At 35.0% G+C, this 144179-nt stretch overlaps 1 protein-coding gene across 2 annotated transcripts; it reads right to left on the reverse strand.

Annotated features, from left to right (window-relative positions):
* Positions 1-4240: 4240 nt before the first annotated feature.
* Positions 4241-114802, reverse strand: Sytalpha (Synaptotagmin alpha). Of its 2 annotated transcripts, XM_089244840.1 has the most exons (8): positions 114552-114802; positions 24027-24359; positions 21828-22016; positions 16787-17004; positions 16504-16659; positions 14851-15117; positions 9635-9749; positions 4241-6139 (listed from the first exon to the last, which is right to left on the reverse strand). In XM_089244840.1, exons 2-8 carry the CDS (start codon positions 24208-24210, stop codon positions 5799-5801), a joined length of 1470 nt encoding a protein of 489 aa, XP_089100966.1. In that variant the 5' UTR covers positions 24211-24359; positions 114552-114802; the 3' UTR covers positions 4241-5798. The 2 variants fall into 2 exon arrangements, with proteins under 2 accessions (XP_089100966.1, XP_089100967.1); XM_089244841.1 differs by lacking the exons at positions 24027-24359; positions 114552-114802 and adding an exon at positions 23545-23659 and having other exon boundaries at positions 4945-6139.
* Between the last annotated feature and the right edge of the window lie 29377 nt (positions 114803-144179).

Below are 144179 nucleotides of genomic sequence, written 5' to 3' on the forward strand. Positions count from 1 at the left end.
ATAGTTTTGATATGCATGTTGCTATAACTATTATCTGTGCAATGAACTAAAAATTTTAAGGTGCACAAGACATTCTTTGAGATAGGCAATTTTCGTGAAACAATACGTGAATTTTGACGAAACTCAAAAATAAATTTTCACAAAAAAAAACCTCTTTTTTTCAAACGGCTGTATAATAGTAAATTCTAAACATATAGCCAAGATCTTAGCCCATTGCGTAGTTAATGTTAACTGGAACGCTGCTGAACATTTTCATGAGCATATCTTGCTTAGGTTTTAAGAAATTTAGTTCCGAGTGAAATAATAAAGTAACGAAAAAATGTATCTCTTAAAAAAACACGCTTGAAAGTTGTTTGTTGCCTTCGAAACCATTGTTACAGATGATTTAAATCAGCCATAACTTATTGCATGCGTAATAATGAACAGTTTCTTTCATTCATTTCAAAGACATCCTATAAATTTTTAAAACCATTTTCAACAATTATAAAAACAAATTCGTCATTTGAACGTAGTCAGTTGCCTTCAATACTGTTACCATTTTAAATGTGCCATTTATTTTACTTAGGGTCATATATGTACCGATATACAAAATTTACCTTTTATCTCCCCCTCCCCATACTTTTACTTAAAATTTAAAAAAAAATACTATATTTCTTTCCTGAGTAAAAAAAAAGAAAAATCTATTTTTTTTCTAATTGTAAGTGCAATATTCGCTGACACATTTGAATTAAAAGATCGCTGAGAAAATTACATTTTGAACAACATGTTGACATAAAATTTACGTACATGAATGACTCATTGCTCTAAATCTATATACTTTTTTCTTTGAAAATTGACAATTGCAACATGTTTTATTTATTTCATGCCAAGAAAAAAATTGTGATCCTACTGTTCTATCAACGGTTTTTGAAAAATTGAATATTTTGATTTTTCCCCTAATTGTGATCCTTCGTAGCGTATATTGCATTTGTACTTTAGACATGACGTTGAACTTGATTTTTGTTTACTCTACACAAACACACACACACACTCATGCTTTACCAGTTACATACAAAAACTTCTTCTTCACAATGCCTTAGAGAGGCTATTTTTAAGTCGTCTGACTGGCACATTAGGCTGGGGAACGACGAAATAAATTAAATTCTGTTTTGCTGAAAATCAGGTAAGAAATGATGGAAAGAAAGAGATAATAATAATAATAAATAAATAATGAAATAAAGAAAGAGATGGAAAGTGGAGGTACACATAAATCTTGATATTAAATAATTATTTGTGCTACTTTACATTAAAATAAAAAAAGATAAAAGATTATTTTTAAAATAACATAAATTGAAAAATGAGTAACGGCTGCCATGTGCAAACAGACAATAGATTATTTTTGTAGACCTAATATGGAAGGACACCTTCGTCCCTTGGGGTCACAGAGTGAATGTTCCTAATCGGAATTTTTTATTTATATGTATTTTTGTTTCTATTTTTATATATATTTGTTTCTGTTTTATTTATATAATATATGAGCTTGTCCGTTTTTTAGTTTATGCGGGGCTTTCCCCCTTCTCTTTCAGCAATTTCTTGATTGAAATATCTAAGCGAATATAGCGTTTATGAGAGACAGGATAACATTTTTTTAAAATTAAAACTTAGAGGATAGGGGGGGGACTTTCTGTATGAAAAGTTAAATTTTGTATCTCGGTACATGTACGGCCCTAAGTGAAATAAATGGCACGTGTAAAATTGAACAGTATCCTAATACTTTTTATTATTGAAAGTATTTTCGTATTTTCCTTTGGCCAACGGTTTACGAGTTATTTGAGGTGAAATGCGAACTCAAGAATTTTCACCTTATACAATTCTTGCACTGTACTTTTTTATTTATCCAATAACTTTAAAGGGGAAAAAACAACATGATTTTTCAATAAAACTTGATACTAGTTTATCGATATTACAATTGACATCAGTAGCCCTGTGTTATTTTAAGCAATTCGAGCACATTTTAGCTGAAGTTCATCGGCTACAATATCCCAGAATATATCATAACGCAATATCATCAACTAATACGTTAGTAGGATTACTCGACTGGAATTGGCCACGAAAATTGGAAATTTGGAATAAGGGGCCCCTATATCGCCACGGGGAAATAGGCTCCATCTTCGAACGGAGCTGCGAAACCGGTTCAGTTACTATGTTTTAATATGAAGCTCATGATTAATTTCATAAGCATCAGCTCAAAATAGCTTCATATTGCAATCACCCTGAAGACATTTTATAACGACGCCTGTCTGTATTTCGATGCGTCGTGCAACAGGTCATCGAAAACGTAATTAATACCAATGATAGGCATAAGAATTTTTTTTTTCTCAGGGTGGGCGAAAAGTTCATGACACATTTTAAAAATCAATTAAAAATTACCCAATTGACATAAAAAAAAGTGTAATTTGCACCCGAAATACTTATCAAGAGGATGCGAGATTTTTTGTTTTAGTTAGTAATAAAAAAGTTCACAAAATTTCACTCTCAGATGGCGTTGCGTCACGAAAACTCGATCATTAACACATAAAATGCGACACAAAAAGTTCTAATTAGTTTTTTTGCCAATTGTGCCACACAAAGAGTGCAATGTATATTACAAATTTATAAATGTTTATTCTTGTGTATCGCAATTCAGTTCGAGCTAGAAAGAGTGTTCGCATGCATTGAAATGTGGTAGTTTTACGTAACGCAAATCGTAATAAACATAAATAATGCACTGCTTGTGTCGCATTTTGTGTTAAGTCAAGTTTTTGGATACAGCGTCCTCTGTAAGTAAAATTTTAAACTCATCAGAAAAAATCTCGACGCCTCGACAAGTATTTCCCATACATATTTTGGTGCAAATCACACTTTGTTTATGACAAATGGTTGTGATATTTTATTAACGTTTTAAATGTGCCCAGGACTTTTCACCCAACCTGTAAAATTCAATGAAGTAGGAAATGAAATACCTGAAAGCTGTGATATCAGATATTTCTCTTAACCATACTCAGGATAATACAATTTTGAAATAACATGCCTTCACAAAATTCTCAATGGTATAAAATCTGATATGCTCGCGAACAATATAAGTATACGTGTACATAATAACAAACATGAAAGAATCTAGTTAGTCATTAGATTTTCTCTCGAGAGTCGAATCTTACCCTACATATAACATTCCTGAGGATCTTAATTATCAGTCATCAATTAAATACGCGGAAAAATATGAAATATGAAGGGGAAAAATTTATGTAAATACACCAGTGATCAAAATTAAATATTCAAAAACTTGTACCTCGACTATTACTTGACTAGATTGATTCAAATATCATTTGATGCTAATCACATTCACATATATTATATGACATTCAAGCGTAAATATTTTATTATAATAGGTATAGATAGCTCAACATACCAATATATGCACAGATATATATGTATATTATATATAGAAATAATTCCTAAGGCTAGTTTGGTTATACACAACTTGTGCTCAGTTTGATCAAAGATTCTACGAGTCTATCATCTCCACGAGTTGAAATGGAGGGAAATGTAAATCAGATAGCAAAAACTAAACTGTATTTTCAATAAGATAGTAGATATATTCTCATATAACTATAGTATTATACACATTATATATTAATTTGTATTATATATATAATCCAACATACTAAAAAATATCGATGGACACATGTGTATTGCTCGCCACAGAAGAAAATTCACAAATATCGTGAAACAGCTTCAACTTCCACACGGAACATGTTGTGACTAGAATATTAATTTTTTCAGTGATATATATATAAGGGATGAATAATTTTAATATATATAAATTGTCAACGATGAAATCGCCAAATTTAATTATTTACTTGTAAATTTAGGATGAAGAGCAATTTCTCAGCAGTTTTCTCACATTGTTTTCATTAAATTACTTTACGGACTCAATAGAATTTTTTATGAATGAAATCCAAATATTAAGTTCAATTTCTCCTCATGGAAATACTCAACGGTAACAATACATTGAAGTTGGAAAATGATGAATTTTGATGGTGATTTGACTGGAAAACTTACGATTTCACCAGGATTTATTTAGGACATTCAAAGGACAGAAATAACCATATATAGCATAGATTTACAGTAATTTCGCAATTTAACAACGACAACGTGTCCAAGAAAAATTTCAAGTATAATTTCTCTTCCAACACAGACAACGGCATTTTTTTTTATTTTTGGTCGATTTGGTCATGGATTTTCAACACCTCCAACCGTATTGTGACTAGAATATCCGTTCTTATGGGTGTGTATAGGATAACAAAATTTAATACACGTAAAGTTCCTGCCTATTTTAACTATTTACTTGTAAATTTAAGATGAAGAGAAATTTCTCAGCAATTTTCAATGATTTTATGGAACTACTTTACGGATTCAATGGAAATACTTTATAAAATTTGAACGTTCAATTTGTTCAGATTGAAATATTCAATAAGAAATTATGAAATTTTGAAAAATTTAAATTTAAAAATAATTCATTTTTAAAGGTGATTTAACAGAAAAACTCACGAAGATCACCAGGTTTTACTTTGGGCATTAAAGAAACAGAAAATGTGATTCTAATATTAATGGTATGGCTTGCAGTAATTTCGCAATTTAACAATATCGTCTGTGAAGACTTCCAAGACCATTACTGTTCTTAATCAGGCAAAAATCTTTTCATTTTGGGCCATTTGGTCATGGATTTGCAACATTCCAACTGAACGTGCTGTGACTAGAATATTATTTTTCTATAAGTATGCATAGGATAAGAAAATGTAATATATGTAAATTTTTTTCAAACATCGAAATTGTCTATTTTACTTATTTATTTTTATATCTCGGGTAAGAGTGATTCCGTAGAAATTTTCATTGAATTCATAAAATTCATTTCACTGAATATATCAGGGATTTTACTAAATTTATTATACATAAAATTTGAATATTAAATCCAATTACTTCTCATAAAAATATCCAATAAGGAACTGTACGATTTAGCAACATTCAAGTTATAGAATAGTGCACTGTATTGATGGTGATTTTACAGACAAACTTGAGTAAAACGTCTTCGTGTAGATCACCAAGCTTTATGTATGTAGGATATTCAAGGGCAGAACATATTTGTATATATCATTATATAATATTACATGATTTCCAGTGATTTCCCAATTTGGCAACGACGCCGTCCATGAGAAACTTTCAAGATGATTTCTGTTGTAACACAGGCAATGGTCTTTTTATTTTTGTTCATTTGGTCATGGATCTTCAGCATCCAAACTGAACGTGTTGTCACGTGAACATTTTTTTAATGAGATCATAAATTTTCAATGACGAAATTGCACATTTAATTAACTACTCTTAGAGAATAATTCTGTAGAAATTTTCATTCATTTCATGAAATCTATGTCACGGAATAGCAGAAATCTCATAGAATTTACTATGAATAAAATTTGAATATCAAGTTCAGTTTCTTCTCATAAAAATACCCAATAAGAAATTATAAGATTTATAAACATTGAAGTTTGAAAATAATGCATTTTTGATGGTGATTTGACAACACTTACGAGATCACCTTGCTTTAATTAGGACATTCAAGGGACAGATAATGATTATAATATGGCATGGCTTCCAGTAAGTAATTTCGCAATTTAACAATAAAAACGTCCTGGAAAAACTTCCAAGACAATTTCTGTTCTAACACAGTCAACGGTCTCAATTTTTGGTTCATTTTCGGCCATGGATTTTTTTTTTTTTCCCACTCACTCCATCGATCGTTCTGTTGGTGTCGTCGTGCCTATGATCAGCGAGTGCCACATTGCTGTCGGAGAGCGGCCGTTCAGAACATTCCTTCTCTGTATAGCCTCATCGCCTTTGGATTTAGCATTGATGCAAAGCGTACCGAGAACCTCTTTGTGACCGAGCATGCTGTTATCGTTCATAACGGATATCTCGATGGAAATGCTTTTCAGCATATCCTTGCGTATGTTATTGAAAGAAAGAGCTTCATTGAATATCGGGCTCGACGTGTTCTTCTGTACGTTAGTCTTCTTTTTCTTGATTCTCCTCTCGTTCATGAAAATGGCAATTTTCACGTAAGTATCTGGAAATAAATATTTTTAAAATCAATTGTTTTTGCATGATTTTTTTTTTAAATCCAAAAAAAACGTTCTTCCGCCTTTTTTAAAAAAAAACTGCCGATCGGTGAAAATGGGAGAAATAATTTTCTGACCGGTAAAAAATAAATAAATGCGATTAATATTTGAAATGGGAGAAATAATTTCGCAGGGCTCCCACTCATAAAAATAGAAAAAAGTAGGACGCTTTCTTCCCCAGACAATATAATTATAGTACAGGGTGCGCAAAAGTTCGTAGAAACTTTAGAAATGAATAAAAACCGAAAACAACAAACGGTTTGCAGGTTTAGCATCGCTAGGTCACGGAAATTTTTTTGACAGGAAAAAAACTCAAAAAACGGCTGATAGGTGGCACTGGTGCGAACGAATTCGGTGGAAATATGCAAATGAGACGGTTATAATAACTTGCGCTCCTAATCCACAAGCAGTTCACCGTTGTAAACCGTGTATGCGGACCTGCTGCACTCTGCCGTTGCTGGATTTGTGACTCGCCTGCAATGAGTTATCATCTGTGGTGGTGGTGGTCACGTGGGGCACATACTGCTGTAATAAACTATTTGGAGGCATTCTGTTCGTTATTTGCGTATCTTTTCTTTGACTTGTATACGTCAAGCTAATCTGTCTGTTGTTTTTTGAGTTTTTTCCCCCCGTCTAAAAAACATTTTCCGTGACCTAGTTATGCTAACGCTGCAAACCATTTTTTATTTCTGTTATTTTTCCGGTTTTTATGAATTTTTGAAGTTTCTACGGACTTTTCGCCCACCCTGTACAATGAAAAAAAAACTCACCAATTTACTTTATTTTCAAAAAAATTAACATTTTTCTCGTAGCACTATTTCAATATCCTATAATATTGACTCGATCCAAAGCAAAATAACAAAATTTACTTGGCAACAAAACTATTTTTGGCCAAAACAGCGCGCTAGCAATAACGGGTAATTCTTTAATTCTTTTCTGTCTCACCTCACAATGCATAACATTCTCTTTTTTTCAAAGAGTCTTCCACAGTTCAGTCTTTCAACTCTCTACTCCGATGCACAGCAAATAATGAAGACATGTAAATTTTTTTAAGAGTTACACTCCTTAGAGAAAGCGCATTTACACATTTGTGAAGAAATTGATAAGCGTGCAATTACACATTTTGCACTTCCAAAAGCACAGTGCAAAATGTGTAAGCCACAAGGTCCAATGTAAACACTTCTAGGTGAACCGGATGGTTTTACTTCGGTGTACACACATCCCCCTTTTTTAAAGGGATTTGTTAACATTTTACTGTTTAATGCCAATGTAACCGACAAATATAAAGCACTTTCATTTCTAGCTCTTTGCAGAAGTTTGTTGAATTTGTTGGACTTGTCCCAAAAATGCAGAAGACAATTGAATGCTATGGGTAGCATCAGAATTACAAAACCTAGAATAGGCCTGTGTTTCCAATTGCTTTGTTATGCAACTGTTGTAAAAAAACGCCTATACACAAAATGGATTCCATAATTTTGAATGATGAATGTTACTGTAAATAGTCCAAGATTCCGAAGTAGTAAATGAAAAATTATTTTTTCTATCCAGACAGAAGTTTTTAATGACTGCTCTACTCTCAAACTAAGCAAAACAAAAATTAATAAGCCAAATGATCTACATACACTATCGAATAACCTGAAAAACGATACAATTTCTGCTTTGGCAGAATCGTTAATTGAAATCTACTACATTTGTATTGTTTGGCAATATATCTATGTGATTCCCTCTTCAATTCAAAACAGTTACCGGCGCACTCAGGCACGGCCCAAGAGCCACACAAAAATGAGATCTGAAATTTTTCCAGAGTGATCACGTAAATTTTCCATGAAGGACCTCCGGAAAACTACTCGGCCCGGAGACCCATGATACTCTTAAAACGTTCCTGGTAGCGGCTATTTAAATTGGGTGAAGTATCGGTCAGCGAACCCAGTGGCTGAAAAACGCTGATCTACAATGCAAATACGTGACGCGCGCGCGCACACACACATACACACACCAGTGAAAATATTACACTTTCAACAAAAATCAATATTAGAGAAATACTCGTAGGTATTTTATTTCCAGAATAAATTATGTGCTTCAACAAAAGCAATTCATTCCATTGACCTCAATCGAAATTCACCCAAGTTACTATCATATGTATAGTCCGTGTTACTGCTGCGTCCGTGTAAAGACTAGAAAAGGAAAGCCTCAGAGTATTTGTTGGGTTCACTGAGCTTTTCCTAGAAAAAGGCGAACCCTTGAGATTTCCACGTAAACGTGAGTTTGCTCAGAGTAATTTATTACAGCTCAGAATCTCAGTTTCCCCGCTGTTAAGACAGTCGAATGCTACATTTTGTGTCTCGGACACGCTCTCCGCATAATATCGCAAATCCCGACAAACTCCGGAGAGAATAACCAACTCCAACATGTTATAACAAATGACGCAGTAATATTTTTAGACAGTGTTACCGTTTATCAAGCAACATTGGAAGCAAAGTAGAACTTTTATTTTGAATCAACTTTTCTCAATAAAGCCAAAATATTTTGTAAATAAATTTCTTTACAAAAATATTTGTGTTATTATATCTGGAAATTATGAGGTGTATATAGGTATCTCTATGTGGGTTTTTTTTTTTTTTTTGGCTGATTATGGCCGGTCTCAGGGATCGAATTCCTTGCAAAAAAGAGTAATTAATCGATAATTACCTCGATATTGCTTTTCCGAAATTTCAATTGTTTCAAGACTTTTTTTGTCAATATTTTCGTGTTTTTTCTATCAATATTTTAAGTGATTTTTAATAAATATTTTTCAGAGATTTTTAAAATAATAATAATTTAAAATCATTTTTAATCGTTATTTCAAGTGATTTTTAATTTTCTTTGTATTTTTATTATTTTTAATCAATATTTTAAATCTAATATAAAAATGGTTGTATTTTTTTTCCTTCTGGAAGAATAGGTTCTGCTACTAAGCGTCCAACAGATGTTATTGCAATGTGTGTCTTCAATACTCTCAAATTTGAAATATTCTGATATTGGGTACCTTTTTGTACTACCAGATTATAAGAAGAAACGGTCATTTATTTCATGTAGGTTAATGAATCCAACGGAATTCTATTCGGGATAGCTTTGCAGTATATCATTGTTTTTTATTTGAGATTTTATGCCCAGTAATATTTTAAAGTGTGAGCCAACTGATCCTACAACAAGTAGTCAGGGGCCCCTCTAATCAATAACAAATTTGTATTCATTCTCAATTTTTTATATTGCATCTTACTTCATTATTTTATATTTTCTACTTTTAAAATTCCATCCAGTATTTTTCCTGCAGTTTTTTGAAGAAGTTAAACCCCCCCCCCCTCCCCACCGAATTTGCTGTTTAAATGTGCATATTATCCACTTTCTTTAATTTACCCTGAATAAGATTATGAATAATAAGCCATTAGTAAAATTAGTGTCACCTTTCGATTTTGAGTCTTCAGCATGACGTAGATTTCGTGCCTTGAGCACTACAACAGTGAGTCTCTCAGCACTTTGCAAATATCCAACGGAGAGCATCAGTTCTCCAAGTTCTGGCTAAAGATAGAAATGTAATGTGAAAAAAACAATAAAAATGAATTTTTTCTTTAAAAAATTAATCGAAATTTTTCAAATAGTTTCCCGTTTGAATTCGAAAATTGATTGATAAAATCGATCTAAATTATGAGTGAAAATTTTTCGATGCTTGCGAAGTGAAATACATTTAATTTTATTATTATTATTTCTATTCCAACAAAGCTACGAAAGCAGTAAATCCGAGGACGGTGTGTATCATTTAATATGGCCCATGTTCATTTGACAGTTAATCAACTCGAAAAAGTAGCTAACAGATATTGCATACTGCATCTAGACCTGAAAATGTATATTACAAATACATGCAGGGTGCATAGCTAACCAATTCTGCCACCACAATATACCGGTGAACCGTTGATCCTAGAGGCATACTTTCAATTAGAAAAAGTATCAAAATAACGTGTGGACTTCAGATACATCATTCGCATTGTAAGGGGTTGAACAGTTGTTTTAAAATCCAAAAAAAAAACCTTTTCATACAGAAACCCTGTGCTCAAACTACCAAATTAGGAAGCTATTGCTCTGTTTGTCCTGAGGCCGAGAAAAAAATTCCTCATTTCTAAGTGCAGTATTCGCAGAGATATTCGAATTAAAAAATTGGAGGGGGAAAACAGCGTGAACTAACGAAAAATGTTTTTTGTCATCATATTTATGCTGTTTTTTCCCAATTTTTCTCCAATATTTTGAAATCAAAAATATCACAGTGAATGTTGCGCTTGGAAACATGGAATTTTTTCTTGGCCTCAAGAGAGACAGTGCGACAATTTTCTAACTGGGTTTTTGAGCACAGAGTGTCCGTATAAAAAGCTATTTTTTTTATTTAATAATTCTATAGTTTATTAAATAAAAAAAATAGCTTTTTATACGGACACCCTATCAATATAAATTTGTTATTTGAAATCGCCACGTTATTTGGATACTTTTTCTAATTGCAAGTATGCCTTTAGGATCAACAGTTCAATTGCAGTGCCAGCTGTTAGCGATGCATCCTGTATATCTTACGTATGCTACCCATTATATTCAGTCTAAACTGTCTATTACGTCTTCGCATGTATCTGACCGTGCACATAAATTTTGCAATTGCATCTGAAAGCACATACTAGGAGCTCTTCAGGGCCCCACGATAGGGATTCTTTCTTTCATAACGAATTGTTATTTTCTCTCAGTATAACTCAGAATATTCTCCGGCATGACCCCGCTCTCCTTGTATTAGCCAGCTTATATCTCGCAAGCCACAGAGTGGTCGTGATCGGTCCGTTCTGTTCTGTCTATTACATCTAGTATAAACTGCCTATTGCATATTGTTTGGGTTGCCTATTATAGTCCAAAATAAACTGCCATTGCATCTGAACCAGACTGCAAACAAAATGTCAATTTTCAATTTCATGCAAACAAAATTGTCCCCTGCATTTTAATACAGTATATGGCCCATTTGTATCAACATATATCCATGTTTTATCAATCTTTTATCCACCACTTTCACAAAAAATATCCTCACAAAATTAATTATTGCAGTATGCCTTTTCCACCGCTGTGCAGTCGTGTGGTCATCGTGCTGGAATCTCATCCTGGGGATCCAGGTTCCAGTCCTGTTTTCTGCACAGTGGTGGTCGGCTGTAGGTTGTTTTCCAACTTAAAGGCGTGAATACGAGCTGGTCCCCTATTTGAAAAAGTCTCTCAGAACAGAGCAAGACCTACTTTTGACACTTACATAACACATGAATATTCAAGCATTTACTATCTTCATTTCAAAATATGGAAGACAGATGGTTGCACTAGCAAGAACACTAAACAAACGGAACTTTACAACATAAATATGTTAGGGGTCACACATACACTCAGAACACGCATTCCGACATGTACCGATTCGTAAGAAATTCCGCAAAGGAATGTATACGAGGTGCATTCGCGGTAAAGTAATAGGGGGCAGAGCGGGAGCCACGTTGGTCTGGAGGTCAAGTAATAGTATTTCTATGTTTCTTCCCTAACATCAGCAAATCATATGGCTCTTTTGCCCCAGAACGCAGTTTAAAATGCTTATACACGAGTTTCATTAGTGCATATAAACATAACAGTACTATTATAGCTATATTGTATTTTCATCAAAAGTGTGTACATGAAAAACTAAAAAAAAAAAAAGAATGTGAGCTCTCCGGGTGTCTCGACACAAAATAAAAGTATAAGGACTTCGGTGAATGCATAAACTCCATAAGATCCAATAATGAAACAAACACCGCCAACGCGCCAAAAAAAATTGTTATATACGAGTAACATGATCAAGAAAAACAAGACAATTTGACCCTGATTATCGTGGAGGCAGCGTCCAATGAAACACCGAATCCAGTATAAAAAAGTTTCCGCAGTCATAAAAATTATTTACACATTTTTTGTATTTTATTATCCTGTGTTTCAACAGTGTGTGGCAGATAATCTTTTTTAATAAGTGTTGATTTCTTTTTGTTTTAATTCTAAATTCAAATTATTCACATTAGAACCAAGTACAGTATGAAATATAAACGTGAAGAAAATAACCAAGGAGGTCATTGCTATTTCAGATACTGGTTGTTACAATAAAAATTGCTATAGGTATAACAATAATTTCCAATGTGAAATAAGACATGAATTATCATTAAATGAAATCAAAATCACATAACATTTGTTACTAACAAAATATATGTTAATGAGAAAAAAAAAAGCAGCATTTAACCACTCTACGATCGAAGGCGTAATATTGTGTTCAAACGCCAGTGGAATAAATTCAAAAAAGTTATCTCTGTTTTCTTTTCTCTTTCCTCATCATCGCGATGCTTTGTTGCAACCCTACAATTTTTCCCTCTTCGGTTTTTCCATAGGCTAATAGTGATTTTTTCCCTACATATGACATGTTTCTACTACATACTGATATAAAGGGGAAAGTTTGTAAGCGTGGCACTACGCCAGTTGGCGCACAGGAGGATATCGTTTGGCGATAGCCAGTGAATTGACGACAGTTGAGCGAGAACTAGCTGAAAGAAGAAAACTGACTAGAGACGTGAGAGTTTAAACCGATGAGAACGGATCCCTTCTCCTGGCGGTGAGTAATCATGACATTCCTTCTCTCTCCCCCTTCTTGCCACCTGGCGTTAATTTGAAAGAATACTATGAAATTGTTAAATTTGTTACACCGACGTCGTATCAATACAAATAAGAGTGAACGAGAACATTTAGGGTGAGGGGATGAAAAGAAAAATATACTTTGTACCTACATAATTATTAACTTATCTATTATACTGTTTAGCTTTTCATTTTTTTTTCTCTTCTACTTTTTTTCCTTTTCTAACGTGCGGTAAAGTTAGGACAAGGTTACCAGATTTATCGCCGATTCGTCAAATAGAGACTATCCGAATTTTTGCCAATCGCTTGTAAGCGAGAGGATTAAATTGATAAATAAATTACACAAAGAAAAATAAATGAAACAAAAGGACAAAAAAAAATTACAAAAATAAATTAAAAACAGGTTACAGTGCAACTGCGGAGGAAGGGGTGGGCGGTGCACCGAAAAGTAAAAGAATATGTTTCCCTGAGAGAGAGAGAGAAAAATTGGACAATAAATATATTTTTCTAATGACTAATACTGTGTGTATAATTCTTTCCATAGAAAAATTCTAAAAATTTATCCTAGAAGGACCGGTGCTATAGCCGAAATGAACGGAGGTTGTTTTCCATTACATACTCCCGATTTTCTCGTTTATTTTTATTATGTTTAAAATGTGCATATGAGTGTGTGATTAAACTTCATAATTTTATTTCTAATACCGGATATTCCTCAGCCGTAACCGATAAAAAAAATATTTATACTCTGAACGTAATAACTGCAGTTTCATTTGCACATCACACTTTTCAATTTTTTCAAAATATTTCTTGCGTTCGAAATGCATTTTACGCTTACAAATTTCTTACTGATTGAAATTGTATCGTTTGTTTTGTTATTGCATAGCGAAATCTGACATCGCTGATATGGGAAACAGTCAAAATGACCGGAGTGGTCCTTCTGGATTTTATATTGTGTGAAATAGAATTGGATTTAACACTACCGAGCTGTCATTTTGGCTGCAGTTGAAAATTTCGTTTTTTATCCAGATACACCATGAATGCATTTTTTATAGGAGAAATGAATTGATTATTTGTTTTTCTCTTCTAAAAATAGTTTATAGAATCGCCCATGCTTCGTTACATTTCAAGCGTAAGCAAACATACAGGGTGTTTCAAAAAACACATAGATTTTTAAAATTTTAATTAAAATTAAAATTAAATTAAATTAAATTTAAATTTAAATTAAATTAAATTAAATTAAATTAAAATGCGGAAATTGAAATTTACTTTTTTTAAAAGGCGGTAGAATACATTCAAATAAACTATGTCTTTACACGTGTATAACGCAACTATTTTGGCATCATTATACAATTATATGAGAAATGAGAAAATTGTAAACACCTCACGTTCTTTCTGCTAGTAAATTGACTATTAGCTTCAAACGTAAAATCTCTTGTCTGCTCCAGCTAGAATGGGGGCGAGGACGGGCATAGGTGGCGCAACCCTAAGGATTCAGAGGACACTTGATCTCCCGTCCCAAGAATTTTTGTTAAGCGTGCCATCACTAATTCATGAACATGCAAAGCAATGCACGTACCCCCCCCCCTTCCCCCTCCACACGTGTTTTATCCAATTCCTTATATATGCGAAAAATCTGGCATCCCTAGTAACCCTTCATTGTTTTGCCTGAACTCCTGGTTGAGGGTGTCCCTTGATTGTCGTGGAGCAACTTACATTCCGAAGTTTTGAAATCAATGAACAATACGCGATGTAAATTCAAAAGAAAATATGAACATAACATTTTTCACGGGGTTGGGGTCCCCGTTTCCCTAAAAACCCTCATACGACAATATTTCAAAACAAGCAACCCTTGTGATTATGATACTTGGTTTAATCTAAAAACATATCAACATTTACAGAAGTATCATGAATTTCTGCTATAGTGCTCAAAAAAAGACTAGAGTTTTAAATGATAAGAGTAAACGAATGATACCTTGTCGTCTTTCTGGTCAGAGAAATAGATTCCTTTGCTGATCGGGCTGTTTTCTTGCAAATTCAGCGTGTTCAGGGAAACGTTCGCTCGACCGAGGCATTGGTGCCTCGAATTCGGATCGAAATCGAACAAGAATATTTCGAGAACTCTCTCCTGGATTTCTTGTTCGGGAACGTCGAAAACTAACTCCTCGTCGAAAATTGGATTCAGTGACTTCCACACGGTTGACGTCTCGCGCCATGTGTCAGCGTCCGGTAACAGCCGTACCTGTTAATTAGAAATAGCAGAATTTACGTCGGAGTCTAAGTCATTTGTGATGTGATACACATACGTGAATACTGTAGGTAGACAACGTAAATAAGGTTGACAGTAGCTAGGTTAATGTGTCGCAGTTTTCCATGATAAAGCCACGGCTTATATAGCTTTGAAAATTAATTTTTAGCTTTTGTGGCTAATTTGAGGCCATGACCTCTTCGATAATTCTAACTTCGGGGGATTTCAATTGATTTCTATGAAATTTTCTTCATGTAGGCCTATTTCTTTTTAATGCAGTTATTAAAAAGCTTAAAATTTAGATAAAAAGATAAAATTATTTTTTTTAACTGAAAGATGTTTTCTAATGTTTAATCATTAACATAAAAAAATTCGCAACATTATGCAGAAAAAGTATCTTTCGTTGATGTATTGGGCTGAGAAAAACCATCTCGCTTAATACCACTATGGGGGGCCATTTGCTGAAGTTGAGGATAGCTACGTCAGCACGTTACGATACTGTGCGTGTTAGAAGAAAACCAAAAGTCAGTGTCTCTCGTAGTGGATAATACGCTTACCTAGATTGCAAGAGGAATCGGGTTCGATTCTCGACGAAGACCAGTAGATTTTTCTTTCTGAGTTGACTGCGGAATAATATCCAGAAAAAGTCGTTTTCCTTAATGTGTCGGGCTGAGAAACATCATCTCACTATATTTAAACGTACAAACTTTAGTTCGATTCGAATGATACTATTTTTTTAGCCTTTGAATGAAAATTACTTGTGGCTTATGGATGCGGCCCATAAGTCCCAGCGGCATATTTACCGGAAATTGTAGTAATTATGTAAGCTTATATTACAAATACGAGGTAACGATAAGTGAAACAACTCATTTTTGAACTAAGATAGTGTAAAGTCATCGTGATATCGTGAAACAATCTCAAGAATTTTGTTTCATTTGAACACATGAAGAGAGAGTTTCCCATAAACAATCTATTAAAAGTATAAAGTTCACTTGCCCTAGGATTATTTGAATTAATTATGAGCCAAATATTTGCTCCTTCATTTTTATAAAGAATGGATGAACCTTTGCTCCCTTTGGCGTTTCAAGGAACACTTCTTTCCTGTCACTACCGTTAAAATAGCCATTATACTCTTGCACGTTACCCCTCCTTAATAATAAATTACATACCTTGAATAATTACCGAGCTATGGTACTTTGTAACCTTGCTTCGCTCCATCCTTGTTAATGAAAGCAAACCACGGATAGCAACCTTAAGTTCATTTACGTTTTATGTCGTCAACCCATATTAACTTTATGCTTGGAAAAACAATTTAAATTCCTTAAATATTCCTTCAGTGAAAATGCACTTATCAATTCGATACTATAGAAATACACTAACCTTAACATAAGGATCAGCGAGACCGCTGACGTCCTTGGGAACCAAGTTCTGCGCTTTTATTACATGGACGCATAGCAGAGAAAATTGCAGGTTGTAGGTGACGTCGAAATGAATAGTTCCTCCAGGACCTTCTTCGGGCATCTCTTGGGGGCTTTGCTGTCGTTGGAAGAGAATGAGAAATCAATTTCGTGTTGGATGCTAGAATCGAAAATTATATGCGACGTAAAAATAATTTCAATGACAGTATATTATTATTTAGAAAATTAGTGATTTTCTCACTCACTCTCTCTTCCTGATAGAGCGTCGCATCAAACTTGGTGTGGTCGATTTTGCCGTACATCGACACGACTTTCGGTCTAGCAGAGAGCTGTTGCTGTGGTGGCTGGACGCTCTTGACCAGTGGTGATGCGTTGCGATCTTGTTGCGAAGCCATGTGCGACAGAGCGAAAGGCGACACTTTGATCCCGAGAGGAGTGTTCGGTGTATCCGGGAGACTCTCGTCTGATGTGAAAAAAAAAACCCGTATACATTGTGAGAAATTCTATTTTGTGTGAAACATGCTCGATAATAATATCTCCTCCTTCATCATGAAAAATTCATCTAAAAAAATTATGGTTATTCATGAGTGGTTTTATTAAACTGGATTAAAAGAGAAGGAATTATAATTCGAAGAATGCAGAGGCTGTGAGGGTTCCGAACGATGAAGCTCACGTTCTTTAGCGATAAAACACAATTTTTCGAAGATCACAAGTGCGGTTTTTTTTCATGGTGAAACGTTGCATGTTTTCCAAAGCACCTCTGCATTCATGTTGAAGTATCATTTGTTACATAATGTTGTTTTTTTTTCACTCCACTGTAACTGGGCATATGCCTGTTGTGTGCGTTTACCAATAAATAAATGTCTTCATCAAGTTTCTTAACCTTCTTCGCACAAACACACACGCATGATGAAGCATTCATTTTTCTATGATGACAAATTATATTTTTATCATATAAAGTATGGATTTTTCTACGGCGAATCTCATTTTTCATGATGAAGCATTAATATAATCATGAATTTTTTTCTATTTTATCACATTTTAAAACACCAATTTTTCCCATCATTACGAAACATCAACTTTATTCTCGTGATTTTTATTTATTTCATCATTACGAAGCATTGATTTTATCATTACGAAGCATTGATTTTATCATTACGAAGCATTGATTTTATCATTACGAAGCATTGATTTTATCATTACGAAGCATTGATTTTATCATTACGAAGCATTGATTTTATCATTACGAAACTTTGATTTTATCATTACGAAACTTTGATCTCATCATCACAAAGGATTGATTTTATCTTTTTGATTTTATTTATTTATCATTATATATATATGAAGCATGAATATTTTTTTTCTATCAATATGAAGCATCAGTTTTTTTATCATTATGAAGCATCAATTTCATCATTATGATTTTTATTTGTTTTTTCATTATAAAGCTTGAACTTTTTCTTTATGATTTTTATTCATTTATCATTATTAATCGTCAATTTTTCCCTGATGATCACTTCTTTCACTTGGTGTGTTACTCGGATTTTCTTTGTATTATTTAATTTTTTTATAACGAAGAATTGTTTCTTCACATGATGAAGGGTCATTTCTAACGCTGAAGTTTCAATTTTCCTCACGAAGCACAATATATCATGATGAAGAGCCAACTTCATGAATTTTTATTCACAAATTTTCCAATAATTCGATTAACCATTTTCATGGCAATTAATTAAAATGCGTATTAATTATTTATAATTACATGAACCAACAAATCATCTAGATAGTTCTTTGACACATTCAAGCAACATTTCAATCAACAAATATTCCCAAAGAAGAGCCTACAAAAGGGAAAAACTTGAGGAAACTTCGAATGTAACATGCAGGGATGAAGAAGGGAAAAAACAAACAACTTTAAAAGAAAACAAAAATATCATTTCAATTTATTTGACCGGTTTCACGAAATATTTTTTTTTTTTTTCAAATTTCCGGAAAAGCAATATTCGAGAATGTGATCAAAGAAAACATCGCACGCATATTTCAAGTGAAATGAGATGAAAAAGTAGGGATAGATAGAAAAAATGGAGCACTTACTCGCACGTTCCGATGTAAATTCATATACGAAGAGAATCTAGGATATCCGATTGATGTTTTCCAAAGCAGAAATATCTCTTTCTTCAACTCTCAGAAAAACTCAACATGAACAAATATCATGAGGGAAATGTTATTACAGATATTTTTTTTTTCTCTCATTCTTTATGAATTGCACCAACGCGTGCGCGTTCCAATGAAAACCTTCTCGCAAAACATGGGACTTACATACGTATGTTTCAAACGCATTCCGAAATAGAATCAAATTCCAACTGTTCGGAATACTTTTTCATTCAAGGAAAAAAAAAAAATTTTAACAAAAAAAATTCTCGAGTTTTTCTTTTTTTCTTTTTTTCAATTTTTTGAAAGGATTTTCTTTTTCCGTCATGAGTCTAATATCGCTCATGAATCAGAAATACATTCTGTTTTGAAATAAAGTCGCATGCTTTTAGTCGATGTAATAAGACGTATAGCCGTAAGCATTACAGACAGGTATTTTTATTTCAATTTATTTTTATCAAAGAGAAACGAATCTCAAAGACATTTCTAAAGAAAGATAAGATAGAAGGAAAACCTATTTTTATCGAAATCTTCATGAATATTACAAAGAGTTTCACAAGTTGTACACGAAGGTAATTTCGAGCGATGGTTCCCTTAATCCAATTTGTATCGGTTCGAGGGTATTTGTGGGGAATATTTATGAGGAACGAAAGGATCCTGAAAACCAAGATTCTTTGGAAGAAAAGTTCTTGAGACAAAAATTAAAAAATAAATAAATAAACGATAAAAAATAAGAGAATTGATTATTTCCCATTGATTTTTACGTGACACTTTAAAATCGGTCCTCTTTCTGCGTTACTGGAAATCTAATGGCGACAGGCCTAGGCCATGTCTGATCAGTGCGATGCGATGTAGTAAAGGCTGCGTCATCTCTTTGAAGTTGCTCTTGCCGCCTTGGCTCAGTGGGCGTGATCTTGGATCAGGTGCGTGACGTCACTTCTGTAATACATTTTAACTACAGCGTGACCTTGAAATACCGTGGTAGTCAATGGAAATTCATCGGTTATACCAAGACGGTGATGTCAGCTGTTACCGATTGGAGATAAACAAGAAAGTGGGAAAAGGGCTAACTCTATTTCCTCGTTAGCTTTGTTACTGACTTCGGCGTGTCATAAGACAGCCTTTATTATATGGTCTCTGATATTATACTTATGTTTTAGCCCAGAGGGGTCATCAACCATTCAGATACTGCGGGCGAAATTCAGACTTTCCCTGAAGCCCGAAGATCACCACAACAAGCCATTGTGTGGTATTTATTATTTCAACATAGAATCCAGATTCTCAAGAATACAATATTATAATGTGCAGTGGCGTCTTAACGGTTTGGGTGAAAATGGCCTCGAGTGGGAAAACAAGGGCCCCAAACAATTGAAGATTTTTATTTTATTTTGGAATATTATTTCTTTCCACCAATTCTGCAATTATTTCTTTCACCAAACACACACAAGAAGGAAGCTAATGATATCTAAGCCCAGGGGTATATACAAGAATACCCCGACTTACACTATCCCCAGCTGTGAGCGATTTCGAAGTTACGCTGTTTTCTGTGAAAAATACACATTTCCGAATTTCAAGTGTAATCTCGAGATTATTGCTCAGATCATAGAGATTATGAGCGATGATACCAATTGTTCCATTCGATCAGAATATCCATTGTAATTGAATTACTTTGACTTTTAACGGGCTCTAGTGTATAAAAATTAAAAATTTGCTGTGGTTTACATCATTTTTGTTGCACCACGGTCATTTCTACAATTTATTGCCGATTGCAAACGGCAGCCTCTCTTTGTACTCACCGACAGGTTGGTGCGCTAATCCCTTGGTGTGGGAGTCCCTGCTGAAGCGATCTTTTTCTGTGGTCATGTTGCCGTTTCTGTTGTACCCCGGTGTAAGGAGTTTCTGACAAGGGCGAATCGGGTATCAAATTCGCGACACCTCTAAACAGCCTTTGGTACTTTAAGCGAGTATCTTATCGACATGGGCTACTGCACCCACTGTGATTTAGAAATGAAATCTCCCAAGTTTTGTATGGCACCTGTAGTTTTACAGAGAAGTTCACAATTTCATACCAGAAATCCAACGTTATTGTCATCCTTAAAAAAAGTTTGTTTACTGCGATGTTCATTAATGACAATTGAATTTTTAATTAATTCAACCCATGGATGAAAGTTGTCTTCTTGTCTCCAAACACAAGCTGCTGTTTTTTTTCTAATGGACCAAAGTGTGAATAAAACATTCAAAGCGTTCAACGAGTTACTTTCATTTGCGCAGTTTTTAGGAAATATTTTGATTGCAGTCACAATGCAAGTTAATTTCTATGAAGTCATAGGAAAGTCCCATACAAGTGCTGCCATGGTAAGAAGGAAAAAGGCAGGTGTCCTTTTCCTAAATGTTGATCCTAATTAATTAATATTTGATGCAAAATTGTATCCCTACTTATCGTTGGTTCTACCTATCGTGTTACTCCGGGGTATTGCTGTACTCAAATATCAATGTATCAAAATACAAAGTGTCTCACTACTGGATATGGGGAAAGGAGGGACACTGTTTAAGACAGAGACCCACAAGAAAAAGTATGGTCGTGCGTGGGGAGAGTCGAGAAAGGTGAAAAAATCATTGGTCCTGTAGTTTATAAAAATGCAGTTGTGCGGTCCTGTGGGTTTCTTGTTGGACTCTCATCATGAAAGGGTCCAGATACGAATCCCGTTGATGGCATGGTGTTGGTGGTTGGTGGTTTTCCAACTTCTAGGAGCAAATGCGAGCCGGTCTCCTATTTAAAAACAATGCATCTCACAACACCCTATTCAGGCATTTGCCGAATTCTCAAATATGGAAGACAGATGTGCAGCACCATTAGAGCTCGAAACATTCATACCTCTGGCAACACAATACGTTGGTATCACATATATGCACTCAAAATAAACATTCCGGAATGTACCAATTCGTTGGAAAATCAGCAGATACAACTTTACGAGTTGCATGCACGGTTAAATAAGCAGTAGCATAACTAATTTCACGAATCTTTAAGACAATTCATATATTTCTCACAGTTGATACTCTTAATTTTATGACGCTTCCAGAGTCACTTTTGATTTCGAGTCTTAAACATATACATCCAAAATTCTTGTTGAAACTCACCACCGCTATAATCATTCGGTCCATCACTCTGACAAAAGCTGGCTTGCCTCTGGATGCTGACGGGAACCCAGAATTCCTTTGTAATAGCTGGAGGTGGGCTATCCAACCGGCCGCCGCTGCTCTGAGATCGTAGGACACGCATGGACTTGACGCCACTGCCCGGAGGACGCATTATTGTCTCCTCGATCACTGTCAGAGAAAACAAAAAATATGAATAATGATAGCAAATTTCATTAAGGGGTTTGCTACCTTTTAACATGATAAATAAACTTTCCCTAGTACAAATATCATTAAAAATATTATTAAACCATTGATATAATTCAAATATTTTTTTACTTATATATTTGGTTGTATATGCTATCCCATGCTGGTACGGAATTTCAAATATTTCGTATAACTCTCTAGAACTTACAAATTTAAAAAAAAAAAATCATTAAAGACAGCTTGCGTGCATGATAAAATGCCGTGACATGCAGGTAATTGAATGAAAACATTGATTCAAAATAAGAAAAACTGTTCAGTTCATAAAATAATGAAAAAGATTTGAGATTTGATTCAATCTCATGTAAAATTAAATTTTGAATTGTTTTTTTTTATAACCTAATTATTTGAGAATGGATGTGAAATCCTTTTCGTCTTTTCATGGATTGAACAGTTTCCCTTCGTTTCGATTTTTATTCAATTTCATTGATGTGTCAAATTTAAATCGAAGAAAGAAATAATTGCAAAAGTAATTATAATTACGATGTAATGAAAGAGATTGTCTGAGAACTAATGAAAATTTAGAATCGATCAATCGAAAATGAGAAAAACAATTGACAGAGTTCAAATTCAGCTGAAAACTCAGAATAAATTAATGAAATAATTTCATAATTGATGAAAATTTCATAATTGATGAAAATTTCATAATTGATGAAAATTTCATAATTGATGAAAATTTCATAATTGATGAAAATTTCAAAATTGATGAAAATTTCAAAATAAATGAAAGGAATACTTCTAGATGATGCCATTTCTCACAATAAATGATAGAAATAATACCAGAATTGATGAAATTTTAAAATTTCAAAAAGAATCAACGTTCAGAATTTATGAAAGAAACAATTCCAAAATTGATGGAAATTGAGAATTAAATGAAAATGTCGAATGTCTGTATAATCGTTTTCTACGTGAAAATGGCAAAATTCTACAATCGTTTCATATGAAAATGGGGAATTTATAGGAAAGAAATTATTACTATACAGCGCAGAGTTTCCCAAAGTGGGCAATATCGCCCTTTGGTGGGCGACGGAAAGGTCCAGGGGGACGATATAAGTTACGGGCATAACATAGGATCCTATGGGTTTAGTTGGGGGCGATGAGAGAAAATATTTCTTCGCAGAACGGGGCGATGGAACAAAAAGTCTGTGAAACTATGATATAGCGTAAGTGCGGCCCCCTCCCCAAAAACGAAGGACCCTATGCGACCGCATCTGTCGCATACCCCTTAGGGCGGCTCTGGATGTCATGCTATTCTATCATGAACGCAAATGTTAAAAACGAATATCTTTGAAAATTTGCAAGAAATTAAGTATTGGAGATGTTTGAAACTCGGTACTGCCATATAGATAAGCATATACAATCAGATATATGTGTGTGTGAAAAATTGTAATTAAATCATCGTCATATACACAAATAATATTTTCAATGATATTTTTACTAGAGCATAGCTTTTCACCTTGTAAAAGGTAGGAAACCCCTTGATAGCGTCGTCGCGTGGATCAAAGTCAGCTAATCAATTTAGACGTTTCTACACCACGGACCCACAGTCAGATCTGCTCCGAAATTTCAGCGATATGCGATATGTGGTAATCATTATATACTTACCGTAACGCAGCAGAAAAGAACGAAACTTAAGCGCAGCATTTCTTTTTCGTTATCGTTATCACACGTAATAAATACACTTAGAGACAAAAGGATTTTCTTTTCCCCTGAAAACCTTATTGGCTATGCTTGTCCACGACATATAATGATTTTAATCTCTAGAATGGCGCCGACGTTCCTGGAAAAACTATGTGATACAGTGTGTTTGGTCGCTTCTCTGGTTTTAATCGCTGGTCGATAAAAACGAAAAAAAAATAAATAAAAGTAAAAAAACTAGGAGAAAGGCCTTAAGGGAGGCCTTAAACCAATAAACGAATGTAAGTAATGTTGACTTACTTGGAGGAGCGATTTGTTGTTCCATGCATTTCACTGATTCCAGTTGTGTTTTTTCGAACCAATTCAACTTGAACTTCTTCGAACATGTCACGTACACAAGCAAACAAATCAAAAGTATTACGACCACAGACACGCACACGTATGCTACGACGAGGTATTCACTAGAAATCGCTTCGTGCTTCATGACCTTTTACTTCTTTTAATATTACCGTTATATATAGTTTTTCTAAAAATCCTTTAGATGGAAAAAAAGTGCTCTCAATTCTTTCTCAAGGCTTTTTGAGTTCTAACCTATTTTCCTGAAGCAAGATCTCGCGCACTGTCTTGTTATTCCTACAAAGAAAAATAATGAATTTCTCAAAACCACAACATATAATAAGAACTTCATTAAAATCTAAAGATGAAAGAGTGTAACATTTGCATTCACGGAAAGCGGAAACTTTGTAATGATAACAATCTTGATTGTTTCCACCGCAAATTATTAGTTTCCGGCAAATAACCTAAAGGCAGAAAAGTGACCGGAGAAAAAATGTTTTCGAAAAGCTGCCATTTTTTTTTAATGATTTTGTTCATTAAATTTCTTGCTCTTCAATACTTTTACAAGTGACGTTCCTTATAACGACCTCCGTCGTTCCTTTGAAAAGGACGGTATATTAGGAAAGTCGTTATACTGTGACATTTGGAAAGAATAGCTTCTTCTAAGAATTCATACTTAGACGGAATAAAAAAAAATATATTGCTCATTTTGTTATAGTGTAAGCAGTTGCAGTGAAAAATGCATATGGTGAGAAAATAATAATGAAATTGTAAAACTCTGTAAGTACGTGCACGCATTTATGAACCGAATTCTTAAATATCAAGGGTCAAAGTCACACATATTTTTAGCAAACGGAAAACACGGATTTTTTACATTTCTTTGCACAAAAATTACGGAACAGAACTGATTTCAGACGTTTTACTGGATTAAATTATCTTCGTGAATCGTCATATCGGATGAAAAATAACATGGAGAAGAAATAAATTATATAAATTATAGGAAAAAAATTCGGGACTTATCATTCCGGTCGTTATAACTTAACGTTCGCAATCACACAAGCTCATCATAACGAGCGTCGTTCGTATTTATGACTATTTTAAAAAAATTTTGATGAAAGTCCAAAAAAAAACTTTCAATAGACCGCAACTTTGAATAAGCGCCAAATCCAAAAGTAACTTTTGAAACTGCATAAGAGGAAATTTTAGTGCAAAAATTACGGTAATTTAAAAAAAAATTGATTGCTAAATACTCTCAAAAAATAATCACAAGACGGATAATTTCTTAAAATCACAATAGCGATTATTTTTCAACTGTATGTCATTTCATATGCATAATAGAAGAGTGATTCACATAATTGATTAGAAAAAAATTGATTCATCTCTCTTCTCGCTTTACATTTTGCATACTATTTTCTCTTGAAAATATCAACATACATAAAACATTATTTCTTGAGTTCACACTAAAACTCTGAAGAAGCCATAAATACTAATAACTTTCACATTTTTTTGTTAAAAAGTTTTCATGGGGGCATAAATTTCCTGTAATAGTCTCTAGCGACAAAAAGACCAACTTATCTAAAGAAAATAGAGCTCTCCCATAAAACGCACGTATTTTTTAATGTTTAATAAAACATTCTTTCGACAAAGAGACATAAATACTGAATAATGACAGTATCTCTGTCTTTTGGTTCTTCCCGCATAGTCAAGAACTTTTCAATAGTAATTACCATAGAGAATTCTTTGCACACATTTTTACATAATGCTAATTTTCAGGAAATTTTTCACACAATATACTTTAAAAGATAACGTTTTCGTGCTTTATTTTTTGTATGTCGTGTCAAATTTATACTTTTTTCAACATTGCATGCTTTAAAAGAATCTGCGATCGATAATTCGAGAAAAACAAATTAGCTGTTGTCATGACATGGCACGAGAAGTGTCTTATTCTTTTATTTTTACACACATTTCCTGTTATTAAACCTTCTTAACATGTAAATGCTGTTGAACTATTTTTACTTCATACTCATGAACCTTTTCTGATGACGACGTTCCAAAGTAAAAAGCAAATTTTCAAATACTAAAATTTAAATACTAATTCAACCAGAAAAGAAGCAATCTTCCGTCGATTTAAAGCTTTTTCCATGAACTTAATGTTTTAAATTCGCACGAATAAGCATAAGAGCAAGGAATTTCATACATTTTTTTTTATGCAGGTGCTTTTATGTGCTGATATTTATTCACGAAAGCTTGTTTCACAATTATTGTTGCTTACAATTTTAAAACAGGACATCTGAAAAATTGTTATCAAATACACTGAGCGGCCACTTTATTAGTGGCGATTTGTTATTAGTGACAGTTTCAAGCAAATGAGCTATGGCGTCACACTGTTCTGTAATTTCGGCCATGTGAACATAACATTTGAACTCACAGTTTTCAGTGCAAATTCTGTCACGAATGTTTTTATGAGACCACAAAAGTTACAAAAGTGATCAATTTGTTTTTTTTTATCATATATAAAAACCTGGAAATGGTTTGTAACTTTCGGAGAATATATTTTATCTTGCTTCGTGAGATACTTGTATGCATTTCAGTGAAAAAATACCACGTATATCTACGAAGATATAAATATGTCTTATAGCGATTTCAATTTGCATCGCTTTAACTGGTCTCTACGAAACTTACACAAAATTTTACACACTACATGAGATAGACTGAAAAGAAATTTAAAATGTAACAATTTGGTATTCAATGAGATATGAGCATTTTATACAAAGGATTCTCAATTACGCATGTGCAGGAAATATCGATTATATTTTTTTCATAATTTGGTTGCCAAATAAATATAAAAATTCCAATTCAGAAAGATATCAGTGATACAGGGAGCAGTAAGGTAAGGCAAATCAAAGTTTCGTTAAAATTGGGTGAAAACTCCGCATATTATAAGCAAGAATCAAGCGATGAAAATTGAAATCTTGTTAGAAACATTGTTATTTTAGTGAATATACGTGCTATTTTCACAAAAATACATATGTTATTTATACATGTATTGCACAAAGAAAGTAAAATTTTCCGTGAACGTTACGAATCATTTACAGCTTTTTATGACACCATTGTTAATCAAAAACATTTTCTTTTCTTTTCCAATTTTTTACCGGTTCCTTAGAAACATTCGTAACCGAATCTGCACTGGGAAAGTGTAAGTTCAAGTACGCATCATGTTTACATGCCCAAAATAACTAAACGAAATTACCGTTATAGTGTCACACCATAGCTTATTTGCTTAAAACTGTCAGGTGGTCATAATAAAGTAGCCACGCATTGTATAAATAATACAAATTCACACAAAATAATATTCTTGGACTGAAAAACAGTTCAGGAAGAAAACATAATTTTTCGGTATAAGAACAAAAAATATATATAACTTTAGGTATTTATCTACCATTCAAGAATTTTTCTTTTCAAGTCGCTTTCATGCTTCATGTTACGTAAAAGACCGATAAATTGCAGTTTAGAAATTGTTTTTCCCACATGATAAATATAAAGATTGATGATGATCACAATGAATCGAGATCATCAGCTTGATAATCCCTTCTTTTTATAGTGTTAACATAAGAAAAATCGCAATCTTTTATATACATGTATGTGTGTTTTATATGATCAACATGTTTTCTTCTCTACTTCTTCTCATATATGTTCTTCCTTGATCAATAAATAAGTACGCAGCAGTCGAAAGGAAGTCATTACTTGGTTCAGTGACACTATCTCTCTCTATCCAACACTATGTCACCGGCTCATTCGGCTAAAAGAAAAAAACAAGCAAATAAGAATAAGAAAATATGAAAGAGTGCTCTCTCCAGAGAAAGATAACGAATTCATTCATCGGAAACTCTTTTCGACATGAACCTTCGCTTCAAAACATTCCATATGGCAGGCCACTTTTCTTTTTCCCCCTATTATATGTTACGTATACCAAAGATTTGTCCATATACATATGCAGCAATAGCCCAATTAGCGATGTATTACTGATATAGCAGATTGAAGTGAATGCTTGACGGTTCCCGAGATTTTATTCATATCTTGCGTTTACTTGTATAGATAAATGAGCTGTATGGAGAAAAATAAAAACAAACGGCAATAACTTCTTCAAAAAATATTTCTTAATTGCAGCTGTAATGATTTTCAACTATATTCTAAGATGCCAAAATGATTGTCCGTATAATGACACTATCTACATAAATCAAATATCAATTGATATGATTATTTCCTCCTCTGATTGGAAAATCTTAGACGCTCAATGAGCAGCCAAGGAAAATCTTCATTCACTCACATGTTTTCGATGCTAATCTTCATAGTGTTATATTTTCAAGAAGAATCTTCAAACACACACAGTTACCAAAAAATATCTCCACTATCTACGGGAAGAATCTTCCTACAGTCGCATGTTGGAATGACAAGGAAAACTCTTCATACAGTCACATTTTGAGAAAAAAAGAATCTTCATCTTACCTCGTTGTGGTAGGAGGAACTTCACGTTATCTCTTAGTGGTCATATTATCTCGCAATGGCTAGAAAAACCTTCATGTAGTCTCATATTAACAAAAATAATCTTCACATAGTCGCATATTGACAGGGAGATTCATCACATAATCTCGAGTATCCAGAAGAACTTTCACACAACCAAAAATTGACTGGAAAAATCTTTACACAATGGAAAATTGGCAAGGAGAATTTTCACATAGTCGAAAAATGGCAAGGAGAATCTTCACATAGTCGAAAAGTGGCAAGGAGAATCTTCACATAGTCGAAAAGTGGCAAGGAAAATCTTCACATAGTCGAAAGGTGGCAAGAAGAATCTTTACATAACACATACTAGCAAGAAGAATCTTTACATAACACATACTAGCAAGAAGATTCTTCACATAGTCGCAAATTGAGGAAAATAACCACATAATCTCGTGGTGGCAAGAAGAACCTTCACATAATCTGAAGTGGTTAGAGGAATCCTCACATAGTTTAAAATCGGCAAGGAGACCTTTCACACAGTTGAAAATTGGCAAAAAGAACCTTCACATAGTTTCATATTAACAAGAAGAACCTTCACAGTCTCACATTCACCCTTTCACGATCACGACGAAATATTTCGTCCAAACGTCAATGTAATAAATTCAATCCAGTTCTCTGTGTTTTCTTTCCTCTCCTCACGATCGCAAACTTTACTTAACCCTATAAACCGAAGCAATTTTCCCCCGTTTTCTTTATGTACTCCTGCTAGTGATTTTTTCCTCGATAAAATCTTTCTACTATATGATAAATAAGAGCGAAAAATAACACGTAGGATGAGTGTGAAAAGGGAAATACACTGTATATTCTCTTATCTACTTATCTATTCTACTCTTTATATATATATATATATATATATATATATATATGTGTGTGTGTGTGTGTGTACTTTTCCTCCTTTTCTTCTATCTTTTCCTTCCCTTTCTTCTTTCTTTTCCTAACGTGCGGTTACAAGGTAACCAGATTTATCGTGGAATCATCAAATAGAGATCATCCAAATTTGTTGCCAAAAAACTTGTACGTAAAGAGTTTACAAAAAGAACCTTCACATAGTCTTTATTTTGGCAAGAAAAATCCTTACACAATCACATGTCGTGAACAAGAATCTACATACAACAGTCTTATATGTAGTATATAGCCTGCAAAAAAAAACTCTTTATACCGTTGCGTATTGTGAAAAACAGACTTCGTACGGTCACATAACATTACGGGAATCTTAGTGCCTATATTTTCATTGATCATAATGGATGCAACATCAATATTAAATGAACATCAATTATTCGGCACAAACTAAATTTCTAAACAATGTTTTGAATCTCACAAACCCGAAATCAAATCTCTATACTTACAGAAAAAACAAGCTACAGCCGATGTCGTTATAACGACTCCATGGTATAGCGACCATTCCATTACAACGGCCGACAGGATAAGTCCCAAATGCTTTTACACAACGACTATCATATATGTTTTACTTAGGATATAACGACCCTCCCAATATAATGTCCGTTTTAGGCGGGACGAAGGGGTCGTGATATCGAACGCCGACTGTATATGTATTATTTTTACATGTAGCTATTCGTATTAAAAAGTCACCAACCATATATTCGTATGCTTGTCGTGAAGTTGAAAAAAAAGCTTCTTCATATTTTCAATATTTTCTTAGAAACACAAAACCAAAACTCTTGGGATTCAATAAAAGTATTGCAAGATGAATATATATATATGTATATATTGACTGTGAGACTCCTCAACGTAATGAAAATGGATAGGTATGTCATTTATCTTCAGGAAAAAAGGATGTTTCTACGATTTCCGTGGATTTTTTGAATATTCTTTAGACCTAACAAAAAAGATGAATTCTCATTAACTCCTTGGAACTTAGAATTCAAATAAAGAGGTTGTTCTTTCCAATAAATGAACATGAATATACATTAAATGGTACATTAAAATGTCATGAATTCTTGATGAATGAAAGAAATCTTTAAAATTCGAAATAGCTCTTTTAATGTTTTTCCATTTGAGTTGCTTTTTTTTGTTACAGATTTTTGTTACAAATGGTTTATTCTGTTTTCAATGCTATTATTAATACGAAACGTGTTTTTAATTTAAAAAAAATTAATTATACATGAATTATCATTTCAGATCATAGTAAAAAAATATAATTGAAATTTTAATTCTGAAAAAATAATAATACAGTTGACGTCGTTATAACGACCATGCGTTATTACAGCGCCCCATTTGAATGAACGGTATGATGTCTCCGTTTTTTTTCTTATTAATATATAACACTGTTCAAAAAACATTTTCATGTTGACAATTTCAATGGTTTCAGTGTATACGGGGGCTCAGTGTTCGACAATACGCATCTGAACGCGTGATTCAAGCATCAAAATTCAATTTTAACCCTCCAAATTTCATGGAGTGAAAACACTCCTTCAAATTTCAAGCATGTGTATTTCTTTACTATAATAGTTCAGTTATTACTATATAATTCAGTTGTTCAAAAACAAATACCCCTCATTTTAACAAAATCATTCCCTAAAATTTTGGAGAGGAATGAAATTACCTTTCAAAAATTTTCTTTCGGATAACACTGCGTGGAACTGCTGATTTCGAAACTGGTGCGGGTTTTGTCAAGTTGGCTGCAACTATTTACAATGGTTCCAAACTTCGTGGTGCGAATGCGAGCTGATCTCCCAATCGATTGAAAAGTCTTGCCACAGAGACCTTCAACGCTACAAATATCTAAACTTCGCTGACAATTTGAAATATAGATGGTAGCACTGAAAAATCAGACGCAGCACTGGATACGCACTCAGACTGTTACATACACACACTTTGTTCCCGGACTCTGACGCAAAGCTGGACTAGAAGAGATCTCGGCAGCGGGATAAGTCCAATGACAAAGCTCTGTGGTTCATTCATTCTTGTAATTATTGAGATAACGCTGCTTACTTTCAAAATTTCAATGTAGTCTGCAGCCGTTAATTTTTGCGTCAACTTTTCACTTTCAATTTTTTATTCATTTTCTTATTGTATTCACTGTATCATTATTACATTTATATTATCATCAGACATCCGTGGTCTATATGTATTGATCTTGAGTTTATAATTGATTTACATTCCAGTACAGTTTCAATGTGAATTGTAGATGTTTATATAATATTATTGAAATTCAGTTTTCACTTTATCTCAAGTACTAGAGCCATTCTGGCAAAACCAATGACAGATTAGGAATCAACACTCCTACACTGCTGAGCAGTGTAATATGTTTTTGCTACATACGACCTATAAAAATGCCTTTTAGTTTTGTTCCCCTCTTTTACTTCTCATTTTATTTTATTTTTTTACTAAAAAATGTACAAAAACAATGTTTTTCATCTGTCCAAATTGCGGTTTACCCCGACACATGATGTAGAAGAATTCGCTACATGGGTGTGCGTGCGCGCGCGTGCAAGGGGTAATTAATAATTACAATTCTATTATTATTTTCTAACTGCATTTCCACTGCAACCACTTACATTATAACAAAACAAACGAATTTTTTATTATCTCAAAATATGATTTTTGCTAGCAAATCTCATCAATCTCATTTTTTACAGACGTACCATATATAACGACCTCCAAATACAACGTCCTTTTTCTATGGTGCCAAGAGGTTCGCTATAAGAATGTCGACTTTAATTGCAATCCACTGATATATATATTATTCGAAGTTATCGGATTTAAATTGTGAACAACTTCCTATTCATTAGAGTAATTCATATTTCATGGTAACGGGTATTATCCAACTTTTTATCTAAAATAGGAAAGGCTTATCGCCGTAAAACTGTTTCAGAGAAAGTATTCAGATTAAATTTATAAAAAAAAAAAATCAGAACCCATCGAGAATTTGTAACGAAAGCTTTCATTATATATTGCTCATTTGTTTGTTTTTTCTCTCCATCGTAAACGCTCATAGGATCTGACATTTCAACTGGAAATTCATTCAAAACATTCTGAAAATAGATCGAATGTAATAAATACGTAAGCGCGCGCACACACACATACTTTAAAAAAAAAAAAAAAGATGTGCCTTCTAATGTACTTCAATTTGTTTTTGCAAACTTGAACGATACAAGCGATCATGTCAGTTTGTGAACGTATTTTATTTTTATCTCTTTCGAGCATTATTTATTTACCTTTTTCTATTTCGATTCTTGAGTTCCGCTTCTATTCTCTCGGAAAGATGTTTCTTTTGAATTTTCTGTTCAGTTTACGAGGATCCAAAAATATCCAAATGTTTTAAGATAAAAAAAAAGGTATACAGTTGCATGTTTTAAAAGGATACAAATGCTTGAAAAGTTTGATCTTTTTGCACGAAGAAAGGATTAATATAGAATTCCTGCATTTCACGTTTGAATTCTGTAGATTTGTATCCGTTGATGTAAGAAGGACAAATAAAATATTTAAAAAAAAATGCATATATAAATTTTTCGCAGGGATTATTTTTGCATGAAATCGTGCTACATTTGAATATTTCTACTAAATCTAGAACTAGAAATAATTTTTTATTGAAACTTAACAGAAACTGTAATATATATTATGAATAAATTTTCTATTCTTTTTTGAACTGAATTTCAAGAAAAGATGACGTCTGATATTTAGAGATGTAATCTGAATAATTTCAGAAAAATGTTGGCTAATACCCACTTTAATATGAAATACAAATTATTCTAATGAATAGAAAGGTATGAATAATTTTACTATGATAGAATTGAATCTATTCAATGAGCTTATTATTATTTTATCAGAATCAGAAAATTTTCAATTATATTTTTTACTATAATATGATTGATTATTACAATAAAAAATTTCTATTGATCTTAAACTCTTAATTTTTTTTTTGCTTTATGTTTTCAACTCACAGTACGTTCCATCGTGTACAGAAATCAGATTGGATAAATTATTTCATATGAGATTATTAATCAATGAATTAATTAAAATTATTTGTATATTAACCTCACAGTTAGTATGATATTAATTTCAATACTTACATTTATGACATTTTTACTGCTCTTTGAAAATTATTAACGCAACAAGAAGAAAGCTTCTGAGGGTTTAATGATATACATGACCCACCAATAACACTGCGCATACGAATCAATTCTATTACGCTGTAAAAACAACCGTAAGTGTGTCGTCTAGACAATACTGTATAAACACGTGTCGTGACAGTGACTTTATGATTGAAAATATTGATTTTTAATGGGAAGTACCAAGTGACACCTTTCCATTCACATAAGAAATCAATATTCCCTTGGATTCTCTGATACTGAACATAATTTATTCGTAGAATTTTCCATTCTTTCAAGATATTTCTCAATTAACAACTGTCTGCTTACTTGATACAATCATAATTGTTGTTATCCCTTATTAATCATGTATAAAATTTGATCATTGGTCATTTCATACTCCTTTCAGACCAGAAATGTTAATTCAAATGGTGTTACAGATAGCGTAGAAAAAATTCATAAATCACTTCATCGATAAAGATTGGTAAACCTGCATACTCAGGACATTTACAATCGAAGATAAATTGTGACCCAAGACAGCCAAGAGTGTATGGCGCTAAAATCAGTATCAAACTAACGTATACGAATAACCGTAAATATTCCGAGATACTCTCTCTGGTAAATTGCACTTGGTTTTTGCACAATACTGAAACCAATACTTAAATTATTTCTTGCATTAATTCTGAATTTTCATTGGTGTGTGCTAAAAGTATTTCTTTCAATTATTTTAAGTTCATCAATTCTAAAATTTTCGTTAGTTTCGGGAATTGCCTCTCCCATTAGTTTAAAATTACCTTCACTGCTGAGTTTTCATCGAATTTTGTGCTAATTTACATTTAGGCCTAATTATATGTTTAAAACTTTTTTTGTATGGAATTTTTTCTTTTATAACACTCCTTTATATTCTTTCTTTCAAACAGAGCGCTACCCCAGTCTATCACCATCAACTACCAAAAAAGTTGTGCCTGAATTATGAGTGTGTATACCTAACAGTCTGAGTGCGTATACTGCATAGTGTTATGTCTTATTTTCAGTGCTGCGGTCTGTATATTTCTTAATTGAAGTGTAATGATTGAATGATTGTAGCTTTGTAGGCCTGTTGCTCTCTGTAGCGAGACTTCCTAACGGGTAGATCGGGTCGCCGCATTCGCGCCTCGAAGTTGGGAACTACAGAACCCCCACTGTCCCAGCTGACCCCCCCCCCCCCTGTGACGGTGGTGGGGTTCGTACCTGGGACCTCGTCCGTCAATGCGAGTCCGTTGGTTGGGCTATAGGAGAGTGTTACTACTTTTCCAACAGATACCCTTTACGTTACAGGTTCCGTAAGAAATATCAACGCGGGTATCTCTCTGGTATTTCGAGTCAATATGGCCTTTCGACCACCATATTGGCTCCTGTATATTCTGAAACATTAGATGCTGGATTCCCTACCCCCGATAAAATTTTGTACCTAAACATTTTGGTGCCCCGAAATTGTGGATTCGCACCTGGCCCCACTGTTATTTTCGCAACAGGTTCCGTGTCTGGTGAGGATCGCGCTAGTGCCCTGGGTAAGCCAAAAGGAGCCACAAGAAACTAATAAGGGCCCATGGGCAAAAGAAAGTCAAGAATGAATTCTCCTGAAAAGTTTGTATTTCTTCCGACGTGACCCGGAAAATACAAAAGACGGCACCCCTGTTTCATTTGCTTGTATTCTACATTGTAACAACTGTATATCTATATGTTATTTGACTATTACTACAAAAATGTAACATGAACTCTACACGCACACAACATGCTTCATAATTATAATTAATGTTGATGTTTAATAATAATGTCACATTAATATAATTAATGTAACATTTATTCGTTTTAATGTTTCCGAATGTACCAGTCTCATGTTCCATCAATAACAAGCGTTTTTTCTGTTCGAATACTGTCTCAGAGATCACGTTTTACTGTCTCGCATACGAAAGGGATAACGCAGAAGCTTTTCAAAAGTATCCAGCCGTTGGCAAACGTCATTGAATGTAGACACGTAGGAAAAGAAATGCCAACGCGTCACAAAATAATGGATTGATATTGTCAATACGAAAAATGAATACAAGAACATTGTAGTGTTGTCTTTTGTCAGCAGAAATACATATATTTCCAGTTTTTTTCAATTTATTTTCGGGTTTATTCTGATTCAGAATTTCCAAAGAAAGTCTGACATCTGTATTATTTCTCAAAGAAACAAAGCAGAATTTTTCGTTGTTGTCGGGAAGAGAGATTGTTGATAACTTGTTATCTTGTTAAATGCAAGGCAAATGAAAAGCCAAACTCTACAGCGGTAAATACAATTTTCATGCGCATTATGCGGGGCAGTTATAAGAGGCAAATAATGTGTCTGCTAATCGACTATTATGTATAAATATACTTACACATATTGATTACCGTGTCCTTCGAAAGTCTAAAGTTCAATGCATAATCTTTTTTTACACCGAAATCGATAAAGTGATATCAATGTATCGATCAATGATACGTGTATACAGAGTATCCTGTAAGTCCTAATTTGGTCTTTATCTCGTCAACTGTTCGTAGTAGAGATATGGTTCCAGTTTGAAAAATGCCCAAAATATGTTCAAAAATCACCCTGTGCCAGTTTTGAGAGTGAAAATAGTTTTTCACAAAATAAAAAAATCCAAATTTCTATACGGTTCCCCTGTCTTCAGACTTCCAGTAAGAAAGTAGGGCTGCCTGGAAGGACGTTATGTCCTTTGAGGCCCAATATGTGTGACTATAGTGTTCATGTGTTGTTATTTCTATGTAGTTTTTGTTCTGTCTTTTTGTGTCTGTTTTCGCAAATCAAAAAAAAAGTTGTTGCCCTGTCTCTCTTGAGGCCAACAAAAAAAAATTAATGTTTTAAAATGCAATAATCACTGAGATATTTGAATTGAAATATCGGAGAAAAGTGCGAAAAGACCAGCATAAAGGAGGGGTAAATAAGCTTCGTCCTTTTGTTTATGCTTTTCTTTCCCAACTCTTGTTCGATTTTTCAATTCAGGTATCTCAGTGAATATTTCACATGCATAATATGCATGTCTGAAACGCATGAAGAAGTGACAAACCGCATATGCCTTTACAATGGTTTGTCACTTTTTTAATGCTGCCAGTATTATGCATAATAGTTTATGGGCCTTTATAATCACACATGCCACTTTTTCAATCCTCCCAGTAATTGAAGAGAACCCGGGCAGCGACGAGTGATATAGTTAGTTCTCAATACATTCACTAAAATGTTTAAATTTCAGTTTTATTTAGTGCTATCAATGTGGCATTCTAGAAAATAAAATCATCATTAAAAACGCATATGATACAGTATTTTTTTTTTTGGCCACTTGTACTTAGGGTGACCATACGTCCCGTATTTCCCGGGACAGTCCCGGTATTTTCTGTTTTTATGGTCGTCCCGACTTTTTGGCAAAAGTGTCCCGGTTTTTCCCGTATTTTACGCGAAGCCTACTTCGTGTCATAATGTCAAAGATTGACGGAGGATCAATCTTTGACAATCCTGTCAAAGATTGACATTATTTTTCAGATCATAAATTATTTTATGATAATTACATCTATAAATGAGAATATTAATCTCCCACATTTGTCTTGGTGAACGTTTTTTTCGTGGAATTCATTTTCATCCACTGCAATTTGCAGTAATGGTTCATTTCCCGCAATTGTGATTTCTACGTAATTTCAACAATATTTGGCAACTTCGGTGTGGCTGTTCGGTTTTGGCGTCATTTTTTGCAATAATTGGCGATGTCCCGTATTTGGAATCCCAATTTCCCTCGACGAAATATGGTCAGCCTACTTGTACTGAAAAAAAAAATATCATATACAGTTTTACCCTTTCAACTGAAGAAAAATCTGTGCATCACCTGAATGTTAAAGTAACAATTTCTCTTTGGGGGGGGGGGATTTTTTTTAACGAGACTTTACTACTATTTTCGTTGTTGGGAAGTAAGTTTCCTGGAATAGCTTCGAGTTCTTCGAATGATGACGATAGTTATGTTAGAGACGTGAGGTGAAAGCTTTTAGCCTAATTGGTTCCGTCAACAACTTTCAGTGAGACAATCTTAGAAATTGTTCACCGTAGCCTCTAATTGTTCTGAGAATTCCAATCCTATATTTCTCTTACCGAAAACTATAAACAACTTGGAAATTCTCAGCAGGATGATAATTAACTGGAATTCGAGTCTCGTTTTTTTGTTACGACGCATAAACCTATCCAATCAATACACGTGGAAAAAAAGTAATAAAATAATTTTTAATAGTATATTTTAAAGTATCATCTAATGATCAAAAAGCAAAATGATCAAATGCAAATGAATTAAAATAAATTATTTTTATTTATATTCGTTTCAAAAGTTTTTCATATTTATGTCACCTCGACTACTTATACAGGGTGTTTCATAAATTTGTAAAGAGTTCAAAAATTCATGCAAATTTGGAGGGGGGGGGGGGAATAAGAATATGTATATTTGAATGCAGTTTGCGGAAGAAGTTGCGGTATAGCATCGATTATACGAATACCGATAAACCGAGACATCGGTTAACCGAAAGCGTTCCAGTCGGTAAATTCGCTGCTTTGAAACGGCTGGGAAGTGGTTAGAAAAACAAGAAGAATGTGATGCTATCTACTTGCTATCTTTAAGGGGGTTTGGTGCACGGAAATTTTCCAAAAAACCCATTTTTCAATTTTTAAATACTATGGAATTTTCCGTGTCTGACTGTGTTAAAGATTTTGTTCTACCTGTACTAAAAATATATTTTCAAGATATTTTACTACAAACTGCTGGTAGGCATTACATATATACACATGCTAATATTTTTCACTGAAATGCGTTTTTCTCAGTGCTAAGTTTTTTGTTAGATAAGGAACATTTTTTCGAACAGCACGCATTCAAATGTCTTGAAACTTTGTGTGTGTCTCAACACTATCACTATGGTATTACATACTTTAACACGAGCTTTTAAGATTTTAATTGTTGGTTATTTTTCTCTTAACTTCAACAACATGCAACTTTTTCAAAAATCACCAAAACTTATCCATATTTTGTGCCATAAAATTTTTTGAATAATTTTAATAAAAAATCCTCGTGTTAAAGTGTGTATTGAGAGACACATTTTTTAAAGTTTAAAGACATTTGAATGAGTGGTGCTCGGAAAAAATGTTCCTTATCTAACAAAAAACTTAGTTTTGAGAAAAAGCATTTCAGGGGAAAACATTAGCATCTGTATATATATGTATGTAATGCCTACCAGCAGTTTATATTAAAATATTTTGAAAATATTTTATAATACAGGTAAAACAAAATCTTCAATACAGACGCAGAAAATTTCATAATATTTAAAAATTGAAAAATGTGGGTTTTTTTTGGACATTTTGCGTGCACCAATCCCTTTAAAAAAACGTATGCGAGATTTCGCGGCGAAAAATCGAGTCTCAGCTCTAATCCAAATGTTAGCCTAGTTGTCAAACTAGGCTAGTCAGATCTCTGTGTTATTTGTAAGACGTCTGATACAGATTTGTGTTTATTATCACTGTCTCTTTGTTTCATGTTGCTCCTATGCCACTGATACTATATTTTTCCATGAATTATTAGTTATCCAAAAAATCAGTTATCCGAACATCCACAGTCTCTAATTGTTTCGGGGATAGTCGATGCTCTACTGCATTCTCCGGGATTTTTTTTTTTTTTTTGGACAGAAAAAATTTTCAGTTTCAATTTTTGTCGATAGAGGGCACTGCATAAAAGACACACAGCTGTGATTGGACCTGAAACTTTCTTCAATCTCTTCTGTGTCCAAAAAAGTTCGTAAAGCTTCAGCCGGTGATTCGTGACAGAGGTGAAACAACTTCACCAACAGTCCTTTAACCACCAATATCACGAACTTGAAAAAGTGCCAGTAACGGGAAAATTCAGAAATGAGGTCTATATAAATCGTACATCCTGCATTTCATAGGACTCTGATTCGCATATTTCCAGCGAGTTGCTTTCGTTCAGCGTTCTCTATCGACTCCACCGAAAGAAATCTTTCTCCGTGAAAATAACTTGCCCCGCAAACAGTATCCAAATACATATCTCACTTTCTTTAATTTTATTTTTAACTGTTTAAGAATTCATGGGACACACCCGGTACTTTTAATGGTGTAACGAATATTTATTACCCATTTTCATCGTCAGTAAAGTATTTAGTGCGAAATCCTCTCAACATGTTATCAGCGGAAACAACGAACTGCCCCGTATTTAAACAAGCGTGTGTTGAAGTAAGTTAACTAAAATGAATAACTGAATTTAAGCGGAACACTTGGAGCTGAAATATCGTATAATTAATACCGATTAATTACACTTGCATCTCCTAGGGAAGCACTAATGAATATCCTAGTGTCGTAAGCTCGACTCGAATAATCCTATGCGCGTAGTTAATGCATATTTAATTGTTAAGGGAAGTTAATTATAACTATTCCTAGATGATTTCAGCTTTTGTTCGAGCAACGTGTTTAAATGTCACAACTTTCACGTTGAACTCTTTTTTTCTAGTTTATTCAATAGGTAATAATTAATTATTTATTAATTCAATAGATAATAGTAATAAATAGTACACATGAACACACACGAGATAAGTCATGAGAGAATTCATTAGTAATTGTTTTAGCCTAATTATAAACTACAGTAATAGAAATTATTGTATGCTTATAATGGTAATTTTTGTTGGATTCCACGCCACCAGAGGGGAAATTGAAAACTTTTATTAACACTTTCTACAATTTTTATCCAATGAAAATGAATTCATTCATGATGAAATGAAAATATCTCATTTGATAACTTCTGTTCAACTAATAGGTATCAATAAATTAACGTATCCAATATTTTCCTAAAATACGTGAAATCCATGGGCGTAACTAGGCTGGGGGCAATTGGGGCGCTGCCCCTGGGCCCCGAGTGGTATTGGGGGGTGCACAAAAGTTTACATTTGTTTTGCCTAATAATAAGACTTTCAAGAGTGAACCCAAGAAGGCACTTAGTGTGCCTTCTTGGGGTCACTGGCCCTGGTGAAATCAAAACTAATTCCCTAATTCGCATTTTCAATCTCTCAGAACACATAAATTACTATTTTATTACTTGATATTTCATTATCCCACCATCAAAAACTTTCTATGGAAAGAGAAAAGAAGATTTATGTGATTAATATAATATATTCATTGAATATTTAATGGGTTTTTTCATTCAATTACATAACAGTTGGAATGTGTCTGAAAATAATTACCCTCATATTTACTGGAGGATTTCGCCCATTTAGAATTCCTCGCGCCTCTCTGTGTTTGAACTCATGAATAATCGTGTCGACTAATTATCATTATTAAAAGATCGGCGGAAGATTTTAATGAGAAGCAATTAAACTTTTGATCATTAAGGAACATCTAAGAATGTTCAGAGCAGTTGCTTCAAACTTCAAAGTTTTGTGAAATGTTTACTCGTCACACCTGTTATTCTTATTCCATGCAATTAATTTAACTGACATGTTATTTGAAAAAACAACTAAAGTACACAATCGCGTATTCATATAATTAAGGTTGCGTCAAAAAATTCGGTGTGGAGAAATAGTTTTGAGATGCGTAGTGAATTCGGGCATTCTGGTAAAAATTTTGCTTTACAAGAAACAAAAATTATGTGTGTGAATGTGTGCGTCCTACCGTATCTATGTTGTTAGAGTTACGCTTGTTTCGTGAAATATTTATTCTGTCATCTGTCTTCCATATTTTTTTCAGAGAAAATTGTGAATGGTAGAATTTTCCTGTTATGGAAGTACCGTGTTGAGGATCTGCCTGCTCTCTGAGTTATTTAGAACAGTGTGCTCCTACTTTTTTTACAACTACGCACCAGTGAAAATGGGAAAAATAGTTTGCGGACCAGAAAAAATACATAAATAGGAAAAATAATTTTAAGAACTGCAAAAGAGAAATAACAATACTTATAATTTGGGGACCAGAGAAAAAATACATGAGTGGGGTGGGGGGAATAGTTTGCGGACTGTCAATAAATAAATAAACATGTGTAATAATTTGTGAACTATTAAATAAAGAGGGGAAATACTACGGACAATAGATAGAAAATAAATAGAAGAAATATTAGTCGCAGATCTCGGAAGCGAGTGCATGAATATAAAAAGTAATTTCCTGGAACAGCAAAAAAATTTTGCATCAATATGTTTCCATGCAACAGGGTATTGATAAAAGGGTTGACTTCCAAAGCAATTATGAAAAAGCAGTAAGCTTTATAAGAAACATTTAAAAAAATAAGTTTTGGGAATATTATAAGATTCATATTTACATTGATTACAGTCAAAGTGATATTCGCATCATACTTAAAAAATTTATCATACTTATAAAGTTTTTTTAAGTGTCGCGTAATAGTAGTCCTCTCTACCAGGACTGGTAGAGAGGACTACTATTACGCGACACCTACATTGCTTCTTTGATGCACCGATTCGTCAGATTCTCCGCTAAAGAATGTTAATGAAGCACATGTGCACTAATTGGAAAGTAGAAGTAGAAACGAAAAATTGGTTTTTTTTTGCAAAATTAGTTAAATCTTTGAACCTGTTTAAACCTGTATTGAGTGGTTTTTTTTTCAGTTTTTCAAATTAGGTAATAAATAATAACACTTTTTGAAATTATTCGGATATTCGGAAAAAGTATTTTCAAGTTATATAATTAAACAAATTTTAACAAAATTATCATCATCTTTTACGCTGCTCAGAAAATCCTTATACTACACGAAGTAATACAGTATAATGCTTCAGGAAAGTACAAAAATCAAGAATTTATGCTACGAAAACACGTAATATTCATTACTATGTTGGGGATTGTGTTTCAACCCGAGATATTCGCCACAGGGTAATTTAAATCTGAAAATTTGACCTGGGAATGCTATTAGGATAAGCGCGTCGTTATCTAAAACCTTTCTAAAACGCGAAATGTTTATGAGATGCCGTAGAAAACAAAGCAGATTAATTAAATATGCTAAGCCTATGCGTTTTTATGCGAAATTTCCCGAGGATGAAGAAAATCATCATTTTTCTTTCAGTAAAATAAGGATTCCCAAAAAGTTCTAAAGAAAGCTGCTATAGGGAACTAAAATAATTGTAGAGATTAAATTGGTCTTTTCCTTTTGCTCTTATGCTTAGCCAAAACAAAACCCATATAAGTCGTTTTCTATAATAATAACCAAATATATGCCTAATGAAATATTGTACTCATTTTCTTTTAAGAAAACATTTTTTCCTGAAAACCATTGTTTTCTGATTGTTATGTGACTTTTTGTTTTCGTTAATATGATTACGAAAAAAAAATAACACTGAACTCATAATCCTCTATTTTTTGTCCGGAATCCTTTGTTATTATTAAATTTATTACTTAAATTAATTTATGAGTTACGCTTCATATCCACGGAATTTCTATTATGCATCGAATTCGAAAGTATAAAGTACTTAGAAAATTTTCCATGCATTCATCATCGTTATACAGTACCACTGATTTAATTAGAAGACGGATATGCAAACATTTTTCTTGTAGGCCTCATTCCTCGTAGAAATATTTTTAAAGGAACAATAAAAACGGAAAACATTGATTAAATCAATTCAATCGCAATCATTTTAATTGCGAAAAATTATTTTCTATGTATAATTATCATTTATTTCCATACATATTACATTTACCATTGCATGCTATGACGGTGTAGAATCAATATATGAATTCATGAAATATATTTTTTGGTACTTTTTTAATTATGAAATATTTCTATTACTTTGCCGGTGGGAAAAAATTTCCACCATACACTAAATAAATTAAATTTCCACACGTTAGTAAGCATATGCGTATTTTGTCACTTCTGACATGCTTGAATCGATTTAAATTTACCTTCAGGGTAAACTTTTGCGTCACGAGATATAATGAATTTAATTCGTGTTTCTAAAAATAAAATTCATATAAGAGAGAAATTGGAATTTTTTTTTTAAATACGTTCGTTCCAATTTAATCAATACGCGATTTTTCTTTGCACATACATAATTCATTTTAGAACAATAAAATCGATTAAAAATTCATATTTAATTGTACTCAAATAATTCCAGGACTTTGATTCATATTATCGTAATTTCTCGTAATAAATCAACTTTTTATAAAGCGTTAGATGCCAATTTTCAGCTGTTGTGACTGATTCGAAGCCACGGATTGATCAATAACTCTTTGTTTTTTGTTGTTGTCTTTCTAATTTTCTTCAGAGATACTAATTAATTATCGTGAGAATTTATTTTTATCAATTTTTATTTATTCAAGACAAAAAAATTATATTTCCTCTCCAGAATAATATTCAATCGCATGTAATGTAGAAAGTTCTCAAAGAAAACTTGAAGGGTAAGAAGAATGAATATACAGAATATAATTTTATTTATTCAATATAATGAATTTATACAGGTTGATTCCATAATTCCCTAGTTAATCCTAGAGGTATACTACTAGGATTAACGTTTAATCCTAAAAGTTAATTAGCAAAAGTATCCAAATTACATGTAGAACGCAGGTGAGTCATTTATATTGCAAGGGGTTGTACAGTTATTAAAACATAAAAATCAACTTTTCATACGGACACCCTGTCCTTAAAACCCCAATTACAAAAAAAAAATTCTACGTGTTTCAAGAGCAATATTTGCTAAGATATTTAAATTCAAAATCGAAGAAAAGTTGGGGGGGGGGGGAAACAGCATACCTTTACGTAAACAACAGTTAATGAAACGCAGGGAAAGAAGCTTTGTCCGTTAATTATGTTCTTTTCGTACTTTTCTCCGATTTTGGAATTTTAATATTTCTGCGAATATTGAACTTGGGATTTTGCAGCTTTAGAATGTTTTCTGCTGGCCTCACGGAATACAGGGCAACAACATTCGAATTGGGTTTTAAGGTACTTTTTCTATTTGACAGGACGCCTTTAAGATCAACGGTTCTCCGATAAAATGCGGTGAAGGGAATTATGGAATACCCCAACCAGAATAAATTCCATATTTTTTGATAATTTGCTCTGACGAATTCACGAATTTCTTTCGAAAATCCATTACGAAATTTCGCAATTAATTAATTTTGAATTAGTTAAAAGTTCATATTTAATTGCACTGAAATATTTTAGGATCTGTGATTTATATTTATCGTCGTTTCCCGTAATACAGCCATACCTTATATCGCTTTAAAAGGTTAATTTTTAGCTCTTGTGACTAATTCAAAGCCACAGTCTGATCATTAACTTTTTATTCCACCTTTCCCACTTTAATGACGATATTTTTAATAAAATTCCTTTTAATACATTTAAAAAATTATTTTCTTCGCAAGAGTAATGTCTGATTTCATGTAATATTATAAAACTGTCTCAGAAAATTTGAAGGGTAAACAGAATGGACAAAAATAAAACCATTCTATTTTGTTTCTCCAGGTACAATGAATTTATTTATTCATAATCCTGAATATAATTTCATAAAAGAAGAAATTTAAAATTTTTGAATGATTTATTCTAGTTTAAATAGTTCACTACTTTTTTACAAATCCATTACAAATTTTAAATCAATAAAATTTATTAAAAATTCGTATTTAAATAGAATACTGAAATATTTTCAGGTCTGCTATTCATATTTACCGTAGTTTCCCGCAATTAAGCCACTTCTTATAGCTTTAAAAGTCCATTTTAGCTTTTATGGGCATTTTAGCAAAGCTACTGCCTGATCAATAACTTTTTTCAGTTAAAAAATTTAATTATTATTCCAGAATAATGTCCAATAACCTATAATGCAACAAAATTTTCGAAGAAAACTTGAAGATTAAAAACAATGAACAATATTTAATTTTATTTCTCGAATATAATGAATTTATATATCCGTTCGTATTCCTGAATAAAATTCGTGAAACAAATTCAGAATTTTCGTGATGAGCGATATTTCTGCAATTTTTGCAGATCGAATTTTAGATCAATATAAATTTTATAAAAATTCATACTTTATAGTACCGAAATATTTCCATGTCTGTGATTCATATTTATCGTGATTTCCGTGTATAAAGCCACTTCTCTTTAAAAGTTCATTTTCAGCTCTTACTGTTGATTTAAAGCCGCATCTTATTCAATGTATTTTTTCTAATTTTCTGCCTGGGATGCTAATTGATTTTTATGGAAATAATTTTTTTATGTATTTCTTTTGATTTATTTAGCTGAAAAAAAAAATTGAATTTTTACTCTGGAATAATGTCTAATGACGTATAATGTAAAATTCTCGAAGAAAACGTTAAGGGTTTAAAAAATGAACAACTTAATTTTATTTCTCGAGGAATAATGAATTTATATATTCGTAATTCTGATTAAAATTCATAAGAGAAGAAATTTAGAATTTTTAAATGATTTATAACGAGTGGTTTGCGAGGGATTGGCAAATAGCTAACGTTAAAGATGCAAAAAAAAAATATTCGTTTATAGCGCGTTGAAAATGAGGAAAAACTCGCATAAAGGACAGAATTCTCAAAAATTCAAGTTTTTCCTTCTGTTGAAGAATTAAACATGGTGACTCTTATTATGGTTCATTACAAAAAATCTTATTGCGGCTCTTTGTAAAAATAACTCGGAGATACTTCTAACAAAGATGAAACACAGAAAGGTCAAACCAATTTCTTCTTTCTTTTGGGCTTCCCCCATTATACTTACTCATAAGTTGTGTGATTTTACGGTATTCGACATTTGTCTCTTCCAGTGACTGAGATAATGATACGCAAACTACGGCCCACGGGCCAGATGCGACTTGCTTAGAGGTTCTATCTGGCCTGTCACAAATTTCCAAATAATAGCATAGAAATTTTCAGTTCCACTATTTAAAAAAATCCTTCAAGATCTTCCTTTTTTACAAATACAAATACAACGCCACAACAGGCAAATTGCCCAACGAGGTGGCTGACTTAAGAACATCATGGATCCCCGAGCCATTTTTTTGGAGGCCCTACCTACCACTGCTACACCACACATGCACCCCCCCCCCGCGGAACCCCCCAACGAATCGGTACATGCGGGAATGTGCGTGTACGTGTAGTGCAACCTGACGTAAAGTTTGTTTCTGTGTAATGCTTGTTATGTGTAGTGCTATCATCTGCCCCCAGTTTTTCTAACTATGAGTGAAGTGTTATGGTTGAATGATTTATCGTTGTAGGACTGTTGCTCTCTGTGGCGAGACTTTTTAACGGAGAGATCGGCTCGCATTTGCGCCTTGAAGTTGGGAACCACAGAAAACCAACTTCAGCCGACCACCACTGTGGGGTTCGAACCCGGATCCTCGCATCACGAGTCCGGCACTATAACCACTCGACCACCACAGCGGCTGGTCGGCTGGTCGTATGGAAAATATCATTCTGACAATATAAATGGAAATTTATATAAAAGCTATTTTGTACATGCAAAAAAAATGAAACATATGTAATAAATATGCATAAAGTTATTAAACTATATGCATTTATTTTTCCCCAAAGGATAAACGATTGTCTTTAACTCGTGTTGAAACTGCGGCAGTCTTTAAAGTATACAACACATCCCGCCACTTCATTTCCAAGCATAAAAATTCCAATTATGAATCAATGTCCGAATATGTCCGGTCTGCCAAATGTTTTTTTTTTTTTGCCCGCTTCTAAAAAGTTTGCCCAGTACTGGACTAAGAGACCACGGGACCAGAACTTGCAGTTTAAAGTCGTTCCCGAATAACTGGAAAAATCGTGAAAATAAACTTTCCGATTAGCAAACAAATGTTGACGAGTCCATGAGATCATGGAAGTGAGCAATGATTTAATAATTGAGAAGTTTAAATTGTTCAGTTGGTTGTCCAAATCGCTTTGATAGTACGAAATCCCGTGAAAAATTGTCTTTGAGAACTAACTGCTGTGAGACCCGAAAAGTCGATTTCATGAATAGAGTTCTGTTCATTCGTTCTAATATTAATTAGGACGCGAAAATGAACAAATCTCTAATTAAATTAAACTAACTTTGGTTTAATTAAATTAACTGTTGTTTTCTAATTAATATTAAAACTAAACGATCTAAAAATACATTTCAAAGCAGATGAAGCGGCATTTTTCCACAATTTCATAACCTGACAGTTCAAACAATTGAAAAATTCGCTTATAACGAGAAGTCCGTCGTAACGACGATTTTCCACGTGTTTGTGAACTGTCACCATAACGAACTTGTTTTCATTAAATCACTATTTCTTTTTTACAAATCCATTATAATTTTGAAATTCCAAAACCAATTAAAAATTTGTATTTGAAACGAAATACTCCCATATCTATTGTTGTGATCTGATATTCATATTTATCGTAATTTCTTGAAAGGGATCATTCAAGTATTACGTCAGCATCGAGGGGGGAGGGGGTCAGTGTTTTGCTTACTTTTGCTGACAAGGGGGGAGGGGGGGTCAAAATGGCTGAAAATCTGCTTACGTAATACATGAATGGCCCCTAATACAGGCGTGGCTTGCTTGAACAACTTTAAAAAATTAATTCTTAGCTCTTGTTGCTAGCATACATATAAAGCCACTGCCTAACCATAATGTTTTCTTTCAAAAATCTGAATTTAAAGAGATTGTGAGAAGAAAAAAAATTATTGAGAAAATTTCTTTTTATTTCTGATTTTCAGTTTAAAAAAATGTAAATGTGCGACATTTAAAAAACTTGTCAACGAAAATACATTTTTGCTATCACGCCATAGGGGCCATTCAAGTATTACGTAAGCAGATTTTCAACCATTTTTGACCCCCTCCCCCCCGTCAGCAAAATTTCGTCAGCTGCTTAGAATATTTTATATCTGCAAAAAGGGGTGGTTGATGACGTAAGCAACCTTCAAACCCCCTCCCCCCCTTGTCATCAAAAGTCAGCAAATCCGAAACCCCCCCCCCCTCGACGCTGACGTAATACTTGAATGACCCCATATTTACCGAGAATTAAATTCTATCATTATAATTATGAATCAGATTCATGTAATTTATCAGTCAGCAGCTTTGTTTGTTAAACCATTCGTCGATGTCACCGTTCGGATTGTTTCCGTCTCAACATAATTCAATCGTGTATCCCCTCACTGTTTGTTCATGGAAATGTTATTACGCAGAGTTAATTAACTATTAGCTTATTTGTACCGTTATTTACCGGGCTAAAAAAGGTTAAGCACCACTACATTAGACTAAGGAGTTCCAAACAAGATGTGAAAAAATACTGTTGTAGAATATAATTTACCGTTATATATTAAAATCTCTCGATAATGGACACCCATTGGATCTAAAGTTTTGTCCGCTAACGGGAAGTGCCCGCTGTGTGATGGAGAGGTAGGATGTATAGTGGAACCTCGTTTATGACGACTTTCACATTTATTCGACGTTTTGCTTCAGTCGCTATCAGTTCTTATAAATTTTAATGTTAAAATGCATATTTTACTGTGTGTAAAAGTGAACACCTGCACGGTTGTTATGCATAAATACAAATACAAATACAACGCCACAACAGGCAAAATGCCCAACGAGGTGGCTGATAAAAAGATGCCCATAAAAATATGGTTGTCATATGTTTCAAAAATACAGCAACCCAAATAAAAATGCAATTAACACAAATTACAAACAATATATACACATGATAAAATATTATACAATGCCCATAAAGAATACTTATGGTTGTCTTATTCTAAGAATGGATAGCTTCTCGATTTACCCCAACATGTTTATCGTATTTCTTTTTAAACGTGTCAATTGTGTTACAATTTACTACCTCCGGGGGTAAGCTATTCCATTTATTAACAACCCTATTGGAGAAAAATTCCCTGCGACACCATAACCTTGCATTGTCCCTCACCAATCGATACTGGTGTCCCCTTGTAAAAGCAGTCGATTGGCGGTGTACTAAAAGTTCATGGTCCATCCTATCCATCCCATTGAAAATTTTGAACACTTCGATCATATCTCCTCGACACCTGCGTTCATCCAATGTAAACATATTCAAAAAATGAAGTCTTTCTTCATAACTCAAGCCCTGTGTGCCAATAAGGACACGCGTAGCTCTTCTCTGCACCCCTTCAACCAAGTCTATGTCCCTCTGTAGGTATGGTCTCCAAAACCTTACAGCATACTCCAGTCCAGGACGAACTAAGCCTCGAAAAAGCGGAAGAATGACTTTAGGAGAACGCGAAGAGACCTTTTTGAAAATGAGACCAAGCATTCTATTCGCTTTTTTGACAACCGCTGAACAATGTTCAGAAAACTTAAGTCGCTCGTCAATGAGATTTCCCAAATCGGTGACTCTAGTTGCATCCGGGATAGTGACACCATTCAACTCGTAAGAGAACCGTGGGTTGTTCGAACCAAAATGAGCGACCATGCACTTATCTACGCTAAACGTCATGCTCCATTCATTTGCCCATGCTGCAATCTTGTTTAAGTTGGTCTGGAGCAACTCCCTATCGCTTTCATTTCCGATTACCCCCATTAGCTTCACATCATCTGCGAATTTGGTAGTAATTCCATCGATACCCTGATCGAGTTTGTCGATAAAAAGTGAAAAAAGTATGGGGCCAAGGACACTTCCCTGAGGAACTCCACTTGTGACGTCTGTCCAACCAGAGAATTCCCCGTTCACCATAACTCGTTGCGACCTATCTCTTAACCACGATTCTATCCAATTCAGCAAGTTGCCTCCTATTCCAATCTCGTGTAAACGCTTCAAGAGTTTGCCATGTTGGACCCGATCGAATGCCTTCTGGAAATCAAGGTAAACAACGTGGACATTTTTGCTCTTACCCAAAGCCTTAGTCACGTAATCATAGAAGCAAAGGAGGTTAGTTACACATGACTTCCCCTTCCTGAACCCATGCTGATTATCCGACAATACATTATTCTCGTCTATCCACTTCACAAACTGCCTTTTGATGATAATTTCCAAAATTTTCGAGAGGGAGCTCGTCAAACTCACTGGACGATAATTAGACACCACTTCTCTACTACCCTTCTTAAATATCGGAACAACGTTAGCCAGTTTCCAATCTCTCGGGACGATACCCTCAGCAACACTACTCCTGTATATCTGTGCGACTGGCCCCAACAATTCATTAGCACCTTCCCTGAGAACCCTGGGATAGATATCATCTGGTCCTGGTGCTTTGCTTGCACATACATTTCTTAGAAGATTTAGGACCTCCACGTCTTCAACTTGAATATCGTTGAGCGTTTTATTACCCCATGCAACACCCGTATATCGAATATCATTATCTCCATTAAAAACCGACGCGAAAAAGTCATTGAAAGCACTACACATGCCTACATTGCTCTCTACTTTTGAACCACCTATCGAGAGGGGGCCAACTGTCCCCTTACATCCATTATTGACGTATCGAAAAAATGATTTTGGGTCAGAGCCAATGTTATCTGCCAACCTAGATTCAACTTGCTTTTTACTATCCCTTATCGCTTTCTTCAACAGTCTTCTTTTATCAGTAAACAATGATAGGTCACCTCGTCCACTTTTATACTCTCTGAATGCTCTTTTCTTTTCAAGATAAAGGTTCCGCACGCTATCCGTGAACCATAGAGGGTGTGATGTACAAACACGCTTTTTTCGAACAAAGGGTATGACGTCGTGCAAAACAGAGGACAGCTTCGTACTAAATTCTTCCCATAATCTTGGCATAATCTCCAATTGTCTGGATAAAGAAAGTTTGATTAAATTTCACAACATTTATCACTTTTATGTGCGATTATGCATAATTCCTAAATAAAAACGGAAAGTTCGATAAATATTGAAGTATTTATAATCTTTCTTCTCATCATCAAACCAATCAATTATGTTTACTATTGCATGATACGTGCACTGCACATATTTTGCAATAAAAATTAAATCAAATCAAAATAAGTGCAGAGAAGATAAAAACCCTTATCAATCTTGTTATCTTTGGCTTTCTTCACATGTATCGACATGTGCAAACAAAAACCAACATTACCTTTCGAAATCACCAGCCCCTCAACCTTAGTTATGTTCAGTTAATCAAGTAATTAATTGATGATTTATCATATTTACCAGCACTAGCTTCGGATTATGCATAATCACCGTTGAATACGATAAGTTCTCGATTTATGAAAAAAAAATTAATAAATTAGAGTTTGGAAAAAAAAAATTAAGAGTTTGCCTGATTTCACTGTCCGCTATCGAGAACGTCCGCTAACGGGGAGTGAAGTACATGAAAGCCCTATTTCACTGGACCGGGATCAGAAAAGTGTCCGTTAACGGGATATGTACGCTAACGGGGAGTGTCCGTTAAGGAAGGTTCAACTGTATTAAGTATCGTTGCGGTGAGATTTATATATTAAATCTCAACTTTGTTCTTTTATCAAGAATTTGAACATAATCTTTCTATTTAGCAGAGAATTTCAATCACAAACAAATGCCATCTTGTTTTCTTCCTTGTCTGGAAAGTTTAAAACGTTGATGAATCGGTATGTTTTCCTATCATGTGCACATGTCTGAGAAATACTAAAAAAAAATATTTCTCATTATAAACACGCATAAGAGTACGCAGCCACTCGTAAAAAAGACGAAGCGGAGCACTGCATTTTTAATATTATTATTTTTTCCCTTACGTATGAGCTATAATATTAATGACATCCTTCTTGAAATGAATAATCACGATGATTGATTATACTGATAATCATCGATTATTCTTCCGAGGATAATGAATGGTACTTTGCGTGTGACATAAGAAAAGGAAAAATGATAGCAGCGGTTATTTATTGACAACCAGCAGAATTTCGTGCGCAATTATCACGACGGAAGTGAAGAAAATGATGTCTGATGAAGAATTGTTTTCGGTATATCTTTGGGATATTATCTCTGAATTATCTCCATTCTGCTACACACAAAGTATATGATTACATACTTAAGCACTATTTCTAAGGAAATATTCCAAATTGTATCAATATTTTTACTGGAATTATGATTCCACAATTATTCACAATTAAAATATATCCCATTAGTTTAATAAAATTGAAGAAATGAATATTAATAGTCCTAAATTGAAACAATTTTCGGTAATAAACTTTACAGTTTACAGATCGTATTTGTTATGGTAAAAAAAATAGACGTCTGGCATTTTTTGTGAAATGGCCGGTCATTTCACGTATAGAACCAGCCATTTAGCCGAAGTTTACGAGGGCTTTACTACAGGACAACCTACGCCCCGCTGGCCAAATGCGGCTCACCAAGGGTTTCCATCCGGCAAGCAAAAAAGTGTTCCGGTAGGAAGTATAAACCGTTAAAGCTGACCATACTTCCTTCATACAACTACGGGAAACCAGGATGGGGCATATGTTATCGCTAAAAATTGTCAAATGAAAGTGATGTTGCCAATTATAGCTGAAAAAATTGTCAAAAGTAAGTAAAGTTGCCAATTATGGCCAAAAAAGTTGTCATAGGTAAGTCAAGTCATTAATTCTGGCCAAAAAAATTTCAAAGATAAATAAAGTTGCCAATTATTGTTTAAAAAATTGTCAAAGTTAAGTAAAGTTGTCAATTACTGAATTTCTAAAATTGCTGAAAAATCGTCAACGGTGGGGAAACAGAGGGTTACTGCAAGTTGCAAAAGTTGCAATGGATTTAAATGTAATTAAACAAAGAAAAAGGATACGTTTGAAAAATATGTGAGATAGACATATTTATATGACTACAATATTAATTATTGTAATTGAGTTACAATAATTAAATTTTGCATGTAAGAAATGCATTTTTTTGTTCACGTACTTGTATGAATATATTTATAATGTAAGTTATGAAACAATCTCAATTGATTACGATGAAGAGTAAAAATTCACGATAAAGAGTAAAAAATTCATCTCTGACTCAAGACTTTGACATTGAAGTTTGGTAATCTCTCCCATATTTTCAAGATCGGAGAAAAGGGGTCACAACTTTCGGTCCGCAGGCCAAATGCGGCCCGCCAGGGGGATTCCATGCGGTCCGTAAAAAGTACCGTATATACTCGTGTACAAGTCGAGTCTTTTTGTTGCAAATTTTGTTCCACAATTTTGGGGGGTCGGCTTGTGTGTGAATGCACGGGTTAGTGTTTGAGGATCAAATATCGACTCCCCCACTTCACCAAACCATATATGGCCTCCGCATGGATATCTTAAAGATCCGTGACGTGACTTTAAATGGCGTTACACCAATCAGTAGGGTGATTTTTGGAGCTATGTTCAAACCCACAGAACCGATTATGTTAAAGCCAAATCAAAGACATCAAAAACGTTGTTGGCTTCGATACCGGGTGGAATCTCGTCGATTTTACAGCCTTTAGATGTTTGGTTTACTGCGGTCTTCCAGCCTCGAGGCGGGAGTGCGAGCCAATCTCCCCTTTAAAAAGTCTCACCCCAGACAGCAACAGATACATCAATCATTACACATTACGCGTTTCAGCTCTGAAATATAGATGGCAGCACTGAGAAAAATCACACATAACACTAGATACGCACTCAGACTGTTAGGTACACACACTTCCAGCACAACTCACTAGGTAGTGAATTTCCCATAGAGATGGCGATGGCGATAGACCTGGGTTGTGTTCGGTTTGAAAGAAAGAAGATGAAGAAACAACAAAAAAGTGGTGCCTTGAATAAACCCGACATTGGCCTAATGTGCCAGTGGGTTCTCAAGACGCATGGAATTCTGTTTCTACTGAAATCATCATCAAATCCTTTTAAAAGCGCTGCATCAGTAACGCGATGGACGGAACTGAAGACTATGTTCCTCTCTGAAAGTGACGACGGCGATGGTAGTTGCACAGTTGAAGATGAAAACGAAGATGCCGCATCGTATTGGAGAGACGGGAGAATCAGAAAAAGAAATTGATTTGTAGTCTGAATAGTTTCTCGTTGTGACTTCTATTGCTTGAAAATTCTATACGAATTTTCATTCCCTCTGAAATTCTCTGATATTTGGGGTTTGGCTTATACACGAGTATATACGGTATTCCGATGAGAAAGTATCATTTCGCCAGACAATACGACTTTTTATTTTACTGGTATGACTATATTTCCTTAATAAAAATACGGTAAATTCGGGTCCCTACGGGAAAATGCGAGACATCGCCATTTATCGCCAAAACAATTGTTGAAGGTAAGCGAAGAATTGCCCCATTAACCACTGAAAAACTGCCAAAAGTGGAAATGAAGCGCCACTGCAAATCCCAGTAGATTAAAATGTAATTCGCGAAAATTAGTTTGACAAATGGTTTATGGGTGAAATGAATATTTATATATATGACTGCAATTAATTATGATGATCTTAACCATAATCACTACAATACAATTTGTAAGTTATGGAAAATAATTTAATCTACTTTGAATAAAAAATAAATATCCAATTGATCTTCGTTGAAAATGCTAGAGAAAAACGGGATATTTCTATAAATAAATTATGCAAAATTACGGGAATGTCTCAGAAAATACGGTTCATTTGGTCAGGCTATATAAACCAGTTTCTAGCTCGCAAGTAGTAGCAGTATTGATATCTTGACTGAAAAGATTGCGCACCCTTGGATTAGAGGAATAACTTTCAAATTTCACCAATAGAAGCATCTCAAGCTGCTACATAGAAAATCATGTGTTGACATCACCGATGCAGCTGCCTTCTTCCAATATTATAGATACTAAGCATTTTAAGAACATTAAACACTGCATAGGAAATTCCAATCTCTACCGAATTCCGTGAATTTCAATTGAAATTTATCAATACTTGCAAATTTACCGCATCTTTTGAGAAGATCTATATCATATGTCAGCTGTGTGTGTGTGTTTCCAACGGTTGATCTGAATTCTGGGAATTCGTGAATGTAGTTACGTACACAGACAAATTCTTAGATATGATCGAAATTTAGTTTACCTTATAAAAATTCGAGTCTAACCGGCAATTATCGTCTCGATATCTGGATTTTCACGAGGAATGAGAAAATTAGTTATAATTTTCTGTAAATCAATGTTTGCTTTGGAAATTTCTTCGTCTATTAAAAGCATTTCGCGCTTCTTATTCGTCGTATGATTTAGTACTAAATTGATTCCGACAACTATATATACGTAAAGGATTTAAATTCTCGTTTTGCATGGTTTCAGAGATTAGAGCTATAACTTGGAATTTCACCGCTACGGACTCTCAAAAGTATTCTCATAATAGCCCATAGTAATTTAAGCAATCGATAGCTACCACTTTCATAAATGTATCTGCATCCTTTGTCACGAAACTCAATATTCTATGCACTTAAATTGCTCAACAGTTCATCCCGAGTATTCTCGGGTATGTTATGCTTTATTGTTGCATTTTTAATATTCAAGTCACATTTGTTTTAATTATTTTAATTTTTTTCGAGATGGATAAACCATAGAACAAACTTCAGCAGTGATAGGTCTGTTTCAGTTATTTAGCCTTAAATTATGAAAATTAATTTAATCACATGTCAGTTCAATATATTGCTTTTTAAAATTAATTCCACAATGTAAATTGCATTTTTATGCGAAATATGTGTGATTAATCATTTATCAATCAAAAATTGATCAGTTCAATTTGAAGTATTAAAATTATTATAACTCTTATATGTTGGTTTCTCCCTTTGATGAGTGAAGTCGTATAAGAAAGCCAACAATACAAAACTGATAATTTCTATATCCGTTACCCTATTTACATTTATTTTCATTTAGATTTATTCAGAAAGGAAAATACGGATTGCATACGTACAATATCGATGTAGTTTAATGAAAACAATTTATTATAATTCTTAGATAAAGTTTATTATAATTCTTGTTATGTTGGGTTTTTTATACTTACAGAATAAAAAAACCCAATATAACAGGGTAATATTTATTTCTACATAAATATTTAAATTTTAACCAATAAGCACATTGTACACATTATACATAAAATAAATTATTTTTCTATTTTTGAATTTAAAAAAAAGATATTTTCAATTAGTTGTTTTGAAAATAATTGCCCATTTAACAACTCTCAATGCCGCAAATAAAATTCTAATCCCAACCGAATTCAGTGAGTGAAATTGATCTCCAACTAATAGAAAAGTTTTATTTCAAATATATCAGCGATTCCGAAGGAAAAATCTCTGTATCTCAGATTAGTTTCATTCATTCCTAGGTAAATCAAACCCACTTCAAACTTTGCAAACTTTGAATTTAAAATCCTCACAATTCACAAATTATATAGACAAACACATGCAGATTAAAGCTTAGAAATCATTAAACTTTAGTTTGCGCTTTAGTCGTAGTCTGGCTCGATTCCCGTTCGTTTCGAATCTGTATTTTCAATTTGTAATTCTCTGGAGAGTCATGAATTCCGAATTCGTGTTATTTCACGATCCACTCGGTTCTTCCTTGACAATTGACGCTACATATGCTCATTAGATTATGTAAGTTAAACTCTCTCTCTCCTCTACGCATAGTTTCTGTTCTACGTTTTCACGAGATCTCTTTTCTGATCGATATGTGACCCTTGTTTTGTTTCACCTTATAATATCTCAGACATATCTGATATATCCCCTGGATCTCACATTCGGCTATTTCATAACATGTCGAGTAATAAGAGAAGCTTGAGATGAGATCGAAATTTATCTCATCACTTCTTTTTCCTTGTTATTCCTTGGTTGCCTTGACAACACTTCTAGGATCCAATTTTTCCAGCCTCTACCCTTTATATCCAGCAATGTTACGGTAGTAGATATGGTTGCTGTTTTTTTTTTCTCCCGATGCATAGAGAAGGATTTAGTTTAAAACTCGTGACAAAACCACCTGCGGACGAACGGTCATAGACCGGCAAGGATGAACGCCAATATTGAAAAGAAAGAAGAGAACAGCGATAACGTTAAGCATTGTGTGTGTGTGTCGAGGAAACATGAGAAAAAAACACAGTATTATGCGGGTGACATGCAATAAGAAATAAGAAAACCCACTGAATATCACAAAAGGAACGCACAAAAAAAAATATGTATACATAATTAAATTTTACAATATTTTCAACCGAGCCGCCATGACATGAAAAGGATCAAAGGATTGATAAATTCAAAAATCTTCTTTGAGAGGAATACGGAATGAAATTGAGAAAATGCTAATATGTTTAAAATGTGATTTAGATACGACATTGCATCAATATTTGAATAATTCGATTTATTTGGCATTTTCTATTACAGTAGTGGAAAGAAAACTAAAGACAATCGAGAAACCGTCGTATATTTAACACTTGTGTTTGTAGATACATGAACATTTTAAAGTTATAACTGCAAGTGGAACTAAACATTTTCCAGCGAAAATAATTTTGACGAGTCAGAATTTCACTGCATCAAAAACAAATTACTGAGATTATCGTAAAGGTCAAAACCTGGGAAAATATATATATGGAAACGCGTGTTTTCCGATGACGGGTAAATAAATTCGCATTTCTCTCATATTGAAGGGGCAAAATACTTTCTCTCAGAGAGAAAGTGCCTGGTGATGAAATTGCGAGAATAATCGAAAAATTAAGCAATGTCGGTTATAAGTTGATAAATGGGCGCAAGACTTAGGGTACGAACATAGTGCACGATGGTTTCCGATTCTGCAATTCAACGCCGCTACGGATTGGTTAAAAACCTGAATTTCAAGTTTTTTAAATAATCCGTAATGATGCCGACTCGCAGAATCGGAAACCAGCGTGCACTATGTTTGCGCCCTTCTGGACTAAAACGTTGGCCATGAAGGTTTCTTTCTCTTACTATCTGTAAAAAAAAAGACGATTATTCACAGTTTTTACGTAGAAAAAAAATAATCTGGCGTAATTCAGAAGGAATACAGCTTGCCTCGCACAAGTCGAACTAATGTGATATAAACATTTAAACGTGCAGTGTGGCAAACCAAAGTGCAAACCACTTCTTAGAACGACACAGACAATGCGAATTGACTAAACAGCATGTATTTTTCGGGGACAAGTGAGATAAACCATTTGGAAATATAAGCATATCAGGACAGTTTCGGTAGAATTTCCATTGCCTGGGGCGCCTTTCATAACTTTTAGCCAGTTTTTGTTTCAATACAACAATACTCTTATACAGGTTTTAAAGTATAAAAGGTGTTTGGGTTTGAATTTGATTCAGTGGAACTCATTGAGTAGTCATTGAGAAGTACGTTTCATGATCTTGTAGAGCACTGGTGTGGCATTTTAGCCCATGAAGCGTATAGAAGTGGCACGCATTACGAAAACAAGCATGACATTATTGCAGTCATGAAACAAGATTGGAGGATACGATCGCAGAACTAGTTATTTATGGCTTATTTTTATCAATGATATCCTGAATGATAAATATTATAAACGAAAAAGCTGTTTCACCCGATTGAAAAAAAAAATGTCGACATAACTTTCAAGACGGACTCGCGATGCGAGGATCCGGGTTCGAACCCCACAGTGGTGGTCGGCTGAAGTTGGTTTTCTGTGGTTCCCAACTTCAAGGCGCAAATGCAAGCCGATCTCCCCGTTAAAAAGTCTCGCTACAGAGAGCAACAGTCCTACAACGATAAATCATTCAATCTTAACACTTCACTCATAGTTAGAAAACTATGGCAAACTAGTGGCAGATGGCAGCACTACACATAACAAGCATTACAGAGAAACAACAAAACTTCACGTCAGATTTCACCACACGTACACGCACATTCCCGCATGTACCGATTCGTTGGGGGGGTTCCGCGGGGTGTATGTGTGGTGTAGTAGTAGGTAGGGCCTCCAAAAAATGGCTCGGGGATCCATAATGTTCTTAAGTCAGCCACCTCGTTGGGCAATTTGCCTGTTGTGGCGTTGTATTTGTATTTGTATGATTTTGTGAGTCAGTGCGTGCGTTTCCTTATACTTTTCCCAGGTTTTCACCTTCATTATAACTTTAATATTTTTCTCCGAAGTAGTGCAGCACTCATCGGAATTATCGAACTCATTGAAAACTGAAAAATGTTTAGTTCCACTTTTAATTATCTCTCTGAAATTTCCAATCATCTACAAACACAAGTTTTGAAGATATGACCTTAAGCTTTTTTCCACCACTGTACCTGCATTTATTTCATAATCAATTATGGAATTTTCAGAATTATAGAAATGGTACTAAATATTAGTAATATAAATATATTTGATAAGTTATTATAACCAGCTTTTTTTTGAAAAACTATAGTGTGCACACACATGGCGTTAAATATTTACTCGTATGTGGATATTAATTGAGACGAAAATCATCATATAAGAATGTGATATTATCATTGAAACTTTGGAAAAAATGACTTCAAAAGAAGGGATAACACACACGACTAGTGTCGAAGACGTCAAGTTAGCAAATTGTGGCATTAATGGGCAAATACAGCTCTTAGACCCATATAGGAATCAGTTCGCGGATTTGATTTACTCCAAGCCAAGAACGATAAATACTGTAAATTAAAGTTGAAAAAAATGATTGAATATCCACATCCACACATTTGCTTGCATTCATTGATTCGCTTATAGCAATCGTAACATCAAATATTTCGGAAGAATCTTCTAAGATATTCATGTATCTTAATTGGTAATAGACATCAAACATCAATGAATATTTTCATGTACAAAATTTTTTTTCACGAGTCATTATGACTGCACAAAGATTATTCTGGTACGTTTGGCCATAGTCTGAAATGGTATAAAATTGGTAACAGAAAACCTGACGTTTCAATCTGCATCTATGTAATTTCTTCTGTGGATAAGACTCACCTAGATATTACGAATATAGAGTGAATTTCCTTATTATTATTATTGTTTTATCATAATTATTATTATGTTCATGAAACTCAAATATAGTCTTTAAAAACATCTCAAATTCTCTCTCTCTCTCTCGTTCACGTTCAATTTTCATTGAATTCTTTATAAGAATATTCTACTTTTGCATTTATTAATCTCATTTTCAAAATAAATAAAATATTGCTTCTCTATAAAATACAAAAAAACTAATATTTTTCAATTTTGTTCCTTAAATTACTTCTGGAGAGCTGGTTTTTAATCAAATTAATCTTCCTCCTTCGATTTAAACACACTCGTATAAATTACAAAATTTATATTTGAATTATTAAAAACTAGCATTCAAAGAAATTTCTTATAATATATAATTCAGTTTCTTATTCTTTCTTTTAAAAAATTCAGATTTAAATAGATTTTTAATAATGATGGTAATTTTTCAAGCTAATCATCTTATTTTTTTGTCTATTCTACAAACACATATCGACCTTATTGAGATTTTTAGGAAAGGGTGTCCGTATAGAAAAAGTTTATTTTTTATACGGACCTTTTATTATATACTTTTTATTTTGATAACTATGCTACATCTTGCAACATGAATGATGTGTATTTCAGTACTACAAGCTATTTGGATGATTTTTCTAATTCGAAGTATGCCTTTAGGATCAATGGTTCGCCAATAAAATGCAAGGAGAATTATGGAATAACCCTCTGCTAACGAAAAAAACTCCGGTGGTATCACTATCAAGTAATGTATAATCAATCTCTCTCTGTTATTGCGTTTGCCGCGTGGTTGTTAATCAAAGTGGTTTAATTCAGTTTTGTTGATAACAAAATACAGTCGAATCCCGTTATAACGAATTCGAATAGATCTGAGAAATCATTTCGTTATAAAGGAATCCCAGATTTTTTGCATTGTACCTATATAAGCTTATCTTGGGGATTAGAAAAGTGTTCATTGTGAAACGATATTTTTGCTATAACGGTATTCGTTAAAACGGGATTTGACTGTACAATAATAATAATCATACAGAAATTTCGGCAACCAAAACCATTCCCTGATGAATGGTTGCCGATAAACGATAAGTGAACAAACTCACCATTGCCAGTTTGCCTAAATGCGTCACCAAGATTTTTTGAGATTTTTTGAAAGTGACGCCGTCCACCGAGTAGGTAGGTTCAGCTAGAAGGCCATAAGTTCAGCGAACTATGGCTGCCTTCTACATATAGGTATTTTACCACTAACGGCGATCGCAACCACAACCATCGACGTCACGAAACCGTAAAAGCTCATGAATGCTCAAATCCAAAAAAAAATTCGATCCAAAGGAAATCGGGAAAAATTTTCTTCCAAATCTAATTTTCCGCCAGAACCCGGAGAAACTTTCAGCAAATCCGGGGAGTAGGAGGAAGGGTAATAAATCCGAAGTCTCCCACCTAAATCCGGAGCGTTAGCAGGTCTGCGGTCGTTATGACATTACATTCACTGTTATAAATTCATAAAAAAAAAACAATTCACGAAATTTTTCAATTCCTGCTCTTTTAAAACGCACTTTGAAATAATATGCGATTCATTTTCCAAAGATAAAATCCCCATTCCATCGCGCGTCAAAAATGAGGTAGCATTGCGTTTACGGCTGTACTTGATGTGAGTAAAATGAATCATTTTTACAATCTTACATTATTTTAATAGCCCCCGTGTCCTATAATGCTCAGATGACGTGACAAGCGAATATTTGTGGCATTAACGCGCTCCTACGGACGTGCGCGTTTGTAATTGCCTATTTCGTGAAAAGACATGATACAGGAAGAGATTATCGTCGTGGATTTAAGATGTCCACCGATATCGTGCCCATGATATATTCCCAGAAAAACGAAACACATTTTCAAAGTATCGTTCCCCGTTCTTGTTGGTTGCTTCGTGAATTTCGAGAGATTCCCGTTCCTCTCAAGTTTGAAATAATATGAGAAAAAGAATTCTCTACTTTTTTTTTTCTTCTTTTTCTACAAAAAGTGGCGGAAAATTGGAAAAAAATGATGAAACAAAAATTCGCTTCCACTTGATGGAATCGAATTACTACTTGCGAGCATCAAAGGAAGAGAGCGAATGGATTCTCGGAACTCGTTCTAGTTTTTACGTAACGTATTACGCAGGGTATTTCAGAAAGAACTCCCTAACTTGGGAATAGTGGTAGATACACTACTACTACTACTAATACGAAGAATGATAGCTAGAGAGATGTAACGAGTAGTTCGTTTAATGGGGAGAGGTCTGGGATTTCAGAAAAGCCGGTTTGTGGAAATTAGTTACAACTTTGTCCAATAGATGGTACAACAGTCTTTCGAACAGTGATTGATATTGTCCTCCGCCAACACGGGTCAAATCTAGGGTTACCAACCTAGATTTGACCCATGTCTCCTTTTTGATGTCATTTCAAGCGCCCTCCTACGTTTCGGAAAATTCGCACTTTTTTTTCATTTTTTCTGGGAAAATTTTTTTCTCTACTTTGAAACATATACAGTGGAATCCCGTTATAACGAGGAGACCGGAGAAATCACTTCGTTATAACGAAATTTCATTATAAAGGAATTTCAGGTTGCTTACATTGTTTCTATGTAAATTTATTTGAGGGATTATAAAAGTGTTCGTTAAAAGGAGATTTTCGCTATAATGGTATCCGTTAAAACGGGATTCGACTGTATTTTTTCATTGATATTAGCGTTTTTGTGGGTTTTTCCTCCACACGCACTCACAAATAATCGTTGAAATTCCCAGAATTTTTTCTGTTTCTGCTTTTTTTTAGTGGTTCTGTTTTAGAGTTGGGGAAAACTATTGTTGTAGCCGGTTTTGCTGGTCGAAATAGTGGCGCCATCTATTGGGTAAATTCGGATAAGTGATGTCACTAAGGATGCGTGAGCAGACATCCTCCTTTCTCAGTATTCAGATCTGGTAACCCTAGTCAAATCATATAACGATTGATTTGAAATGGTCGCCTTGCCTTACATGACAAAAGTGAAATATTGCCTTCATTGCAATGGATGCGTATGACACACAAGTGAAATGTCGAAGCTGATACACTTGCTGAAAATAATGACCTTCTAATGGTCCCACCGAAAGAAGTCCTGAATTAAAACGATTGTGGTGTCTGTCATCTGATTGCTGAAATTGTAATTAATTTTCAAACCGGTGTGTTTCAACTTCTACTCGCCAAACCTACCACCTGTTCAATCTTTCTATTCATCACAGTTTCTAAAACATGTCATTACAAACCTAGAGAGTACTTCCTGAAACACCACTTACCCATATGTAAAGGCCTCTTGTCGGTGTGTTTCAAAAATAAAATTCAAAACTTTGAGGACAGATCTAGATCAGGGGTGGCCAATAGCTGGCACGTGAGAAATTTTGTACTGCCCGAGAAAATTACTGAGTAAAGTATGAAATTTTGATTGTCTTATTATCATTTGAGACGTCATTTTCCACAGCAGACCTGATTAAGTCTTTTAGTGACAATCCCAAGATATCTCGTCGAACATAATCTGCTTTGTTTCAGCCACCCCGAAACATCTCGGCTTCTAAGAGCGCTTTGAAGTTGCTTTTACAGTAAACTATGTTTCCCCCATTCCCCCTCCTCCAATCAATCAACTGCCAGTGGGCGGAGTCAGCTCTTATCCACGTTACATACAATGGTTTTGCAGATAAGAGAAGGAGCGTGAAAAAAAGGAGAAAGAAATATATGTGCGCTCACACAGTACACAAATAATACAAACATTTTTTTTTTTAAGTATTTCTCTCCCTAGAAAACCACACACGTCATGGTAGGTGTTTTTGTATCATAGTGAGGGAAATAAAAGCAACGGGCAGCCAATTTTCTTGATGGGGGACAGATATCAGCTCGCAATCGGAATTAATTTTTTTTCTAAATAGTGGCAATTTGCAAAGATTCCGCAAATTTAAGTGCGGCAGTTATAAAGCGGATCAGGAAATTATCAAAAACCGCTTAAAGGGTTATAGAGTATTATCACAATCATTATTTCTAGTGACGATAATAATTAGCTACGTTCTCATCACACTGCTTTTTCGTACACGCGTATTGCTCTTAAAGTTTGTTATGGGCATTTTTACCCCATTTCTTTCCGCCACCTCGTTAGGCAAGAAGTTACCTCTGTATGTGTAACTGAAAGCAAATTCGTTGTCCTGTTCACAGTGGCAAAACTTTTTCGGATTGGATGCTAACTCACAATGACACCTCGCAATTTACAACCGACTAGGCTAAGCAGACCCCAGGTCCGTAACTTAGTTGGAACAACCAGGGCAGTGACTCGGGGCCCATAGCCGAATGGGGGGGGGCCCAAAAGCCCCCCTATTTCTGAGCATAAATTTTTCAAGGGGTTTCCAAGAAGGCACGCTACGGCCATGGCAGACCCCCAATAATTCAAAAAAGCAAAAGTGTGTCATATTGGATGGTGGTTTCATATTATGCCGTTGAACAAGAGAGTTCCACACCCAGACACAGTGATTTTTTGTGTCGAAAACAGAGAGTCAGTCATCTCTAAATTCTGATATAGCAGTCATTTTACGTTGAAGCGGACAGACGCTTTCTCAAACCAATAATCTGTTTCAAGAAAGTGTGTGTAATTCGAGTATAATTAGACTACATATATCGCAAATCTGGTCCCATGTAATCTCATGAATATACAGGAGCACCAGGTGATGGTCCTTTCACATCTATAGGTAGTCTGCCTGATCCATGCGAAGTTGGTCCATTTTATCTTGGTACCATCACAGGTTTACCCATGATAGTCAGTACTATCCACAAGACTGGCTTTTCACACTCTTTCCGTCACTATAATAAAACTCCTCTCGAAGTCTAGCGGTGCGTGAATCAATCCCTTGAGCGTCTATTCGACCCGAGCGGCCTCATCAAATGTCAAATCAGGAGTAAGGGATAAAGAGTAATTTTAGAAAAATGTATTTTTTTCTAAAAATCAAACTATAGATGTAATTGAGTGGCTAATTTGCCATCCCCCCATGCTTACAAAATGATACCCGACAGAAACTGACGTCTAGCGCTCGCGATTACTATAGGTGTACATTCTGAGGGCGCATGCGCATTAGAGACAAATAGATGTTCGAGAATTGGTATATTTATTAACCGACTACTAGCAGCGGCTGTTGAACAGTTGGTGCAACGACGGCACGGTAGGCAAAGACAATGAAAGGAATCGTGGTTCGTATCCCGCCCTAAACTCTATTTTCCCCCTCTTACTTTACTTCTTCGGATGATTCTTTGGGTTTTCCATCCGTAATACACGTAGTGGGGAAACTATGCTTGTTCAAGAAATGGAGGGAACCACTGACTGAGATTCGGATTACGGTATTTTACACTAGCGTTGCGTTTGTGAATTCTTTTTGTTTTTATTATTATTGTCTTTGAGAAAAATAGTAACACACACAAATCCTCTAATACTTTTATTTTACTATGCGAAAAGTAATGAAACGTGTGTGCGGTAGCTGGCTGTTACGCCATCCCACGCAGCAAGCATATCGTGACCCCACGCACCTCCGGGAATGTCAGGACGTTTCATAACAACTTTGAGTGCAAGTGAAAAAAAAATATATGTATATATATAATCATTCAAAAAATTGAAGATGTAAAATAAAACAGGGAAAAAGCAGCGCCACGGGCGTGATTCGAACCATGAACCCTTCGATCCTGCGTGGTACCAACTGCTCAACAGTTGTTGCTAGCAGTGCGTAATTAAATACAATTCATATTGATATAAATACAAATTTATATCAATTCTCGAACATCTATATGTCTATAATGCGCATGCGCTCTCTCGAATGCACACCTATAGCAATCGCGAGCGCTAGACACACGTCAGTTTTTCTCGGATATCCTTTTATAAGCATGGGGGATAGTAAACCCCCCCCCCCCACCAGGGGAGAAATTTTTATGAACTTTTTTAGCACTTTCGCAAATGCAATTTTTTTTTTATTTTTCCTTATGTTTTTCATTTTTAGCGACATACTTCGACATTATCAAATTGTTTTATTTTCAGATTTATCTTTGTTTTTTGGTGCGTGTTTCAGCGTTTCTTAGCACATATTTCAGCATTTTTTAATGCATATTTTGTCCCTTTTTAGTGCATATAATCCGGACTCTAATAATGAAACATACTCGCTCTATTTGCTTTTCCATTCATTCTCTGTTGAAGACACCACCTTTGGTATTTGTCAAAAATTTCAAGAATAAAATAGGAAAAAAAAACAGAGACCGAAAAAAGTAAATTGAACAAAGTTTCTACAAAAGTTGGAAGTGAATTTCGAGGAAAAAATGATTTAAATAAAGGAGATAATCTGATTTTCTAGTTTTTCTTCATTATTAGCTGTCGTCCTCACTAACTTAATCAACTTTATTATTTTTTCAAAGAACAACGGGGCCTAGAGATAATAAAAGTAGATAATTCGCTGCAGGGGAAAAGTAGTATATATTTATATTTAGAAGTATATATATCTCCCAAGTCCCTAACATCTTTTCTCTTTTCGACAAATACTGCAATCATTTTACTTGATCATTATTTTTGCACGTTCACTGTACTTGAAAGGGGGGGGGGAGAAACGGATCAACGACATAAAGTTTCTTTTTTTTTCCCCCCTGAAGATTGAGTTTCCATGACGACAAATGCGACCAAATATAATTACAGGAAAAGATCTTGTTCGTGTCAATTAATTATATTAATTAACTCCATTAATTTGCACTGTTTCTATTATTTACACGAGAGGAATATCCTTCAATACCAAATGAAACTCATACGGAAACCTTTCTTTATGTCAGTCTTTCTGTTAATCCGAGCACAACGTCAGTCTCTATCGCCATAGGCAATTTAAGTAACTAGTGTTGTGTTTGAATTTTCAGTGCTGTCATCTATATTTATAATTGGGAGTGAAGTGTAATGATTGAATGTTTGTGTCATTGAAGGAATGTTGCTCTCAGTGTCGACGCTTTTTAACGGGGAGATCAGCTCGCATTCGCGCCTCAAAGTTGGGAACCACAGTAAACCAACTTCAGCCGACCGTCACTGTGGCGCCAGTGGGGTTCAAACCCGGTCCCTCGCGATGCGAGTCCGTCACTATGACCATTCGACCACTACGATCACTCGGAAGCCTATTGTACGTGTAACTGACATCGCAAAAGTCAAATTCACGAAAAAATTGCTTAAAAACAGGAAATCGACAAAATTTTCATTCTTGCCTTTCGCTTCTATATGAAAAATCTCCATTTTTTTAATGATGACTTTTAAATGACTTGCAGTAATTTTTTAATAAAAGTTGTGAATATGAGAAGCAGTCCATTTCCGGTAGACAATTCAACGCCAACTTATTTCCCGTTAATGTGACCATGTTTTCAGCAAGTGGGAAATAAACTAGTTTGACCGGTGAAACTAGTTTATTCCTTCCTCACACAAAAGTATAGAGGAAACATACCGAATGTGTTGACTGGTAACAAAGCACCAATCAAAACCAAAAAGCTACCAGTTTTAGAGATTTATTGCTGGAACCTAAACCACATACAATAGGCCCCGCTTAATCGGATATCAATGATAATTACTAATGACTAGATATCAAATCTTCCACCACACAATATCCCATTAAGCGGGGTATCCGATTATACGGAGAACAATTCAATTGCCAATTTACAACATTAGTACAGTTTCGATATTAACTGATGAAGGATCAATTTCAATAAAGATTCTCAAATAAATTTGACATCAAAAATGAAATGAAAATTATATTTAATCACAATGTGATCAGCTGATACCAATACGTAAGATTTTTACTGTTCATTAAGAAAATTAGCGCTCTCTATTGGCACAGCAGAGAGCAAACATAAAATAATAAATGTACCTAAAAAAAGACAACTTGAATACTTGATGTACCTATTTGAATCCAGTACCTACTCTTCAAAAAATGTTTTATTTATTTATTTTAACATAGTAACATATTTCCAATTTGAATCTAAATTTTTCGTTCAATAAAAGCATTATGTGTACAGTCGTTGATGTATGTATTAACAGTTAACATGTGAAGCTCGTGATATTTGATTAAGCGGGGATAAATCATTAAAACTATTAAGCAAAGAACTTTCACATTGTCTCTGTGGGAAAGATTTTAGTGCTGGATGATTTTATCCGTTTAAGCCCTTTATCCGAGTAAGCGGGGCCGACTGTATGTATGTCCAAATTTTTCGCCCAAATTGCATTAAGTGATGAGGTTAATGTTATTTCCCGCATGGAAAACTGTTAATCTACTGTAATGATGAGAACATCTGAATATACCAGAATAGAACCTTTGATGAATTATTGGGTTCTGAATTTTTGCTTTTTTTTTAAATTTCCGTTGCTTGATTTCTTCGAATTTTTATTTTTTTAACTTTAAATTAAATTTTGGCTTAAATTTTGTGGCTTTTTTTTTTCCGATGAGCTTCAAATCTGCTGTGCGTAATTCTGGTATTTCACAAAATATTGATCATTCACATTCAGTGGAAATCTTTTCAAAACTTTATCATAGAAAGTTTCGATCTGGATAGTTAAGAAATATAACATTTCCAACACCTTAATTTTCCATGAATGAGTTAGGTTATTGAAACTTGAAACTAATATATGTATAAAAAATTTCGTGATTGGATAAATCCACGAAACACCTAATGTGTTTTATCTTTTTCACTAACAAAAAAAGATTAATTTAGCTGCGAAAAAATAACTGGGGGGGGGGGGCTGTCAGTCAATATTTGGTGATGGAATGAAGCTCCGTGTGAGCAGCTAGAATTTATAGCGAATCGAAATGACGAAGGGAGATTATATTGATAGCAATCGCTGTTCACTATCTCCGTACACCGTATACTTTGACGGTGACATTGATGAATGTTTGGCAATCTACTTGGGATTTATCAACCATAAATTACCACGTCCTTTGAATAGACGAATAATTTTAGAGTAGATTATTAGCCTTTTAAGAGATAACTTCTTTTATGACATGAATGTCGCTCTCCACTTGTTAATACAAGATATACGGAAGACTGGATGTTGTGAAGATATTTATTATTTGAGATGTTAATTTTTTAAGGAAGGAAAAAACTCATCTCTGCCTCTACCGGGAGTCGAACCCGGGTCCCTCGATTGCCGGACGAGTGCTCTGACCACTAAGCTACAGAGGAGATAGAGATTTTCCTTCACTAGAGCGTATATATGCCGAACGGAACCGTGCAATGGACGGTGAAACCGATCAGCTAATAGCTCATGGACGACGAGCCACCAGAGGGCTATATATATGACTCTATCTCCTCTGTAGCTTAGTGGTCAGAGCACTCGTCCGGCAATCGAGGGACCCGGGTTCGACTCCCGGTAGAAGCAGAGATGAGTTTTTTCCTTCCTTAAAAAATTAACATCTCAAATAATAAATATCTTCACAACATCCAGTCTTCCGTATATCTTGTAATAACTTCTTTTGAGTTTATCTATTATTTCACAACGGCAATTGTCATCAACTCGATCATAAAATCGCACATAAAGTTATAGTTTGATGGTTTTATTTGGACAGTGTATCATATTTTCTCATATTTATTAGTTTTTTCGTGATAATTGCCTTTTTCATTTGCTCTATTTCAGATACATTTGACATCCATATTTTTTATGGTCACATTTTTTCAGCCACCTCGTTGGGCCTTTTGTATGTGTATTTATTTCTTTTTTTTCTTATTTATGCTCATTCTTTCTTTCATAGTTAGAAACAAACACGACTTACAGCATTTTGTACGCGACAGCATTTTGTACGCGACAGCATTTTGTACGCGACAGCATTTTGTACGCGACAGCATTTTGTACGCGACAGCATTTTGTACGTCGTGTACAGCAGTTGCTGTACACGACGTACAGCAACTACAACATGTTTTTTTTCTAATTGCTACAAAATTTCTGCGTGGGCACCTTTAGTGACGCGGAGGGTGTCAAGCCTATATAGCACTTCTTGAAACGTTATTTTTCACTTGGCTGTTACAAAGAATTGAAGTAAGGATGAAAGTAAAGTAAATTTGTAGTAAAAATAATTGAAAACCTCTCTATAAAATGCTTTAAGCCGTTTTTCTGTATCTTTAACACAGATTCTTTTAAATATTTTTTTTCAAACCAGGTCAGGACTTCTGCTCCACCCAGAACTTTATGCAAGTACAGGTATGAAAAAATAAAAATAAAAAATCCACACATTCAATTACAAACTTTAGTAGCAACAACCCAACAGAAATAACATCAATTAAATTACTTGAAAAATTCGGCTTTTTTCCCCTCTTTTTTTTGGCTTCCATTTCTTGTAACACCAATGTTACAAATAACAAGGCAAGAAATGCTGTATAGGTTATTTGATATCCTCCGCGTCACTAAAAGTGCGCATGTAGAATTTTTGTAGTAATTAGACAAAAAAGCTATGAAACCTTTTCTTTCAAATGCTTCAAGCCGTTTGTGTCTACGTCTTCAATAGCTTTTTTTCTCAAATCATGCAAGGACTTCTGGACCACCCTGTATTATTAATAAGAATAAATTAAGGTTGTAACAAATCTATTTTATTTCAGTCTGGACATTTTTACTGCCTGTGGCCTTAAACCACATAAAGTGGTTCGTTTTGTTTATGAGTTAATGAAGGAAGGTCAGAGAAACACTATCTCCCGCGAGAGTATCGAGCGTGAGTTTGAGTATGGCTTCCGCACTAGAAGGTCGGTTTCTTTTTGCGAGGTGCACAATGAAATAAAGACGTTCCATTGAGTTCCTCTGGTTATCTTGTGAATTAGTTGGAAATCCCACCAACGTTTAGTGACTATAAATAGTGACTTATAGAAGTCTTTCGCCACCGAGCAGCGAATGACTTACACTAGCTATATAAGGTATTATTCATAAATACATTATATTTTCACTATTTTTAATCATATTAATTGTTGAAAAAATTTTAAGTGCTTTCCATAACTATTTTTTTACGTCTACAAAATAGTGTCATCATCAATGAATCCAGTAATGCCGTGAGACGACAAAATAGAAAGCATTACTTAGATAAATGTATAAATAGACAAATTTAGAAGAAAATCTTTTAATATCTACGTTAATATCCATTTGTTTGTCAATATCTATATAGCTCTATTTATACAATTATAAAAGGACTAAAAATGTGGCAATTTAACAAGATTTGTTTAAATTATTATTTCTATTTCCTGTAAAAAATACATTTAATTCCAATTTTTCTTTTAGGAAAGAATACGGAAATGAGTTATTATAAGAAATGTCTCTGAAACATTTTGTTATAATAAATTTTTTATACAAATATGATAGAAAATAATAATACAAATGCATTTAAATCAAAAAAGAGAAACATTAATTCGATTAAAAACCATGTCCGGAAGCAATTTAAGTAAAAAAAATGCTAAAAATATTCATTTTTATTTTCCAGGTTCGTATCGAAATTATTTCATCTCTTTCGAAAATGACATTAACTAACGGAAAAAAGGCAAAATATTTTTTTATAGAAATTGGGTTTGAATTTCAATATATAAACAACATTTTTTTTTAATTGAATTATTTTTCATTTTTCGTGAATATCTATCGTCTTATTTTAGAGAAAAATAAGGATAAATATTTCAATAATAAGATTTACGATTAATATGATTTATGATTTAAAATATTTATGATTTCAAATATCTCACTTTTATAAAATGTATTTCTTATTTAAAAATCAAAACTTCACATTTAATATCTATAAATAAAAATTTCTGAAAACAATATTAACCATAATTTGGTCATTTTCTGCGCAAGAGGACTAATTAGACCGGGAACTAGAATTTATTCCCGATTCCGACCACGATAGCCTTTTTTATACTCACCGAGAGGTTGGTGCGCCAACCCCTCGTTGTCAGACTCCCTGCGGTAGCAATCTTTTGCTGCGGTCATGTCACCGCAGCAAAAGATTGCTACCGCCGCTGTGGTGGTCGCGTGGTTATAGTGACGGACTCGCGATGCGAGGATCCGGGTTCGAACCCCACAGTGGTGGTCGGCTGTAGTTGGTTTTCTGTGGTTCCCAACTTCAAGGCGTGAATGCGAGCCGATCTCCCCGTTAGAAAGTCTCGCCACAGAGAGCAACAGGCCTACAACGTTACCAATATTCAATCATTACACTTCGCTCACAATTTGAAGTATAGATGGCAGCACTGAAATATCATACACAAAACTAGCTACACACTCAGACTGTTAGGTGTACACTCTCACTTTGTTCCAGACTCTGCCAGGAAGCTGGGCTGGAAGAGATCTCGGCAACGGGATAAGTCCGGTGGCAGAGACCCTTGCGTTCATTCATTCATTGCGGTCATGTCACTGTTTCTGTTGTACCCTTGTGTCAGGAAAATTTCTGACAAGGAAGAACCGGGTATTGAACTCACGACACCTCTGAACATCCTTTGGTACTTTAGGCGAGTACCCTATGAACCAGGGCTACCGCACACAAACATAATTTTTTGATACATATTGAATATTATTTAAAAATTAGCATAGAGTATTTGATACGACAGTTTTCATCTAAGATTATTAGTAACACTTTTATTTTAGATTATTATTTTCTCAAATAGATTTGAAAATATTTATTTTGAAATACATAAATTTACAGTAGTTATAAATAATACTGCAATTGTGTTCGTATAAGAGGATTATTATTAACATTTTATAGATGATTATTTTCTCAAATTTACTTGAAAATAATCCTCTCGGAAAGTATTCGACGATTACTATGATATGATTTACGAGAAATTCACCGCCACGCAATTCATCAATAGGAAATTTCACCGATAAACAATTACCGATGGGAAATTCCGACAACAGTTCATCACCTGTGAGTGAGTGACAAAATGATTGAGGAAATGAATGAATATGTGAGCGAATGAGTGATTGGACAAGTTGATGAATGAGCTAGAGAATATGCCAGCGACCGAATGAATAACTTTATGAGTGACCGAGTAAGTGAGCGATTAAGTGAGTGGCGATATGAGTGAACCGATAAGTGGGTCAGTGACCGCATAAGTTACTTCGCTCACCTGCTCGCCTGCTCACTCACTCACATATTTTCTGACCTGCTCATTCATTCCACCATTTGTCCACTCACTTGCTCATTTTCTCGCCTGATCAATCACTCGCTCATTTGATCACCTTCTCATTCACCAAGTCCCCCGATGTACTTCATGAATTACTCCCTTTCACATTTACTCACTCGGTCACTAGCTCATCCACTCGCTAACTATGTCACTTTGTCGATGAATTGTTTGTCGGTAAATTTCCCTTTCGATGAACTACGTTGCGGTGAATTTATGTCGGCGAATTTTCCGGTGGTGAATTGTTGGCGATGAATTTTCCGCACACGCTATGATACACAGTATTTGTGCAAAATTTAATCTTATTTTCGTAGTGTAATGATCTTTTGATAGATGCAATTTTATTCCCGCGTTTCTCAGATATAATTCTCTTCATTTCTCTTGAATTTTTAGAACTCTCTCTTCTCTCTCTCTCCTGTTCTGGCTTCAGTAAATTCTAATTTAATTTTTTTTTTCACTTCAGGACTTTATCGTGAACGTTTTTGACATTTCGTTGGAAAACTTCTGAAAGAAAAATGACTGCCAGCGTTGTTGAAAAGCTGATAATTGAGTTTCAGGCCTCGAGAGAAGATCGTCTTGTAGCAGAATCATGGACAATGTGGGATGCATTCGTCAGCGTAGAATAACGTCTCCGCGCAAATGCTAATTCGTTACCTCGAGGGCCTTTGTTCTTGAATGCGCATAATAACGATGCTCATCTTAATCAGGATCTCAAACAAGTTCCCAAAAGTTACCGTGATACTTTTTGGAAGCAAAATAAACACTGCCAACTCCATTGCTAGCACTTCTCGTTAACAGTGCGAATGCGTGAAATGTCATTGAAGTTATTTCTTCTTAACCGTACATGCACCTCATAAACATTCCTCAGGAGAATTTCTAGCGAATTGGTTACATGCAGAAAACATTGTGTGCGCGTACTGTGCGTATTGTGTTGGAAATTACGTGTCTATAACGCACTGTATTCACTCGCATATAGAAAGAGGTATGATTTTACAAACGAAAATATTGTATAAGGGAGTTCCTGAATAAAATCTGACGTCAGAAATGGTGTTATAAAATACTGTGAATGCTTGTGTGGCCAGGCTCTGATTCGGTGCGTTTCTCTTTTCAAGCTAAAAAGGCTACGTGCGTTACCTTTATCTTGAAAAGAGAAGGGCATATTCAAAGCATGCAATAGTGGAAGAGGTCACCTGTCATCATTTACTTGAAAAAGAACGGCGTTCAAGGGAGCCATAAGGGATAGTAGAAAGGAAGTTTAATCAAGGGTAGCAGATAACAGTGGCTCTGACACAAAATCATTTTTAGGTACGTCAGTAATGTACGAAGGTATTTTAACAACTGGCTGTTGCGAAGATATATTTTGGAAAGAGAGAAAATTCAACTGCCCCCTGCGGGGAATCTAACTCACGTCCTTTCACTTTCCGGGTGAACGCCCTAGACCACTAGACTACAGAGGAACCGAATCTCTCAATCTTTCCTTGGAGCTCGTGTACACTGAAAGGGACCGTACATGGACGGCCGGACCCAGACTCAGGCCAAGCTCACAACTGCTGACGCTGCCACCAGATGGCGACTTATACAAGGATGACGTCACTCTCCGCTATCATATACGAAGGTTTTAACAACTGGATGTTGCGAAGATATATTTTGGAAAGAGAGATATAGCGGAGAGTGACGTCATAATTGTATACGTCAGTAATGGATGTAAGGGGTACAGTTGAACCCCTTTCGATAGAAGGGTCTAGGGTAAAAAGCAACATAGGTACTTGTAGTGCTTTCAATGACGTGCTTCTTTTAACGTCAGTTTCTAATAGTGAAGGTGATATTCAAAGTACGGATGTGTCGAGGGTGGCAAAACCCTCAACGAAATTCAAGTGGAAGTCATAAAGATTATTATTTTCTCAAATTAGAGTGAGATTTCCATCGATGCTGAATTTTCAATGAATCCCGAATTAGCATTTTCAATTAGCCAAAATTATCATTAATTCTGTGGTTATTTCTTAAATTAATTTCCATTTTTAATTAATTTTTTTTGTTTAGATATTTGCTCGCCCATAGAGCGTGACCTAGGTTTTAGAAGCAGTTAAAATTGAATAAAAATTTCGTCTTCTATATGCGAGTAAATATTTATGGTACATGCATGCTTGTTTCGTGTTATACTCTGGTGCTGCTATCTCCCTTCCATATTTCGCAGTGACAATTACAAACGTTTGAATTGTCATTGAAGCTGTACGTTGGGGAAAATGAAAGCATTATTAGCCGTTTAAAGGCCAATGTTACGTAAATGGAACATATTTTTTTTTACAAAAATATCAGATAAAAATTGATTCAAGCATTTCCGGTTTTTTATCGTATATAGAGAAGAGTTCAAAGTATTTTTTTGAAATAAATTCGAAAACTTCAGTTGATATAAAGTTTTTTGACAGAATTTTTAAATTTGACATATGTGCATTTTTCCCCATTTTGATTAAAATACGCCAAAATTTCAATTTTGAAGTAAATTGTAAATTATTTTGTGTGTTTCTATCACTTGATATATCAATCAAAGTAAATGAATTATTTTTTTTTTTGTACTGTTACACATGAGCAAGCTACGCGCGTTCAAATATGCATGTTCCATTTATGGAACATTGGCCTTTCAAAAGAGCGGGATTCTAGAAATATCTAATGTGCAGTACGCTGCTTCTGTATTTTCCCGTTCGAACCCCATCATTCGACATGTCTACAAGGACGAACTCCTGGGTAATATGACATAGAGTAATGTGCTTCCTGGGGTGAAATGTTTATATTTATATTGGGTATATAAGCACTTTTTTATTCTTTCATTCTTAGAAATACATGTTTTTGTGAGCAGCAGACTAATCAAACCAAGATCGGCAATCGTAGATAATCTTGTTATTTTCAGCTGTATGTAACCACGTCCAAAAGATATCTCACGTTAGAAGAAGCTGTAGGACATTCATAAGTTGCAGATATATGCCAATTACTTGCTAATGAAAATGGTAACATCACCGATGAAGACGTTATAGTTGAAAAGGATCTAGTAACAACAGTTCCAACTGATGTATGTGGAATGCTAGATATATTTTGCAGCAATGAGGATGAGGTATTAGAAACTCCCGAAACGTATTCTTCAACAGATGTAGGGCAAAGAAAGTGCAACATTCATGTGAACGTTTCAAGAAAAGGCAAAACAGTTTTGAGCAATCGGAAACAAAAAGCCAATGCATGGGGTAAAAAAAAAATTGTTCCTAGAATCTTATCAAAACCTCAGCTTCTGGATTCCATTGGAAAAGATTTGCCATATGACCTTTATAAGCGCGTTGGAGAATTCATTCCAGAGTTGCGAGAAGCCGATCGTATTTCGCATTTGGAATTCCGAAGTGATGTGACAATGAACCTTCTACGAATGAAGAAGGGGGGTTAATTATTCATCGAGGTGCACGTTGTCAACTGAAAAAAAAGATGCCAGGTCATCCGATAGCTATTATGTTGTGTCTGCGAGGCAAGGACGGGGGTACGGTTTGCCGAAAAACACTAAATCCCAAGGTTTCTAGAATATATAGGGAACATTTCTACCAATGTGATGACAAAATGCTACCAATATGGCAAACGGGTATCAAAGATGTTTTCCTTCTTTTATCACAGACATTAATGAAAAAAATTGAATGTTCTGCAAACATTTTTATGTTTAAAAAATCGGTATGTGTTGCGAATTTGAATTAGAAAATAGAAAATTTCGTGTGTTAAACTGTACTCTAGAAATAAAAAAAAATCGCGAGGATATAGACGATACCGGTTTCCGCTTTCACCTCTCCCCAAGTGCCAATGTTCCATTTATGGAAAACATCGTGGAAAACAAAGAAAACATTTTTTTCTTCAAATTTCAAAGTTGATCTATGTATAGGCATGCAAAAGGACCTCGAATTCCAAATTTCAAGACAATAAGTGATTTTGTTCATATGTGTATAATTCGGCCTTTAAATGGTTAAACTTCTCCGGAATTTTAGAAAATTACAGTCAGTTATATAACAACTTCGATAGTAACACCTTATCCACATCGTCAATGATTGGCGGTCCCTCATGATTCACATAGAGTAAAATGTTTTGAGAGAGATGTTATTCATAGGAGAAAGAGAGTTAAGGTTAACAGCCTTGCTTATAAGGAAGGTGTTTACAATGAAGGTGTGACGACCCCTCGGATATAACGACACTTTTGGTTGCTAATGATTTGATATATCTATGGCGTTTTTTCCAAAAAATTCCTGGAACTACAAACCGTCACATTGGGGGATGGTTCGTCTACTGTTCCATTTATACCTAAAGATGAGAAAGGGATGTATTACATGTTTGGCGCTCTGACTTGCTCATTGACGTGGCCCGTATACGGGACATTACTGTATTCCCCCGCTGTTTTGCGCGACATTTTTCATGAAAATGTCCTGAAGCTCACCGTATTCCCTCGCACTAGCCGGCATGCCGTAAAACTTGAGAAACACCAGCTTTTTTGGGTCAACCATGAAATTTTGGGGTCCGGTCCGTTCCCCGCATGGCGGTAGGTTTGAAAAGCGAAGATCATTAAGGATCACAGTATGCATCCAGCCAATTTAATGGATTTTTTAATAAAGGGTTCTTCCGCAACTTTGATTCAAATTTCCCAGCATGCCGAAAAACACGGATATTCCCGCAATGTCAGCTAATCGGTATTTATACAAATACAAATACAAATACAACGCCACAACAGGCAAAATGCCCAACGAGGTGGCTGATAAAAAGATGCCCATAAAAATATGGATGTCATGTTTCAAAAATACAGCAACCCCATTAAAAATGCAATTAACACAAATTATAAACAATATATACACATAATAAAATATTATACAATGCCCATAAAGAAAACTTATGGTTGTCTTATTCTAAGAATGGATAGCTTCTCGATTTACCCCAACATGTTTATCGTATTTCTTTTTAAACGTGTCAATTGTGTTACAATTTACTACCTCCGGGGGTAAGCTATTCCATTTATTAACAACCCTATTAGAGAAAAATTCCCTGCGACACCATAACCTTGCATTGTCCCTCACCAATCGATACTGGTGTCCCCTTGTAAAAGCAGTTGATTGGCGGTTTACTAAAAGTTCATGGTCCATCCTATCCATCCCATTGAAAATTTTGAACACTTCGATCATATCTCCTCGACACCTGCGTTCATCCAATGTGAACTTATTCAAAAAATGAAGTCTCTCTTCATAACTCAAGCCCTGTGTGCCAATAAGGACACGCGTAGCTCTTCTCTGCACCCCTTCAATCAAGTCTATGTCCCTCTGTAGGTATGGTCTCCAAAACCTTACAGCATGCTCCAGTCCAGGACGAACTAAGCCTCGAAAAAGCGGAAGAATGACTTTAGGAGAACGCGAAGAGACATTTTTGAAAATGAGACCAAGCATTCTATTCGCTTTTTTGACAACCGCTGAACAATGTTCAGAAAACCTAAGTCGCTCGTCAATGAGAATTCCCAAATCGGTGACTCTAGTTGCATCCGGGATAGTGACACCATTCAACCATTCAACCAGTCTTTACTTGAATCGGGTATGAAGATATATTTTACAATTTATAACTATAATATGTATATAATATATGACTATGAATATTTTTATTGCAGATATTTTTCATATTCTACTTTTTTTCTCCATGAAATGCGTTTTAACTCACTTCATTCTCGCATTAGCACTTTATTTGCCACTCAGGGTTATTCAGAGTTATTCATACTCAATAATAACTGGCGATATCTTGCGTGTTTGATCCTATTCTTTATTTTTCCCTCTCTTGAATATGATCATATATAACCCCTGGTTAAATTTAAGTAACGACTTTGACGACACCATCGGCAACATCTGATTATATTTTTTTATACATGAGCGGTCTTAAAAGCATCGACCTCGGTTACAAGGACAAAATTTTGTTACAAGGGACCGTATTTCAATAAATTATTTATACGCGCATAAATTAATCATAAAGAAAAGCTTAATAAGATATAACAACCACATTGCATTCCCTTTCTCTTGTACATCCCTGCTGAATCTATTAATCTTTTCTGATTGAATTTCCGTAACATGTTGTTATGTATTTTCTGTATCGTGTTTTCAATCTTCATTACGCTTGTTTTCGGTAATATATATATACATATAGTGCTGTAGTGGTGGGTTGGTAAGATACGGAGTTAGAGATGGGAAGAGTTCAGGGTACATGGGTTCAAATCCACCCACCTCCAAATAATTGCGCTCTTTTGCCGCTGTGGTGGTCGAGTGGTTATAGTGGGGGTGTAGCAGTAGTAGGTAGGGCCTCCAAAAAATGGCTCGGGGATCCATGATGTCTTAAGTCAGCCACCTCGTTGGGCAATTTGCCTGTTGTGGCGTTGTATTTGTATTATCGAATTTCTGTTCTCTTAAACATCACTATCATTTACCTGCACCTATGAATCAATGTCTTGGATTTCCGTATCAGGTTTCTATGTATTATTCGGTATTGTGTTAATCATCATTCCGTTTTATGCATTTATATTTTATTGTATTTCTCTTATCTGTAATTTGACAATGCTTGTCTGTTGAGATGTGTATAATTAAATAAATACCACTGCATTATAGGAATTAAAGGTTAATCCTATATGTATTTCATGCACGTGACAAGTCTTTGGTGATTCAGATCACTATGAAGTAGATCCGTGCTAGAAAAGAATCGTCTGTGGAATTAGGCCTTAATAAATATTTAAGAAACTCTTTTTTTTTCCTTCATACTGACGTAAGAAAGGTAATCACTCTTCGTAATTATCAGCGTCGATTATTTTTGCCGGCAGTCAAATGAAGCGATAAATCATGCAGTGCGAACTGCCAGGGATAGGGTTGTGCTGCACGGCGTTCACTCCTCATTCTGTCATTGCTCGATGTATGCAATTTTCGTCATTCATCGAGTCTATTCGGGTCACTAAGAATGACCGGTATTAGTGATGAGTGCGCAATCAGCATCAAACTCTCACAAACGAATTTAATGGATTGTTTCTGACTTTTCCCAAATTTCACAACAAAATTTAGCATCATAAATTATTTCCCTAAATAGTGGTTTCTTAAAAATCAACAGTTCAACTTTGTGAAATTGAATACATAAAATAATTTATTGGCATTCGATATACAAATAAATATATACAAAAAACCACAACAGGTGAATTTCCCAACGAGATTGCTGAAAAAAAGTGCCTACAAAGAGTATGGATTTCGAATGTAACCAAAATACAGCGGCCCAATATAAAAGCATATATTACGAAAGAAAAGTAATAAGTAACACTATATAATACACTGCTCATAAAAAGACATTGCGGTTGTCTTAGTAATAAATTACCTTTTGAGTGAGACAATATAACTAGGGAAACAACGTCGGTAAACCCAAAATGCGAAGAGAAAAACAGCTAGACATTTCGGAACAGTATGATGTTCTTTCTTCAGTAGCCAAGAAAAACTGAAAGATAGCGAAAAAGGCAAATGCTCCGTATAGCGGGAGTTACTCGCTGTTCAAGACAAAGAGTCGAAATGAAATGGCCGGCAACATGAGAAAAGAAGGAGGGAAGAAAAAAATTAGGGCATTCCTCCCCCTCCTCACATACACACACAAGGGTGTAACACAAATTATACCCAAATTCTTCATTTGTTAATTTATCACTTTTCATTCCGAAAATAGATGGCACATCCGAATACATAACGCGTAGAATTACCAGATTCCAAAATTCACAAATGAAGATGCACGCGCTTGCACCCTTGGCAACACCACTCACATATACATAGTGTGCACGAATGAATGACACTATTTTACAAATTTGGCACGTATATAATACAATCTGTGATACATAAAAATAAAGAAAAGGTTCAAAGTTTTTTAAACATCTCTCAATAGATGGCAGCGCATCCGTAGATGTTCCTTAACAACAAGAAAGACCCTTCCATCCGATAACGCACAATACAACGCAACGTCTCTCTTCCTGCGTATGTGTCCGGATCCTATATATACGGGATGACTGGTAACTTCCCCTCCCCCGAATTCTTCCTTCGTGTCAGTGCCGTGGGACCCCCTGATGCTCCACGATATCCCTGGGTAACCATCCCACCTTCCTTTGGTACACGGCATTTGCTGTTGCTAAGCAAACTATGATATTCTCAAGATAAGTGTGATTTTCTTCTAGAGCAGGGATCTTTTAACCTTCGGGGTCCTTAGAAAGATTTCAGTATATCCGTGAGCTATAAGAAGAAAAATTAAGTTATTTTTTTCATTGTTACATACTGAATATTATTCTTTTGAGAGGTCCGTGGCCTTCGTCTTGTCACAAGAGGTCCATGGGACCCAAAATGTTAAGAAACCGCTGTTCTAAAGCTATTTTCTGACTATCTCTTTTATACCATTCTCTAATGGAGCACGCGAGACCCTGGCTAGAATAGTATATGTCCTGCTTATAGGTTATTTGGGTTCCCGTTCTGTGCGTACTTAGGCAGTGATTTTTCAAAATGTGTGAATATGTAGGGAAGGGGGAGCCAAACAAACATACACTGATGTACAGGTGCTGTGAAATTCACAAGGAAAAATTTCAAAAACGTATCAGGATGCTTGAAGTGCATCCAAAATGAGGACATATACCCATTTCTACCCTTAATAACACACACACAACCTATCTACACATGCACGTTACAACCCACAAATAGGCAATTTTTGAGGATGTATCCTCATAGCAGGGCTACTGTGACTTTTTCTGAGTTTTCTAATCTGGTGATCAACCAGTCTGTGAAGCCCAATGAAAAAATACTTTTTCGGAGAATATTGCAAACGTTCCTGATACAATATCAGAACCATCAAGACGAAATCTGCGGCAGAAAAGGACATCACACATAGGATTTTTCAGTAATGCATATAGAGCACGTTTTCAAAGAAATACTACACAGGATCTGTTTCACGGGAAACCCACATTTCTCAAGCCATAATCATAAATTTATATTGAGGAAGATATATATGTGCCATTAAAGATAATTGTCGTCATTCTCGCAGCAATATGTGTCTCATTTATGGAAACAAAACCATGATTATAGCCCTCTATAACTCAGTAACCATCATAACCTTAATTGAATATGAGCTATCGTTTCTACTTCCATTAAGCGATAAATGTTGATGGTCTATCGTTCTTTGTGAGCATTGTGTTATCCTCGGTCATTTATCTTGATAACACTCGAGTTTCTTTGTCGAAAAGAAGAAAGAAAAAGCTATACAATTAATTCCGAATTCGTTCACTGCTTTATACGTGGCAAGTTTCAAAGCCGTTTAATTTGGATTCGTGCGATTTCGAGGTGCGAAAATTCGCTCGAAATATTTTTTTCTATTGTTTATATATATATTTTTTTAGGATTATATACTATACTCATGTCCAAAATTAAAGCATAGCACACAAACCACCATTCTAGATTGTACGTTCTGAGGCATACGGAAGATCGACTTTTCTGAGGGGGCGCACAAGATTTGGGAAGGGCAAGCACAAGAATCTCCTCTTAAAACATTTTTGAGTAACTAATCTTTTAAAAGCATTTTAAATTTACAGAAATTGATTAAGATGACATGCAAAATTGTTTTCTTTTGATATTTTAATTGTTTTTTTAATTATTCAAAAATGTTTTAAATTTCTGATAGTTTGGTAGGAGAGCACGTGCCCCCTCTTCCCTCTCATATGCCCCCCCCCCCCTCCTTTGCGTACCCCTATTTTTTCCGCTTTTTTTTTCCTGTTGCTTCTTAATTTTTTTCTTTCCTCTTTCCTGTTTTGTTTTCCATTTTTCTCTTTTCTATTTTGTTCTTCCCCTCATATCTTCTTTTCCATTCTTATTCTCTGTTCATTATCCTTCCTTTTTATTTTCTTTTTTTCCCTTCTTGCACTTTATTATACTTTTTTTTCTTTGTGTTTGTGTTTTTTTTGTCTCCGTGTCTTTATTCTCTTTATCTTTTCCTTCATTTTTCTTTTCGTCTCTCTATTCCACTTACCTCTTTCTCTCATTTCATATAATTTTTGTGTTTTTCTTCTTCATTTCACATTTATCCCTATCCTTTTTCTTTCCCATAGAAGCTGTTTAAGCGCTCATTAATTCTGCAAACATTAATATAAAAAATATTGAATGTTACAAGCATTTTATATTTATTTTTATAACGATTTTCAAAGTCTCAAAGTCGGACGAATGGCTTAAATGGATTGATCAATGGATAATAGAAATACCACAGCAAACAGGTGCTTATTTCTCAAGGTACCTTTTAAAGAAATTATTCTTGTTCACGTGAAAGGAATAATAGTTTTGTATTCTCTTTGAGAAGCAAAAATGTTTCCTTTCTTTTCCCAGTTTACATTGCCAAGACACATAATGTATACATAAATTTCAGACCATTGTGACATTGCTCATTAGTTATTGGAGCATTTTCATGATTTTACCGAATTTGCACTGTTGTCCGATTGAAAGCTGAATAGAGAAATAATATAATAAAAAAAAAACTTCATGTTATTTATTACTTTTTTAGAGATCTAAATCAATTTCGATACAAATTTTTGATACCTCAAGATGAATTTCTCCTATATCCATTAGTTGTAATAGATAAAAATTTGTCCAAAACGGGAGAAATTAAATTGGGACTCTTATATTACATTCTCTCCACAACCCAAGAGAAAAACCATAAATTTAATGATCATACAATCCAATAAGAATTTTTGAAGTTGATCAAATTGTAAGTTTCTTCTGTTTCTGTAAGAATCTTGATTTCGATTTTTTTGTCGGATCATTACCTTTGGTATACCTTTAGTGTCTTTTCGATTTCGTAATAGAAAATATTTTTTTCCCAAGAGTGTCCAATACAGAATTGAACGCAAAATATAAGATAATATGCTAATAAAATTTAATGAGAAAGTTTAGACTGGAAAACTGGAATTGGTGTCCACAAATACTAGCCACGTGATATTTTCAGTGAAATATCGTGATAAATAATGGTCATATACTTCAAGAATCTAGCAGAACTGCTTATAAAACCAAGGCCATCTTAACTCTTTCATTATCTTTCAAAATTTCACTGATCCGCATTGTAACTGTAGAGTGGAAATCCCCAAACCCTCTGTAAAATGACCTATACACTTTTTCAAGAAGAATATTTTCTTCCGTTTTGGGGCATTGGGCAGATGATTGCCCCCCCCCCCCCCCATCCAGCTCCGAGAATAATAAACCGAGGGCGAGAAATACTCTGGCTTTTCTATTACTTATCCTGCACGTATATTCCTATACTACCCCGAAGGAAAGAAAAAAGAACTTCACTCTCTATCTTTATATTATCAGACTTTGAACAAAAGCTGACTCCGCTCACTGGCAGTTGATCTGACAAGTCTGGTGGGGGGGGGGGGGGATTGAAAGCATGTTCGTGACGAAGAGCCTGTTTTACAGAGTCCTCTCGGCTTGGCATTGCCCAAGTAAGAGGCCAGATATTTAGTAATTGCCCAAATACAAGGCATCAAATCAGGTGAGATATTCTCATCATCGCCGCTGAGAGGATTAACGCATAAGCCTTTCCGAGTATGTCCTGGTTGTCCCGTGTCTAAAGGAGGAACTTCATTGTTAGATCTGGGTGTTGTAATTTTTTGAATCTACATATGTAAATAGGCAACTCATTAGCTGTTACTTTATTAACTACAAGTAACTAATTAACTACTGGTACTAATTTTGTATTTGTATATAACAACCTCTCCCTCTCTCTCTCTCTCTTTTCACTTCCCATTGCTGTTTCTTCCAGTAAGTGCCGTTTTAACACATGGGTCCAACTGGGCACAGCATTGAGACCTCAAAAATGAGATCTGGTTGAAATTTTCGAGAGAAAGCATATAAATTTGCTAGGGAATGCCTCAGAAAAATCCCTTGGCCCGTGGGTCCACTGCACTCTTAAAACGGCTCTGCTTCCAGTTAATAGGATTCCAAGAACATCCCATGATTTTGAGACTGCTCAGCACAGAACACGGACGACAGGACTCACTGAACTAAGACCTAAGGGAACGGAGACTGACCTTATTTATAAAATTTTTGTTCACTACATTCACTGAAAAAATGAACTCAATGAGTAGAAATGATCTCGCTCCTGGGGAGGCAAGAAGTAAATATGTTGCAAAGAGGATCTTGGGCCAATAAAATGTTAAGGGATAAATATAGGATAGCATTCGAAAGATAAAAAACAACTTTTTCCACAATTGAACAAAATATATTCGCGCCAAAACAGTTTGTGTCTGTTCAATCGATTCTTCGATATTTGATCTTCACTAAATATAGATTTTTAACTATAAACAGATTATCGCAACGTAATGTCATTATAGTAATAACTCTAAACAAGTGATTCCAAGCAGGATTCAAATTCCCTTCATTCCATCCGGAAAAGTAGCTCGAGGCAAATGAGTAGCTTGTTAGACGAATAACAATGGAATTAAGGGATCAGTAATTCCTTAATGAAAGGGTATTTGTATTATTTTTACCCTTTAATGAGAGACTCATGATCTTTTCTGTAACTGGAATTAAAGACCCACCTAATTCGCAAAATGTCGAAGAACATTCCTGTATCTAAAATGTTATTCACCTTCTATATTCTCTGGCACATTCGGGAGTGTAAGCCTCTTGATCATAAAGAAGCCTTTTTTATGAGATTTTCTGAGACATTTTAAGAACTTCATGAGATAGTTTTTAAATTATTCAATAGATAAAACAGCATTTATTTGACAGTGGAATAAATGTAATACAATGTAAATGCTCACCTCCTACCCCTACCATACCATCAAAAAAAACCCATTTTAATACCAAAAACCGCTCTTATTCATATCAGTACTTTATACATAAATGTATATATAATGTAAATGTTTGTTATGTACTGTACTGTACGTCTTAAAAATTTATTACAGAAATAGGTAAAGTCCAAGAGTATAAATATTGTTACGGGAATTATGTAAGTTGTTTTTATTTATCATTTGCTATTCATTCTTCATCTGTAAATAGTCACTATCTTATGGAAAAATGGAAATTTACGCATTCCTCTGTAAATATCGCCAAAGTGGCGACAAACTTTGAGAAGTTTGGCGACTGCACCGATGATTTATTTTTTGATGTCATGGTGTCAAGAAACTGGACCAGATAGTACGGAGGCCGAATAGTCGAGATTCTACTGTATATTCACTAAATATATATCTAACATCTTTAGTAAAACCTGTTTTTTTAAAAACAGAGATTTTACGCCAATTTATTTTTAAACCACATCCATATATTCCCATATTTTAAATATTTCTTATGTCTGTTCAATCGTTCCTCGGGCCATTTTGTTTGATTAATAATAGTATGGCTTTAAAGTCTTCCAAGAAATTAATTTTTCATATAATTTTATATATATGAAATTTTCTATTTCCCTACCGCAACAAGTACTTCAAAGAATATTTCAGAGTTTAATAGCTAAAAAATAATGAAATCTAGAAATCGTTTGCTCTTATACTACGGGCTGATTATAAAAAAACTATCCCGACATATGGGCCCCTAACTATCATACCATTCACAGAAACTGAATGAAATTTTGGCATAAGGTATTTTGAAATATGCGCTCAAGAATGATATGGAAAACAACATTGTCACTCTAACAGTTACGGTTACAGTGAGAAAATTTCGAAAATATCAAATAGCAACACCAAGTTTTTTGTATTGGAATGCGATCTCCATACTGAAAAACAGTAAATAGCGTTGGAATGGCACCTGTAGCACGAAAATCCCCGGAGCTAGGCAAGGAAAAAGTAAAAAGACTTTGCCGTGCACCAGAGCATTAATGTTCGTTTGATTCGTCACACCGTTTCTTCGGTTGAGATCTCAGCCTGATTAGTCCTCCACAAGGTCATGTGGACAATTTGTGAAACACAATAAAATGCTTTATTTTATGCTGCTTCTCTGTCCTTATTGGTTGTTCTCACTTTTAGCCTATCTACCGCCGGTGATTTTCATGCTACAGTTGCCGTTCGAACGCTATTTAGGGTTTTTCACAATGGAGATCACATTCCAATACAAAAAACTTGGTGTTGCCATTTGATATTTTCGTAATTTTCTCACTGTAACCGTAACTGTTAGAGTGACACTGTTGTTTTCCATATCATTCTTGAGCGCATACATCAAAATACCTTATGCCAAAATTTCATTCAGTTTCTGTGAATGGCATGATAGTTAGGGGCCCATATGTCGGGATAGTTTTTTATAATCACCCTGTATATCCATAACACTGCCTGCAACCGTTGACTTTGGAAATATACTTTCAGTTACAAAAAGATTTAAAATGACACGCGGTTTCGCAAAATATGGTATTTTTTTCACAGGTCGTATACATAAAAATATTAATAAACTAACTTTTACTACAGTCCCCGCGTGCTAATAGTTCCAGTTAGTGAAATGTAGAACCGACTTTAGAAAGTCATTTGCAAAAATTCCATATTTCTAAAAGTGATATTCATCGAGAACTTCAAGATTAAAAATTACGGTGTTTTGGTGACTTGTTACTGTGTTTGCGTGTTTGTGTTTGTTTGAAAATTTCCATTTCTACGAGCTGTACGCAAATGAAATGACTGTGACTATTGGTTATTTCATTAATGAAATATTCATTAATTAAATTATAAGATAACATCGCTTACTGATTCATCCCAGGGTTGGCAGATTTTTGACGCGTGGCATTTTTTGACGGTTTGAACCGTGGTTTAAACTGTCACCTCAAAAACCTTAAAAATATTGCCTTTCAATATAAAAAATTCCCGTTTAAAATTCTTTAAAATACACACATTCGTTGCATGTAATGTTTAAAGTCACTATGTTATACATAGAATAAAAACTTAATACGATTGTAAAATAATTTTCCCTTCTCCATAGAATTATTTTGGACAATAGGTGTGTATTTTTTCATGTAAAATATACAATTTGAATAGGGCATAACATAGGGCCTTAAAAAAACTATGATAGTACATTACTATACTACTGTATTTGATATTTGTTTAGATACTGTATTTAATATTTGATATTTGTTTAGATACTGTATTTAATATTTGATATTTGTTTAGATACTGTATTTAATATTTGATATTTGTTTAGATACTGTATTTAATATTTGATATTTGTTTAGATACTGTATTTAATATTTGATATTTGTTTAGATACTGTATTTGATATTTTTCAATTAATCGTGATTCTCGACCGTCCAAAATAACTTCAACTGCTTATGCAATTTGTATCGATACAAACGATCTGCTGTACTTTTTCCGTAACACATAGGTGTTTAAAAAGTACTTCTACGACACATATGTAATGTTGAACTCTGTTATTATTAAATTATCTAGATAATCTCTGATACATTCAAAACAATACCCCCCTATTGTGCATAACATTGGAATATATCTGTCAGACCAGACAAGGCCCGGATTCTATCCCTTCCGGGATAAAAAGTTTTTTCTTATTTCTTAATGTGTGATAAGTTTTAAAAAAAATGACATTTTAAGAAACTGCATGTCATTTGAAAACTTTTTGTAATTGGAAGTATACTTCTAAAGCCAACGGTTGCAATGATAATGCATGTCGAAAAACAATTCGAAACACTATATCTACTTTTAACAACCCCAACCCCCTTCCCCCTTTGTCTTAATCCTTTCCTAGTACAATTTATTTAAGCGGTTCTTGCTAAAATATTGTCACGTAAAATCACCGAAACCTCTTTAAAATGTCACATCTGTTTTCATAAAAACGTAAGTGCGAACTAGAATGGGGGAATATCTTCCATTGAGATATACAGGGCTACTCGTTGCCGAAATAAAAGGCTTTCAAGGAAGAGAGATTTCTCATGACCGAGATGAGATTTGCCGAGATATGTCCTTTGAATGACTGGGTTTGCAACCCTTTTACAATAAAGGGATTTCAGTATAAGTGCAGAACTCGGAAAATTCCGTGATCTGTCAATTTATTCATAGCCTTCATAATATTCCGGATCTTCCCAGGTCCCGTTTTATCTCTGATCTTTGCTGGAATGTTTTCACCGAAGGCACTACTTATTTTCTAGTAGAGCAATTCTTTGGCCATCGTGATGGACTCTCATCGCGAAGATCCAAATTCGAATTTCGTTGTCGGCACAGTGATGGTTGGCTGAAGTTGTTTTTCTGTGGTTTTCAAAATTCGGGGGTGCCAATACAAGCCGGTCATTTGAAAAATTCTCTCTGCACACAGCAGGTTGACTCTCAACACGATACATACATAACATCGAAATTTAGGCATTTTCCACTTCCACTTCAAAATATGGAAAGCAGATGGCACCAAGAACACGAAGCACACAGAACTCTGACAAAATACGCTAGGGTCCCACAAATACGGATCTCTAAACGTTCCAGAGGCAGCATGTTATTGAGAAGTGAGCGTGGCTTCCATCATAACGAGCCAGTTGTTGAATAAAAAAACACATACATAATCCGAAAAAATATTCCGGAATATAAGGGATTCGTTAGAACTTCTCAGAAGGAATTTTTATGAAGTGAATTTTTGCATGGTTAAGTATTGCACACCCACGCTGAGTTGGCCTCTGGGTACGTCATGAAACGTCACGCGATGGGCGATTCCATTTATCTTCTTTCGGTAAGGAAAAGGGGCAGGTTGGTATTTTCTGTTGGCGTCTTCTACGCTATTTTAGCGAGTTTTCCCCCCCCCCGTTTCTCCTCCTTGGAAAATGTTTCCCCTCCTTCACGCATAAACGTCAGAGGCCAACTCAGTATGGGCATACAATAGTACAGTCGAATCCCGTTTTAACGAATACCGTTACAGCGAAAATCTCGTTTTAGCGAACACTTTTCTAATCTTCCAAATAAGTTTACATAGGAACAATGCTAGGTAACCTGGAATTCCTTTATAACGAAATTTTGTTTAAACGAAGTGATTCCTCCGGTAACTTGGCGTTCGTTATAACGGGATTCGACTGTAGTAATAGCAGTGTGTGCGCGTGCGTGTGTGCACGCGCGTGTGATGGTAGGTAAATTTTATATTCAACTGCAAACCCAATTAGTTCTATTCAATGAACTGATAATCTCCTGTCAGTCCCGAATAAAATATGCCCATCTACAGCTCATCTTTCAGAGGCAACTTTATCCGAAGTTTACTGCCATTAATGTCTAAATGTTGCCACAAACTCAAGCCCAGAGAAATCGATGCGTAATTCACATGAATAATAATGATAAATGTATCTTCTTCCGTGTATTTCAGGAATTATTTGCTTTTGAAAATTATTTTCTGACATTTAGCATAAATACGACCGCGAACTAGCTCCACGTATAGAAGAATTTAAGTAAATCTTAGGTTAACACATGTCATATTTCCAATACTTTCAGCGAAATTGGATTTTCAATGCGAGATATCTGTTGGAATTCAATTAAATCAAAAGACGTGAAAATAGCATTACGAGTTGTTAACTCGAATTATTCCAGGCTGTACATTTCGAATAATCAATAGAAATGAAAGCATCGCTTTATATTATTTTCCAATGACTATGGAACTCTATTGTCATTTCAATCTTCAATACAGATAAGCGTATCCTCTTTTGTCTGTCTCCGAAACAAGGATATGAGGACTTCCATCATCATTTCCGTTTCCTGAATGCATTTCTGTTCATTGCTCATCATAGTTTCCATTGAAAAATTGGATTCTTTCTAACCACGTGAAGGACTTTCTCGAATAACGATAAAGTCCATTGACCTTTTATTTATCGGACTTTACAAAACAAAGAAAAAAAACTATGTATATTTTTTTCTTCTCTTTATAGAAATCTTAACCTACTTCCTTTACGTCTCACAAAATGTTCTTTTCCATATTATAGTTTCCTTAAACCACCGTAGTAAAGGCTTATGGAATTTCAAGGGGTTGGTGCACAAGCTTGGCCTCACACTTTGGGGCCGTTCAAGTATTAAGTCATCACCGATGGAGGGGGGGTGGGTGTTTGGATAATGCTTACGTCATCAACCACCCTTTATGAAAATATGAGATGGATTCAGAGGGGCAGAGCTGATGACGGAATTTTGCTGACAAGGGGGGGGGGAGGGGGTCAGCGTTTTGCTGATTTTTGCTGACAAGGGGGGGGAGGGAAGGGGTCAAAAATGGCTAAAAATTTGCTTACGTAATACTTGCACGACCCCTTTCCTATGGGAAAAATCTCCTTCCTTTAAGGAGCGTTTAAAGTTTCTCTATTCAATTTTTTCAAGCTCAATTTTTTTTTTTTTTCTGAAATGCTGTAGATATTTTTATACAATTTAACGTGAACAATAAGGATTTTGACTGCTGGTCATTTTTCCCACGAATTTTAACTTTTTCAAAAATCACCAAAATTTTCCCACATTTTGTGCCATAAAATTTTTTAAAATAACTTTAGTAAAAAATCCAAGTGTTGAAGTACGTAACAACATAGTGTTGAGAGACGCACAAAGTTTCAATGAGTGGTGTTCGAGAAAAAAAAATGTTCCTTATATTTTTTTATGGGCATAGTAATATTATATATTATTAATTTCTCTTTGGTGATATATGCTATTATATATGGTTTTTTTAAAGTTATAGTTGCGCATCCATATTTTTTATAGCTATAATTTTTTCAGCCACCTCGTTGGGAAATTTGCCTGTTGTGACCTTTGTATTCGTATTTGCATAAAAAACAAAACTCGGTGTTGAGGAAAAAGAATTTTCGAGGAAAACATTTTTTAGCGTATATAATGTCTGCCAGCAGTGTATGTTAAAATATTTTAAAAATATTTCTAGCACAGGGTAGAACAAAAACTTGAACGCAAAAAATTTCATAGTATTTTCCCTGGGGGTTATCTGATTTGGTCTGCAACCTAATTTTGTAAAAATCAGCTAAGCGGCACATTTACAGATCGTTTAAGTGAACCGTGGCACAATTCCAGAGCATTTAAGTGGCCAGTGGCACATTTTCAGATCACTCAAATAGGCCTGTGGCACATTTTCAGATCACTCAAATAGGCCTGTGGCACATTTTCAGATCACTCAAATAGGCCTGTGGCACATTCACAGATCACTTAAGTGCCCGTGACACAGTTCCAAAACACTTAAGTGATCCGTGGCACATTAAGAGATCGCTTGAGTGACATGTGGCACAGTTTTAGAGCACTTAAGCGGCACCCAGTTCAGTTTTAGAGCACTCAAGCGGCACCCAGTTCAGTTCTACATCACCCGAGTTACCTGCGGTTCATTCCCAGATTACTTAAGCGATCCGCAGCATAATTACGGATCACTTGAGTGATGCGTGACACAGTTCCAGAGCACTTAAGAGACCCTGACATTTCCAGATCACTCGGATCCGCGAAGCATTTAAAGATCACTGAGCTATGTAAGGGGCTTATCACACAATAGGGGTAATGTTACTTTTGGTACCCACAAACTATGTCATTTCATAAATGACATAAGCATTATCCAAACTCCCCCTACCTCCCCCCCCCCTGTCATCCAAAGTCAGCAAATCGGAAACCCCTTCCTCCCCATCGATGCTGACGTAATACTTCAATGACCCCATATCTATAAAACAAAACAGGATATTGTTATTGTATCTATAAAGAGAGATGTCAGGTGTATATTTAATGGATGCACGCATTATTATTTTCTTATACTGTTTCATTTTAAGAGATTATTACCTATTTTTTCCTATTTTTCCCCCACTGTTATAGTTTTCATGTTGTGATCTCTAACATTATATTATTTTCTGTCTTTGTCACATGCTTCACATCTCTACACTATATGTTGATCGTCGCTAATTTCATTCTTGCAGAAGATACATTAATGTCTCTCGTCAGTGAAACCTTGATTGATGGACTCGGCCCATGTTGAGTTAACATTTGATGTAGAAGTCTCCATAGATCTTGGTTAGGGGCATTATTGAATAAGCAAATCTCGTTTTTGTTGTTGAGTTCTACAGCCTCTTGCCATTCATCGTGTGTATTTTTTATGGCAATTTTTAACTTGTATTTTAGCGATTTTTGTTTCAGTATCAATTTGTTCCTTTCTTGCCGCCTCTTTTGCTTAAATATCTACTTAGTCATTTCTTGTATTATTATTATTATTATTATTATGCCCTTTGATCCACTGAAATACGATATTATTTGTCAGAGCCAGATTTTGTATTGTACGATGAATTTCATTGTCATTGTTGGGATTTTCTGACGCTTGTAGTGCCGTGTTCAAATCACTAGATATATGTATATTTTGAAAGTGATTTTCATGTGTATAATTGCACTGCCTGTGATATCGCCGTGATAATCATAAAAGGGGCTTCATTCTGACTGGAAGGCATACACCCAGTAATGTGCCTCAGAAGTGAAAGCTGAATAATATTAACTAGATATTAGGTGCGAAAAATGCCATGCTGCAGAAACTGTCAAACACAGACCGGCGTTCTTCTCTTAATTTCCTTAGCGGATTTCGTATCACCTGTCTTCTCTGTATATAGCATTAAGACGGCGGAATCTTTCCTCAGCTCTTTGCATTCTTTTCCCCTTAATTCCAGCTTAGGAAAGCTGGAAGTCGTAAAAGAAAATGTTCATAATAGGATTAGTCCCTTTCTCTGCCATAAACACCTGAATTGGTAATTATGATTCCATCGATGCGGTAATTTCCTTATACTGATACTGTCTTACAAAAAATATAGTTTTTCCCCCTAAATACCGCAATTGAATTCAGAAAGCTATAGATAAACTCGGGCTCTTTATAGCTGATGAGATCCAAACATTATCTTTATTTATTTATATACAGGGTGTCCTGCTTTTCCCTTGGTAAGCAGGTACCCTCTGGCCAGATATAGGGCCTCAGAAAAATCCCTTTGCCCTGAGGTCTATGATGCTGTTAAGACGGCCCTGGAAAATCATCGATAAAACTCTTGCCAAAAAGGGAGGGGGGGTCACCATTGAAATTTTTATCGAAAGGGAGGGTCACACTACAAAAAGTTTGAGGAACACTGATTTTTACTCTTTAACCATCATAGCAGTATCACTAAACCCCCTATAAAATTCTAAATCTTTCTTTATATTGTAGATTTCCTGCAGGTGCAAGGTAAGAGGGTTAAGAAAATCCGTTCTACATTGAGATATATCAGCTTTACAAAATAACTCGACTCGTCGCTGCTAAAATAAAAACGAAATATCTCGTCTATGTTGGTGAGAAGGTTAAATTTAGCAATCATTGTGCGTCAAATGGCCAAATTAATTTTTATAACATCAGTCAATATTACAAAGTTCCAACACTGTGTTATGAATGATTAGCATTTAAAACAAATAAAATCCAATTTATGAGTTTATAATTTTTCGATGAACAACTTGAAATTTTAAGGGAGTCCAACCCCTAATTTTTATTGTCTTTCTTTCGTTCCAGTTGTCAAACTTTCAATCCCTTCCTTCTGAATATGAGATTTATTGTATTCTTTCTAGAAGATTTATTGCAATGTGATTTCAAAAAAATATAATTATAGATAATTGCTGGTAATTCGTAAATAGTTTAAAAATTCATAAAAGCTGAATGAATTATAGGTATATTTGAGTGCGGGTCACTATTCTCACGAAGGTGGTTTTTGATACTAAAAAAGCTAGTCTGTCGTAGTAATTTTGCCGTAGTAAAACTAGAAATTTTTGTCGATAGCGGGCACTACACGAAAGCAAATCACAGAAAATATGCAAATCAGAATTCTATGAAATGCAAGGTGCACGATTAACAGGTCATTTCTAAATTTTCCCGTTAGTAGCGCTTACATAAGGTTTTCATTGTGATGTTGGCATTGGTGGATGAAGAAAGCACTATTGATGAAGTTGTTTTACCTCAACTACGAATTACCGGCTGAAGCATTATCAATGTTTCAGACCTAGGAGAGATTGAAAAATGTCTCAGGTCCAATTACTTCTGCCGGATTTTCGTGCAGTGTCCTGTATTGACGAAAATTTGAAAAAAAAACTTTGTTTCCTATTAAAAAAATCTCTCTTCATGAAAGTAACGTTTTCGTAAACCGCATTGAAATGAACCAAATCCTTCAATTTCTTTAAATTTTCAAATCTACGAATTTATGGGACTTCCTGCACATAGACATTACTATAAATTCGTGAAATAATTTTTCATTAAATTAGTCTTCTATATATGTCACCCTATATTGCTTCCAACATCATATACCAAAGCTTTTCATTCAACACACCCCTTTGTTTGTATTTATGTCTACTGGACAGTCTGATTTCTGTCTGGAGAAACTCTCTTCAAACTCTTCCACGAGAAAATACAAGGGAAGTACATGAAAGTATAGCACTTCTTTTTAGTTCCTTTATGAAGTTTATACTGTTCAATAGTACAACCATGGGAGAAAAAAAAAACTTTTCAACTAAAACTTTAATTTTTTTCATTTTAAGAGTGAGTAGTTTGGTGTTTGCTTTTCTATCTCCATTATAGGATAATGTCTGTCCAAGTCTCTGACATTGATTTCACATTAGTAACGATGAGAGGTTATCTCACAATAATACTTGTCTGTCTTTTTTTTGACCGGATTAAAAATTATCAAATTATATGAATCAATACTTTAGTCTTTTTTTCCCCTGAAACTCTTACTTTTCTAAATTTTGTTCCAATAATTTAATATTATTATTCTTTTTATATTAAAAACTTTCTTTCGTGGAAGATGGAAAAAACATCAGGATCGATTGGCTGTAGATTTTCGGATCTTGAAAATATGCATTTTTTTCAACTTGAATTCTGTATAAATACTTTCCGACTCAAAGATTATGTTCAACTTGATTTTGTCTTTTCCGCGAGTGTTCGATATCTTACGGTTTTCTTAGAATAACGTCACTAGGTTCGTAAATGACGTCAAAGGTCCAAGTGCTGTTGTCAAGATGAACTCGAACTACTTTCGTTTTCTGGAAGAAATGTACCTTATTTTTAGAAAATATATTAACGAGAATATTTTCGATTTTATTTATACATAGATTGTAATTATTTAGGTAAATATTATTCGCGAGAATATTTTTAATTATATGTCAGTCAAGTTTATTATTACTATGTACAGTCGAAGTTGGTTAATTCGAAGTCCAATATCACTGGGAAAAAGTTCGAATCCCTAAAATGGCTACAAATTTCAACTCAATCAACTCAACATCCATTCACATAGGATCAGTTATTAAAATTTCAGCATCAGTTACGAAACTGTTTCCCAAATTTTAATAATTTAAAATTGTAATAATTGATCTTAGCTGCTTCATCATTCCACTGTTCTAAAATCAGCATCACTGCAGAATTTCGTGACCATGCTCGAAGCATGATTTACGGAAACAGTCCGGTATTCTTGAGTTTTATCCACAGCAGAATCACCGTAAGCTATTTCTAACATCCGACAGTTTCTGATGTTTTTTTCCCAAGCAGGATGCAAAACTTCACAGGCCCACACTGTTCAAGTAAATCTGCCATGATTAAAAACGCGGAACAAGCTAAACAGCTTCCATAAAAAAAAATTCATGGATGCAAACATAACCTTCTTAAGCAACACCACTTGGCACATTAGTTCAGGAGGAGTGGCTTTATGCTTACTTAGTAGGAGAACCGCGTACTTCGGATTCTCCATGCACCGTAAGGTGAGGAGATGAAAAATCTTCTAGAAAGATTTAGAGAGGCAGACCTCGCACAAAAATATAGAGTTGAAAAGATAATAGGGAGAGACCCTAAAGTCATCCTCTATCAGGTAGATATAGAAGTAGAAGAGGATGAGCTCTTGACAGCTATACGAGAATTGCAGGATGGAGAGGGACTTAAAATTCCAGTCATATGAAAATATGACTCAAGAGGTGGTTGTAATTGGATTTTGCATGTTGAGCCTAGGGTCTTTCATGTTTTGATGAATAGGAAAAGATTCTACCACGGATGGCGTCGTTATGATAAGAAAGAATATGTTCGTCCATTACAGTGATTCAAGTGCTGGAAAATAAGACACTTAGCGAGGAACTGTAAGGGCCGAACTACATGCAAGAAGTGCAGTAAGGAAGGGCATATGATGGCGGATTGTTCAGCTGAGATGAAGTGTGTTAACTGTGAGGAAGAGAACAAGATTAATAAAAGAAAGTGGGATGTAAATCCTATGTGCGCAGCATCTATGTGTAGGGGCCCTTCAAAAAGAAATGGCTAGAATACGATCTGGCACAAATTACGAGTGTAGTTTAAAATGTTGGATAGACTTTTGGATTGTATAAGTCCCACGAATGTAGGAGTATTGTCATTTTGTAAATATGTATATACGAGTCGTAATTTAAATACGAATACGTATTTAAATTAAATATTGCAGAATACAAAGACATGTAATCCTGCAAAACCTTGTCTTAAAATAAAGAGCCTCAGCCACGAGGTCGAGTGGGAACCCGGGTGGGATTTCGAGTTAATTAGGTTTTGGTGCTAGTTACACTGATTTTGAGTTGGGCCCCAGAGGTTGGGACCTACTCGACTGAGCAGGACGGCTTTGTGTCGTCCGATCACCAGATTTAAGGATTATATCCTTCGGGATAGGTCGCTGGGCTTTCCCTGTTTGCTAAGCTTACCGTAAGGTGATTCCGGTTACTTTTGGGTACGCCCCTGTACATAATGAACCACGCTCGGGCCAACCGTCTGTAATTGCCGATGATTTCGTGTGCATGCGTTATACACCGTGATTTTCATATATATATATATATATATATATATATATATATATATAGGCTATCTATACACCAATCTTAACCCTTCACGAACTTTACCAATACTCGTGACATTCGAATCACACACTCAACAAGTACGGCAGTGAATATCCACCGATATCATATCACTTGCATCGAAAAATCGAATTACAGACCCTATTTGCACAGGTGAGGGGCAGATCGATCTTCCTATTTTTTCCATTAAGCGAAACGCAAACATTGCCGACACGATTCAAAATGGTGTCGGCTGGTGCGAAGTGACATCGGTAATGTTTGCGCATGTGCAAAGTAACGACTGTTTGCTCTAAAAAGCTATTGTCAAAAAAAGAAGGGCTTTGTCGTGCCAATCTAGATCCTTGGTGAAAAAATTACTATTCTAGGATTACTCGTGGAAGAAAAAAAAACATTTTTTTTTAAATTGCAACATATAGTCTTTCCAGATTATCTTTAAAACATTTTCCGGGAACTTTTGTAGGACAAAAACTGCGTCAACGAAATATAATGCAATTTATTTCTTTGGGTTTTTACTAAAAAACACAATAGTATATCAATTTCCGGCATTTAATCTATAAATGTACGGAACTTTGAGTTCTCATCGAAAACAAATAATCCTTTCCTCAAGATATAACTTTCGTCATTTGAAAAATAAAATGAAATAAATTCTTGATATCATTCCGTTTCTATCGGAATTATCGCTGTTCCGTGAAGCAATTCAATTATTTTATTACAAGATTTTTCGGAAAACTTGTAATAAAATAAAAATGTAATAAACTCTCTTAAAAGAATTGCTGCGAAATATCAAAAAATCTATGGAATCCGATACTATTATATTATTTCAAGGTCATCACCTATAGACATTTACAAATAAAATTCCTTATAGATCCACTTCCACCATTTGATCACAGAAACTTATTTCCAATTGCAAAAAATATTCAACCAACATGTCACATGAAACTTTCTTGTTTAGTTGGACTTATTTTCTCCGGTTATTAATTTTTATTTGTTCCCTGAGAAACGACCAACAGTGTCCCTCATATGAATTTCTAATTTAATTGAATATTAATTAGAAATATGTGTTTTATCGATTGCCACTAATTGCCCAGATCATTAGACGTTCTGGCTCACTTTCCTTGATTGCCTTAACGGGCGCGACAATCAAAAACTTCATCGAATGTAAATAAGGCAAAGGAATATACAGGGTGTCCTGTAATTACTAATGCGACCTTTATCTCATCACCCGTTTGTCGCAGAGGTATGGTTTCAGTTTAAAAAGTGCTCAAAATATGTTCGAAAATTACCCTGTACCAGTTTTGAGAGTAAAAATACAGTGTGTCACAAAATAAAAAAAATTTAAGTTTTTATACGGTGCCTCCTCCTCTAATTTCCAATTAGGAAGTTGTTGCCCTGTTTTTTCTGAGTCCAAAAACAAGATCCCATGTTTTTTAACTGCAATATTCACTGAGATATTTTAATTCAAAAATCTGAGAAAAGTTTGGAAATAACAGAAAGAAACATATGCCGCGTGGCAGTCGATTGGTTAGGGGGCTAGCCACGCATTGCAAGCGCCCGTGTGGCGAAGTGGTAAGATGTCCGTCTACCACGTGAAGGTTTTGTGCCGTCGTGGTAACAACTTCAAAAAAGCGGGGAGAATATAAACGAGATATTTTCTTAACGAGCTTGAGGCACCCACCGATAGATGGTGCCTTCGTTTCCAGCCCAACTCATTAATGGCAGTAAATTGCAATATAACTATATGGCCAGAGTTGATGTTTGGTGAAATAGCCTCTCATTGTGCAGGTCAGAGTTCGAATCCCGGCTCGGGCAATGGGTGTCTACTAACACTAACAAATTCCCAAGACGGATCGTGCTTGATCCCTTGGGAATATACGTGAGGATCACGTTATTATTATTATATTCCAAAAGAATGATTTCATAAAGAGATTTCAAATCTGTTCCTTTCAAGTCAGCAATAGTATTTTGAACAATCGTCTGAACGACAATCTATTTTCAGATATTTTCCTTTCAAGGTAAAATTTATTTTTAATGGACCATGCGAAATACCCACACAAAACACACAATATATGGACCATGGGGAAAATTTAATATGCAATAAAAAGCGCCACTTTCACCTGGTGGTCGAAAATTGAACTTTTTTTTGATTTTATAAATCTCTCTCCCACGGTCTGACAAAGATATCCTAAAAATTTAGCTGCATTTGGATAAGCAGTTTTTTGAGAAAAACTACTCAGAGTACACGAGAGCTTTAATTATAATCACCCTGTATCCTACGAATAAAAAGAAAAATGAGTTGATGCTGAGTATCACTAAGCATTCGAAAATATATTCAATAGCAACTAATATCAAAGCTTTAGAAAATAATCGATTTAAATACTTTACAAGTGATATTAGTTTTAAAACTACAAGTGTAATATAAATCTTAAGATTTCGAAAGTGATTCCGACAGCAAAGGTCTTATAAATAATGCATGGAGGGATTTTATTCAGTGCATATTATGAGATAATAATTCCCCCTATTTCTCTTTTATGTATAAAACATTATCATTGGAAATGTTTCGTATTTCCCTCTTGAATACGGATCATAGATATTTTATTCGAAGCAAAATATCTCTGTATTAGTTTCTTTCATACCAGAAAATGTTCATTTAATCCTTTAAAAGCTTTCCAAGATAAGAATTCATTCTTGCATTCAAAAGAGAAAAATGCACCTGAAACATGTATACATTTTCTTACTTCACTTTTAAAATATTTTAAATATAACTCAAACTTCGAAGAGTTTGGTACTAATCAAGCGAAAGAAGTGTTTTCGTTTCAACTGGTAATTTTTACGCTTTCATAGTTTGTTTTATGTTTTAGTTTTAGTATTATCCAGCATTATTTTAAAACGATTTTCTCTTAAAAGAATTATTTCAACGAACTTCCCAAAGAAAGAAGGGCATTACACAGTCGAGTTAAAACATTAAATCCACCTGTATGTTATTTTTTTCCTGCTCCTATTATATGTCATATGTCATGGTCTATAGCGGTGATTCCCAACGTGGGCGTTAACGCCTCCGGGAGGCGATGGAATGTTCCAGGGGGCGGTAGAAGCTAAGGGTATAGCATAGGATTCTATGGATTAGATTTCGTTGGGGGGGGGGGGGCGATGGGAGAAAAAAAATTCTGATAAAAGGGGCGGTGGGACAAAAAAGGTTGGGAAACTATGGTCTATAGCAGTGATTCCCAACGTGGGCGTTAACGCCCCCGGGGGGCGTATAACAGGGCGTATAATACGGGTATAACAGGGGATTCTATGGGTTAGATTGCATTGGGGGCGATGGGAGAAACAAATTTCTGAAGAAGGGGGCGATGGGACAAAAAAGATTGGGAAACTATGGTCTATAGCATAGTCGCCCAAACTTTTTGTTCCATCGCCCCTTTCTTCAAAAATTTTTTTCTCCCATCGCCCCCCAATTCAAATAAACCCATAGGATCCTATGTTAAATCAGTTGGTTCTATCGCCCTCTTGAACCATTCCATCGCCCACCGGGGGGGGCGATATCACCCACTTTGGGAAACACTGTTCTATAGCATGAATAAATGAACGGGCCAGAACTTTGCCACTGAACTCATCCCGTTGCCGTCCAGCCCAACTTCGTGAAGATCATACTGCGTAGGATCATTTCTATAGCCCAGCTTCGTGGCAGAGTCTGGAACGCTTTATTTTGTGTCAAAAAAAAAAAGAAAAGGGGAAAAAAATGACATACAAAATTTTTACAACATATTTCTCCCGGACAATTGGATGCTGTCGCGATTAACAAATTTTGTGGTGATTATAGACAAGATGGGGTTCGGAGTTGGAGAAAATATCCTGGGTTTCGTTAAGGAGGATGAATGTAAACACTTATTACGATGGAGGTATATTTTAAAAGCAATTGCGGGGGGGGTGGCTATGTCATCCCATCTGTTATCTTACACTTGCCATATTATATACACGGGATACAAAAAAAAAGCAAACGAAATGAGAATCTTATTGTGAAATATAAAATATCCGTCGAAGCGAGTCATCTCGTTTAACAACTTATTGATGAGCAAACGGGTTTGATAACTTGCGGACTAGAAAAGCCAGCATCAGTTTTATTGGGTCCGGTAGATTTAATGAAAATATGCAAAATAGAAATATTGTGTGAGGGAATATATACAATTAGGGGATCACCCGTGCCATCTCGCTTAGCGCCTTATTCGGTGAGCAACATGAATACGACAGTATGAGTACGCACGTGTGTTGTGGACATCAAATGCATGAAGAATTTGAATAGAGGAAAGAGAAATACACATATACATACATTCATATACATATATAATCAGGTAGAGTCGCCTCGCTCTGAACCTATTTTGGTGAGCAATGTGGGATTAGTTTAAATGAGGGATATTTTTAGTCGTGGACCACCCAAGAAATTTTTGTGTCTGCCATGGTCCCCTATTTTCAGTCGTGGACTCCCAGAAATGTTGGTGTCTGTCATGGAGCCTCATTTAAAGCAGCAGAAAGTACAGCCATCTACTAAGTACTAGTAAATGTGTTGCGATAGCAATGCAAATCTACTGGACTGCAGAAGAACAAAAACAGCGTTTTATAACCCTGTCGGGAGCTGTCGCTACAAGCACAATTCTGTCAAATCATAACGATATTACTGCAGCAGTCCACCAACGTTGTAGCTGTGCTTTTGTGCGTAAATTTAATTAAAACTTCTTCTTTGAGTTATTTATTTGTATTTTTTTTCAACTTGAACTGAGTATTAATTTATTTTATAATTCTAAAACTGGGCCGTGGACCCCCAGTAAAAACGCCGTGCATCCCGGGGGGGGGGGGGGGGTCTACCTAAATTTAATAACCGCTCACCTAGATGGCTCATAAACCTGTGTGTTTGTTCTCATAATCAGAACTTTATTTTCAAGTAAAATTTGGTGAAAAATAGATTCATAACTATTTCACAGAGGGGACAATCATTATGGTGGGATGCGTAGGTCATAGTATGTACTAGGATACAGGTTCGAACACCGTTGATGGCACAGTGATGGCCTGTTAAAGTTGGTTTTCTGTGGTTTTTCAACTTCAAGGCATTAATGTGAGCTGGTCTACAATTCGAGAAAGTCTCTCCACAGAGAACAAGCAGACCTTTAACACGATACTAATAACAACGTAACAAAAACTCAAGCATCCGCAATTTTCACTCCAAAATACAACACCATCAGAATACGAGACATTCACTCTAAAATGAATCTCACAACTTTCTAAATACGTTAGGAGCTGGCTACACATGCATTCAGAACACACATTCCTTCAGGGTATCAATTCCTTAGAAATTCCGCATAGGAATGTTTACGAGATGCATGTACGGTGAAGAGTAGTCGGTAACAATATCTCCGAAACTGTAGGTTCTTTACATTGTGCTGTAATTAGTACGTAACGAAGATGGTGCTTCGAAACTACGACAATGATTTATTCGGCCACGCCCCGTTGCTGTCGCACTTTCTTCTCTCAGGACATCTTTCGTTTATTTTCCACAAAGGCGAGAAGGATATCGCAAGTATATTCGATGGAGATGATCAGGAAGGACAATGCGTTCACAAACGCAGTTAATCGTATCCTGTTGAATTCAGGCCGGCCTACATATTCATCTACGTAGGGGACTACCAACATCATTATAAACTCGACCTTTTATATTTATTTACGTTATGGATGTTTTTGATGTGAACTCTTTCAGCACATTCCAAGCATAAACCATTCCATGCATCTGTGATTTTCACGTCTGATATGAAAAACAGGTGGAAGCACTTCTCGAACAGGAAAAACACGCACAACTATTTCATCAAAACCACGCATATGCACACATACAGCACTTTCCAACATACACAAATCCGTCAAAAATTCCCTAGAGGAATGTTTGCGAAATGTATTTCGGAGGGTTAAGTAATGGCATATGCCAGTGATAGAAATCTTAATGGCTCTTCATGGCTATATCCTGGCGTATTGCTCTGGACTAATTTCACCAAAAATATTCAGATGTGTAACATACAGGAGACTGGGCTCTGAATGGAAAATATATAGAACTGTATTTATATTGTCCTATACTCAGTATGAAACGGACAAAGGAAGCACTCTATACTTCCAGAAAATACCACGTCGAAATGGATTTTACAGTGGACAAAATACATAGCCTGGGAGTTAAGTTTTCGATAGATTCTTCAGATGGAATACGTTCTAGAAGATTCCATCTCGTTTGTCCGAACTTTCTAAAGAATAACCATTCTGGACTTCCTTTTTAAGAATAGAGTATCTAAAAGCTTTCATGCTTGTATTTTACGGAAGTATTTTTACTCTATATGTATAGAAAGTAGAACATTGTTATTGTTAGATTTCTCTCACATTCCAATCTTCTCAGTACGAAATGTCAATATTGTTAATATATCAATACCTTATTGCTTTGTACGGCTATGGAACGTTCTTTAAGTACAGTCATTGTCAAAAAAAAAATCACTCAGCAAGAAAGAGATGTCATAATCGAATAAAATTGTATAGTACGTTGGATTGTAACGTTAACTCTCAGAATTTGTCTTCATACAAGATGTGATTCAAGCGAGAATAGAGACGTAGTGGTCCCGTATGGTATATACAGTATAATGGCATATCTGTCAAAAGTTGCTGTTCAACAATCGGAAAAAAGTTGGGAAAGAACAATATGCGATGCCCGTTAGTTTATGCAATTTTTCAACTTTTTCTTGTTTTTGAACTCAAATATCTCACTGAATATTGCACTCAGAAACGTGGAAATTTTTTTGTTTTCCTCGGGGGAGACAGAGGGCAATTATTTTCCAATTGGGTTTTTGAGGACAGGGTGTTCTTATGAAAAGTTAATTTTTTTTTAATTTTAATAACTGTACAACCCCTTGTAACATGAATGACGTATCTTAGTTCTACGCGTTATTTGGATACTTCTTCCTGTTGGAAATATGTCTTTAGGACCAACGGTTTGCCGGTAAAATGCGACGGGACAATTATAGAATCACAACTCCTGTGCATATGCAGAATTATGCTCGTTTCGTGTTGGGATGGCACAGCCATCTGCCTCCCGTATTTTCAAGTGAAAATGGCAAATGCTTGAATTTGCATGTTATGTAAGTGTCTTGTTGAATGTCTGCCTGATTTCTGTGGAGAGTCTTTTTCGAATGGGAGACCGACTTGCGTTATAGGTATTCGAGATGACTTTCTGTTACGTATTCGAGATGACTTTCTGTTACGTATTCGAGATGACTTTCTGTTACGTATTCGAGATGACTTTCTGTTACGTATTCGAGATGACTTTCTGTTACGTATTCGAGATGACTTTCTGTTACGTATTCGAGATGACTTTCTGTTACGTATTCGAGATGACTTTCTGTTACGTATTCGAGATGACTTTCTGTTACGTATTCGAGATGACTTTCTGTTACGTATTCGAGATGACTTTCTGTTACGTATTCGAGATGACTTTCTGTTACGTATTCGAGATGACTTTCTGTTACGTATGACTTCAGCTAAGAATACTGGACTGGGGCATTGTAATAGTAATTTACAAGTCTTTGAAACAGAGGTAGCAGAAAATGGAATACATCTCGGGGGGTGAATTTTTAAATTTTCTCAATTTTCTGGATATTTTGGGGAAATTCTCATGGAAAAATCCTGGAGAAAAAAAGTACGAGAATTTTATATCCAGCGAAGAATTTTCGAACACGAGATTTTTTTGGTAAATAAATGTACTTCTTCATAGGCTCACATTAAAATCATTGAGATTATTAAATAATTATAATATATATATAGCGAAGTATGTATATAGTGAAAATAATTATTCCCTGGATAACAATTTCGAATTTCTTTGGAATCATAATAAAATCACTCATTTAGTTCATTGTGAAGTATTTCAGTTGAAAATTATACGTTTCATTCATAATTTTTTATCACACATTAATTTCTTTCGCTTTCGTGATATTTTCCTTACAATAATTGGATAAATTTGCAAATTCGTAATTCGTACGTGAGAATACAAAACAAAAAAGCCAGAATGAACGCATTTCCGAATTCGCAGATGATACAACTATTGTATACATTTTTCCGATTTTACATCAAATTCAAATTTACATAGTATTTAATAAGAAAAAAACTCATACTTTTAGAACAAACACGTAAATTTTCAATGAATTGTGAAGTGAAAAATGAGTAAATTGAATATACGTACATTATATGCAAGAGCGTATATTTTTTTAATATGCAATGGCTCTTTCATTTCCTGATTCGATTCGTTTTAAATTGTTCAGTAAATGAAATTACAATTGGTAATTTTGCTATTGGATCATGAGAAAACAGTATGGCGAGAGGATTTTAGTATATCGTTTTCGGAAATATCAAGAACATTCGTATGAGTTTGAAATATACTCGTATTTCCTGATTGAGTTGGAGGGATGTAAAATGTGTGGAATATTTTCCAGGTAGAGTATATTCCCTTGAAGTATAAGTCTGTTGATATCGGGTTTTCGAAATGCTATCGCGTTGTTTACAGGATATATCATAAATTCATAAATAGTTTGAAAATTCATAAAAATTGAAGTAATCGGTTATTTGAATCCGGTTTGCGAAAAAGTCATTCTCACGGAGAGGGATCTTCTTTTAGTTTGAAAAACACAATTTTTTTTTATGCAAATTTTTTTCGATAGAAGCGCACTGTAAAAGTATGTAAATCAGTACTATAAAATGCAGGTTGTACGATTAAAACAGCTCATTTTTGAATTTTCCTGTTACTGGCGCTTATATAAGGTTTTCATTGTGATGTTGGCATTGGTGGATGAAGCCTTCTTGGTGAAGTTATATTTTGACTAAGCCCCATAAATCACCGGCTGATGCTTCAATAATGTTTCGGACACAGAAATGACTGGAGAAAGGTGCAGGTTCAGAAATCTGAGATTTGCTTGCGTGCATTGCCCTCTATGGAGAAAAATTTGAACTAGATTTATTTGGGTACCAAAAAAAAAAATTCCCTTTTGTGAACATAAATTTTTTGCGAACCGGAATTCACACAAATATAGCAATTTTTTAATTTTTATAAATTTTTGGGGTATTTGTAAATTTACGGGACACACTGTGTTCACATCGGTGTTCTTCAACCGCTGGTCCACGTACCGAGGGAATTCCCTACCGGCCCGTGAAATATTTCACCAAATTCATAAAGTCCATTCAAAAATTCCACTAAATAATTTTAGATTTAATAAGCATTTATCTCTATATTTCATTTCTGTCTTAGCCGAGAAGTGTGATCCAGGAGTATTATATGCAAGATTTCTAGATTAACCATTATTGTGTTGGCCCTAAATCTATACTTACATTTCGAAGTTTATTTACATGGATGTTTGTTGAAGCCGGTAATCAATTTAGTTTTGTTCCCCTCGTTGGAGGCGGTTCTATGTGTTACTAGTTATAAAATAAAGTTCCCGGACACGCCCATCCTTCGGGAACACTTTGATATCTCTCTGAAGCGGGATGTGTCCGGTCGGTCCAATATCAATGTCCTAGCCGTTATAGCAAGTCAGTGAATTATTTTTCCCATTTGTTTATTTTTGCCAACCCGTAAATTATTTCTCACTATAATCTCGGCTAACATAATTGTGTTTCTATTACTCAATTTGCATGTTAGGTTTATTATTATTTTTTCCTCATTAATGCATTATGTAACATTTTGGTGGATTATAGATAAGTGATTTAATTTTTGCATCCATTATATAATACTCGCATTTATCGCATAATATTTCTTTTCTTACTATTCATTCTACTGATCAACTCTATTGCATAGAGTAACATTTTGATGAAGTATACATGGCTGACCTTCGTGTATTGTAGTTTTCTGATGGTAGCATTTATCGGACCGTACGTTTGTGGTTTTCTCTTTCTATTTTAACATACAAGCACTTCACATCTACAGAAACACGCACAAACTTGTTTATAACCCCCTTCATAGCCAGCAAGGGTAGTCTGTAAGTCGTCAGGCAGTCCCCTCGGGCTGCACAGCGACGAGGAAAATTAAATTCCGTCTGTCGCAAATTATTTTTATTTTTTCGCTGGTCCGCAAATTATTTCTGTTGTTTGCTGTTTTTTTTTCTAGTCCGCAAATTATCTCTTTCATTTACTTCTTTGCCGGTCCGCAAATTATTTCTCTCTATATTTATTTTTATTTTTTGTCAATCTTAATAGTTATTAAGAATTAATTATAATAGTTGTTATTAATTAATTAATTCTCTCGTTTAATTTTTTGTCAGGTTTTCAAATTATGCTCACATTTATTTGTTTTTGCTCTGGTCCAAAAACTGCTTCTCCAATTTGAACCATTTCAAACGGAGCACAACTCAGGTCTGTCGCCATGGGAAATTTATCAACTAGTGAGTTGTGCCGGGACTGTGAGTGTGTACCAAACAGTCTGAGTGCGTATCAGTGTTGTGTCTGATTTTTGCGGTGCTGCCATCTACACAGAGCCGCAGATGAGATGTTTGGTCACCCGGGGCAAGTGCACATTTTGGTGCCCCCTTGTAATGTTGAAGTAGAGGTTTGAGAATAAAATTTGCGCCCCCTCTGGTCCAACGCCCGGGGCATGAGACCCGCCTGCTTCCCCCCCCCTAGTTTTCGGCGCTGCTTCTACATTTCAGAATTAAAGTGAGTGAGTGAAGTGATCGAATATTTGCACCGTTGTAGCCCTGTTGCTCTCTGTGACGAGACTCTTACGATGCGAGTCGATCCCTATGACCACTCGACCACCACCATAGCGGCTAGAAAGAAATCCGAATAGGGACAAAACTCGTGCAGCCAGTCCAGGTGGCCCTGTATGAGGACCGACGTGGGATGCCGGCCGATATCTTGCGAGGTCTCATGAACAACGGACTCTGAACACTTGTGAATTGCGTACAGGCTGAATTCCAGTGCACATTTCGTGTTGACCCCCCTTCACTTGTGACCTCTTGCAGGCCACCCTACAAAAGTGATATTGATTCTGCTTACAGCTTCTTCCCCCTCTTCCCTATTGTGGGCCCCCCCCCCTCCGCTTTGCTGATATCATTTTGGTCTAGGCTTTGCAGGGCTCTGTGATTTTTTTTATGTATGTAGTTTTAATTGTTATAACATTTCCTTTTACTTATTTCTTATTTTCTCATTTTTCTATTTTTTTTTTTCTTTTCTCCTGTTCCCTTGATTAACCGGCCGGTCAACCGACTTGAGTTTTTCTGGCACGACAGCATCCTCCAGGGCACCGAGCTTACATCTCTAATGTAGCATAGCCTGGTCGTGCTCGGTTTGTTCTGTTCTGTTTCTCCCGTTTATTTGTACTTTTGAATACCCGCAAATTATTTCCACCATTCGTTTTTCCGCAAATCTGCAAACTATTTCCACCAAATATTAATTCACAGACTTTCGGCGGTCTGTGAAATTTTTCAACCACTTCCACCGGTCCGCAGTTGTGAAAAATTCGAAGAACATTGATTTCTATAGCACCCAGAACCATTTCACAACGAACAATCCGAATTGAATAGACTCGGAACGGCTTCTGTCAGGTCAAAGCGAAATTGTTCATTATGTTTTTTTTTACGCATGACGCCTTTTTTTTTATTTGAAGATGAAACGTCTTTTTTTTTCAATTCTATTTTTTTTTTTAATGAACTAAGAACGAAAAACTAATCAGATAATTAACCGGTTAATTAAGATGTTGCTGCGGGACGTTCTCTTCCGTTGTTAATCGCTATTCAGGAAAAGAACAAAAGCCAACTACCAACTCCCTTGACCTTTCTTTTATAACGGTATTCTTTCATGCTTTTATATATCGTTTCCTTTCTTTGTGTTCTTTTGTTTGAGGAAAAACTTATTTGTGATAAGACAGAATCCCTCCGCGAATTTTCCTCGCTTTTTTGACAGTTTATTTTAGAAAGTTTTTCTTTTCTCGAAGATTCAGTAGTTTGTTTTTTTTTTAATCCTGTTCATAAATTGATTTCCACTGGGAAATTATTTAATTTCTGAAAATAATCTGGGATGATAGAAAAATTTCTTCCCTTCTCGAAATTCAAAATAATTTATTCGAGAGCTGATCAATGTTGAAGGAAAGAATTTTTTCTTGATGTATTATGCCGAGGTAAACCAGCACCTCCTAGAGATAGAAGGCCTCCGCAGTCTGCTTGTGACGTCAGTAAGTAGTCCATTTTCCCTCAGAATATTCAGGGGGGGGGAATTCCCTGCTCGTGCCAGTATCATCGTTGTGAGGGAAAAGAAATGATAGGGCTCAGAACTGGAAATTTTTATGCCCCCACATCCAATCACTATACGGTATTTGTGAGCCAATCAGGAAGATTCTACGCCAAAATAAGAAGAAATAAAATAGGATGCTGTGTTTTAAAATGTGGCAAACTTGCTAGATAGTCTGAATGACGTTTACGGCAAACAGTGCAGAGACCTTCTATCTCTAGGAGGTTCTGGGTGAACTCGTAAAGAAAAGTCTACTAGTCTTCTCCTGGAATCGAACCCAGTCCCCTTGCAATCCGAATAAGCGCTCTATCCGTATACATCACAGGAAACATGACCATTCCTACCTTATTTATGCTGTGTATCGTGACGCGCGGAAGTGGAGGCATGGTACCCCCCCCCCCCCACAAGCTTCAGCAAATAGCCCCCAGGTGGCTTACACAGTGAGATTGAGATTATTTTTGATTTGGGAAGTAATAAAAAAATCATCTCTTTAAAACATCTCTGTTTCTTTATTTATCTTGGTGAAATGAGGACTCGGATTAGGGTGTAAATAATTTTGAGATGGTGTATGATCTCATGAAAGTAATGTCACCATGAGTGCGTGCTTTTTTAAAGAGGTTCAAAAGTAAGAGTTTTGTACTCCATTTTTTCCCCCTATTTTACGTTTCTTTATCCAGGCAACGTGCAGTAATAAGTGCTATTTTACGAAGGGATCTGGATAGATATTGACCTCATGGCATGTGACGACGCTATCACATATTTTTTTTTTTATTATTTGATCATTTTTGTTGCACCATGGTTATTTCCTGCACACGAGGGCTAATTAGACCGGGGACTTTCCTTTCCGAACGGCAGACTTTCCTATAATCACCAAGAGGTTTTGATTTTGAGAAAGGGATTAGAATTTCCTTAATTGTTGAAAATCGTTCGCGTGCCACTCTTGATACCATGTCGTGCCATTTACAGTACGCGTGCCTTGGGATGGCCACCCCTGACGTAAATGGTAATATGTACTTGTATTTTATGCGTATTTTGTTTCTGTGTGTATTGTTTATGTTATGTTGTGCATGTGTGTGTGTAATAAATTTCAAATTTTCAAAAGGTTCCACTGTAACATTTTCTTCATGAAAAAACTTTCCTATGCGTAAAATGGGTGCCATCAAAACGTGTTCGGATGAGGATCTGTAAACAGTGGTGAGTCTCAAAAAGTTTTCAAAACTCATTTTATGCGTAGATTTCTCTAAATGAGACCGAGAATTCGTCATTTCCCATCATCATCCAAACATTGTCATCATCAGTTTTATTATTTTTCAAATGCTCCTTTATATTGTTCAGAGAGATTTTCATCGGAATGCGGTGTCATCACAAACTTTTCCCATGATCAGAATTCTACAAGCAAAATACAGTAGAACCTCACTATAATGGACCCCCACTGTAACGGACTTGGCTTATAACGCGGACAGCTAAAAAAATTTCAGAAGTTTTTTCTGACGAGTTTAAAACTCGTTTCAAGTATCTGTTGTAAAGAATGATTTGATAACTATCATTGATGTACACCCAGAGGCCTTACATCCTTATAATAATTATTGGGTTACAAACCGGACTTTCATTATGACGGACAACCTTCAGCCCATATTGGTCAGTTATAACGAGGTTCTACTGTATTAACAACTCGTAATGCAGTACCTACGATCGCCCCCAATACGACACTACAATACTACACAGTACACATATTTAATGATTTCCATTGGCGTTGCGCGGTACTTACATAACATTAAAGTTGAAGCATTTTTACCAACTTCACTTCAAAGTATGGAACAAAAATGGTAGCATTATGAAAAACACGACACAAGCAAAACTATAACAACATAAATAAGTTAGAATCATGCATATACATAACATACATTCACATAACACGTTTCGACATGTACCGATTCGTTAGAAATCCCGCAGTATGTGTACGAGGTGCATGCTCAGTTAAAGTAGCAGTAAAAATATCGTTGCGCGTACTGACAAAATCAGTCTTAAGACAACTATACAAAATTCACCATTTGTAATTTAGAATAAACTTGTCCAAACTATTATAGAATGAAGGAATTTTACGTATATACTGAAGATAAATTTCATTAAATGACAGTAGAAATGAAGCCAATAATGTTGCCATGTTCGATCAAGAAAAAGTTTTGAGAATAACCTTTCCCACCTATATGTATGTGATAATAACAGTATTGGGAAAAATTTACTTCAGGGAGTTTCAAGCAAATTTACTTCACTGACAGTGCGAGTTTTTTCTTTAAAAATCTCAAATTCACTTCCGCAGAATTTACAAATATTAAAACCACTTACAAATATTAAAATTATTTATAAAAATTAAAGTTATTTACAAATGATAAAGAAACAAAATCAGACTTCTTAAAAAATATTCCGTTACTGGGACGAAAAGTTACTCGAAGGTAATAATGATTATAAAAAAGCAAAACACCATTATAAAACAGCTTCCAAGAAACCTAACTTTCGCTCCTACAAGTTTGAGTATAAGCCCAAGTATAAGTGCAAACGTTGATAACTTCAAGTAGCTGCTCGCAATCGACTACGAACCGTGGGTCGCAGTCAAATTAGCCCTAATGATCACGACGTGACAAAATACAGACGTGCCCTGTGGTCATCTAATGCATAATCCAATTCGGAGAAATTGCACAAAGACGCAACGCCGCAGTTGAGATACTAACCTCTAGACTTATTCAGTGAAATAACAACTCAGTTGCTAGGCCCTCGTCTTTTCAATCAATATAAAAAGATTGAAACGCAGATAAATCATCAATAACATTATTTTCTTCCTAAACACTATTCCGTAGCTGTCATAAATCTTAAACCCTGTTTTTTATTTGAAACATTTTTTTCCTGTGTTCTACAAATGTAATTAACAATTCATAATAATTATTACTATTCTTATTTTTCCGAAATAAAATATTGAAAGAAGCCGAAATAGTCCGTTAAATGGTTTTTGGAAAGTAACAAATATCTCATCTTGCAGTTAAAAGGGAAATCAATTTCAATCAAAGTTATTTTATTATAAATAAATTTTAAGGACTTTTAAAGAGTTCAAAAAGTTTTAGAGTAAATTTTAATCCGATTCCTTTAGACGAATCACAAAGATCTCTAAGAAAAACATAACAGACAGATTACTTTATAAAAAAAAACTATAAAATTTTATGTTTTTTTATATTTTTAAATTGTTTGGTATTATAAAATTTATAAATACTCTTTGTATACAAAAAATATTTGTTGTATTCGGTATTTAGATTTTTTTTCTATACAAGCCATTTTTCATACTCAAAAATATTTGGTCACAATTTCTTCCGATATTAAAATTCACAAAAAAAAAATCAATCAAAATCACTCGGAGAAATCAATTCACTAAAATTGATTAATCACATAATCATTTACAAAAAAAAGTTTATTCAGTATAAAATTTTTAAAAATAATGAAGTTTTTGAAATTTTCGGATTTTTAAAGCTTAAGACTTTGAATGAAAATTTTTTTTTTTTTAAGAATTTTATTGAATATATTGATGAACCATATTAAGTGCAATAAGAAACTTTTCATCTCTGAATGTTTTCATAAATTTCATTGTAATCATAAAATATTGCATGCATTTATATAACATAACAGAAAATATTGCATTGAAGGACTTACTCTAAATATTCCTATTCTCCAGCGGTTCATCAGCTGCACTGTATTTATGAGTTTGCTCATGATTTCAATGAGTTTATTTTAATTTTTTTTAATTTGTTAGTGATTTATTGCCTTATTCTTCTTTTTTGGAGAGAAAAGTGTCATTCAAAATGAGTTAGTTGTTCCTCCATCGCAGCTGCTACAGCTACTGCCAGCACGGAAACCAGCGGCGGCAGCAGCAACTGTTTGCTCTGTTAGTTCGGAAGGAAAAGAAATCGAAAGCTTAGAACATACGCCGCTAGATGTCAGCACTGCTTTTCCGCTGAAGTAATCAGCTGATAAACTCTGACGAAAAGCTTTGAGTTTTTATTTTTTTTTTAAATAATTTTAAACTTTGAGAAATTTTTAAAAGTTCTTTTTCTTGCATTTTTTTATTAACATGGATTCTTTTTTCAATTTTGTGTCACATTTGGAGAAGAATTTTTTCCCCCTTTTTAAATTATTCCATGCAGTATCATTATACAGTCGAATCCCGTTTTAAGGAGTACCGTTATAGCGAAAATCTCGTTTTAAGGAACACTTTTCTAATCCCTCAGATAAGATTACATAGGAACAATGCAAAAACCTGGAATTCCTTTATAACGAAGTTTTTCGTAATAACAAAGTGATTTCTCCGGTCTCTTGGAGTTCGTTATAACGGGATTCGACTGTATCTTTGTAGTACACTCATGTCCATAAATTAAGGATAATTCAGAATCACACGGAAATCGAAATCTAAAGTAAAAATTTCACCTGTAGAATTATCACACACATCTGCAAGAATGATATGCAAATTTCAGGAAGCCACCAGATGATGCCGATAGTACGTCACAATGACGAGAGTGTAAGAGGAGGGGTATATAAGGAATGGTGAAATTTCATTCAATTTTTTACCTAGTAATTTGTGATTTCATTCAATGTCAGCAAAAACTGAAAATTCACGTCTGTGTTTTTACATTTTTGGACACTTTTTTATCATTTTACAATTTCAGATATGTTTAAAAATTTAATTTTTTGCATTTCCCGCAAATATGAAATGCATTTTTTTTTGTTTTGTTTTACTTATAAAGGAAGTTTTTTTTAATCAAAAATTACCTTATTTTTTCAATAGATTTTGAGTGAAATTTAAATTTGAGAAAATTTTAACATTTTTATCGAAAATTTTAGTCTCCACACCTTTATACTATTTTTTTACATGATAACTATTAAATAGAACGATTATTTCTTCTTAGAGAAATTATTATAATGTAAAAAAAAATTGATTCAATTTGTGATTTATGCAACGTCAGCTAAATTCAAAAGTATAAAATTGACAAAGATGTATGTTTTACATTTTTTGACACATCTCTTTTCCATAACTTTAAACTTTGAAAAATGTTTGAAGGTTCAATTTTTAGTATTTCCCTCAAATGTATATTGGCTTTTTTATTCAGTTTTGTATTACTTAATTTTTTTTTCAGTCAAGTTTATTACATACACCTACATTCCAGTTTTTAATACAAATACAACGCCACAACAGGCAAAATGCTTAACGAGGTGGCTGAGAAAAAGATGCCCACAACAAATATGGATGTCATATATTTCAGAAACACTAATAAATTACTACATAGAACGGTCATTTTTCTTAGAAATGTTTTTTTTTATTAACAGAACAAAACGATTCATTTGTGATTTTATATATTTTCTCAATATACTAGAAACGCCAACCAAAATGCTCAGACCAAAATGAAACGCTGATGTGTGTGAACATTGGCAGACGTAGTATCATAGCGAGCCCGTAGCACCACACTTACAAGCATTGTGAGATGATTGTCCAAAGCGCTGCGAGTATGTCGGAAATGGACCACGCTCATTTAAAAGGATCGTTTTTGTTCGCGGCCATACACACTTCCGCAAAGCCACTCGACGTTGTATCTTGTAGGCGTCTTTCGTTGAGTTCTTGTCAGTGCCGTCTTAACGCATGGGCCCACCACGGGCCCGGGCACGGCCCGGGGGCCTCAAGAGAAGAGGGGGCCTCCCAAAAATGAGATCCGGTTGAAATTTTCAAGAATTTACAAAGTAGGGCCTCAGAAAAACCACTTGGCCCGAGGGCCCTATGCAGCTCTGAAACCGGAGCCAAGACGGCTCTGGTTCTTGTTCCATTCAACTTGCCAAAAGTGAAGCATTCTGTCTTTCAAGATATTACGGGTTAACGTAGAACAACCAAGTCATTTAATGTTGTCGCCTCCTTGGCAAGTTGATCCGCTTTTTTGTTTCCAGCAATACCTACGTGTGCTTTGACCCATACTAATCTTATGTTGTCGTGAGTGCGTAGGATAGGACGAATACTTCGTACGTCAGGGTTAGGTGAACGAGGATATTGTATGGCTAGGAGGCCAGATGCGCTATCATTGTAGACATGCTTGAAATACATTGTTTAAAAAACACGGTAACCATATAGTAAACATTCCGAAAGTCATAGCTGAGGCCCAAACACCATTGTTGCCCGACAGTTTTGTTTTTTTTTGCACATTTCGGGCGTTTGCCCAGCTCTGTAGCCTGTCGTTCAATTCGGGCCCTGTTTCGTATACATATACAAAATTTGGCGGTCAAAAATTGTGTATTTGTATGAAGAACATACAGACACACAATTTTATATATACAGGGTGCATAGAAAACGGTATTTTTTCTAGCGAACCGTTGATCCTAGAGGTATACTTCCAATCAGAAAAAGTTTTCAAATAACGTGTAATACTCACATATGCCATTCATGTTTCAAGAAGTTGTATAGTTATTAAAATAAAAATGTTAACATCAAAAACCCAATTAGAAAGTTTTTCCTCTGTCCCTCTTGATGCCAACAACAAAAAATCCACGATTTTAACTGCAGAGATATTCGAATTCGAAAGACGGAGGAAATTTGTTAAAAAAAACAGCGTTGAATGCGGGTAAAACGGCTTTTCCCCCATTAACGCTGTTTTTTCCCAAAATCCCTCCGTTTTTCGAATATCTGAATGAATAGTAACGTGAAACGTGAAATTTTATTCTTTGGGATCAGGAGACGGGCAACAACTTTCTAACTGGAGTTGGAAAGTTGTTGGTTTTGGAGTGCAACGGGGTAAATAACTATACGTTTTAATAGCTATACAACAATTTCAAACAAGAATGACATATCTGAGTACTACACGTTATTCGGAAAATTTCTCTGGTCACTCGCTTAATAGCTCATTCACTCGCTCATTTTCCTACTTGGCCACTGCTCAGCGAGTCAAGCGCTCACTCACTTGTGCTGAATTGTTTGTCGGTGAATCTTCCGTAAGTTGCTTCAGTGTAAAAACTCGTGCTTTTGCAAGCACGCTTGTACCGTGGTAGTGGCGAAAGGGAAGCTGTGCATGCTTTGTCAAAAAAAAGATTGAACAGGCATGCTTGTCAAGCTTGTAGTTACGTATGTAGGCATCTTTTAGACACAATGCCTTTGTTTAAAACTTCATGGATCCGTCGAACTGATGTTCCACGTAAAACATAGTGCAGTAGAATCTCGTCTATCCGGTGCCAAGGGCACCATGACGTTGCCAAATCAACGAGGTGTCACCAAACTTCCTAAGTTTGTTGCCAATTTGACGATATTTACAGAGGAATGCGTGAATTTTCATTTTTATATAAAATAATGACTATTTACAGGTGAAAAATTACATAATAAATAAGAACTATTTACATAATTTTCGTAACAGTATTTATATTCTTGTGGACTTCCTTTCTCTGTATAATAAATTTTTAAAACGTACATAACAAACATTTACATTATGTATATATTTACGTACAAAGTACTGACTTGTACCAAGAGGTCACAAAATATGAGTAGGAGCGGTTTTAGGTGGTGGTTGGTAGAAGAAGTGAAGCATTTATAGAACTCCGGCTCATCCGGCTTTTCTGTTATCCGGTGCGCCCTTCCGCCACATTAGGCCGGATAGTTCGGATTCCACTGTATAGTAAAACCTCTCTTTGTGGACACCGACGGGGTAATATTCATCCGTAAAAGAGGGGTGACCTTTAATCGGGGGTTTGGAATTCATACTTTTATTATACAGGGAAAAATTATTAATTTGCAGTGAAAGAAGGGTGACTGCATCTGAGTGGGGGTGTCCGTCAAGAGGAGCGTTTTACTGTCTCATATCTTTAAGCATTCATCTGAACGGCATTGGCCTAAATTTTTAAAAAAATAATATCAAGTACCCGAAATGCCACTTTTCATTAGCTACATTGAATGCACTACCCTTTGAACATATGCAAAACACATTCATTACGATAAAAGCCAGAGAAGAAATGTCAGTAGCCTTTTATCTTCCCCATTTTTGTTTTGACATGATGAAAAGTCGCTTCAGCAGCTTGAACATACGCCTACCAAAAACGTCCAGAACTTTCGGGACAACCCGATCTAATTTCTACACGATTATTCTTTTTAAACAAATTGAGTTCGTCGAATATTGAAAATAATTACGGTTAAAAACATTTATTAAGTCATTGCAACTAAAGAATAATAGTTTTTATACTCTAGAATGACTTTATCCTTTGTTATATACAACTTATAATTTTATTTCCCCAACACAAAAAATACCAAAATTATATATGAACACCATTTTTTTACCTTTCTTTTACAGAAAAATATTAATAAATTGCGCTAACCAATTAAAATTTCATTGAAAATTCATTTCTCTTGAGAGAACAAAAATCCAATTATAATTAATTACTTCGATAAAACTATATGATCATTACAGACTCACTGAATACGAACAAATCAACTTTTTTTTGTCCAATTATGTCTTATGAATATGCAAGAAAAGATAATTCTTCTTTTTTTTTTCAATTCGTACGTGTTTGATAGTTTAAATGTTCTACATCAAAACCGCGTTTCATATTTTCCCTGACAAATATTGTTTTTAACTGTCACATTGCTTTTCGTTCGACCACTGAAATAATTTTATGTGTAATTAAATTATAATGAAAACAATTATTTAAATATCTGTATACAGGGTGTCTTGCAAATCCGAATGCAGCTTAAAAAGTCCTAATGCGGCTAAAAAGTCCTTTTTTTCAACGATGCTTTTAGTTGAATTCGTAACATTTACTAAAGTCGGGAATACGCGGCGCTTTCATCATACGGTATATAAATTATATTATGATGATTATGGCAAAAAATATAGATATTCATTTCACATATCTGTAGGTTCAACGTTGTTTTTCCCCCAGTTTTTCAGCAGTTTCAATAAAAATTAGCGATTGTTCCTACTTCCGGCAACATTTTTATGGCGATTGGTTATGTCCCGTATAATTACCCTATTTATATAAGATCCTAGTTAGCGTATTTTTTTCAACGAAATATGGTAATCTGATCATTTGAATATTTTTTCCGGAAGTACAATTGTTTACTTTGCCCTTATTTGCAAACCCTTCAGCCATTTTAGAAGTTGCATTTAAAAAGGCAATAAATTGCATTTTTGGAAAAATTTAGTGATATCCTGTATTTTCGATCGCAAATTCCTGCATTTTTCTCGATTTATTGTGAACGTAACTATGAAGGTATATTTTTAATTAACTCAAATGGATATCACTAATTACTGCATCAATATTACAACAGTTGAATAATTTTTTTCATTCAGGGAGAATTAAATTATCCAGTATGCCTGCGGATCACTCATACCATCGTCACAGACCACCTCTGGTCCGCGGACCATGGGTTGAGAAACGCTGGTCTAAATGAAGGAAAGGAGTGGTGTCCGTTAGTTTTTTGCTGTTCCTTCATAACTTTTCTTCTATTTTTGATTCAAAAATATTTCAGCGAATATTGCACTTAAAAACGTGAAATTTTTTCCTGGCTCAGGAGATACGGGGAAAAAACTTTCTGATTGGAAGTCAGAGGGCAACGGGGACAGTATAAAAATTAAGATTTTTCATTTTGTGGCACACGCTGTATTTTCACTCTCAAAACTGGTTCCGGGTAATTTCTGAACGCCATACCTCTACGATTCGCAGTTGATGAGATAAAGGCCGCATTAGGCCTTACAGGACAATTGGAAAATATAAAAATTGAAACAGAAATTGAAACAAGTTTCCGGAAAGTAAAAGTTCAAATCGATTTCCCCTAAGAATTGTCCCTATACATATGGATTTATTCGAATAATTCAACCAGAGACGAATCAACAATCCCGAAACTGTTAAATATTCATCGAAATTTCGTGACAAGACAATGAGCAGAAACTATCGCCGTTCCGCCATTGTCATATACCAGTACTGTTAATTAGGTAGATCTCACGCTTGGGATGAGAATCCGTTCGAAGAGATGTTTAAGCAGAAACGCAAACAAAAAAAAAAGAGATTAATTGGAATGTTAATTTGGCTTCTTTTTTTCCAGCCAAATAACCATGAAACGAGACCAAAAGAAAATAATCATCAATTAATCTGGATTTTTTTTCCCTCCACTATTCGTGTTAATGGGGATTAAACTCCGTTTTATTTGATATTTTGTCTTTTTTTTTTTATGCTTTCATTTCAAATTGGTGAACTCTTTTGTGATGTTAGTAATTAATTATATTTTTTTCCCCCTTATCAATTTATTATCATCCATCATGAAAGAAATATCTCTAAAGGGTTTACCGAAAACTTTGTCAACCAGAACTGTGATTATAAATTAGATTAGCGGATCCTACTTTGTGGTACGAGATGGGATTATTCATTCCGGCGGTACAGCAATGATGGGGGGGGGGGGAAATAGGTGGAAACGAGAGTAAAGGAAAGAAAAGTGAAAAAAATAAAACGAAGAGTGGCACAATATATATAGGAGGAAATACGCGACCTTTTGAAGAATTTTTACGAGTATGAACGTCTCCCACGCATTTCTAACAAAATGCATGGCTCCTATACATATATAGGAGGTAAGTGAGCCTCCTACGTATTCCTAACGGAACGCACTGCTTCTATGCATATCTTGAGTTATGCATGCATCCTACGCATACCTAGGGATCAAGCAAGTCTCCCATGCATTTCTAACGGAACGTACAGCGCACACAATTGATTGGGTGAGCCTCCTACGCATTTCTAACGCAAGGCACGGTTTCTACGCATTTCTAATGCAAGGAACGACTCCTACGCCTTTTTAATGCAAGGAACGACTCCTACGCATATCTATATGTTAAGAAGCATGTGTGGGAACACATGTGGAACAGAACATTTCTTTTACGCACATCTTGAGTTAGGTACGCATTCTAAGCATATCTTGTCACTCACAAATTCTTCGTAGTTCTAACAGAATGCACAGTTTCTACGCATATCGTGAGTTACTCACGCATCTTCTCATTCTGGGGGGGGGAGCCTCCTACACATTTCTAATCGAATACACGTGTCTTCCATGCGCATTTCAAGTTGCTCACACATTTGCACTTATCCGGAGGTAAAGTGAGTATCCCATAAAGCACGGCTCCGCCGCTTATCTTGTGTTGCTCACAAATCCCACGCATTATCTGGGGGTTAAGCCAGCCTTCTACGCTCCAGGGGAAAAGGAGTGCGCATTTTAATTGTGAAATACGTTTTAAATTTACAGAAGAACAGGAAGTAAGATCCAGCACCTCCTAGTGGTAAAATTTCGGACTATTTTTTTTCCGCAAAATTATATCGAAATTCGTAGCATTCGTTTTGGCGCGATCGGCGTGCCCGAACTGAAAATTACTGAATTTCTATGAATTTTTAATAATTTCTTTTTAATGACTTAGAAGCACGTTACACAGGCAAGCCTGCTTTTAACGCAATCCATGAAACCAGTGTATCGGTTATAAGGAATTCTTCCCCTTTCACCGTTCGATAGCGCACCTTCAATGTAAAAATCTTCTAAGAAGATTGCTCTAAATGAATGTCAAATAGATGAAAATTTTGTTGTTTTATAGTGAAGTTCTCAGTCAATTTACTTTCCACAATTGCGTAAATTTCGGTCCAAGCTTCGAATTGGGAATCGTAATGATTCCGGTGAGCCAGGGGTATAATAATATTCCGAGAAACCCTGGGATTGATCAGACTATTCTCAGAAATGCTCGAAATTGAAGGGAGCTTGGCGTGAAACTGCGGAATTAGACTCGGTCGAAATTAATTCAGTGTTTAATAGAGTCATGCGATGGCCTTGAAATGTAATTCCAATTTGTATGATTGGGGGAATTTGTACATTACAAACATAGTGGTGATTTTGTCCCTTCCCATCAAATGTCGCGTCAAACTTCTCATATTTAATGTCATGGGTGCAATGAATTTCATCGACGCACAGGGATTCCCATAAATTCGTAAGTAGTAGTTAAAAACTCATAAAAATTGAAGGATTATAGGGATATTTAAATGCAGTTCGCGGAAAAGTTTCTCTCAGAACAAAAAGGGACTTTTTTCCCACGTCAGGGGGGGGGGCGCAAAAATAATTCAAGTTTTTGTCGGGAGAGAGCGCTGTACGCCAGTCTGGAGGAATTGTAGTTTCAAATCATTTAATAGACCATTTAGCTCAAGGGTGCTCATGCTCAATATCTAGGAAAGAGCGGGACAACTTCACACTGGTTTGAAAACGTTTAAGTGATCAGTAAATGTGCCTCGGATCACTTAAGTGATCTGGAAATATGTCGTGGGCCGCTTTAGTGCTCTGCAACAGTGCCCTGGGTCGTTTAAATGATCACCGAACGTGTTGAAGTTTTCGGTATCACTAGTTTTTGTGTGATACACAGAAGTGCATTGATGTCTTTACAGGGGGAATGCATCTAACTGAATTTTATCAATTACATTGAATAAATACATGGAATAAATACTCAAAAGCGCATCTTTTGATGGCGACGCCGATCTGGAAGAGACGCCCACAGCAGCATAAATTTGATGGCACGTGGTGATAACCTAGCTTCTCGATATAACGATAATCTCGTACAACGATACTATCGATACAACGATATTTTTTCTTTGTCTGGAGAATATCGTTATATCACGGTTTCACTGCACATGCCATCGAAAAATCATTAACCTAGTTATCGCCAGCCTACTACAGAATAAAGATACTGGGTTTTGCATGATTTTTTGCATGTTTATTGTTTGAAGAAATATGTTGTCGCTTTTGCATTCCGTCACCACAAGTTTTGGCGTGCAATTATTTAATTGTTTTCTCTGCTTATTCAAGTCTTAAACATGTGATCAAAGAGAATTCGCAATCCATTAATTTTTCCATTTAGCTCAAGGGTGCTCATGCTCTCAATATCATTATCATGTGAAATATCAATATCATTCCTCACGTCCTCGGAAGAGCTAAACTATGAGAAGAGTTTATAAATATATTGAAGGGTATTTTTCGAGGGAAATATTAAAAAAATATCGTTGTAGTGATTTCAAAATCTCCTCTAAAAATATCTTAATGGAGGTGTTTATCGTGGTGAAAGATATCGTCGTAGAGAGAAGAGTTTAACATTAGACTGGGTGATCACAAACAGGATTTCAAAAAAATATCGTTGTAGAGGGATTTACTTTAGTATCGAGTATATCATTGTAGTGAGGTTTCACGGTATAAGTAAATGCTAAATTTTCACTACCGTTACAGAATTTCTGGACAACATATTGTTTGTAACAGTGGGAAAACTGTCATTTTGTTCCGATTCAAGTATTTATTCAGTATTTAATATGGATCGATATCAATCTTCTGAATGTATCAGACAATGTACCCAGAAAAACGCGGTACAGTAGATTGTCGGTAATCCGGCCCATCCAGTAATCCGGCGTTTTTTAGACACGGTATCTTCGGGAATAAAAGAGAAAAACATGTCTTTTATGTTGTCTGTATACAGAAGTTTACATAATTCAAATAACCTTCAATTAACTTCGAGTAATCCGGCAATTTCGATAACCCGGCACATTCTGGTATGATATATGCCGGATTAACGAGAATCAACTATATTTTGTTTCCATGCGTTTTCCACGAATTCCGCAGTATGTGGATTCTTCAAATGTAAACTGGTTTTTGGATCAACCGGTACACAGAGTAATAATAATATCCTTAGCCTATGAACCGGTACCTCTACACAGCGATGGAAAAAAAATGCACAAAGTAATAACGTTTTCGTTGTACAGAATATATTTTTTTGAATCTTTTCATATAAAAAGCACCGAAGAAAATATAATTGCACTTGAAAATACAATACCTCAAATCTTTTATAACCATTAATTTACATCAAGTTTGTAGCCATCGGAAAAATAACCAATACCCAGATAATATTTTAGATAAAAAATGTTCTATTAATCAAACATAAACCCATTCTAGATACATAAATAACCTACTTATTCGAACAATTTATCAAGGATTAATCTTCTTCAAAATACAAATCAAACTGTATCTTATACTCGGAGAAATAATACCGTTAATCATCCCAACTATAATTTTTCCATTCGAAATATTGAATAAAAGAATCGTCTATTCGATTATAAGATAAAATGCACTGATGATCAAAAGTTGAATCAAACTCTCTAGCATAATTGTTTTAATTGTACTTCAGAAAATTCTTGAGCTGGAAATCGGTAAACACTGCTATTATTTGTTTAAGCGTTGCCTTTTTTTACGAGGAAAAGGGTAGAAAGAGGGTATTTACATGGGAGAGAATGGCGATCGTGTTTATGCGGAGAGCTTTTAACAAGAACGGAACGAAGAGAGGGAACGAAATCTTTGTCTTTGGGGTTTTCTTTTACATCTCTAAAAAGAAACATTGTTATGTAGAAGGTGGAAGTAGATAGAAAATGTCTATTTTTAGATTCTAAAACCCGCATGGAATACGCAAAACGCATTTGCGTTGAGTGTAGTCTTACCTTGCAATTCCGACAAGCGGAATGAGCTAGTTTTCTCCTTTCCGTACTTTTAATACGATTATTTCATTCCAGGAAAAGCGAATTCTCGGGAAATAAAGAAAAAAAATCCATTAATGAATGGCAAAAGCAAAATCTTGGAAAATACAGAATAACAAAAATCTATTAATAAATAATTTATTGCATAATTACTTCAAGATACATCAATTCGATTCGTATTTCAATTACTGGAAGCCGTTGAAACTTATCAATTTGGCTTTCTTCTTTCATTTCTAAATATATGAGTATTCCAAGTAATTATAATTGCATAATTATTCTTGCTTTATATTTCTTGAAGTGTGCTATGCTCATAATTAACTATCCATATAATAATTCATGGAATTATTTTTAGCATCATTGTGGCATTATATATTGTTCGTTGCTACACACACAATATGAAATATTAATTATAAAAGTTAAAATTAAATATGCGTTCTAATTATAAGTTCTTCGAAAATTCTTTGCATGGCATGCATATAAATAATAGGAATTTCCCTAATAAAACTTTATCCTTCCGAAGAAAATGTTAAAAATGAATAAAATAATGTAGGTACTTATGATTCCATAAATTTATGAAAAATCACAAAATTAGCGGTAACTCAAAAAAACGTACCTTAATATTTCTGAAATTTATCTAAAGTATAAAACATATTTTAAGATCTAGAATGGCATAAGAACAATTTCCTAGCGTCATTGATTATTTTTGTCGAACCACGGTCATTTTCTTCACACGAAGGCTAATTAGACCCCGGGACTTACAATTTATTGCCGATTCCGAACGGCAGGCTTGTTTTTTATACTCGTCGACAGATTGGTGCGCTAACCCCTCGAGGGGGGACTCCCTGCGGTAGCAATTTTTTCTGCGGTCATGTCGCCGTTTTTGTTGTATACCCATGTGTCAGGAAAGTTTTCTAACAAGGATGAATCGGGTATCGAACTCGCGACACCTCTAAACATCCTTTAGTACTTTAGGCGAGTATCTTATCGACCTGGGCTACCGTGCCCATTTCCCCAGCATCTGCAGCGATGCTTGTTTTTTGGCTCAGAAGGATATTAAAGCCTTTTTTTTTTTTTCTTTTTTTTTTTTGCAAAATTGCTGGAAATGTTGCAAGAGTCTCGGGAGGAAAATTAAGAGAAACTGAAAGTCCCTCTAGAGCCATGGTGGAATATCCAACTTTTTTTTTGGGCCCACATTCGAAGAGAAAAATTTTGGGTCTCCCTCTCATTATAACGACCGTTAATTATTGCGGCCGTTCCATTATAATGACTGGTTGGGTAAGTCCATAAATTTTTTCTATTCAATTCATATTATTTTCCATTCAATATTATGCCCCGCAAAGACCATTGAATCCAATACAACGTGCGAACTCCATGCTCTTCACTTAAAAAAGTTGTGTTTCACCTTGAATCCCGTGGCACTGGAAAATTCGGTACATAGGGTGCTTGCATGTAATTAATTATTACAATTTTATTATTATTTCCTACACTAATGCATTTATGTAACTGCTTACCTTATAACAAAATGAATATTATACGAGTTAACTTTTTCCCTTTCAAAATGAGAAATCTTTTAAAAAGATAATTTTATTTCATACATTCGATATATAATGTCCGTGTATGTCGGGGGGGGGATCATTATAACGAATGACTGTGCAAACGATGACTGATGAGAACACTTCAAACCCCGACACATCATTCTTGTGCAAATAAAACGAGTCAAATTCTTTTTCCCACTCCTTGGTTGCTTTGAAACCTTCGGATAAATAATTTGATTTATGTTAGTTTAGAATTGGTAATTCGTCCGCATTCATAGTTGTTTCGGGTTGAACCTGGCCCGTGGACCACCCGGATTGAACATGCCTATCTAGAATGCCATCCTAAACGAGCACACACAGACGCCGCTTCCTCCAAACTAATACCTTTCGCGAATGTTTGATTTTGATTAATGATAGTAGTTTCTAGGTTCTCTCCAAATCGAAACACCATCTGCGATTCGATTACTCTACAAGATAAATTTCGAAGTATCGGCGAGAAGAATGATACATGGAGACCAACGATACGTTGAAGTCAGTGACTCTCAAACATTTTCACCCGCGCCTTCCTTGCCCAAGTCATGGTGCATCTGCGGCTCTATTTGTCCCTGACAAAAGCTGGCGATGTGCCTAGTAGCTGCGATGCACACTTTGAGAAATACAGCCTTAAAGTGACTAACAAATTGGCTCTTCTTAGATTTATTAACTCACCATCACAACGGAATCTACAGCCTTACTGAGTGAAACGTGGATTTTTATACTATGTACACGCGCATGACGTAGCACCACTACTTTGCACATTATATCTTGCGCTAATTCATTATAATTTCTGTTCCTCGGAGTCTCATATCTTTTAACCCTCACAGCGGTAACAGCGAGATATCTCAAGTTCGCAACCCTTTAAGCGGTTTTAAATATTTTCCTGATCGCATTATAACTGCCACATTTGAAATTTCGAAATCTTTTCAAATTATCACATATTTTGAATAATAATTATCCTTTTCTCCGATTGCGAGCTGATAACTGCTTCCCCCCCCCTTTCCCCCAACAGGAAAATTTACTCCGCCGATCCCTTTTATTTTCCTCACTATGATACAAAAACACCTGCTATGACGTGCGTGGCTTTCTAGGAAAAGAAATACTTTTTTTTGAAAAAAAGATATTTTTGTACTATTTTTACTGAAAAAGTATAGTTATTTCTTCCTTTTTCTCGCACCTTCTCTTATCTCACTTTGAACAGAGCTGACTCCGCCCACTGGCGATTGATTGGTTGGAGGGACGATGGAGAACTGTTTCATGGTAAATACCTTCAGCGCGTTTTTCAAAGACGAAATATTTCGGGGTGGCTGAAATGAAGCAGATCGTGTTTGAAGAGATACCTCGGGATTGCAGCTGAAAGGGTTATAAAATCCCTCTTATTTCAGCAATGACGAGCCCACACAGCCTTGTGCATACCTCTCCTCTGCAAAACATGTTTTCCATCCAACACTTCAATCTGCCAGTGGGTGGAGTCAGGTTTTGTTCAAAGTTTGATAACAGAATGGGGAGAGGCGGTGTTTTTTCGTTTCCTTTCGTGATAGTATAGTAATATGCGTACAGTATATTTAATTGAAAAAGATAAAAAGTGTGTTTCCCTCTCTTTCTTGTTTCTTTATTCATCATTAATTCTTGGAATCGCGTCCTATCTTGCACACTTCTCAGCTGCACAAGATCGGAAAAAATATTCTTCTTGAAAACAAAAGTGGAATTTCACAGCAGCTTCATTGTGGCAGTTATAATGAAGATCAGGGAACTTTTGAAAACCTCTTAAAGCAGGGTTTCTCAAACTGTACGTCACGGGTTCCGCGATGAGCTGAAGATATTGGTTTGTATTCCACTATTTTTCCTTCGAAAAGGTTCTTTTATATGGGAAAATGTCTATCAAACTGTTCTGGGGGAATCCGTAAAGAACCATAAATTAGTCACAGGAGCCGCAGGAGACAAGGGATTGCGAGATAAATGTTCAAGAACCACTGGCTTAAAAGGGTAAACATGTTCAATACACAAGCCTCAAAAACTATGTTCTAGTAGAAATATCATTAAAAATATTGTTTGACCCCTGATTTTTTTCAAATTTGGTTCGAATCTTTTCCATTGCATATGCAATGTATGGTATTCCTGCACAATATTTAACCAATCACTAATACGCTTTTTTTGTAAATTTTAAAGTATTAAGAAAAAGTATATCGTCAATACCTTGAATGCATGATAAAATAGCAGAACATCAAATGCAATTGACTTAAAATTAATTCAAAATAACTTTTAAGTTCATCAAATGAAGCAAAATGTTTGAGATCAATTCATAAATATTTGATTTATGAAAAAAATATTTTAAATTTTCGAAACCTTAAATATTTAAATGTAAATATTTCGCTTCAATTTATGAACCAAATGGTTTCCTTTATTTTGAATCAATATATTTTCATTCAGTTAATATTGATGTCATGCTATTTTATCATGCTCTCAAGGTGTTCAAATACATTTTTTTTCTTAATGTTTGAAAATTTGCAAAAAAATAAGTATTAGAAATAGTTTAAATATTGTATTCACCTGGCATAGCTCATACAAATGTTCATACAATTGTCCTAAATTTGAAATAAATCAATGGTTGAATAATATTTTCAACGATGTTTCTACTAGAGCATAGTTTTTGAGGGTTTTTTGACCATATTAAAAGGTATGATATCCTTTAATTTATGGAAACCAGCGTAATTCATCACAGTCTGCCGTAAAACCAGGGGTACCATTATCATAACTATCACTCCAGTATCTGTGGCTGATACAGAGAATTATACTACTCTCAAACATAGATTGTATATAGTATAATTTGTCACGGATGAATTCCATGCGGGCGAACAATAATGTTTCTACTATAACATGTAAATCATACAACAGGTGTTTAAGATCGAGACGTATCATGTATATATATGCGTTAAAGGCAATATTTTTTTAATAATAATAAACCAGTCTGAGAAATTACGCTGCCAGTTCCATCATTACTATATATATTGATGCATATATGGCTTATAAATGAAGTCATAGAATGTTATTAGCCACTGATGATGAACTTGAATTGCGGGCGTATGAATACGGGCGTTACCATTAGTCCAATAGTCGAGGTCTTGACGTATAAAATCTTGCGAGTTGAAGGTCAATAAATCATTCAGCTTGTATCGTGCGTGTAAATTAAGAATATACGTGCAAACGAGTTCTATAAACCAGCTTGTCGTCAATAATTATTAATTAAATTTAAGAAACTCGTTAGTGATTTCTCATATTCCAGATATTTTCTGTAGATAATCACCGCTATATTTAATAAATTCTCAATTCAGTAAAACTCCGAAATTGTGCGATGTGTGGGACCGACGGCGACGAATTCGCTTATGTCGGGGTGCGATTTTTCCCCAAGAATACTTAGTGTTAGTTAATTGGGACCAGAATTTTAAAAAGAAATATGTATTTTCCCTTCTTACGATGAGTGTACAGTGTACCGCTGTGGTACTATCACCATAAAATTTTATTTCCTTTTAACTGCAATTTGGTCCTTGAAAAAAAAATATGTTCACCGAATTGTGTGTGCAGAAGAAACTCATGGTATAAACCAGGAGGCTGCACAACCATCTCATTTTGCGTGCCAGATATGCTGTTTTTCTGACGTTCACGGTGCAGAAACTTGTATATACTGCATTTAGCGTGACCACATCACCCGTATTTTACGAGGGACATTCCCGTAGTGTTGGCAGTCCCAACTTTTTTTTGTAAAATGGCCCCGTTTTTTCTCTTATGAAATCAAGGGTTAAGATTATTTTCATGATAAATTATATTATGATAGTTTTGACCAGGACGCGGATGTTGATGACATTTGCATTTTTCTGCTTTTTCACTGTTAGGGGTTTTTTTTTTGTAGCATTTTTAGGCATTTCAATGATATTTTTCTCAATTTTTAAATTTTTCAACTATGGAAAAGATCGAAAAAATTGTATGATATGAATACGGATTGCATTGATCACTTATGAAAAAGTATGCTTGAATTTCTTGAAAAATAAAATGAAAAATTGTTTTTGGCTTCCTAATTCCATTGGCATTCAAAGGATTTTCTCGGGATAAGGGGAGGAGTTTAATATTTTTTGTTTTTTACTGCAAAAAACCCTATCCCCTGAATACTCCAGTCATACCCCCCCCCCCCATCTAGCAACAGGGGCCCCCCTATCAGATTCTTCACGGACCTCTCAATAGTGAATTTCTTGCGAAAAAAACAAAAAATGATAAGAATCGTACCAGGCCCCAAAGCCGGAGCTCTCTCAACCCTAACCCTTATGGGGGGGCCGTAACGCCAGTGTTTCTAACCGATGAATGAAACGCTTATTAGAAAAATTGTTATTTTGATGACATCTAAACGAGAGGGAAAATAATTTGCATATGTGATTTTTTAATGCTATAAAAACTTTTTCTCTCGGCATTCGAACATAATCGGTTTTTAAGGGAATTTTGTTTTATTATTTTCTAATTTTTTTAGGGCAATTTTCAGTCATTTTTCAAAACTTTTTAGGGCAAAAACATCCGGGCCTTTTTCATGACTGTGTCATAATTAATTATAGGAAGTCACATAAATATATCGATCTCAAATATTTGTCAAACATGTAAATTTTTTTTTTAATTACATTTTTACCCATTGAGACTTGCTGTAGCCCCTATCTTCCGCCATTGGCGGTTTTTATGTAATTTGAGCAATAGCTGGTAACTGTTTGCCTTTGACAATTTTTTTTTTTTTTGTAATTACCAACATAACTTGCGTTTGACGATTGTTTTGAGGATAATTGGTGACATTGGTATATTGATTCCGATTTCCCGTATTTTTGTGAAGGAAATATGGTCAGTCTAAGCATTTATCGTGTGTTGCGTATTGATAATTTTCTACAAGAACATCTTTTGCGTGCCGGAAGTTGTGCCAACTCTGGTATAAACACCTTGGTCCATCGAAAGAAATAGACTGCTTGTGTGTTTTGAGGGGGAAAGAAAATCTTCACCTCAATGTGGAATTTAATTGCAGACTGAAGTGCATTGCCATATCAGAGAGTATCACATCAGGCGAATTTTTTTGAAGACTTGCAAACTTGCAATCATAGGATCATAGGCGTACGCAGAATTTTCTCGTGGGGGGGGGGGGGGTATCAGATTTCTTTTTCCTTCTGGGGGGGGTTACTTTTTTTTCCTGCAAAATAACACTATAATCTCGGCTGGGGGGGGGGGGGCATTTGAACCTCAAACCCTCTTGCGTGCGCCAATGCTTGCAATAACGCTGAACTTGGGCATGAAACTGTGACAAAAATGGCAGATACCATAAAATCTTTGAGATTCCATGACTAAATCACAGAGATTTCATTTTTATGTACTGTAACCATCCAAATGTCAGTATGTTTTCATTACATATGATGAGCTGATCGTGTAAAACAATTATTCATTTAATAATCTTTACTATTTCAGCGATATAATCCCGTAATTATGCTTGAAATACAGTAGGCACAGGAAATACATTAAAAAGTAATCGTGAAAATACAGTTATGAATTTTTCCACAGGAAAAAATATAATTTGATGTTTGAGTATTTACTAAATTTTTTATAGAAATACCATACGCTACAATGCACAAATTTAAAAATGAGTTTAGATTATTTGTTCACACAAAAAAAAACGTATACGAGAAAAATTACAATCAGTAAAAGCTAAAGGGATTTACTAAAGTTTGTGTCTTTCACTGTTTCACATATTATGTGTTTTCACATTATCATTATTTTGTAATAGCACTATTGAAAACAATATTTGAATTTATCATGTAATCACATTTGATTGAATTTCCTATACTGTGTTTGTTGCTAACGAAGAAATCCCCATGTGTATCCATGGTTAAGAGCTCTCAGCCCGTGGGATCGTCATGAATAAATTATACTCTACTCCGGATTGGGATTCAGACACTTTTGTTTAAGATGCATACAAATCAGGTATCGACCGGATGTAACTTTAATTCCGGCTCGTTCTTTTTGAATGGAAAATAATAAGAGAAGAGAGGGTTCCGTGTGAAAGCCGCAAAACGTAACGCCGGGGAAATGTTAGCTAATGAGCAAACCCCCGTGTCCATAGTGATAAACACTCCAACATTTTGTTCCCAAAAGAGGGCAACTGGAAAGCAAAAAGGCGTGGTCCGTAGATAATCAAAAACAAAACCCACTCTTTCTCTTTTCGAAAATAAAAACAAGCGGCAAAGGGTAGAAAATAACAGTTCTATTAGCTAAATACTTGTTATTACCCAACAGTATACACGAACAGCACTCTGTACTGGAATAATGTCAGTCTCGTGTTTTGAACACATCTATTTTTAGTTACAAAATAATAACTTATAACAGAATTAAAATCTGTTCATTCCTAAATATTCGAGTTAACAACTACGTTCAATTTCCCGCTTATAAAATACAATGATTTATTGAAAATCAATTTAAATAAGAAGTGGTTTATATAGAAATGTATGTGTGTAAAAGTACATATTCAATAAAAATTAGCCAAAAAATATTATAAATGAAATTACAAATACAAGTAAAAAAAAATGAATTGTATACACTTCAAAAAATACTAATGAGAAATACGGATAAGAATACCAAAATACATTAAATGCTAGAAAAATACAAATCAGAGAAGTATCTGAAGCAGAAGTATACAGGGTGGTAACTATCGACCGCCCAATAATTACACACGTGATTCCTTGTGAAAAACTGATATGGGAAAGTGTTTTCAAATTTTTGATTTTGACCTATAAGTTATAAGGCTTTGAAAATTTATGACATCATTTCAGAATCCTGCCAAATTCACCGAACATACACCAAACGTATAACTTGGCGGTTTTTTTTTAAACTGAACAATGATAATTACCATAAAAAATCCAGAAAGCAAATAAGTTTTTTTTCCCCTTTTCTTGTGTGTGCGTGCACTTTTGAAATTTTCACGCGGTTGTTAGTTATTTTTATAAGATTGCAGTTTTTGATTTCACAGCCATGAGATTAAAAAAAACTACTGCCGCCCAAAAATTCTGAAATTTTGTAGAAATTGCACTCGAAATATGTTAGTAAAATGTGTGCGTGAACCTCAGATTTTTAGAAATTAACTAATATGGGAAATATTTTTTTTAATGTCAATTTTTTTCAGGTTTTTGAAAAATTTATAGTTTTTTCAAACTTGGCAATTCATAAAACTCTAAAATTCTCACAGATGATCAGATATCAAAGTTCTTATTACTAAAACATGCCGTATAAATATTTCTACAAAGTTTCAGAATTTTTGGTGTTATAGGTTTTTTTGTGTCTTAAACGGGTGAGCTGAAAAACTGTAGTTTGAGAAAATCGCGTTCAAAGCGTTTTTTCTTGTTCACGTTTACACAATAATTCATTAACTTTTAGTTTTATCTTGAAAAAACAAATTAACCCGATCGACACGAAATATTTTGCATTTGATTTTCACAATTGAATGAAATATTTTTTTAGTCATGTTCAAAAAATCGACTTCAGAGATCATGACACCCTTAAAAGTCTCGCTTACATGTGCAATGTTGCGGTAGCATTGGGAGTGCTGGCACCCACTTGACAACTTCTTTTTCTCGTAGGAAAGAATTGGAGAGTAGGAATTGGTGCAAACTCTTGAAGCGGTTTTGAACCCGTTTTTCCCATTTCCCATGTAAATGAGACTTGAATGAATAAAGTACAGCCAACACAATTTTGAGATGTGATTTTTTTTTTCCAGTTCCTATTCAGATGTTTTGGAAGATTTACATGTTGCATCACAGCTTCTGATTGTAATCCTGCAACACAATTAACTTGAGTAACACAACAAGCGTAATGAATGAAATCGATCGCAGTTACAAATTGTCACGATGAAGTCTAACAATTACAGTTTTATATGGCATCTCATTTATGTTATGAATGCGCGTATGAAACACCATGCCCTTACTCAAAACCATATTTAGAAAGCAGATAGTAAAAACATGGCTTTCATTTTGAAAATCAAGAGCCGGGGGGGGTAGTAAGCATAGTTTTTCAAAAAAAAGTTAAGAAACGAAATGCATATACAAGAGTATCTCAAAGGGGTGGCAGAATTAATAGTGCCTAGGGTGGCGACATCCTGAAGTCCGTCTCTGTTTATAAGAGGCCCGAGGCAAATATACCCGCTTATGGTTATAGTGCCGGACTCGTGATGCGAGGATCCGGGTTCGAACCCCACAGTGGTGGTCGGCTGAAGTTGGTTTTCTGTGGTTCCCAACTTCAAGGCGCAAATGCGAGCCGATCTCCCCGTTAAAAAGTCTCGCCACAGAGAGCAACAGTCCTACAACGTAAATCATTCAACCATAACACTTCACTCATAGTTAGTAAAACTGGGGGCAGATGACAGCACTACACATAACAAGCATTACACAGAAACAAACTTTACGTCAGGTTGCACTACACGTACACGCACATTAACGCATGTACCGATTCGTTGGGGGGTTCCGCGGGGGGGGGGGTGCATGTGTGGTGCAGCAGTAGTAGGTAGGGGCTCGGGGATCCATGATGTGCTTAAGTCAGCCACCTCGTTGGGCAATTTGCCTGTTGTGGCGTTGTATTTGTATTTGTATTAAATACGCCTCCTCTCCTGACATGACAAAAATTATTTTCAATTCGTCATTTGTTTTGGTGCAATTTTACCTAATTGGTCATTGCGCCACAAAACTCGAAATCCAATCCAATAAATACGCCCCAGAATAACCCTTCATCTGAAAAAGATGAAAATAGCGCAGTATAAGTTTATACGCGTATAGAGGTATATAAACATATTAAGAACTACAAAAATAGAGATGATAAATTCGAGTTAAAATAGCATTCGAGCTATAAAAATACAAATAAGAAATACAAGGAAAAATACCAAATTAAATTAAGAGCTATAAAGTACAAATGAAAGATACAGATCAAAATACCGAAATACATTAAGAACAAAAAAAATGTCAAACTGCATTAAGAACTACAAAATAAATATTAGAGATTTGCATCAAAATACCAAAGTGCATTAATACCTGAGTAATTTATTACAAATGAAGTATACAAGTTAAAATACCGAAATACGAACATTAAGTGTTACTAAAATGAATACGGGAGTTACACAAATCTAAGTACATTAAAAACTACTAAAATATAAATGGGAGATACAAATAGAAGTCTAAATAAATTAAAAACTACTAAAATACAAAAGAGAGATACAAATAGAAGTATCTAAATACATTAAGAGCTACTAAAATACAAACTAGAAATACGTATAAAGTAACTAAATATATTAAGAGCTGCAAAAACTTACAAACGGTAGATGCAAGTCAAAATACGAAAATACATTAGACAAAGAGAAGGTTAAAAAAAATCAGTCATATAAAATTATCCATTAGTTAAAATATAATTATGAATTTTTCACGAGAAAAATGTAATTCGATTTATACATATTAATGAATTTCTCAAAATTGAAGGACTTGGATAATTTGTTCAAAAAATATATACAAGAAAAATTATACTCCTTGATAAATGGTATTTTATCCTATCTTCCTAATTGACGCAGTGTCTCACGGTCCATTATACTTAATTATTCAAGAAATAAGTTCAAATTGCTAGTCATTGATGACAATTATCACTAATGTTAATCGCATTTGCTTGAGAACTTTTTTAGGCTTCAAAATGTATCGCTTTCTTAACCTTTAATGTATTATAAAATGTTCATGATGAGGAACATTCAAAACGATATATCCATAAAAAAAAATTGCTCAATTATTCGACTGAATAATTTAAACACGCGTGGATATTCCGCGCTTTCGAACACCAATCGATACGCACTCGACACGGAAGATTGGTGGGAAAAGAAAATGTGTCGAACGTCTTATCCTGGTAAAGGTAGATATTAGAAGAGTCTTTTATATCCACAAGATACATTTCATGTGATATCGAAAATCGATATAAAATAGAGAGGGAAAAAAATGGAGTAGAAAAAAAACGAGTTGTTTCTTCTTATTTGCCTTACAATATAAACCACAAAAGTAACAATGGTTGGAAAAAAATAAGTAATAAGTATAAAAAATACCGCACGTACGCGTATTTCGATAAGCCGATATCAACGATGGCACGAATCATCTCCAGAATTCACAGCGGAGAAAATACCTTTCCATTTTTCCATTTTTTGTATAAAAAAATGTCTGTGTATGTATTCATGTGCCGACGCCATTTTTCAAGATTTATACATAATACCGAAAACCGCTCTATTTCGGCTTTTGTTGTCATTGTGTTTTGACAATGAATGCATGTGTGTGTAAGTCTTTCTTTTCATTTCCGAGATTTTGAACTTTGCTAATATCGATCATGTTGCTCTTGCATGTACATGGGGGGTTGTGGTCGTTGATAAAATATGCACGGAAAAAGAACATTCTAATTACACAGATGATGTTTTGATGTCACGCTTTACCACGTAGTTAATTCGTTGGAGACACGTTAACAGATGTTTCGTGTGCATTATAGAACAACGATGTTTCCTAAATTTTGAATGCGTCCTGCCGACAAGAGTTAGATTTAAATTTTTTTTTTTAAATTGTCTTTCTAAAACGGAGAGAAACACGCAACTTTGAACACGAAACGACATCGCATTCCTTATTCACGTGCATTGAAAACTCTTCTTACACATTTGAAGTTAAACTTGCGTTAATCCTTTATATTCTACATGCAATTCATCAGTTTTATATGATTATACTGACAAATACTATGGTTATACAGAGTGTCCCATGAATTCGTAAATACCTTAAAAATTCATAAAAATTGAAAGAGTTGGTACACAGTCGAATCCCGTTCTAACGAATACCGTTATAGCGAGAAAAAAAAAGTGTTCGATTTGACGAACACTTTTCTAATCCCCAAGATAAGTTTACATAAAAGCAATGCAAAAACCTGGAATTTATTTATTATGAAGTTCCGTTATAATGAAGTGATTTCTCCGGTTTCTTGGAGTTTGTTATAACACAATTCGACTGTATTTGAATTCGATTTGAGAAAAAATTGTTCTGAAGAAGGAAGGGGTTTTTTGGTACAGAAAAAAAATAGCTCACATTTTTGTATGTAGAAGGCGTTAGTCCAGCAGGAGTGATTGCACCTGAACCTTTCTTTAATCTCTTCTGTGTCCGAAACGTTCGTAAAGTTTCAGCTGGCGATTCGTTTCCACCGCCACGCAGGGGTCGTTGGCTGAAGTCAGTTTTCTGTGGTTCCGAATTTCGAGGCGCAAATGTGAGCCGATCTCCCCGTTCAAAAGTCTCGCGACAGAGAGCAACTAGCCTACAACGGTACAATTATTAAATCATTACACTTCGCTCATAGTTAGAAAACATTGATGACAGATGACAGCACTACACATTTAACAAGCATATTACACAAAAAAAACTTCACGTCAGGTATACAACACAACACGTGCGCACACATTCCGGCATGTACCAATTCATTATAAATTCCGTAGAGGAATGTGTACAAGGTGCATGTACGGTCAAGCAGCAGCCAGAGATTCGTGGCTGATGTAGAAAAACTTCATTAATAGTGCTTTATCCACCAATGTCCACATCACAATGAAAACCTTTTGTAAGAAGAACCAGCAATAGGAAAATTCAGAAATGAGCTGCACCCTGCATTTTATTGAACTCTGATTTGCATATTTCCTATGATTTGCATTCGTGCAGTGTCCTCTATCGACAAAAATTTGAACTAAAATTTTTTCTACACCAAAACAATCTCGCTAGATAAAGGTTACGCACGCTATCCGTGAACCATAGAGGGTGCGATGTACAAATACGCTTTCTTCGAACAAAGGGTATGACGTCGCGCAAAACAAAGGACAGCTTCGTACTAAATTCTTCCCATTGACTTACCACCCCTACTGATTCGAACCGGTCTTTGAAAACTTCCGCTAACCTTCCTCTAAGCTAGCGTGCTATAGAAAAATTAGTTTTATTTGTAAAAATTAATTTGCCCTCGAAATGATTTTGCGAATGACTCCCATTTCCCAGCAGCTATAGTTTAATCAGTTAATTGAAAAAGCACATTTAAATAATATATACCTCTGTGCACAGACATGCAGTAACATGTTTTTCTCTCAAATGCTAGAAGAAAACCTGCCTAAAAATGTCGAATTACAAGATGGGATAGTTTAGCAAGGATTCAGTCACACAGTCTTGACGTAGAATAGGTCTTTTTTCTGAGATGTCACTGCATGTGAAAAACTTTTTCCCCTAGATATGGCTTTTAGGATATTGATAAAAAATCACAGCTCTTATAACTAAGTTAAATGGAATTTTTATGCGCAAAATATATCCCATGGAACTCCCACCAATCAATCTCTAGCAATCTTCCACAGTCATTTGAGGAATTGCATTAAACTACGCCATTTTTCGATTGTGCAATCTATAACATTAAAAAACACCAATCTGAAATTATACTCCCGTAAACGTTTTATGAGTAAAACAGTTTAATATTATTGTAATCGGCTTCAGAATTGTTTCTAATGTGCAGTCAAACTCTGTTACAACGACCTATGTGGTAATGACAACTCGGTTAGTAACGTTGATAACACTAGTCTACGATATTTTCCTTACGTGGAAGAATTTAGCTGTTCTTAATTAATTTTTGGGTGCTGATTCCAAATCTGACCTTAGAAAATGGCCATCACATCTAGTTTTTTTGTTACATGGCATTTAATTTTGAATAACTTTCAAAATTTACATATTTAAGCTATATATACGTGTGAAATAATACTATAAATCATATTTCTATTTTGCTTGGGGAATGGCAACACTGATTTTGTCTCTGATTCCAACCGGATTTTCCGTTTTTTCTAATTGATTTTCATGTTTACGTACAACCCTTTAATCGAAAAATAGATCTAAGCCAATGTCACATAGGAATTAATGTTCCAAATAAGTTTTACTATATGTCTTGTTGCCACCGCTCCACGTTAAATTGGGGCTGATCAGAGGTGTAAGCAGGGGTATTGAGGGTTTTTGTCACTTCGAAGACGATCAAAAATTAAAAATATTTTTTTATATTTTTGTAAAATATTGAAAGACTAATAAAATGCCTGTATATCACACACACACACACAGCTACTTTAATAAATTTCCTGTCAGTATTTAAATGTTTTTTATGTGTTTAGTAATAAATAATTCATTTGGAAGAATATCCCTTCTAAATCGATCCTACGCAAACCCCAAGCCCATGGTTTTTGCAACTAAAGAAATTTTTTTTTTTCGAAATTACTTAATATTCTTTCTGTGAATTGAAAAATTTTTATAGAATACTAAATTATATTTCTATTATCTTATATAGGATGTCTCATAAATGTCTCATAAATTTCTGATAAGCTTAAAAATTTATAAAAATTAAAATAAATAGTACATTTGAATACGATTTATAGGAGAAATTATTCTCACTGTATAAAACGATTTTTTTTTTTTTGGTACAAAAAATTTGGTTCAAAACTTTGTCGATAGACGACGTTGCACGAAAGCAAATCACTGGAAATATGGAAATCATAGTGCTATAAAGTGCTGGATGAACAGCTCATTTTTTAATTTTCCCCTGTAATGGCATTTACATAAGGTTTTCATTGTGCGGTTGACATTGGTGAAATTGTTTTGCCTCAGCCATTAATCCCCGGCTGAAGAATCTTTTACAAACGTTTCGAACACAAAAGGGATCGAAGAAATGTTCGGGTCCAATCACTCCTCTACAAACTTCCGTGCAATGCCTTCTATCAACGAAAATGTGAGCCCCTTTTTCTGTATTGATTGAGAATAACACTTTTTCGCTCAAGCCACATTCAAATATACCAATTCCTTCAATTTTCGTGAATTTTTAAACTATTTATGAATTTATGGGACACCCTATATTTAACATGAATATAAATATAAATATTCATATCACATATTTTTGGGTTCATTTTTTTTTCATGTGAAATACATTTTAAATCACTGTAAAGTTGCTGCGGCACGTATTTCTCGCCAAGGGCTACTTATAAGCAATATTCCGTGATTTCGCCGGCACTCGGTGACATTTTGGTGAAAATTAGCGATATCCTGTCCAATATTCTTTTCGATCAAACATGGTTACTCTAATCATAATGAAATGCCAACTTCCAGTGCGGTATTTGATTGTATCTGATTATATTTTTCGCACAAAAAAAAAAGATCTTAAAAACGTTAATCTCAGTTACAGTGACATTTCGGTTATAACGAAAAAAATGTTTATGGAAAATCCTCATCGCCTCTATAAACTCCTCATAACCAGAACATGGCCCGCCGCTCTGTCTCAACGGAGAAATACAATAGGTTGTACATCGTTATAACCGAGTTCTTATAAAAATATTTTCATGGTAAAGATCGTATGAGAACTTGAAATTACGTTGGACGTCCAGAAGAAAGTTAAACAGGAATAAAAAAACGAAATGATAACTTATGCTGTGTAAAAGGAAGGTCGGAGCAAAAAAGAAAACTACAATTTCATATCCGTGAGGGGAAAACATTATATTAGAAAAAAACGGAAACGGAAATGTCAGAGATTTTTCTGCTCTTTTCCTATTACGAAATCAATAGAAACGTTGAGGCAGGAAATCGCTGGAAATATATAAAAATCCAAGTTCAAGGGAAAAATATTTCTTTTCCGGGAATTTTTTTGGAGTAAAGTTTCACGATAGAAAATCCCCCGGAAAAAGCTTTCCCTTTTAGCCTTATCGTTAACGATTTCGAAAAACAGAGGGAAAACAAATTTATATTTTTCCTTTAAAAAACTTTCCAAAACACCTGAAAACTACATTCACGCATATTTTTTTCTTCTCCTTTATGATGTGATGGATTTTATTCATAAAAATTCGTATATTAACATTAAAAGAAATGGCAATTCGAATATTGAAAAAAAATGAATTTTCGTTTCTAATCCCTAAATTTACCGTTAGTAAGGATTCAAAGGGGATTTAGAATTTGGTTAAAATGGCATGATGATAAAATTCAAACGTTTTTTTGTTGTAAAATTATTTCTTTCCTATTTAGTTGAGATGAAAAAATTATTTCTTATTTATTGGTTTTTTTTTTTCCTAATATCAATAGGCATTAAGGGTGCCTGCAATAATATTTTACATAAAACAATAGTAAAACAACTTCTGAGCATTTCAATGCCGGACAATGTGAGAAGAACTATGATTGATGCAATCAGAGGAAGACAGATATCCCTTTTTTACGGATGAAGGGGAGACCACTATAGCTCAAACGGAAGGATGCCTCCTTCTTTCCCCGCCCTCCGAACATCCTCAGTTCGCAATTATTTTCGCACAGGGCCACGCGACTGGTAAGGGCGGCCCTGAGAATTAACGGTGTTCCACTGTAGTAGTGGTAAGTGATTATATTAGTCACTGATGAGTTGTGGAACTCTCGGTACACAGACCAAACATTACATTCACGATACCAGTTCGTGAAGTTATTTCGTGATGTCAATGATTCTCGTTCAGAGATTATAATGAGTCCCACGAGTGCGAAAGTCATCCCTGTCGCATACTGATAACAAGTCCGTCGTTTTTTCCGCTATGAAGTCAGATTTGAATTCACAAATATTTCTCCTAGATAATAATAATCAAACTTCGATTATCCTTCAAACATATACACGATTAATTTTTACGCATATTCCCTTTAAAGAGTGTTGCATTTCGCTCACGAGTACACACAAAAGCGAGATTCGTCTAGAAATTTGATCACTTCAATTACTTCAAGAGAAGTTTCATCCCAACGTAACGCAAATGATGGTGGTCTTCATTTCTAAATACAATCTGTATTCAAACTCCGGAGATTGCGGGAATCCTACACCATATCTCTTTCGAAAGTATTATCGTTACTGCTTCCATTTCCAAGCGCGACACTCACTCGAGTGGATTTGGGAACAGACACTAAAGATATAGAGACACACACACTCACACTCATACATTGCAAATTAGAACCGATTTGATTGAACCAGAAGGTCAAACGGACATGGCGAAATTTCATTATAGTAATACGAGAACGCTCTTCGGAGCCACTCTTGTCTCGAGAGAGAGTAGAGCGATCCGTATGACCAAACTCATTAGGGTTTCCGTGATTGAGAAAGAAGCATTACGGGTCATTATGGGGTATTGAATACTTCACTTGTTTAACAACCCGGTGTAATACTTACTCGTTTCTCTCGAATGGGCGCCTTAATTGTACAACAAACATGAGAAATTATACTTTCTCTTTGCCCCCCCCCTCCCTCCGGAAAGATTTTCAATTCCGTTAACAAGTTAAAGAGGATTATTAAATATGTAACAAAGGTAGGATTTTTTTTTTTTTTTTTTTGATGACGTCAACTAAATTTATTAACTATACGAATGTAGTATTTCATTTAGCCGCTGTTGTGGTCGAGTGCTCGCGTCGCGGATTCCCGTGTTCGAACCCCACTGTCGCCACAGTGGTGGTCGGCTGAAGTTGATTTTCTGTGGTTATCAACTTCAAGGCGAGAATGCAAGCCGATCTACCCTTTAAAAAGTCTCGCAACAGACCTTCAAACAGTACACAGTACAAATTTAATTCAAACATAACACATCACTCACTTCACTTGTGAAATATAGATGGCTGCACTGAAAAATCAATCAGGCACAACACTACATGCGCACTCAGACTGTTAGGTACAGACGCAGTTACACTTCCGGCACAACTCACTAGGTAGTAAATCGCCATAGATAGTGATAGACCGGAGTTGTGCTCGGTTTGAAAGAAAGAAAAAGGATGTATTTCGTTAAAACGTGTTGTTAGTCATCCAGAAGCCACCAGATATCTCCAGTATTGTCGTAGAACAAATTGGAGTGACTTGAGAAAAAAAAAAATTTAATCTCTCCTGGATCTGCTGTCCTGAAAATATATTCGCCAGAAAGCACGATTTCTTTTTCAACGGGTAACATCACTAACTAGTGACGGAGCCACTAAACACTACGTTCTCGCTCTTCCCTAGTTCAGGTTACGTTGCTTTGTGATAAAAACACGGATTTTTGTGACCTGATAACTTTAGTTTTCATTTTTTACGCACTGCAGTA

This window comes from Pholcus phalangioides, unplaced genomic scaffold (genome assembly GCF_987345545.1).
Source record: "Pholcus phalangioides strain wild (caught in Gottingen) unplaced genomic scaffold, Ppha-v1.0 ptg000015l_1, whole genome shotgun sequence".
Classification (NCBI taxonomy): domain Eukaryota; kingdom Metazoa; phylum Arthropoda; class Arachnida; order Araneae; family Pholcidae; genus Pholcus; species Pholcus phalangioides.

Bases quoted from the DNA above. Each gene is read 5' to 3' on its own strand.
- Sytalpha (XM_089244840.1), bottom strand. From the start codon at position 24,210: ATGAAGCACGAAGCGATTTCTAGTGAATACCTCGTCGTAGCATACGTG. The intron at 16,660-16,786 runs GTGAGTGAGAAA...TTCCAACGACAG, and splicing joins CGCTCTATCAGGAAGAGAGA to CAAAGCCCCCAAGAGATGCC. The intron at 9,750-14,850 runs GTATCATTCGTT...TTCTATCTTTAG, and splicing joins CTGACCAGAAAGACGACAAG to CCAGAACTTGGAGAACTGAT.